Here is a 112,626-nt window from a genome sequence, read left to right on the forward strand (position 1 = left end):
TTCTCTTCTGTACTTTAGACCTTTAATAGATATGTTAGGTAAAAAGCTATTTTCCAAAGGGAAATAAATCAAAGATTTCACCTTCATCCTGGTGAAAGACACAAATCTCTTAACCATAAGCACCATTTGTGACAATAATAATTTATCACTAGAAATAATCTTTAAATGTAATGAGTATTTTGTAAAATGCCACATAATGGAATATTACTCAGTAGTAAAAAAATGAGCTATCTAGCCACAAAAAAAAATTGGAAAAACTTAAAAAGTACATATTGCTGTAGAAAGGAAGCCAATCTGAAAAGGCTACCTACTCTATGACTGGAAAAGGCATGAGTGTAGAAGAGATAGGAGGAAGGTCAATGATTCCTGGAGGTTTGAGAGTGGGGAGGGAGGAAGGAATAAATTGATAGAGCATGAAAGATTTCTGTTACCGTGAAACTATTGTAGCTGATACTGTAATGATGGATACATGACATCATGCATTTATCAAAACCATAGACCTTAAGAGAACCAAGAGTGACCTCTAAATCCCAGAGTGCAACACAGGTCCAGCACTAATGTATAATGCAAATATTAGCACAAACCAGGAGAGTAGAAAATTCAGTATATTCCAATTCTCCTGTAAACCTAAATATCTATTAACTTTAAAAATATAATAATGGGGGGCCTGGAGTTTGGCCTAGTGGCAGAGTGCTTGCCTAGCATGCACGAAGACCCGGGTTCAATTCCTCAGGTACCCCACATACATAGCAAAAAGCCGGAAGTGGTGCTGAGGCTTGAGTGGTAGATTACTAGCCTTGAGAAAGTCCAAGGACAGTGCTCAAGCCCTGAGCCCAAGCTCAGGACTGGCAAAAAAATAAAATAATAATAATAATAATAATAATGGGGCCAGAAGCATGACCTAGTGGTAGAGTGCTTGCCTAGTATGCACTAAGCCCAGGGTTTGATTCCTCAGTACCATATACACAAAAAGCTGAAAGTTGTGCTGTGGCTCAAATGGTAGAGTGCTACCCTTGAGCCTTGAGAAAGCTCAAGGACAGTGCCTAGACCCTGAGTTCAAGCCCTAGGACTGGCTGTATAGCCAGTGTGTGTGTGTTGAGCTTTTTCTCTTTGTAAGATCCTTTCCTTGGACAGCCCACCTATTAAATTGCCAGAATCCTTCTATAATTCCCACAAATAGGTTAGAAATAACTAATATTCCTTCTAGAGTCAAAGCAAATAATGAGAAAGCATTGTATGCTACTAACAACCCTAACATGCTTTGCAATGCTAATTGTTTTGTTATTAAAAATTATCATCCATTGAACTTACATAACCCATTTCCAGTGCCCATTCTCACTACAGAGACTACATTCCTCACAATGTTCACCAGAGTGTCTTCCATAGGTTACTGTCACACACTGCCTTGCCTGCACGGATTCCTTGTGATGCCATTACCTTAATATGAGAGTTCTTTTTGCTAAGGCCACTTCTGTCCATACCCATGCAAGCACTCTTTGCCCAAGAAGAATACCAACTCTACCTGGTTAGAATCCTGTTGAGATGCTAGCTTTCCTCACTCTTGGATTTGCACCCATTTGATCCATGTTATACCTGTCCCTTAGAAATTCACCTTCTGGGGCCAGGAGTTTGGCCTACTGGTCGAGTGCTTGCCTAGCATATATGAAATCCCAGGTTTGATTCCTCAGTACCACATACATAGAAAAAAGCCAGAAGTGGTGCTGAGCCTCAAGTGGTAGACCTCTAGCCTTGAGAAAGCCCAAGAACAATGATCAGGCCCTGAGCCTAAGCCCAGGACTGGGAAAAAAAAAAAAAATCACCTTCTGCTTCTCAGGCTCCATAGCTTCCTGCCTGATTTTATCCCTTTACTATATTTCTGTGACCTTTCCCTTACCTTACAATAGACTTTACTTCTGAATTACCCTTCTCTCAACTTACTCCATCTCAAATGTATATTCACTCATTCAATGTGGACATGTTAAGCTTTATTATGTGGAGAATTCCAGGCTTAACAAATAACTGGTGAATTCTGATCCTTAATGTATTTAAACTGTGGCTTACATTGTATAGTATGCTGAAATATTAGTTACATGTTTTTAAGAAACAAATGGTATTGATATATTTAAGTGCTTGATAAAATGCTAATCATATTGATGAGTTGAGGTACTTTGAATTAATGAGGTGTCTTTAAGTTACAAATATTTCCTAGCCAAAAAAAAAAATAGGTGTGATTTAGATGTCTATTGTGTAAGTAATATGATGTCAAATTCAACAAAACTTATTTACCCTTTCAGGTTTTTTTTGTTTGTTTGTTTTTTCCACTCCTAGTGCTTGCATTCGGGGCATGGGTGCTGTCCCTGAGCCTCTTTGTGCTCAAGGCTACCTCTCTACCACTTGAGCCACAGTGCCACTTCCAGCTTTCTCTGAGCAGTTTATTGTAGTTAAGGCTCACAGACTTTCCTGTCTAGGCTGGCTTTGAACCAAAATCCTCAGCTCTATCCTCCTCAGTAGCTAGGAGTTTAGACAGGAGCCACCGGCGCCCAACTTAGTGAGACTCTGGCTGTTGTTGTCTTTTCCAGTCCTGGGCCTTGAACTCAGGACCGGAGCACTGTCCTTGGGCTTTCTCAAGGCCAGAGCTCTACCACTGGAGCCACAGCACCACTTCCGGGCTTTTCTATGTATGTGGTACGGAGGAATCGAACTCAGTGTTTCGTGCATGCTAGGCAAGCCCTTTACCACTGGGCCAAACCCCGGGCCCGTCCGGGAGACTCTGGGTGGGGTTCAGGTGGCACGCCGGGCCCTCCCCGGGCCACCGAGGGAACTTCCCGCCTGTCCAGCCCAGACCTGTGGAAGTGGAGCTCCGCCAGGCTCCAAGGCTGCTCAATCCCGATTGGACGTTGCGTCGTCCAATAGGAGACCGTGTTCTTCACGGGTGCCGTTGCCTGGACACCGCGTAAACATTGGAGGTGGAAGCGCGGTCGGAGGCAGCAATGGTGGACCAAGTCCAGTCCGGGACTGTTTCTCCACCCAGGATGGTGAGCTGGGGCCGGGACTGCAAACCGTTCGCCCGCCTCTAAATGCGATTGGACTTGCCTGAGCTGAGATTTAAGCGGGAAACGAGTTTTCCTGAGGCCCACGGCGCTGCTGGTTTGGGGGCGCAGTGTTGGTTTCTAGTCCATCCCACTCTTTAATGGGTCCTGTGGGAACCCGTGCCCAAAAGAGTGGAAATCAAAGCCCAGGAGAACATTATCCTATGAGCTCATTCATTTATGCTAGGAAACCTAACCAGCCTCCTGAGTGTGAGGGCGGGAAGGGGAGGGAGGAGCAGAGGCGCATCTCCTGTCCTAAAAGGCTGGGTCTGCACTGATCTGCCTTTGAGAACTACTACTGCTGACGACCAGGTGCTAAACCTGTGGGTTAGACTTGACTTTGTGTGTTTGTGTGAAATGGGTTTGAACTCGAGTCCTCGGTAAGCTGGTGCACTACCATTTGAGCCACTGTACCTTAATTTTACTTTTCATGTCTCATCTATAAGATAGGGAGTTTTATTATCTATTTAACTGATACATTAATATACTGATATTTTATTAGACATAGTCTGGATTTAGCCCAAGACCATTACTATTGCCTACTTTTGTATCATTTGATATAGGAACTTGCACGTGTGCATGTGCCTCTGTGTGTGTGTGTGTGTGTGAGAGAGAGAGAGGGGAGGGGGAGAGGGAGAGAGAAGGAAACCTTGTCATACTGGAGTATACTTATGTTTGTTTCCCATTCTAGGTCCCACAAGAGCACAAAAGAACTTTGAGTTTTAGTGAAAAGCACCAGAAATTAGTAGATGAGAATTACTCTAGAATGTTGAATGTTGAAGCCCTAAAATTAATAGAGACTCGAACCAGGGACCAGAAGGTGCAGAATGATGATGATAATCGAATCAGGCACAAGAGATTCCTTCGAGGTTTGCAGAAAGAACAGTTTGAATTGGATATGGAAGAAGCCATCCAAAAAGTACGTTTTAGTTTTCATTATATTTCCTTCATTTATTTGTATATTGAAAAAATTGAAAAATAACTGCTAATGGTGGAATTAAGTAGAGAGAGAACAGTTTTAGCTTAGGGATGACAGGATAGTGGCCCAGAACAGGCTTTGGAGCTACTTGGCTGTCTTTGAATTGATTACTGCTAGCTCTTTTCTTAGCTGTAGAATCTGGGCTAAGTTGCTTTTACTTTTTATGCTTCATCTATAACACTAGTTGTCTGGTAGGCAAGTAGACTTTTTTTTTTGCCAGTCCTGAGCTTGAACTCAGCACCTGAGCACCATCCTTGGGCTTTCTTAAGGCTAGAGCTCTACCACTTGAGCCACAGCACCACTTCTGGCTTTTTCTATGTATGTGATACCAAGGAATAGAACCCTGATCTTTGTGCATGCCAGGAAACCACTCTGCCACTAGGCCAAACTTCCAGCCCTTGATTTTTTTTTGTTAGTCCTGGGACTAGAATTAGTCAGAGCCTAGATGCTGCCCCTTAGTGTTTTTCCTCAAGGCTAATGAGGAAAAACAGCTCCACAGCTCCACTTCCACCAAAGGCACTAAACTGAAGATAAGAATCTCAAGAACTGGGGCCGGGAGTTTGGCCTAGTGGTTAAAGTGCTTGCCTAGCATGCATGAAGACCCGGGTTCGATTCCTCGGTACCACATACATAGAAAAAAGCCGGAAGTGGTGCTGAGGCTCAAGTGGTAGAGCTCTAGCCTTGAGAAAGCCCAAGGACAGTGCTCAGGCCCTGAGCCCAAGCCCAGGACTGGCAAAAAAAAAAAAAAAAAAAAAAGAATCAAGAACTTTCCTTGTCTGGCTTCAAACTGCCATCCTCAGGTCTCAGCCTTCTGAGTAGTTAGGATTACCCATATAGCATTTAGATTTGTTTAAACATAAATATGAATTCATTATTCATCTCCACAGTTTTCACTGAATAAGAACAATCATATTGTTTTATATATATATATATATTTCTGAGGACAAAAATTTAAGGATGCCTTTTTTCTACTTTCTGAAGTAAAACATGTTACCACGATTAAATAATAGAACATGAATGTTTATGTATTAAGCATGGGTTTATGCTTTTTTTGATTTTTGAAATACTGTCTTGAAGAATGTAGGCACTGGGTATTTATGTATAGTTCTTGAAATAGAGTTTAAAAGGAAAACATTATGTGAGATTCATTGAAAAAAAATGTTTTTTTTTTTGGTCAGTCCTGGGGCTTGAACTCAGGGCCTGGGTACTGTCCTTGGGCTCTCTCAAGCCTAGCACATTACCAATGAGCCACAGTAGCACTTCTGACTTTTCCTGTGTATATGGCTTCATACATGCTAGGCAAGCACTATACCACTAGTCCACACTCCCAACCCCCTCCCCCCAAAAAACGAGTTTTTATGTGAGAAAAGTGTTCTTACATTTCTTATCTGAATATACTTGTACATCCAGCACTGTAGGATGGGGTGGCTTTCAAATGGTATCCATCCCTGTGTTCCTCACATTCGTAGAGCTTAGACGTGACCTTTGAATTCTGAGCAAGCAAATCCTGGAGATTTAATTTTTCCTGTTTTTTTTTTTTTTTTTGGCCAGTCTTAGGGCTTGGACTCAGGCTGTTCTTGGGCTTTCTCAAGGCTAGTGCTCTACCACTTGAGCCACAGCACCACTTCCAGCTTTTTTTGTGTATGTGGTACTGAGAAATTGAACCCAGGGCTTCATGCGTGCTAGGTAAGCACTACTACTAGACCACACTCCTGGTCCAGGATACCACATTTTCTTGATCCACTCATCTATTGTATGGCATCTGGGCTGTTTCTATACCTTTGCTATTGTGACTAGTGGGGCAATGAACATGGATGTGGAAGTATCTGTACTGTATCCTGATTTGTAATGTAGATGCCCAAGAGTGAAAAAGAAAAGAGAGTAAGGGAGAGTGCCCCTTTCACTTAGAGTGGTTTTCTATTGAAAATAAGTGCTGGGGCCAGGAGCGTAGCCTAGTGGTTGAATGTTTGCCTAGCATGCATAAAGCCCTGGGTTTGATTCCTTGGTATCACATACGCAGAAAAAGCCAGAAGTGGAGTTGTAGCTTGAGTGGTAGAGTGCTAGCCTTGAGCAAAAAGTGTCTAAGGACAGTGTCCAGGTCCTGAGCTCAAGCCCCATGACTGGTAAAAAAAAATAAATAAAAATCAGTGTCTTGATGGCTTAATATAACTGGCATTTATTGTCTCACAGTTTTTGCAGGTCAGAAAAATCTAAGCATAATGTATGTAGTTAGAGTCTTGGACTCTATCTCCCAAAGCTGAGATCAAGGTATTGGCTGGAATGCATTCTGCTCTGATGTTAGAGGACAAACATTTCCCATTTTTATCCAGGCAGAAGAAAACCGAAGAATGCGGGAACTGCATCTTGAACAAGAAGAGAAACTGGCTCGAGAATTGGCAAAACTGAAACATGAGAGTTTAAAAGATGAGAAAATGCGGCAGCAAGTAAGAGAGAACAGGTATCTTGGTTTCCATTAATTCTGAATGCCTTGTTCTTACTACGAAACTTTCATGGGTTTCTTTCTTTTCATTATTTTTGTGCCATACCAGGGCTTGAACTTAGAGCCTTATGCTCTCAGCTTCCTTGTTCATGGCTAGTGCTCTACCACTTAAGCCATGGACCCATCTGGCATTTTTTGCTAGTTAAATGGAGATGGAATCTCACAGCTGTGTCTGCCTGGGCCGGGTTTGAAATACAATCCTCAGCTTTCTGACTCCTGAGTAGCTAGGATTACAGGTGTCAGCCACTGGCACTTACTATTTCACTTAGTATTTTGCTTAGAATATTGTACTAAGTCCAAAAATATTAATTTGAGGAAACAAATTGCATTGCTGGAAAGTAAATGTAAACATTTACAGTTAAAACAAAACATCAGACCATCTGCCCTTCCCTTAAAGTACAAACTAGACTTGTAGAATCCTAGAATTGATTTCCTAATGCAGTGGCAAAAAAAAAAAAAAAAAGAATAGTACAGGAACCCTTCTGAGCCTCAGTAGTTTCTTTTTTTTTTTTTTTTCTTTGTCAGTCCTGGGCTTGAGCTCAGGGCCTGAGCACTGTCCTTGGATTTTCTCAAGGCTAGAGCTCTACCACTTGAGCCTCAGCACCACTTCTGGCTTTTTTCTATGTATGTGGTACTGAGGAATCGAACCCGGGTCTTCATGCATGCTAGGCAAGCACTTTAACCACTAGGCCAAACTCCCAGCCCTTTTCCTTTGTTTTTTGACAGTCTTGGGGCTTGAACTTAGGGCCTGGGCACTGTCCTTAGATACTTTTTGCTCAAGGCTAGCACTCTGCCACTTAAGCCACAGCACCACTTCCAGCTTTTTCTGAGTATGTGGTGCCAAGGAATCAAACCCACGGCTTCATGCATGCTAGGCAAGCACTCTACCACTAGGTTATGCTCTTGGCCTTCTTCTTTTTTTTTTTTTTGGAACTCAGGGGCTGAGCACTGTCCTTGGGCTTTCTCAAGTGGTCTGCCACTTAAGCCACAGGGCCACTTCTGGCTTTTTCTGTGTATATGGTACTGAGGCAAGCACTCTACCACCAGGCCAAACTCCAGGCTTCAAAATAGCTCTATCCTTTCTTTTTTTTTTCCTCGTCAGTCAAGGGACTTGAACTTTGAGCCTAGGCAATGTCCCTGAGCTCTTCAGCTCAAGGCTGCCGCTATATGACTTGAGCCATAGCGCTACTTCCTGAGCCTCAGTAGTTTTGAGTTTTGTAATTTATTCAACCAGTTAACCAGTCTGATCCTTATTTTAAGAAGTTAAAATTACCCTTAAAATCTGGATATTATCTCAGGCTATGTCTTTGGATTCCATTTTCCAATCAGTTTGCTATCACTCTTGGCTTTTTTTTTGGCCAGTCTTGGGGCTTGAACTCCTGGCCTGAGCATTGTCTTGGGCTTTGTCAAGGCTAGAGCTCTACCCCTTGAGCCACAGCACCACTTCTGGCTTTTTCTATGTATGTGATACTGAGGAATCAGACCCTGATCTTTGTGCATGCTAGGCAAGCACTCTACCACTAGGCCAAACTCCTGGCCCACTCCAGGCTTTTTAACATCTGAGGATGAAATAAATATTTTCTCATGTCTTTGTCTAATTCATTGATAGAATTAAACAGAATACCCAATGCTATCACTTGCATTGCTTGCTCAGTTTTCATGCTACAGAATTGCAGGTGTGAGCTACTGTCCCTAGCTGAGCTTTCTGCTCTAGCACTGCAGACTAAGTGACTGCAATACACATTTTAAGATCAGAACACCTGGAAATTATGTAAAAGTAAGAACTAGGAGTGGAAGGAAAACAGAACGGGAGCCTGTCGTTAGAGCTACATTTCCCCTGGCAATTTCTGTTGAGTCTGGGGAATGGCTAAGAAAACAGGGAGCAAAGGAGAACATGGCCACTGAGTACACAAGAGTGCTCAGTTCACCAAGCCACCAAACAGTGCATGTGGTCCTCCAGGAAGAACGAGTATGGGCATCTACACTGCTAGACACGGATGAATAGATGCATACTAAACTGTAACTGTAAAGTATCCACAGCAATGCATGCAAATGAGTCTCACGGCCTGTGGTGGAAAGTTCTGGCTGATGTATCGTTTTAGTGATGTTAGAAGAGGTTAAAGTGGATGATGCTGAAGTATCATTGGCCAGGGACTTTTCCAAAAGCGATAAATGATGTAAAAGCCTCAGGCTACCGCATGATATATTATGAGGACTTCTCTAGAGCTGAGCCTCATCAAATCTGAAATTCACAAATGAAAAAAAAAAAGCCATAAAAGTAATAAAACAGAACTGGGTTCCTGTGACTCACATCTAATTACTTAGGAAGCTGAGTTTGGTTCAAAGCTAGCCTGGGCAGGAATCTCCAACGAGACTCTTATCTCCAGGGCAGAAGTGATGCTGTGGCTCAAGTGGTAGAGAACTTACCTTGAGCAAAAAGAAGCTCAGGGACAGGGCTGGGAGTTTTGCCTAGTAGGTAGAGTGCTAGCCTAGCATGCACAAAAACCCAGGTTGGATTCCTCAGTATCAAATACATAGAAAAAGCCAAAAGTGGTGCTGAGGCTCAAGTGGTAGAGCTCTACCCTTGAGAAAGCCCAAGGACAGTGCTCAGGCCCTGAGTTCAAGGCCCAGGACTGGCAAAAAAAAAAAAAAAAAAAAAGCTTAGGGACAGTGCCCAGGCCCAGAGTTCAAGGCCCCAGTCCCAGCAGAAAAAAATAAAAATTAAATTTAAAAAAGCAACCCTTCTATGATATACAAACATACAAACCCTTAGCCTAATTTTGATTATGTTCTAAAAACTAAGTGCCAGTGATTGTATATAGGAGATTCCCTTCTTGAATACTTGTTTGTTAAACACGTCATTTGAAATACGATGTAAAAATCATGTTAATAAATTATTTAATAAAAAAAGCAACCCTTAAGCAGACAGCTTATGGTATACCACAGGACCCCTGAAACATAATGAACTTTCTTCTCTGTGGATCTAAATGGTACTGGTTGTATACTGTCTTTGAGAAAATAAAAATTATTGTCAACTTTTTAGGAGGCTTAATTCTCTTGTCCCTCACATTTAAATTCACATTTTTCCCCCCTCAGTCTTGAGCTCAGAGAACTGGAGAAGAAATTAAAAGCGGCTTATATGAATAAAGAAAGGGCAGCCCAGATTGTGGAGAGGGACGCCATAAAATATGAGCAAATGGTAATGCGATTTCAGCCATTACATTCTTTTTATCTTTGCAACTTCCTTTTTTGAGAACTGTTAAATACTTGTACACTTTTTAGATCTTTATCACACATCATCAGTGATTGCCTGTGAACCTTGTTCACCTTAATGTCAGAGCCTCCAGGCCCCAGGTAACTCCCAGACTGCGCTATGCTGACTTCTTACTCCTTAACAAACCAATATAAGATATAAATAAGAGGCATGATAACAGTACTTTAGAATAATATGATATTTTTAATTTTGTAGGCAAGGCCTGGGGCTTGAACTCAGAGCCTAGTTATCTCTTAGCTTTCACACTCAAGGCTGGGGCTCTCCCGCTTGAGCCACAGCTCCATTTCCAGCTTTTTGTTGATTAATTAGGGATAAAGAGTTTCATGGGCTTCCCTGCCTACACTGGCTTTGAACTGCACTCCTCAGATTTCAGCCTCTTGGGTATCTAGGATTGACTTTAAATTGTAAAATACTGGAGTTTCAATGTTACTAATTTGAACTTGGACTTGATCTCCCTTCTGGTATGATGGTATCCTGAGAGAACTTCTGGATTACAGCACAGCTCCAAGGGTTCGATTTCTCACCTGTTCCTTTAGATCAGGCATTTGATCTTATAGCCAGAGGAAAGCATTTTTTGTCTTATCACAGACTCTGATCTCTTCAGATGCAACTCTGTAAAAGTATAACTCTGTACTCAAGTTTGCAATGGAAAAATGCCTTTTGCTTAAACACCAGAAACGTGATGCTGATATACACAGAACCATGAAGGAGGAACACGAGCGGGCAATGGCTGAGGAAAGCGCCGCCCAAGACAGACGGAACAAAGAAAAGGCTCAGTACCACTTTGACCTGGAGAAGCAGCTGGAAGAACAGGAAAGAAGAAAGCAAGGCGATTACGAGCAGTTGCTGAAGGAGAAACTCATGATCGATGAGATCATGAGGAAGATCTATGAAGAAGATGAAATGTAAGTTCTTCCCGTGTCTGACCCCAGCTTGGTCTTGGGTGTGTCGTAAAGGTCAGTGTGTGGTGGGCGCACACACATGCCAGACATGTGCATGCATGCTGAGACCAGCTCCCCCTCTTCCTCCCATATGATAATCAGTACATGTTGTTAAGTGACTGATTTGGTTTTACTAAGTGTGCCCTTATTGCAGGCCAGAGGACAGGTCTTCTGTGAACTTCTCTTGAGATACTTGGAGTGTAGAAAGGTTTATGTCATGGTCTTGTGGTCTTTCTGTAATGAGGCTTAAACTTCAGCAGGTTAGAATAGAGGCCTAGTAGGATTTTCCCTGAGAAAACCCAGGGCTCGAATGATATAGAGCAGCACTATTCAAAATTAAGGCTAATTGCTTTAATAAGTTTATCAGTTTGAAAGGTGTTTTCCTCTGGTATTATTGTTGAAGATTATTTTTCTACTTTATTATTACCATAACTATGAAATTGTAACCCCTTTATTTATTTTTTTGGTGCCAGTCCTGGGGTTTGAGCTTAGGGCCTGAGCACTGTCCTTGGGCTTTCTCAAGGCTAGAGCTCTACCACTTCAGCCACAGCACCACTTCTGGCTTTTTCAGTGTATGTGGTACCGAGGAATCGAACCCAGGTCTTTGTGCATGCTAGGCAAGCATTCTTGCCACTAGGCCAAACTCCCAGCCCCTCCCCCCTTTATTTTTTAAGGGAAAAACAACACAAGTTAGAAAAAGCGAATGCAACCCGGAAGTACTTTGAAGAGCTTAAGAAACAGCAGACTCTCTGGAGAAATAAGAAACGTGAAGAGATGGAAGAAGAAAACAGAAAAATCATAGAATTCGCTGAGATACAGCAGCAAAGAGAACAAGAACGAACTGCAAAAGTTCAAGCCTATGAGGAGAGAAGGCTACAGCTTCAGAAACAGGTATTAACCAATTCTGCCTGTTTTAAGATAACCAATTCTAGCTACGCAGTCTGAGATCTGAGAATTGCAGTTTGAAGCCAGCCTGGGAAAGAAAGTCCATGAGATTCAATCAACAAAAAGCTGGAAGTAGGGCTAGGAGTTTGGCCTAGTGGTAGAGTGCTTGCCTAGCATGCAGGAAGACTGGAGTTCGATTCCTTGATACCACATACATAGAAAAAAGCTGGAAGTGGTGCTGAGGCCCAAGTGGTAGAGCTCTAGCCCTGAGAAAGCCCAAGGACAGTGCTCAGGCCCTGAGTTCAAGCCCCATGACTGACAAAAAAAGAGGAAAGAAAGAAAGAAAGAAAGAAAGAAAGAAAGAAAGAAAGAAAGAAAGAAAGAAAAAAAAAAGCTGGAAGTGGTGCTGTGGCTCAAATGGTAAGAGAGTGCTAGCCTTGATCAAAAGAAGCTTACAGACAGTACTCAGGCCATATGCTCAAACTCCAGGATTGGCACATACATACACACACACACACACACACACACACCACAAAGAATAAAATCTAGGAGTGTTGAAATTCTGAACTAGCTCTAGAATTTAGTTGTATATATTTTTTTAATAGGCAGCTAAGAACTTGGAAGAAACGTTGCAACAACGAGGCAATTTGGAACAAGTGCGTCAAGAGCTGTATGAGGAAGAGTGGGCTGCGATGTGTGTGAAGCAGCTCAAAGTAAGTGTCAGAGATTGGGGGATGAGGACCAGAGACAAGGGTGCAAGTTTGAGCTAGACTCCGGTAGCTCACCCTGTAATGTAGCTACTAAGGAGGCTAAAATCTGAGAATTGAGGTTCAAAGTCTGGACAGGAAAGCCCTTGAGACGGTTATCTCCACCAGAAGACCTGCAAATAGACCTCTGCCTCAAGTAGTAGAGCACTATTTTTGAGCAAGAAGCTCAGGGATGGCACCCACTCCCTAAGTCCCAGTACAGGCACTAAAATAAGTGTAATGTACTATGAACCTAGTACCTAAAAAAGAAAACTTAAGCTCTTCCTGCCTTGCCTCCTGAATGCCAGGATTATAGGCATGCACTACCACACCCAGCTTCTCCTTTTCTTCCTTTATCCATACAATGCAAGGAAATGGTAATTCAATTAACTTTTTTCTTTAGGAGGAAGCAGAAAATAAACTGAGAAAGCAAAAAGAGTTGAAACAAGATTTTGAAGACCAAATGGCACTGAAAGAACTTGTACTACAAGCCGCAAAAGAGGAAGAAGAGCTCTTCAGAAAAGCCACGCTGGCGAAGCTGGCTGAGGATGATCGCATAGAACTAATGAATGCTCAGAAGCAGAGGATGAAGCAGCTGGAACACAAGCGGGCGGTGGAGAAACTGATTGAGGAGCGGCACAACCAGTTCCTTGCAGACAAGGTCAGGGGTTGGGGTGGGTGGTTACCTTTGAACTACAGCCAGTAGCGCTGTTTACTCACCTAGTACTACATGCCACACTGAGAGAGATTTATCTCTCACCTCCACAGAAGGCTATGATTCATAGGAACTACTATTAATTCCATCTTTAACGAATGGGTAGTATGAGTATCCTAGGCAGTGAGTAGTTATACAAATAGATGTTGAAGGGGCCAGGAGTTTGGCCTAGTGGTTAAAGTGCTTGCCTAGCATGCATGAAGACCTGGGTTCGATTCCTCAGTACCACATACATAGAAAAAAGCTGGAAGTGGTGCTGAGGCTCAAGTGGTAGAGCTCTAGCCTTGAGAAAGTCCAAGGACAGTGCTCAGGCCCTGAGCTCAAGCCCAGGACTGGCAAAAAAAAAAAAAAAAAAACAGATGTTGAAGAAGGGGTGTTTTGTCCATGGTAAGTGTGAGGCAAAAAGGGCAGATTTCTTGTTGGGAATGTAGATTTAGAAGCTGACAGGGAACTAGGCTTTGGAATTTGACATGTTGATTGATGGACAGGTTTCAGTTTCATTGATAAAGGGGAGAACTCCTTCCATTAGAAAGAGAGCAGGCAGCCATGCTTGAAGAACCAAATGAGATGGGGCAGAATCACTGTCACCAGCCCCATCACCTTGCAGCCACTCCTGCAACTCTCTTCCTCTTATTTTTTTCACCAATCACCAACACCCATTCTACTCAGAGCTCTCTTAAATCCAGGTCCACTCTTTACAACTTTGTTAGCATTGGCTTAAAGCAGCCGTGTAACTTGGGCTGAGAATGTGGCTCAGTGGTAGAGTGCTTGCCTAGTATATAGAAAAAGCCTAAAGTGGCTCAAGTGGTATAGAGTGAGCACAAAGAAGCTCAGGGATAGTGCGCCAGCCCCCTGAGTTCAAGCCCCAGGACTGGCAAAAAAAAAAAAAGGGTGCCTGAAACTCACACTCCTGGAAGCTGTACACTCCTGCTGTGGGAACCTTAGAATTGTGGTCTCAAAGAACAGATGAAGTAGAACAACTGCAGGGAAGATGTTGTTACCTTGCTTCATCTTAGAGATCACCAGGAGCAACTTAACCCTTGATTTTAGAATCACTGGTGAGCAACACCATGTTTTTCTCATTGATAACCCATCTACACTGGTGAAGAAAAATACTCACATGAAGAGTTCTGGTTTTAAGAGGCACAGGAGATGGCTGTTGCCTCTGTTTTTCCAACAACTTGGTGGGGTTTTTGGCTCCTCAAAAAGTCAGCTTGTGAACAGTTGTTGACTGACAAGGGACAGACAGAAGGAATCCGGGGGACTGCGTGTGAGGACTGCCAGGGGGACTTCAGCTCCTTTGGGGAAGCAACTCATTGGTAGTTCGGTGGAGTGCCCTGTGTCCTTCCCTGTATAAGAGGCTTGTCTGGCTACAATCCCAAGCCCCTCTAAGTCCTAAAACCTTAGGCTAAATCCTGACAGTTTGACGAGGTTAACTACAAGTGTTGAGATTCTTTTGTGAGAAATTTGGGTTCTTATGCTACAACTTTTGCTTGTGTTTGAGACTATTTACCCTTTGGAGGGCTCTGTCTTTTGTTATCTCACCACCTGGCATGTGGTGAGCATTCAATACGTACTTGAATTGATTAGGAACTCACTCCTTTGAATGTTTTCTTCAGTACAAAGTTACTTTCCTAATGTAAGGTCTGCCGAAAGGAAACTCCATGTAGTTCAGAAGAGGGTTTATTGTGTGAGGAAAGAGCAGACTCCTACCACCCAAGATGGAGTCGGGCGAGCAAGAGGGCTTAGGGCAGGAAGGTGAGAGATTATATAGGGGGAGAGGTATAGACACCTTGGAAGTGGATGTGATCTTGGGGGATGGGGAAATACCTCAGTAGGGACCTCCCATTGCCCCCAGGCATGCCAGTTGCCAGGGTTACAGGTGCTGGGCAGGAATTTCCAGGGTGCAGGGGGAGAGCGCCAAGGGAAGAAGTCATTTCTTCCAGTCGGACCTAACACCTAAAATTACATTTGTGTAATCTAGGTAAGCTCTTTACCACTAAGCCACATTCCCAGTCCCCTCAACATTGTTTATATATGAATATAAAATGTATGTACATGCAGCACAATGTGCAGAGACATACACATTTATCTTTTGAACCATCAACTTTTAACATCTTTTTTTTCCAATCCTGAGGCATGAAATCAGGGTCTGGGCACTGTCCTTGAGCTTTCTCCAAGCTACCATTCTACCACTTGAGCCACAGCACCACTTCTGGCTTTTTTTCCCCCTGTGTATGTGATACCAAGGAATCAAACTTAAGGCTTTGTGCATGCTTGGCAAGCACTCTACCACTAAGCCACACTCCAGGCCCCTACATTTGTAAAACTTGAAAAGTGGTCAGTGGCTCTCGTGACAGCTGACACATATGTTTCTCTGCAGCAACGTGAAGTGGAGGAGTGGCAGCAGCAGCAGCAGAAGGAAGGCCGCATCAATGCCATCATTGAAGAAGAAAGGCAGAAACTTCTCAAAGAGCATGCTACCAAGTTACTGGGCTATCTCCCTAAGGTTAGTGAGTTAGCTAGACGTGCGATCTTCGGGACAGCTATCAGGGAAGTAAACATGGCCAACAAGGGTGTGAGTGTCACCTTCTGGTGGCTCTGTCTGCAGCAGCAGCAGGTCCTCATCAGGTGCTGAGCCACCCTCAGTCCCTTTAAATAAACATCTCCCTAGTGGAACTTCTTGCTGCAGGCCCACCGTTAGACATCGTCACGAGCAACATTTCTTGCATCTGTATTTGGAGGTTCTCTTTTTTTTCCTGTCAGCACAGGAGATGTAAAAACACACCATGCTAGAACATTTGAAGTGCTCCACCTAGAAGCACCATGATCAGTGACACTAGGGCCAGGTATAGGCCAGAACTGAGTGAGGCACACCTGCTCTGGAGTAACGGGGTACTAGGTAGTCACAGTTGTTTAAGAAGAAAACTCCAGGGGCCAGGAGTTTGGCCTAATGGTAGAGTGCTTGCCTAGCATGCACAAAAACCTGGGTTCAATTCCTTAGTACGACATACATAGAAAAAAGCCTGAAGTGGTGCTGTGACTCAAGTGACAGAGCACTAGGCCTTAAAAAAAAGCCCAAGGACAATGCTTAGGCCCTGAGTTTAAGCCCCAGGACTAGAAAAAAAAAAAAAAGAAACCTCCAGAAAATGGACTTTTCATATATACTTGAGACCCACTATAACTATTTAAAATGAATTTCACATGAGACACTGGTGGTTCATGCCTGTAATCCTAGCTACACAGGAACCTGAGATCTGAGGATCATCATCTGAATTCAGCCTGGTCAGTACAGTCCCTGGGGACTCTCTATCTCCAATTAGCCACTAGAAAATTTGAAGTGGAGCTATGGCTCAAAGTGGTAGAGCACTGGACTCAAGTAAAAGAGCTCAGGGGACAGTGCCCACCAGGCCCCATGACCAACAAAAAAATTTTTTTAAGTTTCATATACCACCACACATCTAGATATTTAAATAAATTAGCATAAAGAACAGACATGTCATAGTTGTTAGAATTAAGTGTGTATTTTGGCTTCCTAGCACTGGAGTGTTAAGAGTATTTATTGCCTGGCCACAGACATATATAATACAAAGCAGTGTACAATAAAATCCACATGTGATAGGTTAGAAGAGCTTTCTTGTGCACAATGTTTTCATGGAGGAAATAACTGGGAAGAAAGAAAAGGACCTAACAAACTTACAAGTCTCCAAATGACCTTGAGCTTTCAGGGCCCAGTGGCCTCAAATGACCTAGGTTATCCATTAAGTCTTTTAGGCTGCAAGGTAAGTAAATGCTTGTTTGAGTCTTTTGCCGTATACTGTATGAACAAATTAAAAACAGGTTCTTTGAAACGTTTCACTCCCTGCCAGGAGTGTGGAATGTTCAAAGATCAGCCTCTTCTCCTGGCCTCTCAGCACGTGGCACAACTGTTCTAACAAAAAGGCTTGAGTACATTATTTTTGCTTCAGACAACTGAGGTATGGGTATGAAGTGGAAAAACACTAAGCACTATGACAAATATCTACCCTGGAGCTGTTCAGTCAGGAAACCGAGTTAGCCAAAGAGTATATCATACATGTAGCAAGTCATAATTTTTGGAAAATAAAGCAATCCTATTGAATAAATGGCATGTTAACTTTACTAGCATGTTAGACATTTAAGTAAAATGTTTTTGCATTTGAAAGTAACGTATTTTTCTTGTAGGGAGTATTTAAAGAAGAGGATGATCTCGACCTGTTTGGTGAAGAGTTCAGGAAAACGTATAAGAAAATGAGTAAATTTGGTGAAGCAAACTGAAGCCTGCCTAATTTGGTTAAAAAACAAGTGCAGTCCTGTGTGCTACCATTAGGTGTCAGCTTAGGCATGTGCTATAGTTCAATAATAGGCGGATCCATTGTGTACCTTGTTCTATTTCCTAATTCATAAACAAGTGTGAGATAAAAATTGAAGTTTGTTTGGAAAGTTACTTTGCTGTTTTTATACTGATAAACCTGAAGATCTGGATTCTAATCTATAGACAGTAGAGTTATTGTTTCTTCCTCTTCCAGAATATACAGTATTTTCAAGTGTAGTTTATAAGAAAGATTCAACGAATTCTTGCTTTTTTACAATATATTTCTTTTTATTAATAATTACTATCACCGTAACAGAGCAATTTTGTTTCTCTACCTCCAAATAAAGATGATTCAAATCCCAATATAGCTTAAATACGTCACATACCCTAATTGGAGGTCACTTAAGAATTTCCCCATTCAAGTGCCTTCATAAATTCCTCTTCAGTGAAAGATAACATCTTGGCAGCTTCAATATGCATCTGGTATAATATGAAGAGTGAAAGAAATATGTAGACAGTGGCAAAATCCAAGTTCATTGTGGGAACATTCTAATATTTGAACTGGTTTGAAATGGTAAATACATTTAAAGACTAGCCTAGATTAAGGACTAGCCTAAAGGAGTTCTTGTCCAAAGCGGTACTGACTTAGTCTACTGTTGAAATAGTGGTTTAGTATTCCAGTGTCTGGCTTGGGTAAAAAGGACTGAAAAGGAAAATAATCCCCATAGTAGACAACCTGTACACAATGCAGAGGGAGGGGACCCTCCCCCTTACCTCATAGGGGCCCAGTTTCCCACATTTAAGTAACTTCTCCATTCCACTATAAATACAATGTTTCACAACACAAAATTTTGTAAGATTTTCCGAGTAAAAGTCATATTCAAGGCTCAGGCCCTGGGCTCAAAAAAAAAAGTAGTCACATTTAAAAATATGATTCAACTTTCATTTTATGATACTTACCTTCTGTCTTTTTAAAACATCAATTAATTTTAGTTGTTTCTTAAATCCTATCATTAATTCTCCTTTTTGTTTTTCTAGCTTCTTGTTTTCTGATTTTAATACTTCAATTTTTTTGAGTTCTTCATTTGCTACATCCTATAAAGGAAAAAAAAATCACATCTTAACTGAAATATAGGTTCCTGTGCATAAAAATTTCTTTTGAAGCCAGGCATTGGTGGCTCATGCTTATAATTCTAGCTGTTCAGGGGGCTGAGAAATGAGGGTCGTGGTTCAAAGCCAGCCCGGGCACTAAAATCCATGAGACTCTTCTTTCCAATTAACCATCAAAAAACTGGAAGGGTTGCTGTGGCTCAAAGTGGTAGAGCACTTGCTTTGAGCTGAAGAGCTCAGGGGCAGAGCCCAGGCCCAGAGTTCAAGCCCTGCAATCAACCTGCCTCTCCCCCAAAAAACAAACTTCTTTACATTAGTAAACTATGTATGATAGCCTTTTTGTATGAACGCTAGTACCTAGATTTGAACTCAGGACCTCAAGCTTTTACTTGGCTTTCCTATTATTCACAGCTGGTGCTCTACCACTTTTGCCATGCCTTCAGCCAGCTTTTTGCTGGTTAATTGTAGGATTACAAGTGTGAGCCACCAGTGCCTAGCTTTTAATCATGGTGAGATCTCTACCATTTAAAAAGATGCTTTTAAAAAATTCCATTCTGGGGCTGGGCGTTGGCTTAGTGGTAGAGTGCTTGTCTAGCATACATGAAGACCTGGGTTCAATTCCTCAGTACCACATACATAGAAAAAAAGCCAGAAGTGGGTGCTGTGGCTCAAGTGGTAGACTGCTAGCCTTGAGAAAGCCCAAGGCCAGTGCTCAGGCCCTGAGTTCAAGGCCCAAGACTGGCAAAAAAAAAATTCATTCTGATTCTAATAATCAAATAACTTGCATTAGACTAATTTCATAAACTTTGGGTCCAAATTTAAAATCTATTTGACATAGATGCCTTATTGATATTATTGATACTAAGCAGAATCTGGAAGTACTATCAAGATCCTTGCAAAAACTAAGGCATGTTAGTTGTGATCCACAACTAGCTTTTTCCTGGGGATACTCTTCTCTTCCGACCTCAGCAGACAACAACAGTCCTCTCACATGGCTCAAACCCTGCATGCATGTCACAGGCATCTGCATAAATAGCACCAAGAGCTTGAGATGGTCAACTGAGGAGAGAATTTATACACTGTTAAAACCTTTACAACAAATGGTGTAAGAAAAACTACAGTTATTTACACACAAAAGACAAACTAGACTCTTACCCTATATAAAAATCTTCATGTAAAACCAGGACTCCAGTTTCTCAGGAAATTAAGAGCAGGAATTGACAAATAAGATTGTATCAAATTAAAAAGCTTATATACAGAAAGGGAAACAATTGCCAGAATGAGGAGAAAACCCACAGAACAGGGGGACATCTCTGCCAGCTGTTCACATCAGATAAAATGATTTATATCCAGATAGACTAAGAGCTCAAAAAATTCACAGCAAAAGGACATTCTAATTTTATATAGACAAACTGAACAATTTCCAGAAGACACAAATAGCCAATAAATAGAGAAAGGCAACATCCAAGAAACTTAGCTATAAAAAGGAAATGCACAGGCCAGGACTGTAGCCTAGTGGTAGAATGCTTGCTTAACATGCATGAAGCCCTGGGTTCCATTCCCCAGTACCACACAGAAAAAGCTAGAAGTAGTGCTGGGGCTCAAGTGATGCAACATTAGCCTTGAGGAAGCCCGAAGACAGTGCTCAGGCCAAGTTCAAGCCCCAGGACAAAAGGAAAACGGCAAAAGGGGGTGGGGGGAGGGAAAAATGTAAACTGGTGCAATCGCAAAGGAAATCACTATTGGCAGCTCCAAGGCTGGCCTACAAACTGCATTTTAGCAAAAACCCTCGAGGGATTCTGCCCCAGGCTCAAGTTGAGGACAACAGCCCTGGAAAGCAGACCTTCATTCCAATTACTAGGAACCTGAGGTTTGCAGACACAGCAGACTTGAGATTTACATAACACTTTTTTTTCTTTTACGTGCTATCCAGCGTTCAGCCACCAAGTGTCCAGCATCCCTACAGGCAGCGATCTTTTGAATGAAAGGAATGAATGATTCCTTCATCCCCTCAAATCTAAATACAGATTTACATGGCTTGAGTAATAAAGGGAAAAAGAAAAACACAGCATATGCTGCTCTTCCTGTGAGTTTCTAAACAAAGTTAAAGGATACAATGTTAACATGTTAGAAATGTACAAAATGTCTTAACAAAAATGTCTTTTGAAAAGAAAAATGTTTATCATGTCATGAACTATTATTATTTTGGCCAGTCCTGGGACTTGAGCTCAGGACCTGAACACTGTTCTTGGGCTTTCCTCAGTCTAGAGCTCTACCACTTGAGCCACAGCACCACTTCCAGCTTTGTCTATGTATGTGGTACCAAGGAATCGAACCTGGGTCTTCGTGCATGCTAGGCAAGCACTTTACCACTAGGCCAAACTCCCAGCCCATGAACTATTTTTTTTTTTTTTTTGTGGGTCACAGGACTTGAACTCAGCCTTGGCACAATCCCTGAGCTCTTCAGCTCAAGGCTACTGCTATCCTACCCTTGGGCCAAGCCCCACTTCCCATTTTCTAGAGGTTAATTAGAGATAAGCGTCACAGGTTCTCGGGCTGGGAGTTTGGCCTAGTGGTAGAGTGCTTGCCTAGCATGCATGAAGACCCAGGTTTGATTCCTAGGTACCACATATATAGAAAAAGCTGCAAGTTTGGGCACCAAGACATGAGAAAGGGTATCGATGTATGTAAAGTAATGCACCTTTCTATCTGGTGAATATAATGTAACCCTTCTATTAATTACAATAAAATATGAAAAAAATCTAAAAAAAAAGAAAAAGCTGGAAGTGGTGATGTGGCTCAAATGGAAGGGCTCTAGCCTTGAGAAAGCCAAAGGACAGTGCTTAGGGCCCTGAGTTCAGTCCCCAGGAATGGCAAAAAAAAAAAAAGAGTCTCAGGTTCTTTTGTGCTGTGGGGGGGGGTGTCTTTTGATCCTCAGATCTCAGCCTCCTGAGTAGCTAGGATTACAGGCATGAGCCACCACACCTGGCTCCATGAACTATTTTTGATTCTTACACAAAAGAGGTTACCAATGGTGAGCATTATCCAAGTCTGCACACCTTGTGATTTTGCCTTAATTTACTCAGCTCCAGTTTATACTTCTCCACGTCTTCCAGGGCTCTATTCAAGCGAACCTCTGTGGCACTTTGACTGGCAGCAGCCTGTTTTTGTAGTCGCTTTTTATTTTCTAAATCCTATCGAATTAAAAAAGAAAATAAGCAATATTTCAATATTCCAAGTTCCTTTCTCTTTTTCTTTTTTGCCAGTCCTGGGGCTTGAACTCAAGAACCAGACACTATCCTTGAGCTTTCTCAAGACTAGCACTTTACCATTTGAGCTATAGCATCACTTCTGGATTTTTCTGTGTATGTGATACCAAGGAACCCGAACCCAGGGTTTCATGCATGCTAGGCAAGCATTATACCATTAGGACACATTCCCAGCCCATATTTTACATTTCTATAATCTTTAGTTTCTCTCAAATTTTATACATACACACACACATACACACACACACCACGGGGGGGGGGGAGAGAAAGAGAGAGACGCACACATACTCAGGAAATTCTTGTCCCAGATTTAAAAAAAAAAATAGTTTTGTTTTTGTTTTTGTTTTTCCCTCAATGCTAGTGCTCTACTACTACTTGAGCTGCAGCTCTGGGTTTTTGTTGTTGTTGTTGGTTGTGGGGCCTGAACTCTAGGCCTGGGCACTGTCCCTGAGCTCTTCAGCTCAAGGCTAGCACTCTAGCACAGCACCATGTCCTGCTTTTGTTTTTTTGGATGGTCAACTGCAGATAAAGAGAATCACTGTCTTGCTTGCCTGGGATGCCTTTGAACCTTGATCCTCAGGTATCAGCCTCCTGAGTAGCTACGGTTGTAACATGAGCCCCACCAGCGCCTGATCCACTGGTTTTGATATCACCTACGACATAAGGTCTGCTACCCAGCCATATACAAAGCAGGTTCCCAGTCAATACTGTGTGGATATGAAATCCATTTAAAAATACAATTGTGTGTGTTCTCTATTTTTTTTCTGACTGTATTCCTACATTGTCTGCAGATTTACATGGCTTGAGTAATTAAGGGAAAAAGAAAACAAAACAACAAAACACATGCTGTTCTTCCTGTGCGTTTCTAAACAAATCAAGCTGTGCATGGACGCCATCTGCCTCGGCAGGTTTTTGCACGGCTGCGCCACGCACTCACAATTCAGCTCACTGTTACCAGGAAGAAAGCAAATATACTCGGGAGCCTCAGAGTCCATGGCTGAGCTGTCTTGTTGCCACCTCTGTCACAAGAATATGGAAGCGAGCCCGCCCTCGTCTTTTGTGGGTGACTTTGTTGCTACATCACCACAGGACATAGTCATCTCTGAATCCATGTTGCCCAGCTCCTGGGAAGCAGAGCAAAGGGAATGGAGATGGCAAGGACAACAGTGAAGCAGCAAAGTTCTTCAGTGAGAAAACCCATGGGAAAAAGAACACCTCATCTAAATAAACTGTGAACTAACTTTTTAAAAATTTACTCATTATAAAAATGGTGTACAGGGGCCAGGAGTTTGGCCTAGTAGTAGAGTGCTTGCCTAGCATGCATGAAAACCCGAGTTTGATTCCTCAGTACCACATACATAGAAAAAAGCCAGAAGTGGTGCTGAGGCTCAAGTGGTAGAGCTCTAGCCTTGAGAAAATCCATCAGGCTCTGAGCGTAAGCTCAGGACTGGCAAAAAAGAAAAAGAAAAAAAAAATGTACAGAGGGGCAACAATGACGTAAGTTAGGTAATGAGTACATTTCCTTTTTTTTTTTTTTTGCCAGTCCTGGGCTTGAGTTCAGGGCCTGAGCACTGTCCTTGGACTTTCCTCAAGGCTAGTGTTCTATCCTGAGCCACCACACTACTTCTGGCTTTTTATACGTATGTGGTACCAAGGAATCGAACCTGGGTCTTCATGCATGCTAGGCAGGCACCCTACCACTAGGCCAAACTCCCGGCCCTGAGTACATTTCCTTTCACACAGTGTCTTCTCTCACTCTCTCCCTCCAGTCCCTTCCTCCCATCTAACCTACTTGGTTTACAGTCATACTCTGAAACCTTTTCCAAAGTATAATAGGATACCACAGGTATCTTGAAAATAGTCACTTAAGGGGGTGGGGGGGGAGGGAAATGGGTATCAAGACATGTGAAAGGGTATCAATGTATGTGAATTAATGCACCTTCTATCTGGCAAATATCATGTAACCCTTTTACTAATTACAATAAAAAAATAAAAATTAAAAAAAAAAAAAAAAAGAAAATAGTCACTTAAGAAAATCTACAACTGGTACATGGCCTAGTGGTAGAGTGCATGCATGCAGTCCCGGGATTCAATTCTTTGGTACCACATACACAGAAAAAGCCAGAAGTAGTGCTGTGGCACAAGTGGCAGAGCTCTAGCCTTATAAAAGCAGACAGTGGCCAGGCCCTGAGTTCAAGCCCCAGAACTGGCAAAAGAAAAAAAAGTCAAGCAGTTTGGAAACTGCTAGACAAAAAAGTTTTATGAAAAGTCTCAGCCAGAAGTGGAGCTGTGGCTCAAGTGATAGCGCTCCAGCCTTGAACTAAAAATCTCAGGAATGGTGTCCAGACTCAAGTTTAAGCCCAAGTACTGACTCGTGCACACACGCACACACACACATTTATAAAGTTTCAAGTCCTAAATTTAAAGAAATCCAGGCACTGGTGTAATCCCACCTGTAATCCTAGCTACTCAGGAGGCTAATATCTGAGGATCAAGGTTCAAAGGCAGCCTAGGCAGGAAATTCCGTGAGATGCTTACCCCAATTAAGCAAGAAGTGGCTCAAGTGGCAGACTACTAGCCTTGAGCACAAAAGCTCAGGGACAGTGCCTAGACCCAGAGCCACACCCCCTGGCCCCAATATAAGTAAGGAGAGGGCAAGTTCTCAATAAATACTAACAACTAAACAATAAAACATGGCTTAAACAGCTTTTGTACATTTGGATTAAAGATGCAAAATGCTACCTTTTCAACTGCCAACAGCTGCTGTTGCAGCCCATCACATCTTGTGTTTGCTTCTTCAAAAAGATTTTTGTATTTTTCTATCTGAGACAGTTGCATAGTAATTGTTCGCTGCTGTCTTGAACAATCTTCTTCAAAATTTTTTACTTGTGACTTTAAATCCTGAATTTCATCCTCCTATAGATTGTGGGAAAAATGCAAAAAGATTTGGTACCAAAACAGAGCAGAAAACAAAAGAAGCTTTATTTATTTATTTATTTATTTTTGCCAGTCCTGTGGCTTGAGCTAAGGACCCAAGCACTGTCCTTGGGTTTTCTCAAGGCTACAACTCTACCACTTAAGCCACAGCATCATTTCTGGCTTGTCCTATGTAGGTGGCATTGAAAAATCGAACCTAGGTTTTCATGCATGCTAGGCAAGCACCCTACCACTAGGCCAAATTCCTGGCCCAAGAAAAAGCTATTTATACCTATACCTATTTAACAAATAAAAATATAAAAGTAGAAGATATTTATGTCTAATCACTTATCTTTTTCTTTGTTTTATTTTTTGTTTTTTGCCAGTCTTGGGGCTTGGACTCAGGGCTGAGCACTGTCCTTGGGCTTTCCTCAGGGATAGCTCTATCACTTGAGCCACAGCATCACCTCTGGTTTTTCTGTGAATGTGGTACCAAGGAATCAAACCCAGGGCTTCATGCATGTTAGGTAAGCACTCTACCACTAGGCCACACTCCTGGCGGCAAAATCGTATTTTATGTGTGTGTGTGTGTGTGTGTGTGTGTATGTGTCCTGGAGCTTGAACTCTTCGTGCATGCTAGACAAGCATTCTACTATTAGGCCATGCTCCTGGCCCCTCACTTTTTTGATAAGCATATAAAATTTTTTGATTCTGTACATCGGTTTATTTAAAACATATGTAACAAGTTTCATGTAAAGTTTATAAATTCTTTACCTCTGGTAATTCACCTCAAAATCAAGTTCATTATAATACAACTTTTAAATTGGATTGTATCTGAATGTGGCTACCTTTTAAAAATGTAATTGAAATTATCCCTCAGAAGTCTTTGAATTGTAAAGCATGTCTTTTGAGGTATTTTAAAAACTCACCTTTTTATTGCATTCACATACAACTTTATCCAATTCCTCCTGCATAACATTGAGTTTGGCCTTTAGAAATCTGATCTGTGTTTCTGTGGATTTAAATGATTATACTTATTATCACAATCAAAACAGACCATATTTTGAGAAGCAAAGGCTCAAAATTGAGATTCTATTAGGAAGACCATGGCAAGGAATACCAGACATTAATATCCATAATATAAAAGAAAAATACATTTACAATGGAAGTGACTGATGAGAGGGGGAGTGAATGACCACTTTTATGGACTGCATTCATCCTTGGCATGACTACAGAACACATCAAGCACAAGGCACAGTGATACAGAGTGGAAATGCTCTTCTCTAGCAAAACCCAGCTTTGGATCTCACGAAGGAATCTGATCCCAACTTCCTCTAGATCTTTCCATCACACACATAACCCAGCCACAACTAACAAGCTTCTGGGGTAGGATTAGGGCACGATATAATAGAGAGGAGATGCTGAGGGCGGCAGAGAGGGCCACAGTGGAAGAGCCGTTGGCACCGCTTTCTCTGGGTCCTGCATCTCTGATCAGAAAGCAGGGCCATGGCAGCTACATGCTTAGAGCAACCTGCACCTGGAAGACACCTTAACAGAGACCAAAGGACAAATGACTCCATTCTTTCACTCCTCCCCTTCCTCCCAGAAAATGTGGCTCCATCCTAAATGTAATGAACCACTAAACTATGTAATATGCAACTCAAACTGTAACAGTTTTTTTCACCAAGTAAGAGACTTTTAAAGACAAACTTGTGAACAATCTTCTATATTCTCAAATGAAGAGTCTGTGGCCTAAGTGGCAAGTGACTTGCCTGTAGTCACACAGTAACTCATTATTAACATGCCCAACTGTCTTATTATTTGTTTCAATAACATAGGTAACACTCCTTAAAGTCAACTATCTTAGAAACATTACTGGTAATTATGTCATGCTTTTCAATCATTAGAAACTTAGTACCTTTTTATCCTTGTGATAAGATGAGTCAATAAGAAGGAAAATTATATTAGGAAACTCACCTGGTCATTGTACAGATACACTCTTCCTTTTCCATATATCGATGTGCAACAGATAAGATATAACAAAAATAATTCAGAGAAGCTGTTTGTTGTTATATGAACAATAAGTCATGGTTTTCTTTCTTTGAAACAGGGTCTCACCATGTAGTCCAGGCTGGCCTGGGACCCACAAGCCTCTCTCTCAGTCTCTGGCTTACTGGGGCCACAGGTATATATTCTCAGGCCCAGATGCTATTGCATATTTTAATTTTATTTAAAAGCCAGGCGCTGGTGGCTTACACCTGTAATCCTAGCTACTTCAGGAAGCTAAGATCTGAGGATTGCAGTTCAAAGCCAGCCCACACACGAAAGCCCTGAGACTCTATCTCCAATTAACTACTAGAAAACCAGAAGTGGTGTTGTGGCTCAAGTGGGAGAGCTCTAGCCTTGAGCTGAAGAGCTCAGGGACAGAGTCCAGGCCAAATTCAAGCCTCATGACCCACAAATAAAAGAAAAAAAAAAAAGAAAAGTAGAAAGACAGGTTCAATCACTCCCTACTTGGTCATTGCCTATCTTTAATAAATATTAATCATGGCCTATCTTGGCCTGGGAGTTTGGCCTAGTGGTTAAAGTGCTTGCCTAGCATGCATGAAGACCCGGGTTCGATTCCTCGGTACCACATACATAGAAAAAAGCTGGAAGTGGTGCTGAGGCTCAAGTGGTAGAGCTCTAGCCTTGAGAAAGTCCAAGGACAGTGCTCAGGCCCTGAGCTCAAGCCCAAGACTGGCAAAAAAAAAAAATCATGGCCTATCTTTTTGTGTTGGGCCACCAGTGCTTGGTGATCAAAGGCCTCTTTTATTTCATCTAGAATCCTACTCATCCCTTCCATCACCACATTATAGGTAGAGTGCAAGGTTTCTTTGAGACAAATCCTCACATGATAAATGTTTACATTCAAGAAACTGTTCCAGAGATAATGCTTTCTAAGTAATTGTGAGGAGAGAAAAATAAAAAACTCACCTGTCCCTATACCTGTACTCAAGCTGGAGAAAAAGTCCTCATCTGCGTGCTCAGGAAAACCTTCCTCCTCCAGTTGCCCTTCAATTTTGCTAATTGTCTTTGCAAGGGAGAAGTCCAAGCAATCCTCTGGCAGAGCGACATCACTGGCTATCTGCACACTAGAGCATCTCCATTTAACGTTGACCAACACACAAGGAATAAAAGGTAGAAAGACATGCTATGGCATCAAATAACACAGACCAAATTAGTGTAAATTTTAAGTTCATGATGAAATCTACAATTGATACTTTCAAAAACTACATTCTAAGGGACTTAGTAGCCAGGGACTGGTGGCTCACATCTGTAATCTTAGCTATTCAGAAAGCTGAGATCTGAGGTTCATGGTTCATAGGTAACCCAAGGACAGAAATCCATAAGAATCATCTCCATTTAACCAGCAAAAAGCCAGAGGTAACCTATGGTTCAAGTGGAAGAGCATCAGTGTTGAGTGAAAAAGCTGAGAGACAGCAACAAGGTCCTGAGTTCAAGCCTCAGTACTGGCACAATAATTTCATAGTTCCAAAGGCCTTTACCCCTCCCCCACTTCTTTTTTGGTGCCTGTACTTAAAGCTTAAACTCAGGCCTAGGTGCTGTCTCTGGACTGCTTTTGCTCATGGCTGGTGCGCTATGACTTGAGCTACAGCTCTAATTCTAGCTTTTGGTAGTTCATAGACAGACTGAGATCCTGATTTCAGCCTCCTGAGTACCTTGGCTTTTAGGCATGAGCCACCAATGCCCAGTAACCTAACTTCCTAACTTACTTTTAAAGCATAACCATTCAGTCCAGGGCTTAGTGGCAGACTGCTTGGCTAGTATGCATGAAACCCTGGGTTCAATTCCTTGTACCACATACACAGAAAAGACTGGAAGTAGTACTGTGGCTCAAGTGGTAGACTGCTAGCCTTGAGCAAAGCAGCTCAGGGACAGTGTCCAGAACCTGAGTTCAAGCCCCAGGACTGGCAGTAAATAAATAAATAAAACTAAGGACTGCTTTATCAGGGCCATGAGTGTGGCCTAGTGGTAGAGTGCTTGCCTAGCATGCACAAAGACCTGGGTTTGATTCTTTGGTACCATATACATAGAAAAAGCCTAAGTGGTGCTGGTGGCTCAAGTGGTAGAGTGCTAACCTTGATTAAAGTCCAACGAGAGTTCAAGCCCCAGGACTGGCCCCCCACAATTAGGAAGCAGAAACATATTTGGGGGGAAGAACAGTGGAGAAGCACTTGAATGGAGGAAGGATAAGTAAATATAGTCATTATACTCAATGTATAGTTTCTAGAAACTGAATGATATCACTTGAAAATAGGGAAAGTGGGGGAGAACAATGGAAGGGGGATAATAACCAAGATGTATTGTATTCATAATCCTGACTCAGGGAACTGTAACCCCTTTATATAACTACTTAAAGAAGGAAAAGCTTAGACCAGGAACATGGCCTAGTGGTAGAGTGCCTGCCTAGCATGCAGGAAGCATTGGGTTCAATTCCTCAGTACCATATACACCAAAAGAAGCCAGAAGTGGTGCTGTGGCTCAAGTGGTGGAGGGCTAGCCTTGAGCACTAAAGCTCAAGAACAGTCCTGAGGCCCTGAGTTCAAGCCCCAGGACCAGCATAAAAAAAAATTCTGGAGTACAGTGGTTTTGTTCAGGAGAATATCACAAAATGTTCATTTACTAATGTAACACTTTTCTGAGTAGAAATGGTTTAAATTCCTGGATGTGGGCCAGGTGTATACTGTCTACCTTATTACTAAAGATATGAAAACTCATAATTAAGAACAAGAGTACCATGAGTTATTAAACTAAAAAAGAAAGTCACACTTGCTGAACTATACAATACCTTGGATTTGTTTTCCTTCCTTTATTTCCAGAGTGCAGTTTGTTTTGAACCTTGTTTATAGGAACAATGTTTTTGGCCTTTGGCTATATGAAAAGAATTGAAAGTATTTTAATTAACCAGAGCCTAGTCATTTGCCAAAGAAAGCAACTTCCTAACACATGGAATTGCTATTTTGCTACAAATAAGAATAATTACATTTATGGACCTACTTATTATGTTCAGGAATCCCAGAAGTAAATAGCTGGAAATCACATGGACCAAGAACTGAACAACAAGGAATATGTCCCAAAGCCTTGAGGATCTCAAGCTGCTGGTGGATGCTGGGTGCACAGAACTTAGCTCTCACTAGCCACCTGTTCCCAGGCAGGCCTGACACTGTCACAGCAGGTAGAAGGTAAGTGGGAAAGGAGGAGCTGCAGACTCCAGAACACCAGAGCCCAGAAGAGGGACTACTATAATGGGTAGTTATGAACAAATGAACCATTCTTTGAATAGGTATACTTTTCTCTCTCAAGTTTTCTATTAGATTAAGCTTCTAAGGAAAGAAAAGTCAGCCAAGTTCTGGTAGCTCGCACTTGTAAGCCTAGTTACTCAGGAGGCTGAAATCTGAGGATCCAGGTTCAAAATCCATCCAGGACAGGAAAGTCTGTGAAACTCTTATCTCCAATTAACCACCAGAAAAGTAGAAGTGGTGCTGTGGCTTCAAGTATTAGTGCACTAGCCTGGAGCAAAACAAGTTCAGGGATAACATCCTCCCAGGCCCTGAGTTCAAGTCCCATGACCAACAAAAAAAGAAAAAGAAAAAAGCCTCATGTTACAAACTCATTTTACATAGATTTGTCCACTATTCCATTCAGCAAAATTATAAGATAAAAATTATTCCATTTATCAGCAACACTTACATGGACGTATACCTTCTGAATATTAAGTTTACAATCCTTTTTTGGAGGGGTAGTCCTGGGGCTTGAACTCAGGGCCTGGACACTGTCCTTGAGCTTTCTCAAGGCTAGTGCTCTGCTACTTCCAGCTATTTCTGTTTATATGGGATTAAGGAATTGAACCCGGGGTTTCATTCATGCTAAACAAGCACTCTACCACTAGGCCACACTCCAGGCCCTACATCCCATTTCTAATGAGTCATTCTCTTTTTCTTCTGAGTCTTTTTTTTTTTTTTTTTTTTTGCCAGGCCTAGGCTTGAGCTCAGGGCCTGAGCACTGTCCTTGGACTTTCTCAAGGCTAGAGCTCTACCACTTGAGCCTCACCAGCACTTCTGGCTTTTTTCTATGTATGTGGTACTGAGGAATCGAACCCGGGTCTTTGTGCATGCTAGGCAAGTAATCTACCACTAGGCCAAACTCCCAGCCCCTCTTCTGAGTCTTAAAGGAAAAAAAAATAACTCCTACAGAATAACTGTATGCACAGAAAGTTTGATTTCGTACCTTGGTTTCTGACTGTAGATGAACTAGCCCTTCAGATGACGACAGGCCTCTACAGACCAAAAACAAACATTAATACTAGACGACACAAACTGAGATACCATGAAGTCCAATTTTTAAAAGCAAAATGCCCAACTACTATTCTAATTCTACTTAATCCTGTGTTAATCTGGTCTGTCTAGAGTAGGTTTCTATATAAATTTTACATAGAACTATATTTAGTTACATTTAATAAAGCATGTATATACGTACATGGAATTATGTTTTACTATAATTCTGATTCTTCGTGTTAAAAGCTTTGGAATAAATTGCTCATTAAAAAGTGCTTCACTAAAAAGGGCCCTGAGTTCAAGCCCCAGGACTGACAAAAAAAAAAGAAAAATAATACCAAAGGAGTGGGCAATGGTGGCTCACACCTGTAATCCTAGCTACTGAGGAGCCTGAGATCTGAGAGCACAGTTCAAAGTCAGTCCAGGGAGACAAGTCCATGAGACTCTTCCCCTCCAATTAACTACCAAAAGCTGGAAATGGAGCTGTGGCTCAAAGTGGGACAGTGTTAGACTTGAGCACAAAAGCTTACAGATAGCACTCTGGCCCTGAGTTCAAGACCCAAGACCAGCACAGAGAAAAAACAGTAATGGTATTTACCACTGTACTCACCTTGAATTGGCATTTCCGTCTTCACAAGATTTGGTATGTGTTGATAAAGATTGAGACTGTATCTCCTGTTGCTGTCTCTAGTCAAATGAGTAAAAGTGACTCATGTACTATGAAAACACCATACAACCTAAAATCTATGCAAGCCCTTGTTGCTCAGGCTCCCCACTCCCCCAGACATCAAAGCACTGAATTAGAAATGCTACACCAGAAAAGGAAGTTCTGCTGATCATAGTTTCACTATGTTAAAATCAACTATCATTGATTCAACTTTTATTAAAAAAAAAAAACTAAAAACTTTCATTTTGAACACCCCTACCGAATCACTAGTATTAATTCTATGAAGGTCAAGGCACTTCTAGCTTTTTTATATGGCACTGAAAAATCAAACCCATGATTTCAGGCATGCTAGGCAAGCACTCTACCACTAGGTCACATTCCCATCCTATCTACTTGGATTTAATAAAAAATGTTAGCATTAAAGCTGGGAACAGTGGCTTATGCTTATAAACAGAAGGCTGAGATCTCTGAGTAGTGAGGTTCAAAGCTAGCCCAGGCACTAAAGAACATGAAAATCTTATCTCCAATTAATCACTAGAAAAAGGAGAAATGGGACTGTGGCTCCAGGGGTAGGGCGGTAGCCTTGAGAATGAAGAGCTCAGAGACAGTGCCCAGGGCCAGAGTTCAAACCCCATGACCCACCAATAAAAAAAAAAAAAAAAAAAAAAAAAAAAAAAAAAAAAGCCAGAAGTAGCACTGTGGTTCAAGTGGTCGAGTGCTAGCCTTGAGCAAAAGAAACCCACGGACAGCACCCAGACCCTGAGTTCAAGCCCCAGGACTGGCAAAAGAAAAATAAATTCCAAGTAGAAAACATTTTCCAGTGGCTTTTGGAAAATGTATGTTTACTAAAAGCATATGCTGAATATACATTCAGCTTATGGTCATTTATTGAGCCAAATGTTTATGCTATGGGTACTTTGAGGTATTATGCATTATGTACCTACTTTTGTTTTTGTTTTGTCAGTCTCAGGGCTTGAACGCTGGGCCTGGGCACTCTCCCTGAGCTCATCAGCTCAAGGCTACTGCTCTAACACCTGAGCCACAGCACCACTTCCTTGTATACTCCTGTATATGCATATCATACATCAAATTATAACATTAAAGAGCTTCACATGAGTAACTTACACCTGAAATCCTACTGTAATCCCAGCTACTCAGGAGAGTGAGATCTGAGGACTGCAGTTTGAAGCTACCTGGGCAGGAAAGTCCATGATACTCTGATCTCCAAATTAAACACCAAAAATGCAGGAAGTAGAGCTGTGCCTCGTGGTACAGTGCTAGCAATGAGCAAAAAAGTTCAGGGAAAGCATCCTGTCTCTGAATTCAAGCCCCAGGACTGGTGCAAAAAAAAAAAAGTTAAAAACTTTGCACCCACAGAGAGTAACTGTTCATCTACTTACTATTACTTCCTCAGCTTGCTGAACCAGACGAGCTGTTTTGGCCTCCAATTCTGCATTCAAACGCCTAAAAACAGAAAGTCAGTAATTTGGTTAGGCTTCAATCTCAATAAAAAATAAATCTCAGCAATTACAATTTACAAAGTGATTTAATCGACATACCAGAATATGCACATGATGTTTGTATCAAGCATGAACACAATTAACAGTACATATCCACATCTTCTACATGTCTTCCTAGCTGTGCAGGAACTCACAAGACAAGTACTGGCCTTTCCACACCTCTTAGCCCAGGCCTTCAGGGGAAGTGAGGAAGAAGAAACTGGGTGTGCTCAATTCTGTTCAAGGATTGCCTCACCTGTGGAGGACCTTAGTATCAGCCTGTGCTCTCCCCTGAACAAGAATGACCAGGGCTGGGGGTAGAGGGATTGCACAGGTCTAGGCTGTTGCTGTGTTTGGGAGCTGGAGTTTGGTGAGTGGACTGTACTTCAATCTCAGCTTCTTCAGAAGAAGATGGGATTAACTAACTCCCTTGTGCCTGTCCTGCCCCACGGGGTCTACTTGGGATCTAGTGGAGAACAGGATATTGCTGTGTGTGTGTGTGTGTGTGTGTGTGTGTGCGCGCGTGTGTGTGCATGCAGGGCCTGGATGCTGTCCCTGAGCTTCAGTTTCAGAGTTATTGATTAATTAGAGATAAGGGGCTCAGCTGGGAGTTTGGCCTAGTGATTGAATGCTTGCAATGAATTGCATGCACAAAGACCCGGGTTCAATTCCTTGGTACCACATACATAGAAATAAGTGGAAGTGGTGCTGTGACTCAAGTGGCAGAGCACTAACCTTGAGAAAGCCCAAAGACAGTGCTCAGGCCCTGAGTTCAAGCCCTAGAACTGGCAAAAAAAAAAAAAAAAAAAAAGTCTCTAAGTGAAAGAGCCTTGAGCTGAAGAGCTCAAGTACAGTGCCTAGGCTCAGAGACAAGGGGCTCAGCTACTTTCTTGCAAAGGCTGGCTTCAACAGATCTCAGTCTCCTGGTGGCTGGGATTACAGGCATGAGTCACCAGCGCTGGCCATATGGTTCTTTTGAAGTTATAAAAAGCAGATCAGTCAACGAATTTGCATTTTTCCCCCCAGGCAGGAGAATAAGAAGTAACATGACTAACTCTCTCTTCACCCTAAGGACCAGAATGGGTGGAGGTAGCACCAAAGCTTTCAAACAGTCTCAAGTTTCCTTAATAGTTCCATAGTTTACGAAATATACCTTATGTATATATATTCAGGGACAGAACCTAGGCCCTCAGTTTAAGCCCAAAGATGTGCATGCGCGCGCGCGCGCACACACACACACACACACACACACAGAAAGAAGGAAGGAAGGAAGGAAGAAAAGAAAGAAAGAAGGAAGGAAGGAAGGAAGGAAGGAAGAAAGGAAACACTGGTAACCAAGACTCACCCAAAAGTGTCCTGGCACTGAGAATAAAGCAACAGTTCAAATGAGAGCAGTAAAGAGGAACAGATGCCAAACAGCTCAGCAGATAGAAACTGAGTTCCTGGTGCCTGCCTTGAGTCACAGAGGGCCACACCTGTAGAACCTCGGCCCATAGCCGAGAGAAGTGAAATGCAGCCAGAGGAGGGATGGAAGTAACTAAGATACATGTGTTGTGTGGCAACATAAGACACTCAGGAAGTCACATCCTTGCCGGAAAAATGGATGCACATTTTACTCTTCCCCACAGCACCGAGAAAACAGACACCCAGTCAGTCAGTCACTCTGGTTCCTCAGTCTCAGGCAGGCAGACCCTAGAGTACAGATATCTACTACCCACTGTCTCAACCAGGAAAACACCACAACTAGTCTATTTGGGGGCAGAGTTCTAATAAGCCCAGTGATATTCGAGAGCAGCTAACAGTTCACCTAATGCATGCAGTAATTTAATTCTATCTGGTGAATGGTAGTAAAAATAATTATTTTGGCAGCAAGGGGCATAATTCAACTCTGGTAACACCAAATAACAAAAATGCACAAAGAAAACTACTATTTTGGTTCCAGTACAAACGACAATAGATTTGGTTGTTTAAATGTAATGTTCATCTTAATAATAAGGCTGATTTGAACAGAGAAAGGCAGCAGGCATTCTCTTCCTGGGCAAGCTGGCTTGTGTGTACTTCATTTAAAAATGGTGTAGTGGCTTATGCTTGTAATCCTAGCTACTCAGGAGGCTGAGATCTGAGAAGCACAGTTTGAAGCCAGCCTGGACAGAAAAGTCTCTTGTTACCAATTAACCACTCAAAAAAACAGAAGTGGAGCTGTGGCTCAAAGAGGAAGAGTACTAGCCTTGAGACAAAAAACTCAGGGACAACATGCAGTCTGAGTTTAGACCCGGGCCTGACAAAAATAAAAAAAAAAAGAAAAGTAAAAAGAAACTAACCTAAGTGAATTTACTATAACAAATTATGCTAACTGCAAAGACAAATGAATGAAACAACAGAAAAGCACAGTTTGGTTATCTTTCAAAGAACGCTACGCAGGCAAGATAGGCAATTTCCCTATAGAAAAGGTAAAGCTTGAAGAAATGAATGACTAACAGACTGCAAAGACAATAAAGGACAGGAGATCAGGCTGTGAGTTTGAAGAGCAACAGGAAAGCACTGGGCTTTTTTGGGGAGTGGGAGGGGGGGCTTTTGTTGATTGGTTGGTTGTGCTGGTCCTACAGCTTGAATATCTGAATGAGCCAGAGTTCCATTTCTGACTTTTTTGGAGCATAACTGGAATAAGAGTTTCATGTGCTTTCTTGCCTGGTCTGGCTTGGAACCATGATCTTCCCCTCCTGAAAAGCTAGGACTACAGGTGTGAGCCACCAGCGGCCAGCTCACTCTGGTGTTATTTATAATGGGATAACATTACCAAATCTAAAGATCATCCTGGCTGCTGCTGTGGAAAATCTGGGGAATGAGGCATGGATGCTCACCAAAAAACGAGAGGAGTGGAGTTTGGAGTAGAGTGCTTGCCTAGCATGCAGGAAGACCTGGATTCAATTTCTCAGTGCCACATACATAGAAAAAAGCCAGAAGTGGGGCTGAGGCTCAAGTGGTAGAGCTCTGGCCTTGAGAAAGCCCAAGGACAGTGCTCAGGCCCTGAGTTCAAGGCCCAAGACTGGCAATAAATAAATAAAGAGAAGAAACCCCACACACACTTTCCCCCCCCCAGGAGAATTGCCTATTACATTGACAACACTGAGAAAAGTCCTGCTGTTCATTTTCCCCAGTCGTGGGTACGAACCTGATTCCTGACACTCTCAATTAAAAAAATAATAATAATAAATGCTTTTCCATTTAGAAAACAACAAAAAAAAATACTTCTTTTCCTTTTGCCCTTCGTTTCCTTGGGGAGAGGGGAAAAAAAAAAATACCTGAAAATAATTTACCTAACGGCCACAGGTCCAGGAAATTTGAAATTGAAGCAGAAGGCTTCTACAGCAGTAAATTAATTAACACCTGAGAGCCCTGAGATCTAAGTGGCCTTGTTAAAAAAAAAAAAAAAAAAAAAAAAAAAAAAAAACAGAAAAAACTGTCGAGTCGCTGGCGACTGGTGTTTACAGGTACTGATCAGAAAGGTTTTTTTCCCCTGGCTGCTCAGGCCCCCCACACCACCCTCACTGCCCAACTTCCAACATGGGCCCACAGCATCACAGGTGAAAAAGAGATGAAGGGGGAAAAAATAAATAAATAAACATGGGGAATGCTACAAAACGGAGGAGGAGGGACCAGAAGATACAGGTTTTCGAGAAAGAAAAGGGAAAACCACCCTTGACAAGGCAGCTTGGCAGCCGAGGGGAAGGGGGGCCGAGGCCGCGCTTCTTACTGGTACTCCTCCTCCTTGGCCCGCAGGTCCAGGCGCGGGGCCGCGGCGCGCGCAGCCCGAGGCGGGAGCGGCTTCCCGGCAACGCTGCCTCTCTAGAAAACAGGCAGGAATCGGTCAAACCCGAACCTGAAGAAACCTGAACTTCCACATGGCCCGCAGCCAGGAATCTGCCATTGAAACCGACCCGAACACCGTGGCTCCGTCCCTCCATCTTGACCGACCGCGACGCGGTGACCTAGGCAACGGCGCATCCTCGCGTTTCTTCTCGCGTGAGTTTCCAGCAGCCTCCCGCCAAAACATCAACAATAAACAAACGCCGACGTCGGGGGTTCTACGATGGCTCCGGAGCCCAGAGCTGAGGCTCTGCCCTCTGGTGGTGGAGACGTAGTACTACACCGACCTGCTCCCAGGAACCAGAGAGGATTGAGTGCTGGACCCCACCCCACCCACCCCCAGCCCCCACCCTGTGTGTAAAATGCTCAATTTGGGAGGGAAAAGGTTTCAGTCGAGAAGGGCAGGTCTGTTCCTTTGTAGTTTAGCTGGCTAGGGAAGCTCCCTGCCCTGCTGCCCTTTCCCCAATGGAAGTAGCCAATCCCACCCCATTTCGTTTATTGAAGGTGCACTCACTGGTTCTGTTCCAGGGTTCTGATTGCAAACATTTACAGCTTGACTGAGATCTTATCTCGGGCACCGATGGCTCACACTTATCATCCTAGCTATTCAGGAGGTTGAGATCTGAGGATCACAGCCAGGAGCCAAACCAGGCAGGAAAATTCATGAGACTTATCTCCAAATGAACCACCAAAAAGCCAGAAGCGGAGCTATGGCTCAAGTGGTAGAGTACTAGCCTTGAATGGAAAAAGCTCAGGGACAGTGCCCAGGACCTGAGTTTTTAAACTCTGGTACCAGCACCAATAAAGAAACAAAGCCACTGTGAATCCACAAACAAATCCACCACAAATCCACTGTGAATGTCGCCATCAAGAGACTATGTTGGAAACAGAAGCTGATGAAAGACTCCAAGAACAGATCAGAGATGGTGACCTGCAGACAAAAATACATCCCTTTCAGCACAAGACAGCCAAGATAAAAGAGTTGTTTGTGGTGTAGAAGGAAAAGGCTCCTGACTAAAATATGGACACTGATGCTGGAAGCTCAAGTGTTGTTATATGTTACACACTATGAAAATGAGCCAAGAATCTGTAAGGTCTGACGTGAGACCAATACATGAGAAACTCTACATTTGCTGATGTGGAACAAATTTTCCATATAGATGAAACTACTGAAGCTTTTTATCTACAAGGAGTCTGGATAAATGCCTAGGTGCACTGTGTGTGTGTGTGTGTGTGTGTGTGTGTGTGTGTGTGTGTGTGTGTGTGTGTGTGTGTGCGCGCACGCCAGTTCTAAGGCTTGAACTTAGGGTCTGGGCACTGTCTCTGAGCTTTTGTGCTCAAGGCTAGCTTCTTTTGCCAATCCTGGGGCTCGAACTCAGGGTGCTGTCCCTGAGTTTCGTTTTGTTCTTTTCTAAGGCTGGAGCCACAGCTCCACTTCCAGCTTTCTGGTGATTAAGTGGAAATCAGAGTCTCAAAGGCTTTCCTTCATATCTTCCTCATATTTCAGCCTCCTAAGTAGATAGGATTAAAGGCATGACCATCTTATTTTAATAGTTTTGAATCTACTACTAAATTCTTCCCAGGCAGGTCATGTAATACCTATATCCAAAATACTAATTTACCAAAGATGAATTAAATTCAGCTTAGCTTGCTTCTTTCTTTCAAGGTAGGAGAGGACTTTTTTAAGAAAAAGAATAAAGGATACTTTCTGATTTTTTTTTGTTAATAGCATAGCTTTGTTATTTTGACATGAATTCTTTAGATGTCAGACTCACCTGTATTCAAATGTAAGGACAAAAGCATGTTAAAGACAAATACAATTTACTTTTAAATTACTCAACCTCTGCTTCTCCCAATACAGACAACTACAGTGAAAAGGGATAAAATGTTGGCTAGTAATTAACTTTCTATAGGAGTTGGCAATGCGGTAGCCAAAAGAGATAAGATATGCACTTATTAATAATTCTTTTTCAATGTTGCCTTTAAAATAACTTGAAAATTGGGTCATAATGAGTGATTCTTGAAACATCCCCAACTAATTTTAATGCTCCAGCTTAAATAAAGCTGGAACACAATGGCTTCATCTTGAAAATCTGACAACGAAATTGATACTAATTAAAGCAACTTGAGCAATTTTCCTAGGGCTCTCAAACAAAACGCAACTGGAAACTCAGCAGCAAATTAAAATGTCTGTCATAAAATTAGATAATTAGAAGATTTTAAAAGAAGCATGCATATAATAATACAAAAAGCAAGTAGTTGTGCAAGATACTATATGTGGAATTTAGTTTATGTGAACATTTAAAAAGATATAATACCTGGGTGTATTTAGGCAAGACTGGTCCTTCGAACAGTTTGGTCCCAAGGTACACTGGGACCTAAATTTGGGCTGAAACAGGAAGAGAAATTACTGAGTTATAAGTTGTGTCATAGAATAGCAATGTTGAGTTAAAGTGGAAAATTCATCACTCATTCAAACTGGCATTGGAATTTAGCCTATCTCAGTGGGCAAAGGAAAACAAGAGAAAAAAAGGTGAGTTGAGAGCTGGGAGTTTGGTTGAGTGGTAGAGTGCTTGCCTAGCATGCACGCAGACCCGGGGTCCATTCCTTACTACCACTACATGGGAAAAGCCAGAAATGGCGCTGTGACTGGCAATAAATAAATTAATTTAAAAAATGGAGACAAGAGTCTCGTAGACTTTTCTGTCTGGGCTGGCTTTGAACCCCCATTTTCAGATCTCAGCCTCCAAAGTAGCTAGGATTACAGCGTGAGCCACTACTGCCTGGCTTTGATCCATCTTTTCTTGATGGAGATTAAAGCAATCTTCAGATAGTGTCTCTCCTTGAGAGTCTCTGTGTTGGTTCCATTGTGTCTATCGGTTTACTTCCCCAACGCAAGCGAATAGATGATCCCAGTTCTTAAGCTAATCCTTAGTGAAACAGATCTTTTTGTTTTACATCTGCCAGTACTCAAATTCCAATGTACCTTTTCTCTGGATGTTTGGGTCATGCCCAGATATTGCCATGGTATCCCCTCCCAGCTTCGAAACAGCTCTGCAGTCTCCTGAAGATTAGAAAAGCAAAACAATGAGGTGATACCTTTAGCCAGGATAATGAAAATGTAGATGAAAATTACTAGAGACCACAAAAGATGGTAAAGTCAATGTGGATGCTACATTTCTATTAACAAAGATGCCTCATTTTAAGGAGGTTTATTTTTCTTCTTTTTGAAGGGGTGTCATGGGGCTTGAACTCGACCTGGGCACAATCCCTGAGCTCTTCAACTCAAGGCTATCACCCAACCCTTGAGCCAAGCTCCAATTCCCTTTTTCTAGAAGTTAATTGGAGATAAGAGTCTAAGATCCTTTTGTGCCAGGCTGTCTTTGAACCTTGATCCTCAGATTTCAGCCTCCTGAGTAGCTAGGATTACAGGTATGAGCCACCATGCCCAGCTGAGAAAGTTTAATATTAAGACTCAATTGTCACTGTTAAAAATAGTGCAAAGGCTGGGAGTTTGGCCTAGTGGTTGAGTGCTTGCCTAGCATGCATGAAGACCCAGGTTCAACTCCTTGGTACCACATACACAGATAAAAAACCACCAGAAGTGGTGCTGAGGCTCAAGTGGTACAGCTCTAGCCTTGAGAAAGTCTAAGGACAGTGCTCAGGCCCTGAGCTCAAGCCCAGGACTGGCCAAAATAAAAAAAAATAAAAAAATAAAAATAGTGCAAAGTCTAGCACTAGCAGCTCATACCTGTAATCCTAGCTACTCTCCAACTGGCTTTGAACCATGATTCTCAGATCCCACACTCCTGAGCAGCTAGGATTACAGTGTGAGACACCAGTGCCTGCTTCCAATAGCCTTCTTTACTTTCTTTGAAATTCTGTGACAGCACATAAAGCAGATTGTAGGTATTGTCACCTCTAACAGACTCATTTGGTTTCAAATTTGTTTTAATCATAGTTATTTCAAGGAGTGTGTAATTCTCTTTCTTTAATTTCTGAGTTTAAAAGATTTCTGTTTATCAATTCCAAATTGTATTTCAATGGAAACCAAGAGTATGACTTGAGTGATTTCTTTTTATCTGAGACTCTATTAACTGTTTTCCTTGTGTGGTTGCAGGCAGTTAATGTTTCATACATGTTCCAAGAGATTGCATTCAGTGTTTATTGCGTACAAAGTCCTTTATTCAGTCAAGGTGGGTGTTTTTTTTTATTATCTTGTTATTCAGTTTCTTTCTGTTATTACTCTCTTCCAATTTGATCTCCCCGTTTCTGAGATAGATGCTAAAGTCTGTATTTTCATTTAGTTTTAGTTCTGTCAGCCCTTTTTTCATGTAGTAAGTTACATGACAAATAACTTTTGATGATTTACATAGGCTCATCATCAGTACAGCTCTGATGGAACTGTGATGCTGTTGCATCATTTTTTGCTTTTGTTGTTGTTGTTGATTATAGGGCTTGAACTCAGAGCCTACGCACTGTCCCTGAGCTCTTTGGCTCAAGACCAGTTCTACTACTTGGAGCCACAGCACCACTTCTGGTTTTCTGGTGGTTAATTGGAGTTAAGAGTCTCATGGGGTCAGGAGTTTGGCCTACAGGTAGAGTGCTTCCTAGCATGCACGAAGATGAGGGTTCAATTCCTCAGTACCACATACATAGAAAAGCCGGAAGTAATGCTGTAACTCAAGTGGTAGAGCACTGGCCTTGAGGAAAGCCCAAAGGCAGTGCTCAGCCCCCGATTTCAAACCCCAAGAATGGAAAAAAAAAAAAAAAAAAGAGTCTCATGGACTTTCATACCTAGGCTGGCTTTGAACTGGCGATCTTCAGATCTCAGTCTCCTGAATAGCTAGGATTACAGCTGGGAGCCACCAGTGCCCAGCTTATTACTATTATCCTCTGGATTGGATATAGCTTGTGATCCTCTTACTTTGCCTCCTGAGTATCAAGGATTACAGGTGTGTGCTAACACACTAAGCCAAACCTAGCTTTAAATGGACTTCTAAATTATTTATATCTAGCTTCATGGTTATGCCACATTTTAACCCTTTGTATTTAAAGAAATTTCGTTAATCGTGAATTATAATTATTGATAATTTGGACCTTTTTTTTGTTCTATTTAGCTTAGCTGTGTGTGTGCTTGTGTGCATGCGTGCATGTGTGTGTAGGTTCACCATGCTTCTGTTTCTAAGATCACTCTTTGCTCCATTTTAATAAGCATAATACATCCTGAACCTCTTTGGGAATAACTGCTATGTAAGTACTATAAATATATTTTTTTTATTTATAATAAATGTTTCTTAAAAGTATAATTTTTTTTTGCCAGTCCTGGGCTTGAACTTAGGGTCTGAGCACTGTCCTTGGGCTTTCTCAAGGCTACATACTAGTTGAGCCTCAGCATCACTTCTGGGTTTTTTCTATGTATGTTCTACTGAGGAATCAAATCCAGGTCTTTGTGCATGTGAGGCAAGCACTCTACTACTAGGCCAAACTCCTAGCCCTTAAAAGTATAATTTTAAGAAAAATTATAAAATAAAATTTGTATTTACCTTTTTACTTTCTTTGTGTTGATCCCTGAGCTCTTCCTAAGGCTTTATGCTTAAGACTAGCATTCTTCTTTTGGCTTTTTGTATGTGTATGTGTGCTTAATTGGAGATAAAAGTCTCATGGAGCCAGATGAGGTGGCTTACACAGTGGATGTAATCCTAGCTACTCAGGAAGCTGAGATCTGAGGATCTTGGTTCAAAGCCAGCCTGGGTACTAAAGAACATGAGACTTTTATCTCCAGTTAATCACTAGAAAATGGGAAGTGGGGCTGTGGCTTAAAGGGTAGGCGGTAGCCTTGGGCTGAAGAGTTCAGGGACAATGCACAGGCCTGGAGTTCAAGCCCCATGACACCCCCCCCCCCAAAAAAAAAAGTCTCATGGACTTTCCTGCCTGCCTGGGCTGGCTTCAAACCACAATCATCAGATTTCAGCCCTGAGTGAGCCATGTTGCTCTACTTCCCCTCCCCCCCTTTTTTTGCCAGTTTTGGAGCTTGGGGGCTTGGACTCAAGGCCTGCGCATTGTCCTTGGGCATTCTCAAGGCTAGCGCTCTGCCACTTGAGCCATAGCACCACTTTCGGGTTTTTTGTATGTATGTGGCACTGAGGAATTGAACCCAGGTCTTCATGCCAAACTCCCTTTTTTTCTATTTACTAGGAGGTCTTATTTCTCCTATTTGAGGATCTTGATGTCTCCATAAATATGTATTCTTTTGTATTTGATTATTCTTTGTATATTATATATGAGAATTCCTGTGAGCTTTACTTCTGCTTAATATGAGCTGACTGGTGATTGCAGAGGCAGGAAATGGCACAATACTGAATAGTGTTTCTTTTGGTTTTGTGCCGTCACTGTGGTTTGAATTCAGGGCCTTGCACTCTCATTTGTTTGTTTTCACTTAAGGTTGGAGCCCTGCCACTTGAGCCACAACTCCATGTCTGGCTTCTTGGGAATTCATTGGAGATAAGAGTCTCACAAAGGGGCTAGGAATGTGGCTTAGTGGTAGAGTGTTGCCTAGCATGCATGAAGCCCTGGGTTCAATTCCTCAGTATCCCATAAACAGAAAAAGCCAGCGTGGCTCAAGTGGTAGGGCTCTAGCATTGAGCTCAGAGAGGCTGAGGGTTAGAGTCCAAGCCTTGAATTCAAGCCTTATAACAGGCTAAAAACACTAAAAAAAAACAACCCACAAAAACAAAAAAGCAGATGAAGGGATTCTGCATGTCTGAATTAATCCTTCTGGTCCTTCTGGAAAGTCCTCCTATTCACAGAATTTGCTCTTCCTGAATTTGGCAGTTGCTCCAGATTTTTCCTAGCTACCTTCTGAGCAGCCTGCAGACTGTGTTTATAGTACAGTTGTTCCAGTTTGGTTTTCCAGGGTTTTGCTATCTCTTCAAATACTCTGCTACCTTGATGGTACTTTTTGTTCCCCAGGCCTGTCACCAATTAGTTTCCTCCCCTCCCTGCCCTCCACCCCCTCTCTATCTTCCCAATCTTTCCTGTGAATTTTCTAAGATTTCATAGAGGTAAGTTTCCTGCAGTCTGACATCTTGAATTCATCTTTGGGCACAGGAGTTTTCAATTAGCTCTCTCAAAACACCATTAAATATAATGTATGGGCCCTAACCTATGATCTTGCTGCTTTCATTTCACAACAAACCCTAAGTATCTTTGACAGGAAAAGAAAACATCAACCTTCCTTTAATAACATTACAGAGGAGGAGATCCAAAATAATAAAATGCCTTTCATCAATTGTAAATGGAAAGGTGTATTCAGTTGTTTTTATTCTTTTTTTTTTTGAGCAGTCCAGAGGCTTGAACTCTGGACCTGGGTGCTTGCTGTCCCTGAGCTGCTTTTGTTGCTTAAGTTTGACACTCTACCACTTGAGCCATGGCTCCACTTACAGCTTTCTTTTGGTAGTTTAGTGTAGGTAAGAGTCTTTTTTTTTTTTTTTTTTGCCAGTCCTGGGCTTGAGCTCAGGGCCTGAACACTGTCCTTGGACTTTCTCAAGGCTAGAGCTCTACCACTTGAGCCTCAGCACCACTTCTGGCTTTTTTCTATGTATGTGGTACCGAGGAATTGAACCCGGGTCTTCATGCATGCTAGGCAAGCACTTTAACCACTAGGCCAAACTCCCGGCCCTAGATAAGAGTCTTGTGGACTTTCCCACCTGGACTGGCTTCAAACCATGATCCTCAGATCTCAACCTTTGAAGTAGCTAAGAATACATGCACGAGCCACCAGCACCAAGCATACAAAAATATTTTCATTACTGCTGATGTTTAAATCTTTCTGAAGTCCCCAATAGTAATTTGTATGTTAACAATGATTGAAATATGCCTGGAAATGAACCAAAGGAGGATTCCTGATTCAGATTGCTTGGGTTCACGCCTCATTGTTGGATTGTCTCTCTTTTCACAGTCACTTTTAGGGTTAGGTAAATGTGCTTTTCCTTAACCTGCTTCTGTTCACAGCTGCTGTTGCCCGTAATTTCTGAGCTATCAAATTTCTACTCAGGACCTTTTTGGCCTCTAGTAAACACTTCCTTAAAAATGCAGAGGGCTGGGAATGTGGTTTAGTGGCAGGGCGCTTACCTAGCATGCATGCAGACCTGGGTTTGATTCCTTAGTACCAAATGAACAAAAAAACTGGAAATGGCACTGTTGCTCAAATGGTAAGAGTGCTGGCCTTGAGCAAAAGAAGTTCAGGGACAGGGGAGGGTGGGGGGAAGGGTAATGGGTACCAAGACATGTGAAAGGGTATCAATGTATGTGAATTAATGCACCTTCTATCTGGCAAATATCATGTAACCCTTTTATTAATTACAATAAAAAAAAACAGGAAAAAAAAAAAGAAGTTCAGGGACAGTGCCCAGGCCCTTAGTTCAAGCCCCAGGACTAGAAGAAAAACATTTGGACAGTCAGGCACTGGTGGTTCATGCCTGTAATCCTAGCTACTCAGGAGGCTGAGATATGAGGATTGAGGTTCAAAGTCAGCCTGGGCAGGAAAGTCTGTGAGACTCTTTAGTCTCTAATAATCTATTTAGAAAACACTGAAAGTGGCTCTGTGGCCCAAGTGGTAGCCTTGAGCAAAAGAGATAAGGGAGAGGGCCCAGGCCCAGAGTTTAAGTCCCATGATTTAAAATTACAAAAAAAAAAAAAAAAAATAGATAGTATTCACTTGAGCTGTCTCTAATATAAGAGAAGAATACATCCCAACATAAACATGTCTATAGTACAGTGGAAAATTTTTTTTTTTTTTTTTTTTTGCCAGTCCTGTGGCTTGAGCTCAGGGCCTGAGCATTGTCCTTGGGCTTTCTCAAGGCTAGCACTCTACCACTTGAGCCACAGCACCACTTCTGGCTTTTTCTATGTATGTGGAGTGCTGAGGAATCGAACCCTGGTCTTCATGCATGCTAGGCAAGCACTCTTACCACTAGGCCAAACTCCCAGCCCCATTGTAGAAATTTTTTTTAAGTGAAATTCAAGCACTGCCTGGTATTTTTTTTTCCCTAGCCCTAGGGCTTGAACTCAGGGATTGGGTACTGTCCCTGAGCTTCTTTTGCTCAAGGCTAATGCTCTACCACTTGAGTCACAGTGCTATTTCCAGCCTTTTATGTTTATCTGCTACTGAGGAATGGAACCCATGGCTTCATGCATGCTAGGCAAGCATTTTACCGAGCCACATTACCAGCCCCTGAAATTCATTTTAATCCAATCTTTTACTTGCAGAGCCTCGGACATTATGGGACATTATGTGAACTTTAGCCCATGAATCCTTTGAGAAAAGTTATCTGCTTGAAAGAAGGCTTGAAGATTGGGTCACACAGTAGGTAGGTGTGCCACCAGCAGACTACTGCCTTAGCAAGGATTTGAACTAGTTGGGTTGAATTGCCTTAACTCATCATAATTTTAATGATATAACAAAATACATATGCTATAGCAGAACTCAAATGTTCACACTGTTGGCACACTCCCAGTTTTAGGAACATTTATCTGAATTTGCCAATATTCACTTCATCTTGAATTCTGCCACTTTTCATTTCTGTAATCTTGCTTCATTTTTCATTTTTTTTCATCCCCTCTCGTACATCCTCCCTCTCTATAATGCAATTAAAGGCAAGACTGAAAACATAATCACATGACAATAATGTGGGCTCTCCTAGGGAATACTTGTATTTTGGAAGGCAACAGTTTAGATAAAAATATTAACCATAACTTTCTGGTATGAAATATTTGGGGGTATGTATGGGGGTGGGTGGGTTCTTTCTTTGTTCCTTTAAGGAACATGTATTTGCTTATATATTCTACTTTCAGCACCTACACTGAAATGTTTGCAATTGAAGAATTTTTTCTTTTTTTCCTCTCCTAGGGCTTGAACATGGGGCCTGGGTGCTGTCCTTGAGCCTCTCTGTGTTCAAGGCGCTCTCAGACTTTTCTGAGTAGAATGGAGAGAACAGTCTCACAGACTTTCCTGCTCTGCCTGGCTTTGAAATGTGATCCTCATACCTCAGCCTCCTGAGAAGCTAGATTTATAGACAGATACCACCAGCACCTGGCTTAGGAATTTTTTTTTTTTTGCCAGCATTGGGGCTCTCCCTTTCCCATGGTTTTTGTCACTCAAGGTTGGAGCTCTACTACTTGAGGTACAGCTCCTCTTTCGGACTTTTGCTAGTTTATTGACAATAAGAATCTCACAGACTTCTGCCAAGGTTGTTTTCAAATCATGATCCTCAGATCTCACCCTCCTGAGTAGCTAGAATGACAGACATAAGCTGCTATTGCTTGACTCTGTTTTCTCCCCCCCCCCCCATTTTTCTCTTTCAGACAGTCATGGGGCTTGAACTCCTGGATTCTCTCTGAGTTTTTGTGCTCAAGACTAGCATTCTATCACTTTGAACCACAGCTCCACTTTAGGCTTTTGGTGATGAACTGGAGATAAGAGTCTCATAGCCCTTCCCGCCTGGACTGGTTTCAAACTTCAATCCTCAGAATTTAGCCTGTATAGCTAGTATTACAGCATGAACCAAGAATGCTGGCTTCTGTTTTTATCTTTTAAGGTGGGGGCGAGGGTGGGACAAGAGGGGGGGGGAAGATATGGAAAATATCTTTTCCGTATCTGGTAAATCATCATAATTTATAGTAATGAAATGTACACAGTCAGCACTTAATCAAAATTCACCAGTGATTTCAATCTGTTTTAGACCTCATTTTCTTTAGACAGAACGATCATAATGAGTAACATGGAATATATTTTTGTCAGATGCACTGTGTCTCCACCCCCTCTCTTTCCCTCCCCATATTCCATTAAGGATCTGGTAGCAGAGCTAGCTCTGAACTACACATTATTCTTTCATCAGACTGTGACCTTTCTAGGCTTATCCCAATGCTCATGCTCTTCCTGAAGCCTTGCTCCTTTAGAGCTCTATTTAATTCCTATTTATTTGAGGAGACCCAGAAAAAGCTACAGGACCTCACGCACAGGCCTTGAATTCAAGTTCAAGTCATGGCACAAGATAAACAAACAAAAAATAAATAAAATAAAGTGCTGGACAATGGAACATGATGAATTATACTGATTCTAGACTTTCACACAGTTTCACCAAAGGAGAAGAGGATCACAAAGGTGCAATGTCTCTGATCCTACAAAATAATACTTTTTTTTTTTGCCAGTCCTGGGCTTGAACTCAGGGCTTAAGTACTGTTCTTGGGGTTTCCTCAAGGCTAGCCACTCTGCCATTTGAGCCACAGCACCTCTTCTGGATTTTTGTATGTATATGGTACTGAGGAATCAAACCCAGGTCTTCCTGAGTGCTAGGCAAGCCACTCTACCACTAGGCCAAAATCCCAGCCCAGGATCCTACAAAATAATACTTATCAAAGTGAACTCCAGGAAATGGGAACAAGATGTTTCATTCTTCGTTGTTGTGTTTGGTTTTCTTTTTGTCTTTTGTTCGTGTATCTATCTTTGGAAGGGCACAGAAATGGAGGGACCAAGGGTGAAGAAATGCAGCAGAGGCTGTGGAAAACGAACTAGACAACTTATGGATGGACACAGGAGGGGAAAACTCAGAGAGGGTGAGGGAAGGGGTGACACCGTCTAAAAAAGAATGTACTTATGTACATTTCTGTACTTATGTAACTGTAATCTCTCTGTGTCACCTTTATAATAGCAATTGAGAGTCCTTAATACCATAGTTCACTACCAGAGGGGAGCACACAGTCTGAAAGGCACGAGCCTATACTTCTGCCTTGACTCAGAGTCCCTGGGTTTGAGATGTCCATACCCAACATGTCAGGCAACTTTACTAGGTTTCAGAGGCATTAGTTTATTGGCAAGTCTTCTCTGAAAACTGGTCAAGCTTATATGTACCTGATTAGCAAATGTTAAGTGAGCCACTGTGTTCTGGCCCCTCCTGAAAGGTTTTTATTGTGGCAGTCGGATCATCTCTTTGATTTGATACTGTTTGAAATCCCTGTTATCTTTAGGTTGAGCCTAAGCGTTCCAGACGTCTGTTCTAGAGCTTGCTGGTGTTTTGGTTTTTTTTTTGCCAGTCCTGGGCCTTGAGCTCAGGGCCTGAGCACTGTCCTTGGACTTTCTCAAGGGTAGAGCTCTACCACTTGAGCCTCAGCACCACTTCTGGCTTTTTTCTATGTATGTGGTACCGGGGAATTGAACCCGGGTCTTCGTGCATGCTAGGCAAGCACTCCACCACTAGGCCAAACTTCTCGCCCGCTTGCTGGTTTTTAGAAGGCCCAAAGGCTCCACCATACACACAGGTGAGAGCCAGATAGAAGGCAACAGCTCAGCCGCGCCTCCTGGCGGCCACTGTGGGTAACGCGGCTCTTTCTGGAACCCACTGAAAACTTTCAAGTTGCACTCTGAGGAAGTCGGCCTGGGTGACACTCCCTGGAGGAGGAAACTTCTTAGAAGACACCTTGGGTTCTCAACTCCCTTGTCTCTAGGCCTTTAACAGGTGGCAGTTACCATGATTCCAGTGGGAAGCCATCATGTTCTCTTAGTAATAAGGAAAAACAAAATTAGAGGGGGAGGTAGGGTGTATCTAAAAATTAGAACCTGGGATGGATTTTTTTTTTTTTGCCAGTCCTGTCACTTGAACTAGAGCACCACTTCCAGCCTTTTTCTATGTATGTGGTACTGAGGAATTGAACCCATGTCTTCACACATGCTGGGCAAGCACTCTACCACTAGGCCAAGCTCCGGGGCCCTGGGATCGATCTTTTTATTTCATTCTGCCCACGAAATAAAGCTTGTACCTAATGCATTTAAGGCTTCCCATATTAAGCTGAGCTCCAACATGGTTTGCAGGCTCTAGATTGAAATCCTGACTCTTCACATTTAGCAACTGGGCAGCTAAGAATGTTAGTTAATCTCTCTTAAAACTTGTCTTATCTGTTAAAAAAAAAAAAGAGGGGGGTCATAATAGTACTATGGTTTACATATTTAAGGCAGAACATCTTTGATAACATGCACAAGGTGCCAGTATGGCATGCTGAAAATGTTAACAAACACTAGCTACTTTTATTCTTCAAAGTTCATCAGTTTGGTCTTAAAAAAAAAGGAGGGGTGTACAAGCAAAATGAATTTCATGAACTATCATTTCCCAAACTAACTGGCTAAACTAACTGTAACCTCAGGTTATGATAAAGGGGTCTTGCTTGTGGGGAACAGTCCATGGAATATCTGGAGGGGAAAAAAAAAATCCAAGAGGCATGGATCTTTATTTATGGCAGAGCCTTTACACACAGGTTCCTTCCACCCCACCCTTCACACACAAGTGCCTTCCACCCCACCCCACCCCTCTGCCTCCATGTGCAAGCTCTCAGGGTGTGAGTCTGGGCCTGGTGTCTTTGAACCAGGCCTTAGGACAGAGCTGCTCAAAACAAGAGGATTTCAGGCCACAGCAGGGAACTGAGATCTCAAAGGCCAGGCAATCCAAACCAACCAGGTTCACTACCCCTTAGGAGTCTAAAAGCCAGCAGAGCCTGATACCCAGCTCAAAGTCCAGGCACAGCAGGAAGGTAGCCAGGAAATGTGACAAGTTTAAAAACAAACAACAACAACAAAAAAACCCGAACCCTGATAGAAATCATGTCAGAAAACTAAAAAGCTAACAACAGGTGCAGGAAAAAGGTTAGTCTAAGCTGAGCAGCTATGCCATATCATGGCAGAGGCCTTGACTATACCCAAGCAATGAGGTCTCCCAGAACAGCCCCACCTTCAAGAGGTGTGGCTCGGTCAGGGCAGGGTTCCACACTCTTGGGTGGCACAGCTCTCTTAAGTATGAATGGGGAAGGCAGTGGTATAATGTGGTTGAGGGTGTGGAGTGTGGGGGTTCACTGGCTCCCAAGGAGGGGAACTGGTGGCTGAAACTGTGCTTCCTTCCATGTTGCCCATGTGGGTTTCTAACAGAGGCAGGCAGGGGCCTGGGCTGCCAGGGACCCTGACAAGCCACGACTTGATCTATGCCTTGTAGCCTGGGCTGAATGGGGAGCAGTCTACAGGAAAGAGGGAGGGCACTGCTGGGGAAAGGGGGGTGGAGTGGGCAGGAGAGTGGGGGGGGGGACAGCTTGAGCAAAGGCACGAGGGAAGAAAAGAATCTGCTGCACGATTGAGGATGGCATGGAGACTTCCCTGATTGGAGCTAGGAGTTCTTGCAGGGGAATGGAGGCAGCTATGATTGGATAGCTAAAGTGGGGCCAGATTTGGAGGGCTTTGAATGCCCGACCGAGGAGCACTCAATCCAGCTCCTGACTTGTCATTTCTGTTCAAGACCCAATTCAAGGGTGGTTAATTCCAACCGAGAGACTATTATTGTTTTTTTTTGGGGGGGGGGTGGGGCAGAGGGGCTGCTGAAAAGCCAGCTTACCTGCTCCCTTCCAAGTGCTTCATTTATTCGGAGAGAAAGCAGAAGGCAATGCATCCTCCCTCGTGCAGCAGGGGAGGGTGGTGGTGGTGGCAATCACGTCGGTGAATGTCACTTGACCTGCTTTGAAGATAGCAAAATTAAAATAAAAAAATGCCATTTGCAAGCCCGATGTGATTAAATTCCCTCCTCCTCCTTCTCCTCCCCCCGCCAGTTGTTTCTCTCAGCCCTCCCTCCACAGGCTCCCTCCTCCTCCTCCCCCTCACACCTTCCCCCCCCTCCCCCGTTCTTTTCCTCCCACCCCTGGCGGCTGCTTCCCAGGCGCCTCCACCCGCTCCACACTTACCCCCGCGGGGGGCCCTGCCGCCCCCGTGCGCCCCCCTGCGGGCCCCCCACGCCTCGCCCGGCCGTCCACGCCCCCCCTTCCTCCCCCCCCACCCCTCCCGCGGCCGAGCGGTCGGCGCTGCGCCGTCTGCGCCGGGCCGCAGTGCGGCTGCGCGCGCTGGGCCGCTCCGGGGCAGCGGCGGCCGCGGCGGCGGCGGCGGCGGCGGGGCCGGGAACGAGCGGCGGCGGCGGCGGCGGTGGCCGAGGTGGCGGCGGCGGCGGCGGCGTGGAGCGGAGCTGGGTTGCAGCAGCGTGGGGACCTCGGAGTAGGAAGCCCCCCCCCCGGTGGGGGGGCGCGAGGGGAGGAAGGAAGGAAGAAGGCCGAGCCGCCGGGGCCCCGGGGCCGGCGTCGCCTGGAGACTGAGGGGGGCCCGCTCCCCCTCTCCTCCTCCTCCGCCTCCTCCGCTTCACCCCACCCCTCACACATACAACCCCCCCCCAAGTCCCGGCCGCTGACGAGAGGCGGCGGCGGCGGCGGCGGCGGCGGGGGGCTGCGGGGCGCCGCCATGCTTCTGCCGCGGTGAAGCTGAGGCGCTCGGTCTCCCCGGTGATGCCCCCCCGGCGGCCGCCCGCCGCAGCCACGCACGCGAGCCCCGGGGTCTAGGCCTACGCCGCTCCGACCTCCTTCCTCCTTCCCCTCTTCCCCCCCTCTTCCTCCTCCTCCTCCTCCTCTTCTTCCTCCCCTCCCCCCTCTCCCGCCCCCCTTTCTCCTCCCCCCCCTCCCTCCACCAACCCTCCCCAAGCCGCGATGGCAGAAGAACAACAGCCCGACGCCCATCAGCAGCTTCCCCCGGGCACCCCCACCTCGGGGGTGGCCCTGCCAGCTCTGGTGCCCGGGCTGCCAGGGACGGAGGCCAGCGCGCTGCAACACAAGATCAAGAACTCCATCTGGTAAGAGGATCCTCCATGGCTGGTGGAGGAGGGTGCGGGGGGCGGGAGAGGGCAGGAGGGAGGGAAGGAGTGTGTAAAAAAATGAAGAAGAAAAAAATGAAACAGCTCTGGTAGCGGTGCTGCTGTTGGCAGCAGGGGTTGTATGTGTGGGGGGGGGAGCCGGGGAGGAGGAGGAGGAGGGGGAGGAGGAGGGGGAGGGAGGTGGTGTGCATTCATTCAGTTGTGGGTGTACCCCGGAGTGCAGCTTTGTAGAAGCTTTGGGGGGGTGGGGGTGGGGGGAGGCGTGGGGGGAGGGTTTTGCAGCCAGCCACCTTGGATTTGTCTAATGCACCCCCTCTTACCTCCCCTCCCCTCCCCATAAGGTTGTGTTTCCTCCCCCTCCCCCCTCAATTGTTCAGTGCAGATACACAAATTATTTGTGCTTTTCGCTAGGTCGGTGAGGAATTGGGTCAGAATGCAGTGGGTGCACGCGGTGGTGGTAGCTTGGATTTGGAGCTGGGGATGGGGAAGTCCATGTGTTTGGCCCCCCTCCCCCTTTGGTCGTGGTCGTAGGGGGAGGACGGTGTGCATTGTGGATTTTCACCGAACACACATTGTGCGTAAGAATATTAACAGGCAGCACAAAAGCTGATGGGGCTCTTCCTTCTAGCTGGCTTAGCTGCGTGTGTGTGTGTGTGTGTGTGTGTGTGTCCTTTATCCTCACGTTAGATTTCTCTTCTGGGGAGTGTATTCTTGGTATTGATTTTTGAAGGAACGACTTCATTGCTTTTTTTTCTTTTTAATTCTAAGGTAGGTAGTTTACACTGAGGTTTTTTGTTGTTGTTTTTTTTAAATGAAGAAATAAGGAATCAAACGTCTTGCCATTTAGTCTTAATTTTTTTAAAATAAACTATCCATGATATAATACCCTTTGCTGTCCTGTATTTTCCTTGTCTGAGAATTTCCAGTATTTCAGCATTAAGTTGAACTCTTAAAATAACTCTGGTGGAAATCTTCATAATTAAGGCCATTATCTGTATGAGCCAGGGCAAATGCTCTTTGAACATGAACTTGGATTGTTTTGCAAGATTAACTGGTGTGTTGTTTTTTTAAGTGAAGCCTTTTTAAGTAAAAGGTAATATTTAGAACTTGGTATATGAGGTTGCTTTTCATAAACATGTTAAAGTAGAACTAAGCATGGTGTTAAAAAAGGAAAGTCTTGATTTTTGAACATGAATCTTGCATTAACTTATAAAATACCCGAACTGCTTACTTTCACATTGTCACTTCAGACCAGCGTGTCATAAAGCCAGTTGGCATTGCGTTTATGGTATTTGCACATTTAAAACAGTGACACATTTGAAATACAAAATGAAGGTTTATTGTATAGTAATTTCCATTATTGTTTTGGCATGTGTTCATGTCGGCACGATCTGAAGTAGGTCAGTGCAGGCTTTACTAGGTTTTTTTTTTTTTTTTTTTTTTAGCTGAACAATAGTTGGCATGAGAGATCTTGCTTTCAGTTTTCATTTTAAAATGAAGTTTAAGAGAAAATTTTTGGCTTTGGTACTAGTCAGGTGGTAGCAACTTGAATAGATTTGATAGGTTGGAGTTTGTGTGTGTGTGTGTGTGAGAGAGAGAGAGAGAGAGAGAGAGAGAGAGAGAGAGAGAGAGAGAGAGAGAGAGCGCAAGAGCATGCTTTATTTCAGTGCAAACCTTCAAGAACTCCTTTTTATTTTATTTATTTATTTATTTTTTGGCCAGGCTTGAGCTCAGGGCCTGATCACTGTCCTTGGACTTTACTCAAGGCTAAAGCTCTACCACTTGAGCTACAGCACTACTTCCAGCTTTTTTCTATGTATGTGGTACCGAGGAATTGAACCCTGGTCTTCATGCATGCACTCTACCACTAAGCCAACTCTCGGCCCCTCAAGAACTCTTTTTTTATAGCTGTAATTTAAATGGAAAGTTTCCTACTTAACTATCAAAAGCAAGTCGTTTTTGTCTTTTTTTTTTTTTTTTTTTGCCAGTCCTGGGCTTTAGCTCAGGGCCTGAGATTATCCTTGGACTTTCTCAAAACTAGAGCTCTACCACTTGAGCCTCAGCATCACTTCCGGCTTTTTTTCTATGTATGTGGTACTGAGGAATTAACCCACGTCTTTGTGCATGCTAGGCAAGCACTCTACCACTAGGCCAAACTCTCAGCCCGTTTTGTTTTGTTTTTAAACCCACACATAATGTAACTTAAGGTACCTGTGAAATCATAATTGAATTGAACTTAACTCCTTGGAATCTCCATTCAAATGATGAACCCACCTCCAAGTTAAAGGACAATCTTGTAAGAAAGGCAAATCGTACAAGTTGAATTAATAAGGGGTGTTTTAGAGGGCCTGAAAAAGAGGGTATTTTAATTTATTATGCGAACAATAAAGGGAAAGAATATTCCTTTTATAATTGAAAAATAACAGTAAATTGTCCAGGTCCTAGCTTACCTAGGAGGCTGAGATTTCAGATCTGAGGTTCTACATAAGCCAGGGCTATAAAACTCTTATCTCCAGTTAACCACTGAAAGAGCCAGATGTAGAGCTGTGGCTCAAGGCACTAGCCTTGAGCAAAAAAAAAAAAAAAAAAAAAAAGCTGGAAGTTAGGCCTGGAGTTCAAGCCCCTGGACTAGGACTAAAAAATATTAAAATAAATGACAGTAAGTTGTATTAGGTACTGAGTAAATAGGCTGCGGGTGTGGCTCAAGTGGTAGAAGGCCAATGAAACCCGCACACTAATAAGTGTGAAGCCTTGAGTTCAAACCCAGTACGGTGGGTAGGGGGGTGGGGGGGCTGGGGGGAGAACAGGGTATTAAGTAAAATGGTTAAATAATGATTATGAAGTGCTTTGTTGTGATTTGTGTTTAATTTTTTTTTTTTGCCAGTCCTGGAGCTTGAGCTCAGGCCCTAACCTCCAGCTTTTAAAAATTTTTGTTTTATTTATTTATTTATTTATTTATTTATTTTGGTGGGTCATGGGGCTTGAACTCAACTTGGACGCTGTCTTTGAGCTCTTCATCTCAAGGCTACCGTCCCTCCTTTGAGCCATGGCCTCACTTCCCGTTTTCTGGAGGTTAATTGGAGATAAGAGTCTCAGGTCCTTCTGTGCCCAGGCTGGCTTTGAACCTTGATCCTCAGATCTCAGCCTCCTGAGTAGCTAGGATTACAGGAGTGAGTCACTGCACTTGGCTATTTTTATTTTTTTAATTTAAATTATTTTAAAATTATTTTTAGTTATTTTAAAGAATTATTGATAATTGGTAGTTATACATTCATTACAAGTTTATTGCTATCTTTCACATGAGAAAAATTTCTGAAGTCGAGTGTACTTCACACTTTGATACTTGCTTTGAAAAATAATGGGCGGGGCCGGGAGTTTGGCCTAGTGGCTAAAGTGCTTGCCTAGCATGCACAAAGACCCGGGTTCGATTCCTCGGTACCACATACATACAAAAAATAGCCGGAAGTGGTGCTGAGGCTCAAGTGGTAGAGCTCTAGCCTTGAGAAAGTCCAAGGACAGTGCTCAGGCCCTGAGCTCAAGCCCAGGACTGGCAAAAAAAAAAAAAAAGAAAAAGAAAAATAATGGGCATGGACCAGGAGTGTGGCCTAGTGGTAGAGTACCTGCCTAGCATGCCAAAGCCCTGGGTTTGATTCCTTGGTACCACACACACACACACACACACACACACACACACACACACACACACAAGCCTGGAAGTAGTACTGTGGCTCAAGTGGCAGAGTGCTTGCCTTGAGCAAAAGTTCTCAAGGATTGTATCCAGGCCCTGAATTTAAGCTCCACAACTGGCAAAAAGGAAAAATAATGGGCAATAAAGACCTTAATCTCAAAATGATATATTTAAATTCTTGTTTTAAAATTATAATGGCATAAATTTACTAGCATTAAATTTTGAGAAATCCTATTTGCAGAAGTCATTTTTGTATATTTAAACTAAAGGATTAACCTCCGAAATGTATAATACACATTAAGGGATGTAGTTACTCTGTAGTCCCAGAACCTCAGTTCAGTAAGATTAGGGCTGCTGTATTCATTGGGTGACCATAAAAATGAAGGTGAAAACTCCTTCTTGTCATGTTGACATGAGAAATGGTATATATGGGCTCAGTTTAAATCATTTTGAAATCGGTTTAGTGGATACAAGTGCAATTCTTTAGATATTTCACCCACCTTTCATCACCTGATAATGCCTTGAGTGCTCCTCTGTTTTGTACAGCTTACCATACCATCTTTTGGCACTATTACTATTAAGATTTTAAAATTAGATTCAAAAGAAACGTGATATTTAAAGATTATCAAATGGTTTTGCATTTAGGTTGATCACAGTTTCTAAATTACTGGGCTTGCAGATCACAAACAAGTCTGTACTCGCCCTCCTACTCTACAAAATATAAATATAGTATGTGATGTAGGCCTTTGGCTGGACAATGAGTTATTTATTATCTTGGCTCATAATTAAGTTACTCTGTTTTATTACACTAAAATGCTATTTGATAAAAGTATTCCATTGTCATTTCAAGCATTAAAAAGATTAAGTGTTCTGAGTTGAAATCATTCTCCTTAATGACATTGGAAACTTTTTATTTTTTTGGTGCCGGTCCTAGTGTTTAAACTCAGGACCTGGGTGCTATCCCAGACCTTTTGTGTTCAAAGTTAGTGCTCTACCACTTGAGCCATAGCTCCATTTGCAGCTTTTTGGTGATTAATTGGAGTCTCATGGACTTTCCTGCCCAGGTTGGCTTTGAACCATGATCCTCAGACCTTAGCCTCCTGAGTAGCTACGATTACAAACATAAGCACAGGTGCCTGGTTCGAAACTAATTTTTAAGAGTTGGAAGTATTATGTTGTTAGAAATGATTTTAGGAAGACAGAGATTTTGTTAGCTTCGTAGTGTTGCATTGTGTTAGGATGACTGTGAATGCTTTCAACTTCAATGCAGGCTAAATGAGCCTTTCTCTGTGCACTTCCTCATTCTAGACAAAGATCCAAATTACTCTTCTCCCTGGGAGAAGACTTACTTGTGAAGATGTTTTAATTGTATACTATATATGTATATATAAATATGGACTGTCAAAAAATTCATATTTTCTAAATAGTAGAATTGTAAGGTAAACTTTTCATAGAAAACTAGAAAACGCATGTTTTTTGTGATAGGGTTTTGCTCTGCAGCGTCAGCCTCCTGCGTGTTAGGATTTTAGGTGTATATCACCCTGACTGGCTCCCCATGTCCTTTTTCTAGAGGAGGGAATATTCATATTGTAACCAAGGCAACGTTTCCACCTTCTCTAACTACTACTTTCATTTACATTGCACCCCTTTAATGTTACTTTAAAAAAGTCATCAAAACAGGCTTTCCCTTTCTCTTACCTTTGAGTGTATTTTTTTTTAGATATATGAAAATTTAGATTTAACAAAAATTTACTGGTTTATTTTCTTTCTTTTTTTCTTGTTTGTTGTGGGGCTTGAACGCAGGGCCTGGGTACTTTCCTTGAACTCTCTTGCTCAGGCTGGCACTCCTGCCACTTTTAGGTACAGTGTCACTTCCCATTTTTTGGTGGTTAAGTGGAGATAAAAGTCTCATGGATTTTCCTGTCTGGGTTGTCTTTGAACTGTGATCCTTAGATCTCAGCTTCTTGAGTATCTAGGATTACAGGTGTGAGCACCAGCACCCAGCTTTCCTTTTCTTTAAAAAGAAGCTTTATTTGAAATTATTGTAGAATTAGAATGGAACAAAATACATAGAAAACATTACATTTGCAGTCTCTTCTGCCTGTTTGTAATGTTACAAAAAGGCTGGAGTGTAGTTCTGTAGTAGAGTGCTTGCAAGGTCCTGGATGAAATCTACCACTAGTGGTAGTGGGGGGTACTTGGTAGATCATACTTAGATGAGAATGCTGGAACATGGATAATAAACTTTTACCTGGAAATTCAAAAGTGTGTATTTTTTTTTTTTTTTGCCAGTTGTAGGGCTTGAACTCAGGGCCTGACACTGTCCTTGGGCTTTCTCAAGGCTAGAGCTCTACCACTTCAGCCACAGCACCACTTCCAGCTTTTTCTATGTATGTGGTACCGAGGAATCAAACCTGGGTCTTCGTGCATGGAACACAAGCACTCTACCACTAAGCCAAACTCCCGTCCCTAAATCTGGTACATTTTTTATGTATACTTATAATCTAAAAATGATTTTTGTGGTTCTCTCTCGCGCGCGCTCTCTCTCACTCTCTCTCTCGCTCGCTCTCTCTCTCTCTCTCTCTCTCTCTCTTTCTCTCTCTTTCTCTCTCTCTTTTTTCTGGTCTCGGGGCTTGAACTCTGGGCCTAGGTGCTATCTCTGAACTTTTTGCTCAAGGCTATTGCTCTACCACGTTAGCCACAGCACCACTTCCAGCTATTTCTGTGATTTTTTTGGAGATGAGAGTCCCATAGACTTTCCTGCCTGGGCTGGCTTAGAACAGTAATCATCAGGTCTCCTGAGTAGCTAAGATTATAGGTGTGAGCCATTGGTGTCCAGCTGCTTTGGTGTATTTTTTATTAGTTCTTCAACCATGGGTTTACTCTGACTTCAAGTCTTTCATACCCAGTGCAAAAGAGACTTAGAGTGCTTTTGTTGTCAGTACTGGCCACCCCCTTAGATAATGGTGTCCCAACACTGTTTTCTCCTTCCAGAAAGAAGTCAGTTCTTTGCTTTCCTATGACTGGAAACAGATGAAATTGTCTTCTGTGTTGACCAGAAAGACAAGTTAAATGATTTCAGGCCTGTCAGTTTTCTGCTTTTGTTTAGCTTAGGTACATGTATAAACAATTGACCAACTTGTTCTTGCCATTGGATAGTGTCTTGAAGGCAGCCTGTGCTGAACTCAATTTTAGTATTAAGGGGGAAGAAAGGCGATACAGTGACAGACAGGACAAAAACGTCTTGGTATTTATAAAAATCAGGCTTTGAGTAAAAGATACATCAAATTGCTAGTGCTTCAAGTTGTACTGGTTGGGAGTATGGCCTAGTGATAAAATGCCTGCCTAGCATGCACGAAGCCATGGGTTTGATGCCTTGGTACCACATACACAGAAAAAATCCAGAAGTGGTGCTGTGACTCAAGTGATAGAGCTCTAGCCCTGAGAAAGCTCTGAGTTCAAGCCCCAGGACTGCCCCCCCCCAAAAAAAATACAAATGAGAATTAAACATTGCCATTTACTCAGATTTGAACATCTCAAGAAAGAACAGAAAGTATTTAAGTGAGAATGTTACATACAAAGTCCTATGCTAATGACTGGCATTTGAAGGATATTTATTTTCTTTGTAATACTAACTTTGTAAAATTATCTGAGGCAAACATGTCAGAGCCGGGCATAATAGCTCACACCTAATCCCAGCTACTCAGGAGGCTGAGATGTGAGAATTGTGGTTCAAAACCATCCTGGGCACTAAAGTCCGTGAGACTCTTATCTCCAGTTAACCCCCAGAAAACTGGAAGTGGTGCTGTGGCTCAAGGGATAGGGTGGTAGCCTTGAGCTGAAGAGCTTAGGGACAATGCCCAGGCCCACAACTGACAAAAAAGTCAGAAGACATCTTTTAAAGTATGAATTCTGGGGAAGGTACGCTGTAGTTTCCTCATTTACAAACTGAGAAGATGCTACTAAATGACCTTAGAAGTTCCCTAGCCTAAATTTCTATCGATCTGTTACTAAACTGATATTGACAATAATAAAGCAGGTCATAAGCATTATGGAAAACTAGTGTAATTAGCTTACCACAGGCAATGCGTTGAAGAAGGATTTGTCAGTATTTCCTTGGTGTTGGCCCAGGAGGACTCTCTGAAGGTGTTATTAGCTTGTTGTTACCTTGTTCAAGTGTTCTGTAAATATTTATCAAGCATGTATTACACACAAAGTATTCTAAGAGCTGTTTATTATGCAAAACTGTGCTGGCTATGATGTAATTCTGATCATTGGTTGTTGGGGACACTGCTACACTGCTAGCTGCTGGTAGTGGGAGCTGTTCCTGTACCACACACACACACACACACACACACACACACACACACACACTTTCCTCTTTTTGGAATTATTTCGTGTAGGGTTGATCTGTCTTGAGACTAGGCATTTTACTGAATAATTGTGGTAGTGTCTTGTAAGTTACAAAGAACAAGATAGTTAGGTGGTTACTCGACATGCCTGACCCAATTACATCCCTCTTACCCACTGCCTCCATTTCTGTTTGGCTTTTCATTGCTTTCTCTTCCGCTTTCTAAAGGGTCCTAAGAGTTTAGATTCAGGATGAGCAGCATGGGGTGAGAGCAGGAGAACTATCCTCATCTGGGTAGGATGACGGAATGGAGAATATGTAGATCTTTTTTTTCTTCTTTTTCTTTTTTTCTTTTTGTGCCAGTCCTAGTGCTTGAACTCAGCCCAGGCACTGTCCTTGGACATGTCTTGCTTAAGGCCAGCACTCTGCCACTTGAGCCATGGTGCCACTTCTGGCATTTTCTGTGTATGTGGTACCAAGGAATCGAACCCAGGGCTTTGTACATGTTAGGCGAGCAATACACTCCCAGCCAAGGATGTGTAGATCTTAATGCCTTTGCTTGCTGACTATGAGATTGAGACAGCACTCAGCTTTAACTGACAAAAACCAGGCTTTCCAATGTTTTCTTTTTTCTGACACCATAGAGGTATACTTTTTTGTTTTATAATCTGTATACCTAAGAGAGATACGTAGAAGAAAGAGTTATAATGAAAGTTGGTTAAATTATGTATGCTATCAGGCATCTCTTACAGTAGTTTCCGCATATGTTTCAAAAGGTTGTGTGAGAAGCAGGTTTTATATTTCCCTGTATGTGAGAACAAAATGAAATGTTCATCTTCCTTGCTTTCTGAATCTGAGTTCAGATGGTGAGAGGTCACAGAGTGAGTGACAGATTGCAGTCTGGTATGACATTTTATAAGGTTAAGAAGCCATATGGCATGAAATACCATGTTTTGCCTAGAAAAATCTCTTTTGGTAGGGGGGATGACAGTTATGGGGCTTGAACTCAGGACCTGGGTGTTATCCCTAAGCTCTTTTGCTCAAGGCTAGTCCACCTTGAGCCACAGAGCCATGTCTGGTTTTCTGGTAGCCAAGTGAAGATAAAGAGTCTCATAGACTTCCCTGCCCGCGCTGACTTTGAACTACAGTCCTTAGATCTCAGCCTCCTGAGTAGCTAAGGTTACAAGTGTGAGCCACCAGTATCTGGTAGAAAAATCTTTTTATCTGAGCTCATTTGTTTAAGTTTGGATAGTAATGGCTTGCATAACAAACCATTTCTTTGTAACTTATTCTAGTGTAGCATATGGATTTGAACTTGCATCCAAAGTCTGATGGATAAGCAGTGCCTGTCGGAGGCATGGGAATAGGAAGTAGTGGTATAGTATTTTAAGTTTGCAATTTAGACTGGCCCTACTAACTGAGATGTGGTAACTTCTTATGAAATACTGGGAATAGAGTTGATGCTTCTGGAAACTTGGGAAACATACCCCAACAAGATGCTTCAATCGATATGAGCGAGTCACTTTCCTAACTCGATATAGTCATTAGATCTATTAAAAGTATACATATACACAAGCCAGGCAACGGTGCCTCAGGCCTGTAATCCTAGCTACTCAGGAGGCTGAGATCTGAGGATCAGGGTTCAAAGCCATCCTGGGCACTAAAGAACATGAGATTTTTATCTCCAATTAACCACTAGAAAACAGGAAGTGGGGATGAGGCTGCAGGGTAGCCTTGAGCTGAAGAGCTCATAGCACCCAGGCCAGAGTTCGAGCCCCATGATCCCCCTTCCCCCCCCAAAAAAAAATATACATACACAGAATATATAATCTAAAATAGAATGTTATAAAATATCTGACCCTCTTTTTTTTTTTTTTTTCCTGAAGCAAGAGCCTATTAGGAAGCACATGGGAAATTTCTACACCTAAAAGTTTCCAGGAAGTGAGAAAATGGAAGATAATCCTAAGTTTATGGAAGCAAGTGGCCAAGGAAACTGAGTTCACTATACATTTAGCCTCTACATAGCAAGATAAAAGTAAAACATTTAACCATGTGTCAATATATGTATTACTAATAGAACTTAACAAAGGTAAATTTTTATTTAATATAATAATGGTACAATCAGCTCAATGAGGGGGGATTCAGTGAAGATAATATATTTTTCTTGGCAAATTCAGGAATATAGAAAATCAAAGGATAGGATCTAGATCTAATACACTTAAGAACATGCTTGCAGGGACCGTGTGTGTGTGTGTGTGTGTGTTACTGGGTTTTGAACTCAAACTAGCTTGACTAGCTTGATTGATATCTTACTACTTGAGTTGCATTTTGGAGATGGAGTCCCACAGACTTCCTGCCTGGGTGACGCCATACCACAGTCCTCCAGATCTCTGCCCCCTGAGCAGTTGGATTACAGACTTCAGCCCCTTGTGTGCAGCTGTTCCTAGGACTCCTTTAACCATCTTATCTGAATTTTGATTTGCAGAGGTAGAAAAAGAATATAAAAATAGGAACAGAAAAAGATGGAGGTGAGGAAAACTGGGGCAGAGGAGTAAGTACAATAGCCACCATTGTTGTTGCCCAACTTGACTTTTTTTGGGGGGGGGGTTGGTCATGGGGCTTTAACTCAGGGCCTGGACACTGTCCCTGAGCTCCTTTGCTCAAGGCTCCTTCTTTGAGCCATAGTTCCACTACTGGTTTTTGGGGTTTTTTTTGTTTTTTGTTTTTGGTCTTTGGAGTGGTTAATTGGAGATAAGAATCTTAAGAGGATTTTTCTACCCAAGCTGGCTTCAGAACCATGATCCTCAGATCTCAGTCTCCTGAGTAGTTAGGATTACAGGTGTGAGCTACAGCATCTGACTTACCTTGACCTTTTCACAGCAGCTTTCTTCTGAGCCCTTGCTGCTCACCAACACAATTTTGTTTTTATTTCTAGTTAGTTTCTTTGATAGTTGATAGCACTAGATTTTTCTTTTTTAATCAAGCTTGGCAAGATTGATTTCACCTTTAACTTGTCTATGCCCAAATATTTTAACTAGTTGCCTAGTTTAACATATAATTTAAATTTCTTTCTGTCTTGATGTTTCCTCTGCCAGAACTATAGCTAGAGCTTCACTATCCTGTTCTTGGATTGTGGTAGTGCACATAGCTTCCTCAGCCCTTTGGTGATAGGCCCTAGCTCCCACGTATGCTGTATATTGCTATCAAAACAATTACTCTAAACCCCCTGTTACACATGTAAATGTTGTGGAATCTACTTCACTCTTACTCTAAAGGAGACTTGGGTGATTGATGGGCAGCAGTCTTGGTTTTAATTAGACCCCTAGGCAATTCTACTTCTCATAGTGAAGTGTAAAAAGAAAAAATATCACTGGAATAGATTTCTTGTCTAATAAAAAATGTTGAGCCAACTGTGGCAAAGTTGTAATATTTTTAGTCATTCTTATATACTTGAGTTGGTAATTCCTTTTTTATTTTATTCATTTTTTTGGGGGGGGGGCAGTCTTGGAACTTGAACTTTGGGCCTGGGCTCTATCCCTAAGCTCTTCAGCTCAATGCTACTACCTTATCCCTGGGCCTGGGTTCTGTCCCTGAGCTCTTCAGCTCAAGGCTACCGTCCTACCCTTGAGTCTTAGCCCCACTTCCCATTTTGTAGAAGTTAAGTAACGATAAGAATTTCAGGTCCTTTCATGTCCGGGCTGGGCTGGCTTTGAACCGTGATCCTCAGATCTCAGCCTCTTGAGTAGCTAGGATTACAGGCATGAGCCACCATGCCCTGCTATTCATTCATTTTTGCTAGTCCTGGGGCTTGAACTCAGAGCCTGGGCACTGTCCTTGTACACTTTTTGCTCAAGGCTAGCACTCTGCCACTTGGGCCACGACACCACTTCCGGTTTTTCCTGTGCATGTGGTACGGAGGAATTGATCCCAGGGCTTCGTGCATGCTATTCAAGCACTCTATCACTAAGCTACACTCCCAGCCCTAATTCCTTTATTTTAATTTTCATAGTACTTGAATAAAATTCTGCTTTGTCTTTACTTACATTGTGTTATAAACATATACCTTTTTCTTCCACTAAGCTGAAATCCAAAGGGCAAATAGTTTGGCTTTGTAGGGGATGGGGTCTCTGTTGTAGTTTTATTTATATATTTGTTTGTTTTTTGTTTTTTATTTTTTATTTATTTATTTTTTGCCAGTCCTGGACTTAAGCTTAGGGCCTGAGCACTGTCCTTGGATTCTCAAGGCTAGAACTTTACCACTTGAACCTCAGCACCACTTCCAGCTTTTTTTCTATGTATGTGGTACCAAGGAATCGAACCTGGGTCTTTGTGCGTGCTAGGCAAGCACTCTACCACTAGGCCAAACTCCTGGCCCCCTTATTTGTTTTTTATTAAAGAATTTATTAACATTGATTTTTACATCATATTTCAAATGATGTGTTTAACAAATAAGTGTTCAAGAAGGGAATCTCTATTTACAATCACTGGCACTTAGTTTTTAGAACATAATCAAAATCAGGCTGAGGGTTTGTATGTCACAGATACATATTGATCTATATAATAAAACATTGTGTCTATAGAGTCATAAATTTTTATGTCTATGTAGTTGTGTTTATATTTCCTATACCATGTCCATAGCATTGGGTATGCAAATATTGTTTGGATCTAATAGCCACATATTAAGGATACCATGCGCCTTTTGTTCCTTTGGTCTTGACTTGTCTCACTCAACATGATTTGCTCTAGATTCATCCACTTCCCTGCAAATGCCATTATTTTATCTTGTCTGTTGGCTATGTAGAATTCCATTGTGTATATATACCTCATTTTCTATATCCATTCATCTGCAGTAGGCCATCTGGATTGTTTCCATCACTTGGCTGTTGTGAATAGTTCAGAGATGAACATAGCTGATCAAGTGTCCTTGTCATTCCCTGGGTTATGATGTTCAGGATAGATGCTCAGGAGTGGTATGGCAGGATTGTAGGGAAGGTCTATTTTAAGTTGTTGTAGTTTCTTTACTTTTCTATCACATTAGGAAAATAGCTAAGACGACACACAAATGAGTCGGTTCAGCTGCATTTGGACCCTAGTGCTTTGTGAACCCTTATAATCCCTTGAAGAAAACAAAGAATACATGTAACAGGGGTCTGTTTTCTCTCCCTGATTAGATTGGTCCATTTTGAATTGCTATAACAGACATGTGATACAGCTTACTTAAAAGGAGAAAAGATTTATTTCTGTTTACAATTTTAGAGGCTCCAAGAAGGCAGGGACAGGTTTGGCCTCTGATTAGTGTGGTGGGTGGTAGCACATTGAGGCAGAAATATCTATAGAATCAAGAGAACAGAGAGAAAGACAGTTCCTTTAATAACAGTCTACTCATGAGAACTTAAAGGACCACTGAAGATCTGCCTAAAACCCAGTGACCTAAGGACCTCCTACTAGGGTAGGTCAACCATGCAGACATCAAGTCTTTTGTCACGTAGGACTCCCAGGGACACTCACAGAAACCCTATTCTGTTCATCAGTAGCCAGCGGATGACTGACTGTCTTTTATCTGCTTGATGTTTAATTGTCCTGTAATTCTCTCCTGTGGAATCCCTGAACTATACAGATATGAATTATATTTCAGGATAGTCTTAACTCAGTACCTAATAATACATTAAGAACTTCACACAGGCCTTCACAGCAAGGAAAACGTCAAGCATACTGAAAGCCAGCAGCTCTTCTCCAGATGCCTCAGAGGACTGAAATCGAGGAAAAGTGCTCCCAACCCCAGAGAGAAGGCAGTGTGTATAATCACAGCTACCCACAGTTTTCACCTGCGTCAGGAAGGTTTTTTTTTTTTTGTTTGTTGTTATTTGGTCAGTTGTGGGGCTTGAACTCTGGGCTTGGGTGTTGTCCCTGAGCTCTTCAGCTCAAGGTTAGTGCTCTACTACCTGAGCCACAGCATCACTTCTGGTTTTCTGGTAGCTAATTGGAGATAAGAGTCTCATGGACTTTAGTGCCCGGGCTGGCTTTGAACGACAATCCTCAGATCTCAGCCTCCAGAGTAGCTAGGATTACAGGTGTGAGGCACCAGTGTCCACTGGGGAAGATGCTTTAAACTGTTTTTGGCAAACTGCTGCAGGCTGAGTATGGACCAAGGAGAGTTAACTTTGCTGGGCAGGGGTTTACACTCTGCTTACTTTCAGAAGGGCCAGTTGGATCTGTGAAGAGCAAAGAGAAATCTCCTGTGTTTTCTGCAACAGGAAGAAAAAAGTGCCCATTTGAAATGTGTTCACAGTTGTCTGTTCTCTTTAACAAGGCCTGCCCTCAAAGGAAACTGTTTTTACCAGAGCTGGATCAACTGGGATTTTACCAAAGCCTGACTGAGCTGAAGGAAGGGCCAAGCTTCAGCCTCTCTAGCCTTTCCTTCAGGACCAGGGAAAGAAATCAGCTTAAGCTCTCTAAAAGACCCAGAGTGACTATAGGGCTGTAGAATACCTCCCCATCCCTCCCCCCACCTCCCCCCCCCACTAAACCACCTGAGTGGGACTCCAGTATAACCACAGGAGATCATACCTAGAAGAATTGTAAGCCTCACACCCTATTCAAAGGAAACCTAAAGACAATGGTGGGGAGCAGAAGGAGGAAGTAAGGACACTAGCAAAAAATGAGCCTCCAACACCATAGAATAACAAATAGTAAACACAGCCTAATTCCTAACCTCACATAAAGGATCTATCTCAGCTTCATGTCATTCCTGCTTTTCAATAAGATCAGGGAAGGAGAGTTTGGTAGGGATAAACCAAGCATAGGAATCAGTTATAACACGTTCACATCAGACTGGGTATTTAAAATGATTAATATTTGGGCCAGGAGCATGGCCTAGTGGTAGAGTGCTTGCCTAGCATGCACAAAGCCCTGGGTTCAATTTCTCAGTACTACAAACACAGACAAAGCTGTAAGTGGTGCTATGGCTAAAGTGGTGGAACACTAGCCTTGAGAAAGCCCAAGGACAGTGCCCAGGCCCTGAGTTCAAGTCCCGGCCTAGCCAAAAAATAAAATAAAAAAAGCTAAGTGACTAATATTCAAAGAGCTCTTAAAGGGACAACATGTAGAACAGGTGGGTATGAAAGCAACAAATCACACAGGAAATGGTAGAAATCTGAAACATTAGACTGACTCTTCAATAGCTGGAGCCTATCAGTACACTGGATGTGACCCAGGGGAAAATATAAGCATGAAGGGCTGGGAGTTTGGCCTAGTAGAAGAGTGCTTGCCTACTATGCACAAAGACCCGGTTTCTACTCCTCGGTACCACATACATAGAAAAAAGCCGGAAGTGGTGTTGAGGCTCAAGTGGTAGAGCTCTAGCCTTGAGAAAGTCCAAGGACAGTGCTCAGGCCCTGAGCTCGAGCCCTGGACTGGTAAAAAAAAAAAAAAAAAAAATCATGGAAATGTCAGTAAAACCTTTGGTAACTTGCTGGGTGCCCATAATCCTAGTTGCTCAGGAATCTGAGATTTGAAGACAGAGGTTCAAAGCCACCTGGAAAGTCTGAGACTCTAATCTCCAGTTAACCACCAGACAATTGAAAGTGGAAATGTGACTGAAAGTGGTAGAACACTAGCCTTGAGCAAAAGAATTCAGGGATAGCACCCTGGTTCTGAGTTCAAGGCCTAGGACCAGCAAAAAAAAAAAAAAAGAGAGAGAGAGAGAGAAAGAACTCAAGTTGATTTCTAAAAACAAGCAAAAATGGGGGGAAAAAAGAACAGATATGACAGAAAGGGTTAACAAGTAAATAACAAGTAAAAAGACAGAAAAGTACAGAAGAAATGTTTGAACTATTGTAATGGCTTGAAAAATTTTCACAATTAATGACAGATACCAAGCCATAGATCCAGGAAGCCTTAGAAAATAAAGTACTAAACAAATACTAACAAACTGGCATGTAGGCATATTTTATTCAAGCTGTGAAAAATTAAATTCAGAGGAAATGTTGAAATAAGCCAGAGGAGAAAAACATCTTTACCTACAGAGGATTAAGGAGAAGAGTTTCATCAGACTTGTAAAAACATGAAAGCAACTAGAGCAGATGAAGTGAAATATGTAGTTTTAGAGCAAGGGCCAGGAAAAATCAGCTTATTTCTGTGTCCAGCAAAATGATCCTTAAAAGGGAGAACAAAAATATCAAAGAAAAATTGAGGAATTTGTCATTAGTAGACCTGCTTTGCAACAAATGGGGAAAAATACCCTAGAAAGGATAATGATATAGTTAGAAACTCAGAACTACAAAAAGGAGAGCGGTAAGAAATGAAGGCAAAACAAAATGTTTCCCTTTTCTTATCATTGGTTGAATGAACACAGGAATGTATTCCTGGACCAAGTAATGTGTAGTCCAGGCGTGATCTGATATGAATGACACCAGTGTGACAAAGAGATCGGATAGAGGAGTTGGGAATATTATTATAGGTATCTAGATGTACTAACTTTGAGACCATGGAGTGTTTTTCAGAAAATGCCCAGAAAATTATTTCAAGTGTGAAAGGCCAGTCTCAAAAAGCTCATTAAGAACTTGCCTATGTAAGCCAGGTACAGTGGCTCTCGCCTGTAATCCTAGCTATTTAAAGAGGCTGAGATGTGAGGATCGCAGTTCAAAGCCAGCCAGGACACTAAAGTTCGTGAGACTTTTACCTCCAGTTAACCACCAGAAAACTGGAAGTGGCTCTGTGACTCAAGGGGTAGAGTGGTAGCCTTGAGCTGAAGAGCTCAGGAGCTCAGGGACAGTGCCCAGGCCAAGTCCAAACCCTACAACCAACCTCCCCCCCTCACCCCCCCCCCCCGCCTCCAAAAAAAAATAAAATAAAGAAGAAGAACTTACCTATATAACACTCTGGTTATTTGTCAAGATTGGTCCTCATTATTGCCGAATAATATTCCATGAACATAACCACAGTTGATTTAGCCATTTACCCACTGAAAGATACCTGGGTTAATTCTTTGTGTCTCTCAGGTTTTTGTAAACAGGATCTTTATTTCTCTGGGTGCTTGAGATTGAAATTGCTATGTCAAATGGAATTTTTTTGGTTAGTTTCTTAAGAAGTTATAGAACTTTTTCAGTGTCATCACTTACATTTATTACACCAACAATGAGTGATTCAGTGTCTCCACATGCTTTCCAGTATGTGGTTTTAACACTCTGAATTGGCTCTTTTTTAAAGTAGTGGTAGTTTATTGTGGTTTTTATATTTGCATTTTCCTAGTGTTTAGTCATGTCAACTATCTTCTGTGCTGTTTGTTACATAGATTTTCTGTGATGATATATTTCTTCAAGTCTTACATATATTCTCATTGGATTGTTTGCTTTTTGCTGGTGAGTTTTGAGGGTTTTTTTAAATACATATTCTAAATATTAGTTTTCTGTCAAATCTAAGTATGAAATGCTTTTATTATCCTGAAGGTTAGGTTTTTTTGTTTGTTTGCCAGCTTTTTTTTTTAAAGGAGATTTTTTTTATTAAAGAATTTATTAACATTGATTTTTATATCATATTTCAAATGATGTGTTTAACAAACAAGTATTCAAGAAGGGAATAGCTATATATAATCACTGGCACTTAGTTTTTAGAACATAATCAAAATTAGGATAAGGATTTATATATCATAGATACATATTAATCTATGTAATAAAACATTATGCCTGTAGAGTCATAGGTTTTTATGTCTATGTAGTTGTGTTTTTATTTCCCATACCATGTCCATAGCATTGGGTATGCAAATACTGAGTCCTTGCTCTTGTACTGTTTGGATCTAATAGCCATATATTAAGGATACCCATGTGCCTTTTGCTCCTTTGGTCTTGACTTGTCTCACTCAACATGATTTGCTCTAGATTCATCCACTTCCCTGCAAATGCCATTATTTTATCTTGTCTGTTGGCTATATAGAATTCCATTTTGTGTGTGTGTGTGTGCGTGTGTGTGTGCGTGTGTGTATGTGTGTTGTGTGTATGTGTGTGTATATATATGTACCACATTTTTTAAAATTTTTTGCCAGTCCTGGGCTTCAGCTCAGGGCCTGAGCACTGTCCTTGGGCTTTCTCAAGGCCAGAGCTCTACCACTTGAGCCACAGCACCACTTCTGGCTTTTTTCTATGTATGTGGGACTGAGGAATTGAACCTGGGTCTTCGTGCATGCTAGGCAAGCACTTTACCACTAGGCCAAACTCCCAGTCCTGTACCACATTTTTTGAATCCATTCATCTGCAGTAGGGCATCTGGATTGTTTCCATCACCTGGCTGTTGTGAATAGTGCAGAGATAAACATAGCTGAGCAGGTGTCCTTATCATATCTTGGGTTATGATGTTCAGGGTAGATGCCCAGAAGTGGTATGGCAGGAAGGTCAATTTGCAATTCTTTAAGAAACCTCTACACTGCTTTCCAGAGTGGCTGAACTAGTTTACAATCCCACCAGCAGTGCAGTAAAGTTCCTTTTTCTCCACAACCCTGCCAGCATTGTTTGCCAGCTTTTTCTGAGTATATGGTATCGAGGAATTGAACCCAGGTCTTCCTGCATGCTAGGCAAGTACTCTACCACTAGGCCAAACTCCCGGCCATGAAGGTTAGCTTTGTAGCTAATTTTTCATAGATTATATTTTTAGAACATTTTAAGAGCACAGATTTCCCATATAACATTGACTCCACATTACATAGACTACTTTGTTTTTAATCCTATGCTAGAACGGCGTTTGCTAAATTTTATACACATGTACCAATCTATATTCTATAGGTTTAGACGAATGTCTAAGATGTCTTCATCAACCCAGGCATGGTGGTGCACTGCGATAGTCTCAACTCCTTGGGGATGGTAGTTAGGAGGATCTCTAGTTTGAGTCCAGGTAGGGCAACGTTAGTGTATTCCTATCTTTAAGACAGAATAAAGCTGGTGCTGGTGGCTCACACTTGTACTCTTAGCTACTTGACATCCTAAGCTGAATGTGAGTGAAATTTATTTATTTGTATTTTAATGTATTTTATTTATTTAAAGGCCTACCTCTTAGAGATTCTGCTCTTTTCCCTCTCCCTCTCTTCTATGTCTCTCTCCCTTCCTCTCCCTCCTCCCCTCTCTTTTTTGCCAGTCCCGGGGAGTGAACTCAGGGCTTTGCACTGTCTTTCGGCTTTCTTCAAGGCTAGTGCTCTACCACTTCAGCCACAGCACCACTTCTGGCTTTTCTATGTATGTGGTATCAAGGAATAGAACCTGGGTCTTCGTGCATGCTTAGACAAGCACTCTACCATTAGGCCAAACTCCTGGTGCATTTTAATTTAAAAAAAAAAATTTGGTGCCTGTCTTAGGACTTGAACCCTTGGCATGGCCTGGGTGTTATACCTGAACTTTTTTTTCTCTTCTAGTGTGGGGGTTTGAACTCAGGGCCTAGGCACTATCCTTGAGCTTTCTGAAGCCTAGCACCCTACCACTTGAGCCACAGCACCATTTCTTTTTTTTCCTGTGTACGCGGTACCAAAAAAATTGACCCAGAGCTTCATAATGCTATGAGCACTCTTACCACTAGGCCATGCTCTTACCACTAGGCCTATACCTGAGCTTTTGTTTTGCTCAAGGGTAGAACTCTACCACTTGAGCCACAGTTCCACTTCTGGCTTTTTGATGGTTAATTTGAAATAAATCTCAGAAACTTTCCTGCTTAGGCTGGCTTCAAACCACTGTCCTTAGATTTTAGACCCTTGAGTAGCTAGGATTATAGGTCTAATCTACCATTGCCCCGTTGTCAATGAATTTTTGATCCTCATTCCCATTTGACTTCATGAAGCTACTTTTTTTTTAGTTTGTAGGAACATAAGAAAGTAAAGTAAAATTAATTAATTAATTAATTTTTTGCCAGTCCTGGGCTTGAGCTCAGCACCTGATCACTGTTCTTGGACTTTCTCCCACTTGAGCCTCAGCACCACTTCTGGCTTTTTTTCTATGTATGTGGTACCAAGGAATCGTACCCGGGTCTTCGTGCATGCTAGGCAAGCACTCTACCACTAGGCCACATTCCTGGCCATAAATATTTTTTGAAGGTAGAATTTCAGGTAAGTTTATCCTGTATCACATAGGCATTTCTTTCTTTTCTTTCTATTTATTTATTTATTTATTTTTGTGGGTTATGTGGCTTCTTGAACTCTACCTGGGCCCTGTCCCTGAGCTCTTCAGCTCAAGGCTACTGCCTTACCCTTGAGCCAAGCCCCACTTCCCATTTTCTAGAGGTTAATTGGAGATAAGAGTCTCAGGTCCTTTTGTGCTGCACTAGCTTTAAACCTTGATCATTAGATTCAGCCTCCTGAGTAGCTAGGATTACAGGCATGAGCCACACTCCCTGCTCTAGACATTGTTTTCTTGATTGTATGGAGTGGATATTATAGTTCCATAGCTAAATCATTACCTTTTATTTTTATTTATTTATTTAATCCCTAGGACTTAAACTCTGGGTCTGGGCTCTGTCTTTAATTTCATTAGTTCAAGGCTAGCTAGTGTACTGGCACTTGAGCCACAGCATCACTTTCAGGTTTCTCTGTGTTATAAAGTCACATGGTCTTCTTGCCCAGAGACTGGCTTTCAACAGGAATCCTCAGATCTCAGCCTCCTGAGTAGCTAGGATTACATATGTGAGCCAGTGGCAGTACCCAGCTCAGACCATTACCTTTTGTTCTTGATTAAATTGTGTTCCTGACAGCTGGGGGTATAAGTCAGTGGTAGAGTACTTCTGTAAGTGCAAGGGCCTGAGGTCTAAACCTCCACACCTCAGTTGGGAAGGGGGAGTTACTCCTGGTAAGTCAGTTCTTAGAGTTTATAGTAGACAACTGCTGGAACTAGACCATCAGAGTCAAAACTCTGAGGCGTACTCAGGAGTACTCCTTCTCTAAAAGCCCCCACCAATGCTTTGGCACAGTTTTGTCCTTGAGTTAAAGGGGTAATCTTAGCCTTATTAGTACTTCTAAGTCAGCCTTTCTTCATTTTGGAGAGTAGGTATTCAGTAGTCATGAAAATTAAAGGTTCTTCATTCAATTAGTTTGGGAAATATTCCATAGGGTAATGCTGGGCATTCAAATGGATACATGCTAGAATATTGCTCTGTGAGCAATCCTGTACTATAAGGGTGGAAAAACTTAATCCTTCAATTAGATTAAAATCTTGTTTGATTTTGTTTAATCCCACCTTTGCTGAACTTGCTTGCATATCACTTTTTTCCGTGGGCATCCATATGTATTGGGAGAAACATTCCTCACAAAATATACTTTAAGAATATGGTGCTGGGCACGGTGGCTCATGCCTGTAATCCTAGCTACTCAGGAGGCTGAGATCTGAGGATCAAGGTTCAAAGCCAGCCCAGGCACAAAAGGACCTGAGGCTCTTACCTCTAATTAACCTCTAGAAAATGGGGAAGTGGGGCTTGGCTCAAGGGTAGGGTGGTAGCCTTGAGCTGAAGAGCTCAGGGACAACACCCAGGCCCAGAATTCAAACCCCATGACCCAAAAAATTAAAAAAAAATATGGTAACCTATCCCTAATTTGCAGTAAATTTATCATTGTCTGTTCCAGGTGGTCACATACCTGTGTGTGCCTTGAATGTTTCCTGCTCTATGTTTTGTGTCAGTCTTTTGCCTATGTCCTAATTCCTTACTGACCGCAATCCATAAATGACTCTTATTATTTGTACCTCTGATTGTTAGTTTAGCATTGAGAACAGTAGGCTGTTAGCTTAGTGACTTTGGGGTGGACAGATCCTAAGATACGGGTCATCTTACTGTCCTAGTAAAACCTAGAAGGGAATTATTCTGCATGTGTTGTGGTTAATGGCAATCTACAAAAGTGGATTAGGCAAGATCCATTTTTTTATGTGAAAGTCTTATAATTAACAAGTGGCCTGTTTGGCATGCTCCCCTCTGAAGCAATCATCAAATTTTCATACATACCACAGGATATAATCCATAGATATTCGGTGCCATGAATCTGTGCCGTTTAGTTTGGTAACTACTACTTAGTTTCCTGTGGCCAAGCATCATTTAAAATATGGCTAAATCAAATTGGGGTGTGTTTGAAATGAACATACACACTGGACTTCAAAGACAGCATCAAAAATCTAACATTTTTATATTCACTATTGGGAAATGGTAATGTTTTGAAATTTTAATAAAGGTGATTTTTACCTTTTTTCATCTTTTTATTGTCATTAGTAGTTAAGATTTCTAATTTGGGCTGATGTGTTTCTCTTGTATAATACTAAAATCGTAGACATGATTCTTATTAAATGATTAGACTCAGATACAACTTTATTGTCCAGGTTTTTATAAAGCATGTGTGCATATTAATAATTTTAAACCTTACAACAAGCTGATCCCTCATCTCATGTCTCTGAAATATCCCAAGGAGAATTGTATGTGGAATTAGGCTTTAGGCACAGGGGAAAAATGAAAACCTTTCTAACTACAATTTTGATGTAATTTACTCATTTCCATTGACAGGTATTTTATTTTCTTTGTGGTGCTAGGGATTGAAACCAGGATCTCACACATAATAGGAAAGTATTGTGACATGCATATACCACATAGCTACACCCTAAATCACTGAGCTGTGCTCTAGACTGCAATTCTGTCTTTAAACTGTATCAGTCACGATAAAGCAGCATTTAATCATTGAGATTAACTATTTCTTTGATCTCTTTAGCCTTCTAGGATATAGATGGAGCCACATTGTTAGGCCTTTGAGTCTCTTAATCCTTTGTGGGAGGTAGGTTTTCATACCTTTTGCCTTTTATTATGAGAAGACTGTGCTTCCTGAGTGTAAGCAGAGAACAGACATTGAAATTGGCTACTTCATTTTTCAGATGCCAAACTTTTCTGTCCTAATGAATTCTGTAAAAGAGTTACAAGTCATGTCTCATAAGTATACCTAATGAGAAGTTCAGTTACAATGTTAAGAATCATCCTTTCATTAATTTATAACGATCACTGGCATAGTATCTCTCATCTGGACATCAAGTATTCTTGGAAAAATCATTTTCATTGGGGTGCCCTATGGCACTCCCAGTTTGTTTTTCTTCTCTTACAATCCATTAAGCACGTGATAATGAATATTCTTAAGTGCTTTTCAGTTTAAAAAGACTTGTACATACATAGCATATCTCCAGTTGATGATGCCAAAAATATATCCAAAGGCAATGAGGTCACATTCTTTTATTACTTTTTTTTTTCCCCCTCAATTTAAAAATTAGCCTTGGGCAGAGAATTTGGCCTAGTAGAGTGCCTGCCCAGCAAGCATGAAGACCGGGTTCTATTCCTCAGCACCACAAACATAGAAAAAGTCAGAAATGGTACTATGGCTCAAGTAGTAGAGCTCTAGCCTTGAGAACATCCAAGGACAGCACTCAGGCCCTGAGCTCAAACCTCCAGACTGGCAAAATAAATAAATTCACTTTATGAGCTGCATACAGTTATTTTTCTGAAACTGTGTGATAGAGAAAGAGGTATTTCTTTCATTGGATTATCCTGTCTTGTGTTTTGTTTTAAATTTATATGTTTTTCATAAAATTTAAGCAGTGACCAGCCAGGCACCTTTGACTTTTGCTTGTAAGCCTAACTACTGAAGAGGCTGAGAACTAGTAGATACTGGTTCAAAGCCAGCCAGGCAGAAAAGTCTTCAAGATTCTATCCCCAGTTGACAAGCAAAATGCTATGCTGTAGTCATGGCTAAAATATAGAGTGCCAACCATGAGCAAGAAAACCACATGTGTGAGTTTCAGCTTTGATGTAAGCACACATGATACACATGCGCACACACACACACACACACACACACACACACACACACACACACACACACACAAATTAAGCAATGACCAAAATTGTAAAAACAATTTCTGAGGGGCTGGGAGTTTGACCAGTGGCAGAGTGCTTACCTAGCATGCACAAAGCCCTGGGTTTGACTCCTTGGTACCACATATACAGAAAAATTCCACAGTACCACATACATATAAAAAAACCAGAAGTGGGGCTGGGAGCATAGCCTAGTAGTAGAATGATTGCTTAGCATGCACAAAACCCTGGGTTTAGATTCCTCAGTACCACATACACAGAAAAGCCAGAAGTGTCATTGTGTCTCAAGTAGTAGAGTGCTAGCCTTGAGAAAGTCCAAGGGACTGCTTAGGACATGGGTTCAAGCCCTGAGGCTGGCAATAATAATAATAATAATAATAATAATAATTATTATTATTATTATTATTATTATTTCTGAAATTTGAAATGGAAGTGGAACCTCAACAAAAATCTCATCTTTCAGAGAAAATAGTCATCATTATAGAATGATCTGTGTACATGTACCTGCCTCAATGTTCAGTTCATATATTTTTTTTTTGCCAGTCCTGGGCTTGAGCTCAGGGCCTGAGCACTGTCCTTGGACTTTCTCAAGGCTGGAGCTCTTCCACTTGAGCCTCAGCACCATTTCCGGCTTTTTTCCATGTATGTGGTACCGAGGAATCAAACCCGGGTCTTTGTGCATGCAAGGCAAGCACTCTACCACTAGGCCAAACTCCCAGCCCTCAGTTCATATTTTTATGGAGACTGTTGCCTGACACATGAATTAAGTTTGTGTTTGGAACCTGACGCTACATCTGCAGGTCAACACTAGAGGGCATTGAAACTCAGCTATGTGTCTTGGGCCCAATCCAGAACCTTTATCCAGTCCACTTACTGGCAATACATAATGAATTTATGAAGAAGGAAGTTCCAGTATTGTGAATGTGAGGTGGGTGCACAAACTGTTCCTCTGATTAAAATTCCAGTGTATAAGGGAGGCATGGTTACAGATTCAGTTGTGGCAGTTTTAATAGATAATGTGACCATGTAAGAAGCCATATGTGGAATTCACAATTTTTGAACTTTTTTTTTTTTTTTTAATTTGGTGAGTCATGGGGCTTGAACTCAGCCTGGATGCTGTCTCTGAGCTCTGCAGCTCAAGGCTACTACTACCACCCTACCTTTGGCCTGGGTGTTGTCACTGAGCTCTTTTGCTCAAGGCTATCACCCTACCTTGAGCCAAGCCCCACTTCCCATTTTCTAGTGGGTAATTGGAGATGAGTCTCAAGTCTTTTTGTGTCTGGGCTGCCTTTGAACCTTAATCCTCAGATCTCAGCCTTCTGAGTAGCTAGGATTACAGGTGTGAGCCACTGGGCACCAGTGAACTGTTTTGATCCCCTCTCCAACTCTGCAAATGAGAAGTTTGGACAAGATTTAGTTTCACATAACTTTTATTAAGAACCTATTTCATGGGGCCGGGAGTTTGGCCTAGTGGTTGAGTACTTGCCTAGCATGCACGAAGACCTGGGTTCGATTCCTCGGTACCACATACATAGAAAAAAAAGCCAGAAGTGGTGCTGAGGCTCAAGTGGTAGAGCTCCAGCCTTGAGAAAGTCCAAGGACAGTGCTCACACCCTGAGTTCAAGCCCAGGACTGGCAAAAAAAAAAAGAAAGAAAAGAAAAGAACCTATTTCGTGCTACTTAATGGAATAATGGCTTCTATAGATATTATCTTGTTTAATCTTTAGAAAGAACTATGGAGGCGGTAAACTATGCCTTAGAGGAAAAAATGGCTGGCATGTGTAAAGAATCTTTATAACTAGTACTTGCCCAGTTAGAATTCTCCCTTCAAAGGCCATAGTTATCCTGCTGCATATACTATGTTGTTTCTTATTCTTTTTTTTTTTTTTTTTTTTGCCAGTCCTGGGGGGCTTGAACTCAGGGCCTGGGTACTGTCCTTGGACACTTTTTGCTCAGAGCTGCCACTTGGGCCACGACACCACTTAGGGCTTTTTCCTGTTACCAAGGAATTAAATCCAGAGCTTCTTGCATGCTAGGTGAGCACTCTGTATGCTTCTGGCCCCACTGTGTTGTTTCTTACTAAATAAACTTAAGATTTCTTATTTTTAACAGTCTGTATACATAGCACACACATGTATGTGTATATAAATGATACATATTACTATGTAATTATCTCTATATATATGAGTAAGCTTTTTCCTGCTATGTATTTGTATTACCAAAGAAAAATTAAGAGCAAAGTAAATACTAAGTCAGTGAATAGAATACTTTCACTGAGGAGTCTGAAAGTTTTGTCAGTATGACCAGTGATCAAGTTGCCTAGTGACAAAGTTCATTCTTCTGATTAACACAGTTATATGTAGAACAAGAAAATTGATTCTATGATGAAATTGACAAACCTTTATAACAGCCTGTGTTGAAAGCAAAAATCTCACTTTCCATACCTAAACAACTTTTGAAATGACTTGTAGATGAAAACTTTTTTTTTTTTTTGCCCATCCTGGGCTTGAGCTCAGGGTCTGAGCACTGTTCTTGGACTTTTTTAAGGCTAGAGGTCTACCACTTGAGCATCAGCACCATTTTAGGCTTTTTTCTATGTATGTATGTGGTACCGAGGAATCGAACCTGGGTCTTCGTGCATGCTAGGCAAGCACTCTACCACTAGGCTAAACTCCTGGTCCAGATGAAAACATTTTTATGCCAAACATCCTGTAATGTGCAGGACACTTGTAAAAAGGTGCTATTTGAAGTGTCAGTTGGAAAATACTGTTCTGTAGATTTCCTTTCAAAGTCCAGTACAGTAGAAATACTGATCAATATATCTTCCCTTTTTTTTTTTTTTTCTTGCCAGTCCTGGGCTTGGGCTCAGGGCCTGAGCACTGTCCTTGGGCTTTCTCAAGGCTAGAGCTCTATCACTTGAGCCACAGCACCACTTCTAGCTTTTTCTGTGTATGTGGTACCGAGGAATCAAACCCCAGTGTTCGTGCATGCTAGGCAAGTATTTTACCCCTGGCCAAACTCTTTAGACAGTTTCATTGCATGAACATTATAGAATGTGCTTACAAACTAAAGTGGATATTACACCAAATGTTATAATTTTACAGGACCACCTATATGATCCATCATTAACTGCAGCATTGTTATATAGCATATTAACTATTAGAAAATGCCCCCAAGACTCACTTTTGTAGAAAGGAATAAACTAGAAGGGCATCATTTTGTATAAGGAAAGTTGAAATGCAGTGCTAAATGATGCTGGAATAACCCAGAAGGCATCTCAAAATTGAGGCAAGTTGCTTGGCCCCGACGTTGATGATAAAAGGAATACTCTACCAAGAAAGTATAAAAAATTATAATTGTGGCTGGGAATGTGGCTTAATGGTAGACTGCTTGCCTAGCATGCGTGAAGCCCTGGGTTTGATTCCTCAATACCACATAAACAGAAAAAGCTGTCAGGGACACTATGGCTCAAGTAGTAGAGTGTTAGCCTTGAGCAAAAATGAGGCTCAGGGACAGTGCCTAGGCCCCGAGTTCAAGCGCCAGAACTGAGGGGAAAAAAGATAGTCATATAAATCCAACAATACAGTCTTGAAGCTAAAAAAAATTTAATAGTTACAAAGAAATTAATAAATGACCATTTGTAGTTGGATATAGCATATTTCAGAAACTGATAAAAATCAGGCAACTGATTTGAACAGCATACTTAATATGGTTGATTAAATAAGTTAAAGAAAATGCAGATACATTTAAAACATAGATTATTTCTCAAAGAAATCAGCTATGATCTGAGACCCAAAGGAAATTTATATCATGAACACCACAGTGAAATGAACAGTGGATTAGCATAGAGAGTGCAGCCAGTTATAATTCTAGTATTTGGGAGGTAGAATCTAGAAGATTGCAAGTTCCAGGCCAGCCTGAGCAACAGAAAGAGAGAGCTTAGCTAAAAGCAAATCTAAGAATATTATACACATTCCACATTCACATGCATGAAATTATAAACTACAATGAGACAAAATATTTTTTTTTTTTTGCCAGTCCTGGGCTTGAGCTCAGGGCCTGAGCACTGTCCTTGGACTTTCTCAAGGCTAGAGCTCTACCATTTGAGCCTCAGCAGCACTTCCGGCTTTTTTCTATGTATGTGGTACCGGGGAATCGAACCCCGGTATTCATGCATGCTAGGCAAGCACTTTAACCACTAGGCCAAACTCCCGGTCCCGGGACAAAATATTAAATAACAAATTCAGCAGGATACTTTTTTTTTTTTTTTTTTTTTGTGCCACTCTTGGGCTTAGGCTCAGGGTCTGAGCACTGTCCTTGGGTTTGAGTTTTCTCAAGGCTAGAGCTCTACCACTTGAGCCACAGCACCACTTCTGGCTTTTTTCCATGTATGTGGGACCAAGGAATTGAACCTGGGTCTTCGTGCATGCTAGGCAAGCACTTTACCACTAGGTCAAACTCCCAGCCCTAGAAAGTCACAATCCTTCTTAAATATGCTTATTCAAAATGAAGAGGTACAGGAAATATGTGTCTTCAACTTTTAACAGCATGAATACAAAGGACAATAAAAAGTCATGAACACTTCTTTTAGCAAGATATATAGACAAATGTAATCCAACAGGAAACAAACCATGCCAGTTTTTTATTGGTACTATATGTACTGTATACTGTGTGTACTATATGTACCTGTACTATGTATGCTATATACAATATATACTAAATAATGCTATATACTATAACACTTATACTCTAGTCAGAAAGTTGCCAAACAAATAAACATGGTAGCACTAATTAATAGAACTTAGAAACCAGCATATTTTAGAGCAAGGTGATGAGAATGGTTAGATTCTGGATATACTGCTTTTTAGCAGCAATTCTTAGTCTAGGGATTACACTTTGATCTCCAAGGATACTGTTAAGAAGAAAGAAAGGCAGCACACATTATCTGCCAGTGAAAGGCAACCTGTGCACATGACCCCAAAAGGCGATTGTAACACCTCTTGTAATGTTCTTGATTCTTTTTTTTCTTTTGCCAGTCCTGGGTCTTTAGTTCAGGATCTGACCATTGTACTTGGGCTTTCTCAAGGCTAGAGCTCTACCATTTGAGTCACAGCACCACTTCTGGCTTTTTCTATGTATATGGTACCAAGGAATGGAACCCAGATCTTCACACATGCTAGGCAAGCACTCTTACCACTAGGCTAAACTTCCGACCCTCTTGATTCTTTTAGTCATTCTGAACTTTGCAGCTAAATTTAATCTTACTATACTTTGTGGTTTTTTTTTTTAAAGAAAACTTGAAATCTAGGTGTAGGCGTAAAATTGTGGTGCTGATAATAAATTTTATTAAACAAATGAAATTTAAATACTCATTTTTTACTTTATAGCTCAGCTGTATAACTATATATATATAAAGGTAATGAATCAGCTTTTGATTACATTTGGCTGTAGATCTTTTATGGAAAATTACTTAATTTATAATGAGATTGTGTGCAAACTATTAGAGTATTTTACATAACATACTTTGCGCTTGTATATTGTAACAAAATTCAAAGAATAAAATTTTGTACTTGCTTTCACTTAGGTTATATATAAACGATTCAATTGCATTTGGTAGTTTGAATAAATTTCTTTGTAGTGGCTTTATTTGTATTATTTCTTTCTAAAAACAGTTTTCCGTTTTCCTGATTTAATACTGTAGTAGTTCATTTTCATTATTACTTTTATGTATAGAAATTTCTGTTACTGGAGTGTGTGTGTATGTGTGTATTTGGATAGCTAAGAGACAGTTACTTTATGTCAAGTCCTTAAAACCTATAGATGATATTATGTGATTATGGCCTTTAATTGCTAAGTAAGTTATTGTCCAAAGTTGGAAGGTTAGACCATAATTATTTTAAAATCTGTACCCTGTTTCTAGGTATAATGATCCATCTATATTTATATACCATTAAAAACTTAATAGTGTATTCAAAACATTTATAGTATAACAGCAAGTGACTGATCCTGCTTTAGAATTGAGTTTAGCACAGTGAATGGGACATAGATTCTTGGTTTGCCTTGTAAAAGACCCAAGTTGGAGATAATAGTGCCTAATGTTAGTAAGAAGCAACCCCAGCCACCAATAAACAGGACTGATTATCATAACTCTTTGAGAATATTTAATATTTTTAGTACATTTACTAACCTAGCTTTCTTTTTCTTTTAGCAAAACTGTACAATCTAAAGTGGACTGCATTTTGGTAAGTGAATACCTAGGGTTTGTTTGTTTTTTTTAATATAGTAAGGCTTTTACCACTGGATACAAAAGAAAATCCCATTCTTACTAAATATAAACTCAAAATAACTCCCCTTTAGTTAATACAATTTGGCATTTTAAGTATAACCCTGTTGGATGAATTAGTTCTAAGCTACTTGCATTATTTTCCTCTATCTCATCAATAGTGAAATCAATCCAAGGTAATTGCATAGTTGTGAATCTTATTGGCCTTTACTGAAAGACCACTTAAACAAGTACTTACTCAGAATGGCTATTGATATTCCTATTATACCAATTCTGTAAGAATGTTCAATGAAAAGATTTTAGGCCAGCGGTGGCCCACACCTGTAATCCTAGCTACTCAGGAGGCTGAGATCTGAGGATCAAGGTTCAAAGCCAGCCCAGGCACAAAAGGACCTGAGATTCTTACTTCCAATTAACCACTAGAAAATGGGGAAATGGGGCTTGGCTCAAGGGTAAGATGATAACCTTGAGCTGAAGAGCTCTGGGACAATGCACAGGCCCAGGGCTAGGGCCATACCCTTGAGCTAAAATGCTCAGGGACAGCACCCATGCTGGGTTCAAGCCCCATGACCCACAAATAAATAAATAATTAATTTAAAAGATTTTAGATACATGTTGGGTTGTGTTACAGAAATGTTTTTCATTATTTGGTTGCTGGGGCTTTAGGAGTTAAGCCACAGTGATGGTTTAAGTTATTCTTAGGGATCTCCGTGAAAATTTGCTTAAAGAAAAACTTTAACAGACTTGATGTGTTGCTTTAAAAAAAAAAAAACTATAATATACTTTTCATCTTTAGGCTTCAACTTCTAAGGTATTAAGACACATACATAATTTTAATATAGGCAGTACTTGTAATTCCTCAGGTCTTTTAACCACCAGGGAGGAAGCCGGCTGGACTGACACTGACTTCTCTCAGTAAGTGTCTGCCGGCTGCTGGCTGGCTGAACCCAAGGCTGCACCCGGGGCCCTGGAGCACTTAGTAGCGTTGCACTGTTCTATTACCCTGGTGGTGGCAGGTGTCACAATTCTCTTTCCTTACTTTTGATTGTACAACTTTTTCTTATCCTTGTAGAGACCCATAAGCTACTTCATTTATTTGACCTAAAGTGTCTGGTGCTGAATTCATATGAAATGCCTTACCAATTATTATTTATTAGCTTATAGATAGGTGAGTAAATAAAAATGACTCATAAAAGGGTAATTTGATCATTTCTTTTCTCTTACACTTTTCTAAAATAAATAATACATCAAAGAGGATTTTGGCTGGGTGTGTGGCTCATGCCTGTAATCCTAGCTACTCTAGAGGCTGAAATTTGAGGATCAAGGTTCAAGTTCAAAGCCAGCCCAGGCAATACAAAGCTGAGAAACTCTTATCTCTAATTAATCACTGGAAAATGGGAAATGGGGCTTGGCTCAAGGGTAGGGCAGTAACCTTGAGCTGAAGTGCTAGGGACAGCACCCAGATCAAAGTCCAAGCTGCATAACCTCCCCCCCCCCCAAAAAAAGAGGATTTTGTAGAGTTATTCTTTCCGTTTCTCGGTTCCCTTTCTTCTCTTCTTCCCTTGTGTTCTTTTTTCCTTTCCTTTTCTTTCTACAAATAAAGTAGCTAGTACTCCTAAATTCTGTTGAAAAATTCATTTTCTGTTAATGCTGCATGTCAGGAACTACTCTTGGAGAACTACTCTTTTTCCATCATAATAGATAATATAGAGACAGAAAAAAGACTAGTATTAATTATAAATCATGAGAGTTAACCGAACATGGTAGTTATACCTGTAATCCTATCTACCTGGGGGCAGAGATCAGAAGAATTGCAGTTGAAAGCTAATATATACAAAACCTAAAACAGAATAATGTGAAAAATCCAGTTTAGCTTAGTATAAGTTGATTAGAAACAGGAAGTATACTCTATAGGAAGTACACACTCTCATGGTTATCTATATAGAAGTTTAGTGGCACCTGGGTTCTCAGTGGGTAATGTATGTCTAAGACAGTTCAATGAGATATATTACAGGATAGAGCTTCCTAGAATTGTTTGATCTCCCAGTATAGTATCCTATCAGCATGGCTTGCTCACTGCTTAAGTGCAGTATATTTCAGTGATCCTGGATTTTAAAACACATGGTTGCTCAGATATGGACTGTGGCAGGTAATAACAGGCATGGGCCAGCAAACTGGATGTCCTGGTGTCCTGAAAGGCATCAGCCTTTTATTTTATTTTATTCATTCATTTGCCAGTCCTGGGCATTGAACTCAGGGCCTGAGCACCGTCTTGGGCTTTCTCAAGGCTAGAGCTCTACCACTTGAGCCACAGCACCATTTCTGGCTTTTTTCTATGTATGTAGTACAGAGGAATCAAACCCCAGACCTGCCTTCTTTAAACATAATTAAAATGAGACACATTTGTATTAACCTATGACTTTGTACTGTTAAGAGGTAATAAGTAGTGCAGAGGACCTGCGCTTACCCCTTTAATCCTAGTCAGGAGGCTCTGATCTTAATGATCATGGTTCCAAGCCAGGTCAGGCAGGAAAGTTCATGAGACTAATATCTCCAGTTAATCACTTAAAAAAAAAAAGGCCAGAAGTGAAGCTGTAGCTCAGTAGAGAGCCAGCCTTGAACAACAAAAAGAAAAACTTAGGGACAGTGCCCAGGCTCTGAGTTCAAGCCCCAGGACTGGCACAGAGAGAAGTAATAAGGACACATCATTTTGTGTCAGTCTTAATAGGCAATAAAACAGCTTCATTATTTTAGAAATGAAAAATGTAGTTTTGTTTTGGTTAATAGGTGAATTCATTTCATCTGCTTTCAATTTTGACAATATGCAAGATAATAGTAAATTTAGTGGGAAACAAAACAAGAGTGTGTGTGTGTGTGTGTGTGTGTGTGTGATGGGGCTTGAACTCGGCCTGGGTGCTGTCCCTGAGCTCTTCAGTTCAAGGCTATTGCCTTACCCTTGAGCCAAGCCCCACTTCCTATTTTCTAGTTTAATTGGAGATAAGAGTCTCAGGTCCTTTTGTGCCCAGGCTGGCTTTGAACCTTGATCCTCAGATCGCAGTCTTCAGAGTAGCTAGGATTACAGGTATGAACCACCCTGATGGCCAAAACAAGAGGTTTAAATACTGATCTTTCATTGGGGAGAATATAGAGCTTGGGAAAGACCCTTATACACTATTGGTGGGAAAGTAAACAAGTGTAAGCACTATAGAAATCAGAGTGGAGGTTCCTCAAAAGCCTGAAAATAAAACTACTGTAGACCTGGTGCTACCACCTTTGGGCATTTGCCAGAGTGGAATGCCAGTCAGGATACAATAGAGACTTTGCACATTCATATTTACTGCAACACTATTCCCATAGCCAAGTTATGAAAACAGCCCTACAAATGATGAATGGATCAGTAAAATATGGAGTGGGGTGTGTGTGGTCGGTCTGATTAAAATAATGATATAATGCATGTCATGATGAAGCCTCTTTGAACAATCAGCATACTCTGACAACATGAATCTGGGAAAAGTGAATCATATTCTGTCTGGAGATGTGTAAAAATATAACCACAAAGCTTATTGAAACTGGCTTGGGAAGAGGATAGGAGAGAAGGGTAGTGATGATGGAGTGTGTTAGTCTGACCAAGGTACCTTGTATAACAATATGGGCATATCAAAGTGCTACCTTCTTACACAACTAGTTGATGGTAATAGATAGAAACTAAATAAGTAAATGAATAAACAAATAAAAAGATTTTTTTAACCCTGATCTTTCTTTATAATTAGCAAGAAGTTGAGAAGTTTACAGACCTAGAGAAACTCTACCTCTACCTTCAGCTGCCTTCTGGTCTCAGCAATGGAGAAAAAAGGTATGTCTATGTTTATGCTGTTTATTGGCCATTGGTAGAATGAATGTACGCTGTGTTGTCATTGTTCCTGTTTTACAAAGTTTCTAAAGCTGTTAGAAAAGAGAATAGAAGGCAAAATAGTTTTTGTTTGGGGTTTTGAGTTTTGGGGTTTTTTGGTTGGTTGTGGGGCCTGGGTGCTGTCCTTGTGTTGAATCACAGCACCACTTCCAATTTCCTGGTGGTTTATTGGAGTCTCATGGACTTTACATCTCCAGGTTAGCTTCCATCTATGATCCTAAAATCTCCCTTCTGAGTAGCTAGGATTACAGGTTCTTGGATAATTCAATCAGGTACTTGTAGTTTTTACTCATTTGTTTATACTGTTGGGTAAGTGCTATGAAATGCAATTTATGTTATCTTTTTTATTTTTATTTTTTTTTGCCAGTCCTGGGCTTGAGCTCAGGGCCTGAGCACTGTCCTTGGACTTTCTCAAGGCTAGAGCTCTACCACTTGAGCCTCAGCACCACTTCCGGCTTTTTTCTATATGTGGTACTGAGGAATCGAACCCGGGTCTTCATGCATGCTAGGCAAGCACTTTAACCACTAGGCCAAACTCCCGGCCCTATGTTATCTTTTATGGACAAATATATTTATGTAGCGTGAAAGATTGTGAAAACTCCACAGAAAACAAAAGAAATATATAAATATGAAGAAACCAGGTATTGTCAGGTCAGCACATCACAGAAAGTAAAAGGAAAAAGAGAAAAATGGACATTAATTCATGATAAATATAAGTTGTTCTAAGTACTTGATACTGCTTTAGTTTCATCATTAAAAAATCTCATCTAGAAAATGTTAGAGAAACAGTTCTTCAGTCATACTATCAAGAGAATGTCCTTGCCCTTTAATATCTCAGAATTTATTTATTTATTGCCAGTCCTGGTACTCAGGGCCTGAGACTGTCCTTGGGCTTTTTCTTCAAGGCTAGCACTCTGCCACTTGAGCCATAGCATCATTTCTAGCTCGCTCTTTCTTTCTTTTCTTTTTTTTTTTTTTTTTTTTTTGCCAGTCGTGGAATTGAGCTCAGGGCCTGAGCACTGTCCTTGGACTTCCTCAAGGCTAAAGCTCTACCACTTGAGCCTCAGCACCACTTGCCGCTTTTTTTTTTTTGTTTTGCTATGTATGTGGTACCAAGGAATCGAACCTGGGTCTTCGCTCATGCTAGGCAAGTATTCTACCACTAGGCCAAACTCCCAGCACCTGCATTTATAAATGTACTCAACATCTACTTTTAAAAAGTAGTACCTAGGCTGAGCACTGGTGGCTCACACCTATAATCCTAGCTACTCAGGGCGGGTGAGATCTCAAGATCATGGTTCAAAGCCAGCCCGGGCACTAAAGTCCATGAGACTCTTACCTCCAGTTAACTACCAGAAGACAGAAGTAGTGCTGTAGCTGAAGTGGTAGAGAGCTAGCCTTGAGCTGAAGAGCTCAGGGGCAGCGCCTAGGCCCAGAGCTCCCAGAGTTCAAGCCCCATGACTGACAAAAAAAAAATTGTACCTGAAAAGAAATGGCAATGAGATAGGACACAAATATAGAGATACTTAGCAGTATATTCTTGGGGATGAAATCAATATTCTTATAAAGATAGCTGTGATAAGAGTGAAAATCAACACAACAGCTTCCATATGTTGCCTCTGCTGTCCATACTGTGGAGTGGGAGGGGGCTATTTACAAATTATACTTCCAGGCCACAAAACTCACCATGTCCCCTGGATAGCTAGATGGGGCCTACTTGCAGGAAGACTTGTAGCAGCTTTTCCTTTTAAGATCTTTCCCATAAATTCGGTTCTAAAGTTAGAGGCATTTAGTAAGATTTCACAGTTGTTCTACATGGTATAATTCTTTCAGTATATTGAGCAAGTAGTAAACTCTTTTTTTTTTTTTAAGTAGTAAACTCTTATTTTAATGTTTGCCTAATTTAAGTTTCACAGTTTTGTTTAAACTCTTTTTTGGTGAGGGGTGCTGGTTGTGGGGCTTCAATTCAGTACCTGGCCACTGTCCCTGAACTTTTGTACTCAAGGCTAGCATTCTACAACTTTGAGCCAGAGCTCTACTTCCTGTTTTTCTTTACTTTTTTTTTTTTTTTTTTTGGCTTGGTCATGGGGCTTGAACTCAGCCTGGGTGCTGTCCCTGAGCTCTACAGGTCAAGGCTACCACCCTACCCCTGACCCACAGCCCCACTTCTGTTTTATAGTGTGTGTGTGTGTGTGTGTGTGTGTGTGTGTGTGTGTGTGTGTGTGTGTATTTAAGTTTCATGATTTGGTGAGTATAGATAAGTGAACAGTCAAATCCATAACTATTCACCTTGAGGTAACTTTAATCAAAACCAATAATATTGTTGTCATTATTCTGACAACATAGAAGTCATAGAAGGGGTGCAACCAGCAGTAACTGCAGTCTGATATTCATTGTGTTAAACCATTCACAGCCACAGCTGGACAATTTGTAGATTGATTAGTTGATACCTTTAACATGCACCAAGTTCTATTTGGTAATTTATAGTGTTTGTACATAGTGTGTTAATAGAACACATAAACCTCACTCAAAATTGTGTAGTACAATCTAGTTCAGCTAAAATATGTTTCTATTTTCTGACTAGTGATCAGAATGCTATGTCATCCAGCCGGGCACAGCAAATGCATGCCTTTTCTTGGATTCGGAATACCCTGGAAGAACATCCTGAGACTTCCCTCCCCAAACAGGAAGTCTATGATGAGTACAAGTAAGTGTTGCATGTGAGAGACAGATTGTGATAAATTAAAATATATATTAAGTACTGTGATAAAATCTGTATGCAGCTGCAATTAGTTTTATCACTGATAAATATTAAGCTAATATTTACACTTAGAAATCTCCAAGCTTCTTTTCAGCTCTTACCCTTGGTCGTAGTGTATAACTCAGGGCAGGAATACTGAATAAAAGGGTTTTTTCAGCTGGTCAATGACCAATGTCATATACCTATAATCCTAGCTGCTTGGAAGGCTGAGATCTGAGGATTGTGGTTCAGTGCCAGCCTGACCAGGAAAGTTCATGAGAGTCTTACTTCCAAATAACCACCAGAAAGTCAGAATTTGTGGTTCAAGTGGGTGAAGCACCAGTCTTGGGTGAAAAAGCTAAAGAATAGTACCCAGGCTCTGACCAGCACCACTCAAAACAAGAACAACAACTGAGAGAGCTCATATAGCCTGTACCAATGTCATATTATCAGTTGGCTAATCTATGAAATAAAGTAGTTAAAGATACATGAGTCTCTTTTGGTTCTAAAATTATAAAAGTTGTTGAAAACAAAAATTGAAACAGAAAATGTTAAAGAACTATTCAGATGACATGCTAGTTTGCAAAAGATAAATTGGGCAGATGAATTCATGATGTTTTCACAGTAAGAGAATCCAGGATACTTGTATATTCAAAATATACTGTTCATATCACCACCAGTAGAGATAGCATCCTCCATTTGTGTCAACTTGGCCTGTGAAAGCATTCCATGTTTTCCTAAAAAAAATTTCCACTTTGGGCAAGATATAGTTATATTTGTCTATATTATTCTGAATTGGTCTTTTTCCTAAAAGTCTTTCAGAGAGTAAATTTTTCTATTTAAAATACAAATGGGGCAACAGCTAAGCTTGTTAAATTGGATTTGAAGAAGTACAGTCAGTTTATAAGATACCCTTGAGGCTCTTCACCCTCATCTTTTCTTCTCTACCTCATCCATTTTTTTCCTGTGGATCATTTATTGCTGTCAAATATTCTTGATTCTCAAAAACTCACTTTTTCATAGCATCGTCCTCTTCAGTGGTTGTAATTATTGTCTTCTCCATATCAGAATATACATTAGAAAGTTTTGGTAGTTGGGTATAATTAATTCATTTTTATTTCTACAAATAATATGTAACTATATTCTTTTATAACAAAATTAGCAGTATAATATCAGATTAAATTATTTACTATTCTCTTCCATTCCCTATGGGATTTAAGTATTCGCTTTATTTTTTATGAGTCATATTAATTTTTAGTGAATTTTGCCTCTTATTCTTCATACTTGAAATGAAAACTGTGTGCATGTATGTATATATATATATATATACATATATATTAATGTCTTCACATATCTCTGGTGTGTGTGTGTGTGTGTGTGTGTGTGTGTATTATTCATTAAATAGGCCTGGGTAGCTTTACTGATGTGTTGATAAGAATACGTTCAATAAATTCAGGTAGAACTTTTTTTTTTTGCCAGTCGTGGGGCTTGAACTCAGGGCCTGACCACTGTCCTTAGACTTTTCTCAAGGCTAGAGCTCTACCACTTGAGCCATAGCACTACTTCCAGCTTTTTTCTATGTATGTGGTACCGAGGAATCGAACCGAGGTCTTTGTGCATGCTAGGCAAGCACTCTACCACTAGGCCAAACTCCCGGCCCAGGTAGAATTTTTTTTTTTTTTTTGTCTAACGTTTTTGTTTTGTTTTGTTTTTTATTAAAGAATTTATTAACGTGACCCACAAAAAAAAAAGAAAAAAAAGCTGAAGAGCTCAGGTAGAACTTTTTAAAATCTTCTATTGATAGACATTTAGGTAGCTTCTAATTTGTTTTACTATTAATATAATAGATGATCAATCTATTTTTGTACTTATATACTGAAGTAATGTATTGTTGAAATAATACTGAAGTATAAATCTCTTATAAGGGAAATCATTGTATCTAAAGCTACAGGTTTGGGAAGTGGTGCTGTGGTTCAAGTAGCAGAGCACTAGCCTTGATCTGAAGAGCTCATAGATAGCGCCCAGGCCCAGAGTTCAAGCCCTGTGACTGGGGAAAACAAACAAACAAAAAACCCTCCAGGTTTGGGGGCTGGGGCTCCAGTTTAGCTTAGTAATGAGCTTTTGTTTAGTAACATAGGTCATGCACGAGGCTCTGGTTCATTTCATAGCACTAAAGAAAAAGTAGCCACAGCATTTTACCAATTTTTGTTTGATTTTTAAATGATTTACTACATTCATATGGTTGCTAAATAAAAAATGTGCAGGAAGAAATTCCATCATGCCTTTGCCACCCCCTTAACAACAGCTTTGTTTCTTATATATTGTCCTGGCAGTATTTTGTGATTGTGTGTAAATAGACACTATTACATACTTAACACAAATGGCAGCATGCTTTATGTCTCTGTATTTGCATTTCTTTATCCATCACCATAATCTGAACATTCCATAACAAAAATTAATTATACTGGCCGGGAGTTTGGCCTAGTGGTTAAAGTGCTTGCCTAGCATGCATGAAGACCCGGGTTCGATTCCTCGGTACCACATACATAGAAAAAAGTCGGAAGTGGTGCTGAGGCTCAAGTGGTAGAGCTCTAGCCTTGAGAAAGTCCAAGGACAGTGCTCAGGCCCTGAGCTCAAGCCCAGGACTGGCAAAAAAAAAAAAAATTAATTATACTTAGTAACTGTGATACTTAGATGTCAGTTGATTTACTTCTCGATTGGTTTTAATCTTTTAATAATAGAAACACTGATGCTGTGAATAAGCACATACATACTTGTTATCTCAGTTAGACTATATTCTAAAATGAAATGACTACATACTTGAGCGTCATAATTTGGGTAGCAGTTTCCTGATATGTAGGAACGAGAAATTTTTGTCTTTGATATCCTGCTTTGCCCATTTATTGCTGTTCTTAACTTTTTCACTTTTTGTTCTCTTCATGTAGGAGGTTTTCTTCTGAGGCCTAGTTATCTTTTTGTTGTCTGTTTACAGTCAACATGGAAAGCATACCTTTGAAAGTACCCTGTAGCTCTGGGGGTCAGGGGTGTGTGTGTGTTAGGTAAATTAGGGCCAGGAGTGTGGCCTAGCAATAGAGTGCTTGCCTAGCATGCATGGAGCCTTGGGTTTGATTCCTTAGTACCACGTACTGAAACACCCAGAAGTGGTGCTGTGACTCAAGTGGTAGTGTGCTAGTCTTGAGGAAAGCACAAGGGTAGTGCTTAGGCCCTTAGTTCAAAGCCCCAGGACTGGCCAAAAAAAAAAAAAAGATGTAGATAAATTATAGTGTAACATGGTTTTTATCGGAGGGGGGGGTTGTTTTGGTTTGGTTTGGTTTTTTTTGTTTTTTGGGTTGTTTGTTTGTTTGCTATTCCTGGTGCTTGAACTCAGGGCTTGGACCCTGTCCTTGGGCTCTTCTCAAAGCGCTAGTATTCTACCATAGCTCCACTTCCAGCTTTTTTATGTGGATGTGGTACTGAGGAATCTAGCCCAGGTCTTCTCATGCTAGGCAAGCACTCTTACCACTAGGCCCCGAAATCATGTTTTATATTAGATCTAGTTTGCCTTGTACATGGTAGTTTTTATATACTCATGGTAATTTAATTCTAAATTAATTTTGTTGATTTCAAACAAAGCAACCCTTCCCGTGTAGTTACCAAAAAATAAATATCAGGTGACTTTCTGATCTGAGTTTAAGGTTGCCTTAATAGAACTTCTCATCAGAGTCTAAATTAAAAAAACACTGTAAGCAGCAGTGTCTACAGCCTTGTACAGCCATGTCACCCCTGGGACACTGTTCTCAGGTATCTGTACCAAATGCCAGAACCCAGTGGACCACAACAAGCCTTAGCCACATGTCCCAGGACAAGGGAGCATCATAACGAAGACAATTTATGGTCAAGACCAGGTACTTCCAGATTTTGCTTACCAGGGTCCCAAAATCTTAATTGTTCCTTACAAGTCTTGGAGGATTTCAATAGCTATTATACTTTACTATTCCTTAAGGAATAGTACATTCTTTATTTGATTATATTATTTTTACCTTTATTTGCTTCCAAACTATCTACCAAATATATTGTTTGATTAACACCTTAAAGAAAACAAGGGGCTGAAAGTTTGGCCTAGTGGTAGAGTGCTTGCCTAGCATGCACGAAGACCTTGGTTCAATTCCTCGGTACCATATACATAGAAAAAAGCTAGAAGTGGTGTTGTGGCTCAAGTAGTAGAGCTCTAGCATTGAGAAAGTCCAAGGACAGTGCTCAGGCCCTGAGTTCAAGGCCCAGGACTGGCAAAAAAAAAAAAAAAAAAAGAACATAATCCTCTTGTATATTAAGAACGTCCCTAAATTTCTGTATGTTGTGATCTGTCCTACATGAATGCTAAGAGTCACTAAAAATCACAGCAAGATTTAGTTAAAGGGTCTTTGATTTGGGAAATGATGATACTTAATAAATTTTTCTCTTTATAAATATTTGAACATAGGTTTGGTTTAGCCCAGGCATTCATTATACTTACAGTTGTTAGCAATAGAAGTATGTACAAAAAACTGAATGAGATTAACCCAGATCAATCCTTTCCAGATGTACTTCTCTACTCAAGTTCTTCATCTAGAATGTGTATTTAATAGGAACATGCGGCTCACAAGTACCTCACACCTGTAATCACAACTACTTGAGAGGAAGTTTGAGATCGGAAGGATCATTGTTCAAAGACAACCCTGGCCTTGAGGTGGACATGATATGGCACAGCTATAATTCCAGCTACTTCAGAGGCCTTAAGGAGATCATGGTCTGAGATCAGCCCTAAGCAGATTCAAGGGGGCACTGGCAATCCTAGCTACTCAGAAGGCTGAGATCTGAGGCTCTAAGGCAGCCCAGGCACTAAAGTCCATGCAACTTACCTCCAATTAACCACCAGCAAACAAGAAGTGGCACTGTGTCTCAGAGGATTGGGCAATAGCTTTGAGCTGAAGAGCTCAGGGACAGTGCCCAAGCCCAGAGTTCAAGTCCCATGACCAACCAAAAAAAAAAAATCAAGATGTTACCCGAAAAATAACTAAGACAAAAATAGATTAGGAGATGGTATGGCTTATGTAGTAGAATGCCTACCTATGAATCATGAGGCCATGAGTTTTCATCCTCTATGCTGCCATAAAAAAATATGTCTGCTATTTATATTTTTGTACTATTAAACAATATTTGCCTTGAATTTATGTAATTAATGTGTAAATGACATGAACAAGCCCGAAGTGGAATTGCTATCATAGATTTTGAGCGACTTATTCATGATCATGTTAATATTAGGCTTTCTTTCATTTTAAAAACAGTATAAAATAAATAATGAGAAAATATATAATTTAAGAATGATATTAGAGTAGTGGTTATCTTGTGAACAGAACATTCTTCGTTTCTTCCTTTTTTTTTTTTTGCCAGTCCTGGGACTTGAACTCAGGGCCTGAGCACTGTCCTTGGAGTTTCTCAAGGCTAGAGCTCTACCACTTGAGCCTCAGCACCATTCCCGGCTTTTTTCTATGTATGTGGTATCGAGAAATCGAACCCAGGTCTTCGTGCATGCTAGGCAAGCGCTCTACCACTAGGCCAAACTCACAGCCCTTCTTGCTTTTTTTGAGCCTCATGTAAATATAATTTGATGCTGAGTTGAGGCGTTGATACCATATCTTGTCTGAACAACCTGCAATTAAAGACTAAAGCAGGAAAATGAGATGCAAACTAACAAAGGTCTCTGAATGGCCTGAAATGACCTATGTCTTGAAATGAGAGCACTGGTTTCAAAATTATGAAAAGATACCCTGTAAATGCTGAATTAGACTTAAAACAGAATTATTGAATATGTTACCTTTCTAATTGGAAAAAGGCTCTAACCACAGAATACTTTTTCTTTTTTTTATTAACAGATTTTACTAACACTGATTTTTTTAACATATTTCAAATATCAAGTTTGTAATAACTATTCAAGAATGGAATCTCTGGGGGAGGGTGGGAGGGAAATGGGGACCATGTCATGAGAAAGGATATCAGTGTTTGTGAAGTTATGTACCTTCTATCTGGTGAATATAATGTAACCCTTCTATTAATCACAATAAAAAAATTAGAAAAGAAGAATGAAATCTCTATATGCAGTCACTGGCATATAAATTTAAGAACAAAATTAAAATTAAGCTGAGAGTTTGTATGTCATTGATACATATCAATCTATATATCATTATGTCTATAGAGTATGTATCCCCTCATAGATTTTTATGTCTAGGTAGTTATATTTATATCTCTGAGATCATGTCAATGACCTTAAGTACCCAAGTATTGAGTCATTGTTCTTGTACTGTTTGGATCTAATATTCATGTATCAACGAGACGATGAGCCTTTTGTTCCTTTGGTCTTGGCTTATCTAGAATACTTTGTCTTTAAAAGTTAAAACCACTGAGATTTAGACAGGCCATCTCAGAACCTAAGAGCTGTCCCATCGGTGGACCTGTTTGTATTGAGGTGTGACCCATTTGGGGGAGTGTGACCATGTATTTCCACATGTGGTAAGAAGTGGAAGTATATAATTTCTGAATGCATTTCCACTTCTAAGCTTTCACAGAATTAAGGAAGTTAGGGAAGAGAGGGGGGAGACCACTAGAAACTCAGGTCCTCTCTCAGTTCTTATATTTAACCTTATCAGTAAAGTAAGAAGATCTCCAAAGTCTTTTCTAGTTCTAGCATATCATGTTTCCATATCTTAAACCATCTTAAAGAAGTCATATCTAATGCCCTTATGCTTGATGTTCTATTAAAAGTTGTCCTGGTTGTAAGCCTCACTATTGTGAAACTTAGGGCCCTATGGGATGGGATAGATGCAATCATATAGGACACTGGTATGAATGGAAAGCTTTGTACCAATACTCTATCTTACTGCCAACTTACTGGATACAATTGAAAGCAGTGCTGTATAGAGTGAATCTAGCTAAGGCTGAGTTAATTCATGTCTCCAAAGAGTGGTGATCCCATAAGTTGGAGTGGACTACTGGAAATCCATTGTTCCCTTTGTCAAAGGGATAAGACTGTATGTAGCACCATGCTATAAAACGATGAATTCTGTCACTCTCTCAACTGGTCCATCCTTCTTTTTGCAGGAGCTATTGTGACAATCTTGGTTATCATCCCTTAAGTGCTGCTGACTTTGGAAAGATCATGAAAAACGTCTTTCCAAACATGAAGGCACGGCGTTTGGGCACTAGAGGCAAATCTAAATATCCTTCACCAGAATGTTGTCCATAGCTGCTTAGGTCGTCATGTGTACCATCACAGGTCTATATTTAGAAATAAATTGAAATCCTAGTTACTCAAGAGGCTGGGATCTGAAGATCACAATTTGAAGCCAGCCCAGGCAGGAAAGTCTATGAGACTCTTCCCTCCAATATACTTCTCAGAAAAAAACTGGAAGTGGTATTATGGCCTAAGTGGTAGGGTGCTAGCCTTGAGTACAAAGAAGCTCAGGGACAGTGCCCAGTCCCTGAGTTTAGGCCACAGGACAGGCAAAAGAAAAAGAAAAAAAACAAAAACAGAAAAAACCAAAGTACTGTGTAGAATACCTACCAATGTTATTTCCCAATCAGTATCAAACATGCAGAAAGAAATGACAAACATTTATTAAGACAGTAATAAGGTTTACCTTTTCTCTGTGACTAGAAAGTGTTGATCTCCTTTGCTCTAACAATAAAAATTATGGAGAAATGACATTTTCAGCAATTGCCAATTATAGTAAAAGAAGCAGAGAGATATGTTAGTTTCTCTTCTTTCCCTCCTCCAACTTAGTAACATGCATATCTCTCCTTAGGAGTATAATGATAATGTTATAGGAGTGATGATGATGATGCAGATGATAATGCATTCAAAGTACTTCTTACATGATTTTACTGAAAATTAGTGTTTAATTTCCAACTATTTACGGCCTATATTAAAATTAAAGTGGGGCCCTGAAAAGGTCCTTCCTTCCTTCTTTTTTTGTTATTGTTGGTGGTGGTTGTGGTTGTTGGGCTTGAACTCAGGGCCTGGGCTCTGTCCCTGAGCTTTTGCACTCAAGACTTGCATTCTACCACTTTGAGCTACAGCTCCCCTTCCATTTTTCCAGTGGTTAATTGGAGATAAGAATCTCACAGATTTCTCTGCCTGGCCTGGCTTTGAACCACAATCCTCAGATCTCAGCTTCCTGAGTAGCTAGGAATACAGGCATGAGCCACCAGTGCCCAGCAGAAAAGATCCTTATTGGGATGGGAAGGCACGCAGGAACAAACAGAAGTAGGGAAATGAAAATTAAGAATTGATTGGAGGGCTGGGAGTTTGGCCTAGTGGTAGAGTACTTGCCTAGCATGCATGAAGACCCGGGTTCAATTCCTCGGTACCACATACATAGAAAAAAAAAGCTGGAAGTGGTGCTGTGGCTCAGGGTAGAGCTCTAGCCTTGAGGAAAGCCCAAGGACAGTGCTCAGGCCCTGAGCTCAAGCCTAGGACTGGAAAAAAAAAAGAATTGATTGGAGACGGGCGCAGTGGCTCATGCCTGTAATCCTAGCTACTCAGGAGGCTGAGGTCTGAGGTTCAAGATTCAAAGCCAGCTCAGAAAGGACTTTGAAACTCTTATCTCCATCTAACCTCTAGAAAACAGGAAGTGGGGTTTGGCTGAAGGGTAGGGTGATAGCCTTGAGCTAAAGAGCTCAGGAATAGCACCCAGGCTGAGTTCAAGCCCCATGGCCCACAAAAAAAAAAAAAATATATATATATATATATATATATATATATATTTATTTATTTATTTATTTATATTTAAAGATGTTTCCACTAGAGGGTCTCTGTTCTTGGAAGTGTATTCATTTTCTCTGTACTGAGCTCTTGATCTCTTTCACAGCATAAGCTTAGTTACTAAGCTGAGGAAGGAGCAGAAAGAATGTGACAGTTCTACAGGAGTTTCCAGGTGCTATTGAACCATTTGCTACATGGGCTGTCTTTGTGACCTGAGCACAAAAATGTCTTGATGTGGGGCCACGAGTTTGGCCTAGTGGTAGAGTGCTTGCCTACCATGCACAAAGACCCAGGTTTGATTCCTCGGTACCACATATGTAGAAAAGCTGGAAGTGTGCTGTGATGCAAGTGGCAGAGAGTTAGCCTTGAGGAAAAAGCCCAAGGACAGTGTGCTCAGGCCCTGAGTTCAAGCCTCAGGACTGGCAAAAAAAAAAAAAAAAAAAATGTCTTGATGTGTTTTGAGCATGTTACAGGCGATAATCCTGGGTGATTCAGTGGAAAAAGAGAAATGAAAAGGTTAAAGTCCTTGTGACACTCTTTAAGAGCTGTTTTTGTCCCAGTGCCCCAGGCTAAAGTTTCTCCTCCCTGTGCCAGGTTTCCATCTTGGCTATTCCTTTCCTTCTCACCTGTTTGTTACTGGTGGCTGAAATAGCATCTTAGGAACATTAATTTTCAATATTAGTAATAAATGAGAATAAGTCAGTGTACAACAGTAATCCTGGACATTCTGTAAGAACAATTCCAATTTTAAAGAAATGTCTTGAGAGACCAGGCCCACATCTATAATCTTAGCTTCTCCTGAGGCCAAGTTCTGAGGATCGAGGGCCAGAGCCAGCCCAGGCAGGAAAGTCAGTGAGACTTACCTCCAATAAACCACCAGCAAACCAAAAGTGGAGCTGTGGCTTAAAGTAGTGGGGTGCTAATTTTGAGCAAAAAAGCTTAGGAACAGTGCCCAGGCCCTGAGTTCAAGCCTCACAGCCAAAAAAGAAAAAGAAAAAAGTCCTCTGTTCCTGATACTCAGTTTTTCTTAGAGAATAATCTAGAAAGTAGGTATTATCTTGGGCTAGGGTTATCTATCTCTATAGGCACTCCATTTTCTTTAATGTACTTTCAACCTTAACTCTCTGTTACATATTGCTACAGTGGACTAAGAAAAAAAGCTTTTGTTCATATGCCAACACTGCCCAACCTTGACTTTCACAAAACTGGAGATGGGGTAAGAATTCTATCATTTCTTTTCAGTAAGTAGAATCACACCTTTATATCAGAATTTAAATGCACCTTGCACAATTGGATTTAAATAAAACCAGGAACTATGAGTCTTTTACAAATAATTGAGCCAAACAAGGTGTTAGTGTGTGTGACCTCCACCATCATGAAATCCAGGAGAACAGATTTAAAGTTGTGTCTTACAGATGTGTCCATGATAGGTCTTGACTATGTGTGAGTATGTGTGTGTGTGTTCAAGAAAAGTATGTTGTAATATAGTTGTAGTGTAGTATATATAGGAGAAAAATTTGGAAAATGTGGCTATTAGCATAGTTTGGTTTTTCACATGAACCAGAGCTTCTGATTTAGAAAGACCAAAAACATTTGAGAGTCCTCATAGATGTATAACAGCCACGTAGTGTTAAGTTTACCATGTGCTGACGGTCATATCTGTCAGCAGCAGCCACTCCTATTGTTTGACCCTTCCAATTCAAATTGTATCTTCTCTTAAGAAGACATACTTTTAATGTGCTTTACTTTATTTCTCTGAACTTTTTTTTTCTTACGTTAACTTTTCCTTTTTCCTTTGTTTAGTTGGAGGGCACTGAACCTTCTGGGCAGCTTCAGAATATTGATGAGGAAGTTCTGTCTTCTGCTGGCCGTCTTGTGTGTGAATGGGCCCAGAAGGTGTTAAGCCAGCCATTCGACACAGTCTTGGAGTTAGCCCGCTTCCTTGTAAAAAGTCACTATATAGGTACCAAGTCAATGGCAGCACTGACTGTCATGGCAGCAGCACCAGCAGGTAGGAAGTTACTGCTAAGCTGGAAGTGATGGGTTGCTGTGCTTGAAAAGGGCATAAGAATTTGACTTGAGTTCATTCTTTCTCCACTTCACTCTAAACTCACGTGGGTTTGTGAAGCCAGCAATCAAAATAATAATTCTTTCATAGTAGAGCTGAATAGAATACTTGCGTAATTGCTCTGCTGCAGAACGAAACTATTTGGATTCCCCCCTGCTGATTATTTTCTTACTGCCGTTTTTTTTTTTAATGTGAAGAATGTATATCAGTGTACTTTGAAATCTATTTACTGGATTATGTGTTGGAAGCAAAATAAGATTAGATTTATAAATTATATGCTTGACTCCTATCCCAGAACCTAAGCTTATAAATAAAATGGTCTTTGAGTATAATGACTGATAACTTGGTCTTACAAAAGGGAAACTATGAAGTTTTAGTATAAAACTCCATAGACAGGCACATAGATGGCTCCTAAATTAATGTTTGTGTGAAGTATCAGTTTAAATGAACATGACACTTGTTTGCCACGATGATTTTTTTAAGTGCTAAATCTATAATAGGTTCAATCTACAATAGATTTATCCTGTCCATAATTTTATGGGATTTGTATGTATGCATGTAACCCGTCCTCTTGTTTTATAATCAACTCAGTTTCAGAAAAGTAGTTTCTTACAAGAGCCAGTCATAACTTTGTCTGAATGTATGTAAACTGTGTGTGTCCTAAACCTTGTTTGTGTGCTTAAACTTACACACCAACTTGGTCAGACATATAGCTAGCCATGTAGCTCACTTATGCTACCTCATTTAGCTCCTTAAACATTGCTGTGAAAGATGAAATGTAGGGCCGGGGGTTTGGCCTAGTGGTTGAGTGCTTGCCTAGTATGCACAAAGACCCGGGTTCGATTCCTCGGTACCACATATATAGAAAAAAGCCAGAAGTGGTGCTGAGGCTCAAGTGGTAGAGCTCTAGCCTTGAGAAAGTCCAAGGACAGTGCTCAGGCCCTGAGCTCAAGCCCAGGACTGGCAAAAAAAAAAAAAAAAAAAAAAAAAAGATGAAATGTATGCTCCTGATATGCAGATCAGAAAACATACTCATGAGGATAAGTAGCCTGTCCACGAGCAGATAAGGGAATATCCTGACTTGTTTGTCTTCGAAGTCCAAGTTAATTCCATTATATCTACTATCTTTTCTTCTGGCAAAGGTATGGGCCCTTTAATTTCCTTGTTCTTTTTCTCTTCCTCCTGTTGGTACCGAGAAGATACTAGAAACCACTGAGGAAGCATCAAGGGGAATATCTGTTATCTCCCACATTATTCACAAGTCTAACTCAAATGATGAATGAAGAGAATGAATTTCCAAGGCATAAGTGTAAATAAACACTTCTTTTTATTATTAAAAATACTAAAACATATACATCTAAACAGGTGTTTTCCTGTTTTTAAAGTAATTAGGAACGCTAAACATTTTGCCAGTTTTATTACTATTTAAAATAGCTTTTCAGTCCCTTGAAATGCTGCTATAAGCCCTTACTACATTAAAAATACATATTGTTTACAGTAAATTAACTTTTGTTTTTTGAAGACAAATTTGGATTTTTGTAAATATAGTCTCCAGGTTAAGGACAGCTTGTGTTACAAATGTCCTTTTTCTTAGTCAGCTGCTTGGAACTCACTCCTGTCCAGAAACCCTGGCAGGGGGACAAGAGGCAAGCTGTGAGCCATTGGCAGAAGCACTTCTGGGTGCAGGTGCTCTGAAGTGGAGCTGAGGCTGGGCCAGGGCAAACTAATACTCAGTGGTAAAGAGGGCCAAGAGATAGGGGTCACTCTTAGTGACCTAAGAGTGAGAGTGAGTGGATGGGAGGAGGCTGTGGTTTCTTCCTTCTCTTCCCTGTCTTCTCCCCAATCCCTTTTCTCTATTCCTCGCCTTCCCCTCCCCTTTCTCCTCTGCTCCAGATTGTTGCTGCTCCCTAGAACTGCTGAAAGATAGAAGGGCTGGAGCAGGCCAGGTTGGGTTAGCATCAGCAGCTTCTCTCCCTTTCTCAGTTGACTACCACTCACAACTTACAGTTACCCTCATGCTATTCTCTGCATGGGAGAAGTACTTCCAAAATGATTACTTTTATTGTACAACCTGTTTTTGTTAAGCTAAAATTTATATCTTACTGGAAACTGAGAATATAACACTTTGCCTAGCCTGGGCAAGACCCTTGGCTTGATCCCCAGCACCAAGGGAAAAAGAAAATTAATTGTCTTACTTACTGAGTCATATTCTCTCTGCATAGATATATCAATGTATAAATATAAATACCTTATTAGTTTTCAAAGAAATTTCTCGGTGACACTTTACAGAATAACTTAACCTTAGTCTTTCTGTGAAATTCTGCTTCATGATTTTTAGATCATACCATATCATAACAGTTATAATGGTGGTTCCTATTTCTATAAATTTCTGTGAAAATTTTAAAAAATGACATCTGATAAAATATAAAGGTGCTCTCAGCACATATTTCTCTACACATTTACGGTCCAGCTATTCTTTTTTTTTTTTTTTGGCCAGTCCTGGGCTTGAGCTCAGGGCTTGAGCACTGTCCTTGGACTTTCTCAAGGCTAGAACTCTACCACTTGAGCCTCAGCATCACTTCCGGCTTTTTTCTGTGTATGTGGTACCAAGGAATTGAACCTGGGTCTTCATGCATGGTAGGCAAGCACTCTACCACTGGGCCAAACTCCCAACCCCCCAGCTATTCCTTTTTAACTCCTATTGTTGATTTAACCAAAACTCAGTTCAGTTAAACTGTATTTTAAGATGTCAAAACCTTGTTGACAAATGTTTATAAACTGGCATCTGATACTTAGCTTTGTAAAGAAATATAGTTACATTTTGCAGTCTCAGTAGCTTTTCCAATAGATGTCTACATTTTCAAAGGATATGTAACTTAATTTTATAAAGGAGAATGTTTTACAAGTTTAGCTTTTCTTTCTGCTTATTTTCAGGAATTAAAGGAATCACCCAGCCTTCTGCTTTTGTACCTACGGCTGAAAGTAATTCCTTTCAGCCACAAGTGAAGACTTTGCCATCCCCGATTGATGCTAAACAGCAGTTGCAGCGGAAAATCCAAAAAAAGCAGCAGGAGCAGAAACTACAATCCCCTTTGCCAGGAGACTCCCCAGCAAAAAAATCAGAAGGCACTTCCACCAACGGAGTAGCTAATCTTGCCAATGGAAACCCTGCAATCCTTTCTCCTCAGCCCATTGGCATTGTTGTGGCAGCTGTCCCCAGTCCTATTCCGGTAATATGACTAAGTAGTGTTGGTCTCCTGGGAGGGTGGGAGGTCATTCGTTGACTGGAAAGTGGCAGAGGAGGATAAGACAAGTCTTACATGTAGAAACAATCATAAAGTGGTTTTTTTTGTTGTTGTTGTTGTTGTTTTGCTTTTGGGGAGGTTTTGTGTGTGTGTGTGTGTGTGTGTTTGGTTTTTTTGTTTTTGTTGATCATGGAACATGAACTATGGGCCTGGTCTCTGTCCCGAGCTCTCTTCAGCTCAAAGCTTGCGCTCTACAACTTGAGCCACAGTGCCACTTCTGGCTTTCTGGTGGTTAATTGGAGATGAGTCTCATGGACTTCCCTGCCCAGGCTGGCCTTGAAGTGTGATTCTCATGTCTCAGCTTCCTGAGTAGTTAGGATTACAGTCATGAGCCACTGGCACCTGGCTAAAGTGTTTTTTGTTGTTGCTATTGTTGTTTTGGAGTAGGTTTTTTTGTTGTTGTTTTTTGGTTTTTGTGTTTTTTTTTTTTTTCTTTGCCAGTCCTGGGGCTTGAACTCAGAGGCTGAGCACTGTCCTTTTTCTTCAAGGCTAGCACTCTGCCACTTGAGCCACAACACCATTTGTGTGGTACTGAGGAATCAAACCCAGGTCTTTGAGCATGCTAGGCAAATACTCTACCACTAGACCAAATTCCCGCCCCTAAAGTCGTTTTTCTAATGTAAGATTCTCCTGCAGTCATGCTTATTTCCTCAGAATGGATATTGTTGACTACATAGCGAGCTACAAAATGAATAAGTAAAAATAAAAAGATCCAGCCAGGTGCCGGTGGCTCATACCTGTAATCCTAGCTCCATAGGAAGTGGATATCTCAGATGATTCAAAGCCAGGCTGGTGCAGGAATAGTGGTAGAGTGCTAGCCTTGATCAAAAAAGGTCAGGGAGGGCTGGGAAGGTAGCTTAGTGATAGAATGCTTTCCTAGCATGCATGAAGCCCAGGGTTAATTCCTCAGTACTAAGTAAACAGAAAAGGCCAGAAGTGGCACTGGGACTCAAGTGGTAGAGTGCTAGCCTTGAGCAAAAGAAACTCAGGGACAGTGCCTAGGCCCTGAGTTCAAGCTCCAGGACTGGAAGTATACCCAGCCAGGTAACATTAGTTCACGCTTATAATCCTAGCTACTCAGAAGGCTGAGACCTGAGGATCTGGTTTGAAACCAGAAAAGTCCATGAGATTATTATCTCCAGTTAATCACAGAAAAAGCTGGAAATGAAGCTGTGGCTCAGGTGGTAGAGCACTAGCCTTGATCCAAAGAAGCTCAGAGATAGTACCCAAGCTCTGAGTTCAAGCCCCAGAACCAGCACACCACAAAAAGATTCAAGATATATAAATTAGAGCTTTTTTTTTTTTTGCTCAGGGCCTGAGCACTGTCCCTGGATTTTCTCAAGGCTAGGGCTCTACCACTTGAGCCACAGCACCACTTCTGGCTTTTTTGCTATGTATGTGGTACCGAGGAATCGAACCTGGGTCTTCATGCATGTTAGGCAAGCACTCTACCACTAGGCTAAACTCCTGGCCCATAAATTAGAGCTTTAAGAGTGAGTTATTATCAGAATTGTTTCATTCCTGGCTGAATTAAGAAAATAAACTGTAACTTTTTTTTTACTTAACTTTTTTTTCTAAGATTCACATGGTTAAAATAGTAGTATGTGTTGATAATTTAATGTAGGCCCTTCTCTGTGATTAGCCAGAGATAAAACATGGAGCAAGTCTGTAGCTACGCTGAATTCATTTCCCTTTCTCCAAGTGGAAGTTAATTGTCTTCTCACACAACTGAAGTTATGATGAAGGGACAAAGAGTACATCCTGCTAAAGTAAAGTGATTTCATTATTACTGACATTATGAAGGAGATATTTGTCTGGTTTTTTTTGTTCTTATCACTACCCTTGACGTCGTTGTCACACTATTAAGTAGCAGCTGACACTACTGTGCAGCACACTCCATCCCAGTTTTGTCTGGGACCTAAACCACAATGGCTTAGTTACTGAAGTCCGAAGTAGACCCATTTCCAGTTCAGACCCATGTATCGTTAATATACTTGATAATGTGATCTTCACATTTTATCGCTTCTTCCTAAAATTCATTAGCATTTGTCCCAGGTCTGAAGATTTGGGAATTTTCTTCTTGGGTGCTATTACAATGTCTGAATATGTTGCATTGAGCTTTCAGGCCAGTATTTGACTGTCTGGTTGTATAGAACTTATTGGAAAAGGAGGCTCTTCAATCTACAAACTGCCATTTTTTCTTTGGGCCATTAGCATTTAATAAATGCCGTAATGCTCTAGATGTATGTCTTACTCTTTCTATCTTCGACTAGATAAATCTGATCTCTTTTCCCTCTTCCCTGTTCTCAGGTCCAGCGGACCAGGCAGTTGGTAACTTCACCAAACCCATTGAGTTCCTCTGATGGCAAAGTCCTTCCCCTCAATGTACAGGTGGTCACTCAGCACATGCAGTCTGTGAAACAGGCACCAAAGACCCCTCAGAATGTTCCTGCCAGCCCTGGTGGGGACCGTTCTGCCCGCCACCGTTACCCTCAGATCTTACCCAAGCCAGCCAGCACAAGTGCGCTCACCATCCGCTCTCCAACCACTGTCCTCTTTACTAGCAGTCCCATCAAAACTGCTGTTGTGCCCGCACCGCACGTCAGCTCTCTAAACGTGGTGAAAATGACAACAATATCCCTCACACCCAGCAGCAGCAATGCCCCTCTCAAACCTTCTGCCTCAGTCAGCAGTGCTCCAGGAACAACGGAAGAATCCAGGAGCATCCCGCAGATCAAGAATGGCTCTGTTGTTTCTCTTCAGTCTCCTGGATCCAGGACCAGCAGCTCTGGGGGAGCCTCTGCCGTGGAAGTCAAAATGGAACCTGAAGGATCATCAGATGAGCATCCCATACCATGCCAAGAAAACTCTGATGGAACTAAAGCTCCCCAAATAGCACCTAGTGTGCTTTTGGGGCAGAAAAGCAATGCAGATGGAACAGGACAAAAATCCTCAAGTGAAGGTGTTGCGGAGGGGAAAGCAGCAACCAAGGCCTGTGACCAGAGGACCAAATGTAAAAGTCGCTGTCCTGAAACCCTGCTGGGCGCCTCACCAGGCAATAATCAAAGCTCTGTCGCTCTCTCAGTTGCTACTCAGAACTTACCATTCACCAGCACCAGCTCACAAACTAATGGTGACTCAATAAATAAAGACTCTAAATTATGTACTAGAAGTCCCAGAAAACGACTGTCTTCTACACTGCAAGAGTCCCAGGTGCCTCCCATCAAGAAACCAATCGTGGAACAGCTTTCTGAAGTCGTCATGGAAGATGAGAAACCAGGCAGTGTTAAGAAGGACCAAAAGGTTCCACATTCAGGGAAAACTGAAAGCTCAACTGCAGGTGCTCCGATTCCTACCACACTGTCGGTTAGTGTTGATTCACACATGGTAGAAAATCAGTCCTTGAGTTCTTCTGCTCTTATTGCCAGTGATTCCACTCTGGAACAGCAAATAATGCCATCATCATCTCCAGATATAAAAATAAAACTTGAAGGGAATGTCTTTCTCTTGGACCGTGAGGGCAGCTTTAATCCAAATGAATGGCAGCAAGTCACCAAGGATTCTGAGTTTCTGTCTGGCAGCTGTGAACCACAGCAAGATATCAGTGTTATGGCAATTCCTGAGCACCCTGATATCAACGATTTAGAGAAATCTGTGTGGGAATTAGAAGGAATGCCGCAGGAGTCGTATAGCCAGCAGCTACACAGCCAGATACAAGAATCTTCTTTGAATCAAATACAAGCACATTCTTCAGATCAGTTGCCTCTGCAGTCTGAACTGAAAGAGTTTGAGCCTTCTGTTTCCCAGACAAATGAGAGCTACTTCCCTTTTGATGATGAGCTGACACAAGACAGCATTGTGGAGGAGCTGGTGCTTATGGAGCAGCAGATGTCGATGAACAATCCCCACTCTTATGGTAACTGCTTAGGCATGACCCTTCAGAGTCAATCGGTTACACCAGGAGCGCCAATGTCATCGCATGCCTCCAGCACCCACTTCTATCATCCGATCCACAGCAATGGCACTCCGATCCACACCCCCACCCCTACGCCCACGCCCACCCCCACTCCCACCCCAACCCCAACTCCAACCCCAACGTCTGAGATGATTGCTGGGTCTCAGAGCCTGTCACGGGAGAGCCCGTGCTCCAGGCTGGCCCAGACGACACCTGTGGATAGTGCTTTAGGAAGCAGTCGACACACGCCCATTGGTACTCCACATTCGAACTGCAGCAGCAGCGTCCCCCCCAGCCCTGTTGAATGCAGGAATCCATTTGCATTCACCCCAATAAGCTCCAGTATGGCATATCATGATGCCAGCATTGTCTCCAGCAGTCCTGTGAAACCCATGCAGAGGCCCATGGCCACGCACCCTGATAAAACCAAGCTTGAATGGATGAATAATGGGTACGGTGGGGTTGGTAGTTCGTCGGTTTCTGGCCATGGCATTCTCCCCAGCTACCAGGAACTTGTGGAGGATCGTTTCAGGAAGCCCCATGCTTTCGCGGTGCCTGGCCAGTCCTATCAGTCTCAGTCCCGGCATCATGACACTCACTTTGGCCGTTTGACTCCGGTCTCCCCCGTGCAGCACCCAGGCGCCACTGTGAACAGTACCAACAAGCAGGAGGGCTTCGCGGTCCCCGCCCCTCTGGATAACAAAGGAACAAACTCATCTGCCAGCGGCAACTTCCGGTGTCGGAGCGTGAGCCCTGCCGTCCATCGCCAACGTAATCTTAGCGGAAGCACCCTCTATCCCGTGTCCAATATCCCGCGATCTAATGTGACCCCCTTCGGAAGTCCAGTCACCCCCGAGGTTCATGTTTTCACAAATGCGCACACGGATGCATGTGCCAACAACATAGCTCAGAGAAGCCAGTCGGTCCCGCTGACAGTCATGATGCAGACAGCTTTCCCAAGCGCTCTCCAGAAGCAGACGAACAGTAAGAAAATAACCAGCGTTCTGTTGAGTAAACTTGATTCCGACAACGATGATGCAATGCGAGGTTTGGGAATGAACAACATGCCCTCCAATTACACAGCGCGGATGAATCTCACTCAGATTCTGGAAACTTCTGCCGTTTTCCCTAGTGCCAACTCACAGAATATGATCGACTCTAGCACTTCTGTTTATGAATTCCAGACACCATCTTACCTCACCAAAAGTGATAGCACCGATCAGATCAGTTTTTCTCCTGGAGATAATCAAGCACAATCTGAAATTGGAGAACAACCATTAGATTTCAATAGTACTGTCAAAGACCTGTTGAGTGGAGACAGCTTGCAAACCAACCAGCAGCTGGTAGGCCAGGTAGCCTCTGAGCTCAGCAGTACTGCCTCAGATTTCTCTACCGACATCAGGTTGTCTTCTGACCTCTCAGGCAGCATCAATGATTTGAACACCTTGGACCCAAATCTACTGTTTGATCCAGGTCGCCAGCAGGGACAAGATGACGAAGCTACACTGGAAGAATTAAAGAATGACCCCTTGTTTCAACAGATCTGCAATGAATCCATGAACTCAATGGCTTCATCCGGCTTTGAATGGATAGAAAGCAAGGACCACCCTGCTGTTGAAATGTTGGGTTAAATTGTGTTTTATAATATGTAGCACACTGTATCTAAAGACATATGTATTGTATTTGTCTTAATGGAAGTGCCTCCCGCAGCAGAAACACTTATTATTAATTGTGACATTTTAAAAGCGGTTTGCTGCAGAAGTGGTTTCTTCGTCAGTAGGAAATGGTTAGACTCGCCTCAGTTCTGAACACATTTCTGAAGACAGTAGGCTGTAGAAGAACAAGTATTAGGTTTTAAATTTTCTGATGTTCCCTCATTTAATCACATTGTTTGCTAGTAAAGAATCGACTTCCCAGCTTTTACAAGAGCAATCTAGGGCTTTATTTTATGTAAGTTCGTTTTAATTCATCAGTTGCATACACAGAATTTAGAAGATAGCATCAGTTGTAGGTATAGGCTCTCCTCATGTCTGCATTGTTTTGTAGGTGTGAAATCATAGCCCCCACGAAGTGCAGACAAGTGAGTCCTCCTTGACATGGATCATATTCAGGTGATAATAAATATTGAGGCTTGAAGCATTAAAGCTACTGTAGAAGGAAAATTTCTGTAGGACTTTCCTCGGGCTTCAGTACCATTCATTCCTACAATGAAGGGCTTACTTAGAAGATGATAGAAAAGCAAATACTAATTTAAGGAAAGTTAAAGCTGCACTAAAATTTTTAAGAGGAAAACAAGTAGCCATTTATATCTGTGACCTTGCATTAATCTGATTTTTAAATGCTGGTTTTAACATGGAGCTAATGTGCATGGGTATATGCACACACACACACACACACACACACACACACACACTCACACACCTCTCTAGATGTTGTCATTTAATAGAATGAGCAGAGGCGTGTTGGATACCTGTTCATGTTTCAAGATTTATAATTTACCAGTTGAGAGGATTTTTAGAAGGAAAGGAAGAGCATTTTCTTAGTTTCATCGCAAAGTCTGCATGTACATATTGAAATTTAAGATTTCTTTTGAAATGTTTTCACTATGCTACTCTACAGTAATCAGCTTTTTTTCCTCTTGGATTTGCTAACTGACTCCCTTGTTCCTCCTGAACGTGGTAGCAAAATTTGATTATGGGATCCGTTTAAAAAAAAAAAAAAGGCAGGAAGGAGGTAACATTAAAAGCCAAGCAGAAGAAAACAAAACAAAACAAAAAAACATTTTACCACCTAAGGTCTGAAGCCACAAATCTTTATATCTCTGATAAAACAAAGGGGATAATAATAGTACTTGAAAAAGAGGAACGTTTTATTACATGCTTAATTTATTTATTGTGATAAACACATTTGCAAAAGAAGCAAAGCACTCAGGATTTGTTTTAAAATGTTTCTCTCTATAGCTCCCATTTTGTTTTATAAGTAATATTTATGAATTTCATGTTGACACAAAGCTCCTTGCTAGTAGACAGCTCCATTTAGGTGAGTTTCAAGATCACCTCTAAAGAGAGTTTTTTAATTGACATTAAGTTTTGAAAGCAAACATTAGACCATTTGCTATACTACCTTGAACCTAGCTCTAGCTAAGCTTTTCTTTACCTTAATTCATAAACTGATCAGAAGTCTACAATCAATGAATATTTAATAGATGTGATGAAGGGTTTCATTTAATAAGGTTTCACTGTTGGATAAATTTGAAAGGTAGGGTATTAACATATTTTGATAAATAAATGGTGCTAGGGTTGGCTCAGAGGTTTATATGTCACTCTGTCCTAGTTATTGGCATTTGTGTGTGTTCGCTGTTAACTTGATTTAATGCTTTGTTAGATGGTTTCTAGATGCTAGGTATTTCTTCACTGTACATCGAGGCACAGCACTACTGCGCACCAAAGTATGCAATACCCAAAGGAAACTGTGTGACTTCTTTTCAAAAATGATGGGAGCCTTTCTATACGAGATACTCTGAAAAGGAGATTTTGAGGCCATTCTAATCCCTTGTTTACATTATTAGCTTCCTACTAATAAAATAATGAAAATCTTTTTTTAATAAAAATTAGAGAGAGACTGGAAGATTTTTACCCTCATGTATAGTATTGCAGCAAACTCTTTGAATTTGGCTGAATTTGTCCAGCAAACTTTCTGGGGTTCATATTGCACTAAATTTGTTGAACCTGTGGTAGGCACATCTCTTAGGATAAATGCAACCAGTACAGTCCACAGATTAAACTTTTTAAATGTGTTTCATTATGAAAAAGACAAAAATGTCATCCAAGTGACAGATGAAATTGTCTTATGTAGCAATGTGCATTGATCTCAATGAGATATTTCTATTTCTTATTCTCTTACACGAGAATATTCCAGCAGGAAGAATTAAGTTTAGTTTGCTTCACCATGTTAAATACATGCTCACAAATGTGCATGAGTGTTATCGACTTACCTTGTACAGAACTAGGAGTTCCTGTAACCACTTTTTACCCCCCTTGGCTGTATTGAAACTGGTTCCTTGTTAACCAGGTGAACATAGTTATTCACAAGTTATTTACTTTTTTATGTTTACTAATTCTGCTTAGTTGTTGAATACATTCTCTTCTCGGATTATTTCCATCATTTTGATGTTTCAAACATTTTGCATACTGTTGATCATGATAAGACTTCATGAAGTAAATAATTTTGCATATAATTGCAATAAGCACTGACTTTTGAACTGAAAAGAAGGAAAGTGTTTTTTTTGTTTTTTTTTTTTGTGCAGTGCATCTGAGGTTTCAAATAATAGTCTTGTACTACAATGTGCTTTACTATACCATAAATGACAGAAGCAAGCCCTGTTTCATGTTTTCATTGAGTGCAAAAAGGTCAGACTTCCCCAGTGTTCTGTTGTCTGTTGTACCTGCTGAAATGACAGTAGTTGATATTGCAGTAGCATTTCAGTTCTCTTTTTTTATTAAAAGTGCTCAAAATTGTTTTTTAAATGTTTTCAAAGATGATTAAAGACATTTTATATTAAACTGACTGGATGTTAAGATGTTTTGTGAGATACATTGTTTAGGTCTGCCAGTTTGCAAATAGATACCGTACTTCCTTTGATCTCTGGAAATTTAGGGGGTATAGAAAAGAATGGCACTGGTGGAGGGGGGGGATGATTCCTGCCTGTAATTCTAGCCACTCAGGAAGTTGAGATCTGAGAATCACAGTTCAAAGCTGGCCCCGGGAGGAAAGTGTGAAAAGAAGTATAGAGCTGTGCCTCTCAGTGGTAGAGTGCTAGAC

At 41.4% G+C, this 112,626-nt stretch overlaps 3 protein-coding genes across 4 annotated transcripts; 2 read left to right on the forward strand and 1 right to left on the reverse strand.

The window, feature by feature from the left end:
- Positions 1 to 2,948: 2,948 nt before the first annotated feature.
- Positions 2,949 to 17,572, forward strand: Mns1 (meiosis specific nuclear structural 1). Its single transcript, XM_090358349.1, has 10 exons — positions 2,949 to 3,035; positions 3,781 to 4,008; positions 6,399 to 6,526; positions 9,665 to 9,767; positions 10,518 to 10,747; positions 11,458 to 11,674; positions 12,274 to 12,381; positions 12,818 to 13,075; positions 15,513 to 15,638; positions 17,333 to 17,572. Exons 1-10 carry the CDS (start codon positions 2,991 to 2,993, stop codon positions 17,423 to 17,425), a joined length of 1,536 nt encoding a protein of 511 aa, XP_090214475.1. The 5' UTR covers positions 2,949 to 2,990; the 3' UTR covers positions 17,426 to 17,572.
- A 175-nt stretch (positions 17,573 to 17,747) lies between these two features.
- On the reverse strand, positions 17,748 to 51,677 carry Tex9 (testis expressed 9). The gene is made up of 15 exons (XM_090358350.1): positions 51,558 to 51,677; positions 40,115 to 40,192; positions 39,447 to 39,517; positions 37,200 to 37,415; positions 37,016 to 37,107; positions 33,163 to 33,226; positions 31,706 to 31,782; positions 31,049 to 31,097; positions 29,610 to 29,692; positions 27,734 to 27,900; positions 25,687 to 25,769; positions 24,584 to 24,757; positions 21,632 to 21,766; positions 18,423 to 18,557; positions 17,748 to 17,942 (listed from the first exon to the last, which is right to left on the reverse strand). Exons 4-15 carry the CDS (start codon positions 37,224 to 37,226, stop codon positions 17,865 to 17,867), a joined length of 1,164 nt encoding a protein of 387 aa, XP_090214476.1. The 5' UTR covers positions 37,227 to 37,415; positions 39,447 to 39,517; positions 40,115 to 40,192; positions 51,558 to 51,677; the 3' UTR covers positions 17,748 to 17,864.
- Positions 51,678 to 52,372: 695 nt separating this feature from the next.
- Rfx7 (regulatory factor X7) lies at positions 52,373 to 112,355 on the forward strand. Of its 2 annotated transcripts, XM_090358346.1 has the most exons (9): positions 52,373 to 52,829; positions 82,956 to 82,989; positions 86,801 to 86,883; positions 89,525 to 89,647; positions 96,815 to 96,931; positions 99,609 to 99,693; positions 100,281 to 100,488; positions 103,480 to 103,775; positions 106,161 to 112,355. In XM_090358346.1, exons 1-9 carry the CDS (start codon positions 52,687 to 52,689, stop codon positions 109,434 to 109,436), a joined length of 4,365 nt encoding a protein of 1,454 aa, XP_090214472.1. In that variant the 5' UTR covers positions 52,373 to 52,686; the 3' UTR covers positions 109,437 to 112,355. The 2 variants fall into 2 exon arrangements, with proteins under 2 accessions (XP_090214472.1, XP_090214474.1); XM_090358348.1 differs by lacking the exons at positions 52,373 to 52,829; positions 82,956 to 82,989; positions 86,801 to 86,883; positions 89,525 to 89,647 and adding an exon at positions 94,303 to 94,406.
- Positions 112,356 to 112,626: the final 271 nt, after the last annotated feature.

This window comes from Megascapheus bottae, chromosome 25 (assembly GCF_031878675.1).
Source record: "Megascapheus bottae isolate mThoBot1 chromosome 25, mThoBot2.hap1, whole genome shotgun sequence".
NCBI lineage: Eukaryota > Metazoa > Chordata > Mammalia > Rodentia > Geomyidae > Megascapheus > Megascapheus bottae.

Coding starts and splice junctions, on each gene's coding strand:
- Rfx7 (XM_090358346.1), top strand. CDS start 52,687: ATGGCAGAAGAACAACAGCCCGACGCCCATCAGCAGCTTCCCCCGGGC. Junction 100,489..103,479: donor CATGGCAGCAGCACCAGCAG/GTAGGAAGTTAC, acceptor GCTTATTTTCAG/GAATTAAAGGAATCACCCAG. Junction 103,776..106,160: donor CTGTCCCCAGTCCTATTCCG/GTAATATGACTA, acceptor CCCTGTTCTCAG/GTCCAGCGGACCAGGCAGTT.
- Mns1 (XM_090358349.1), top strand. CDS start 2,991: ATGGTGGACCAAGTCCAGTCCGGGACTGTTTCTCCACCCAGGATG. Junction 4,009..6,398: donor TGGAAGAAGCCATCCAAAAA/GTACGTTTTAGT, acceptor ATTTTTATCCAG/GCAGAAGAAAACCGAAGAAT. Junction 12,382..12,817: donor TGTGTGTGAAGCAGCTCAAA/GTAAGTGTCAGA, acceptor TTTTTTCTTTAG/GAGGAAGCAGAAAATAAACT.
- Tex9 (XM_090358350.1), bottom strand. CDS start 37,226: ATGGAGGGACGGAGCCACGGTGTTCGG. Junction 24,758..25,686: donor TATGTGAATGCAATAAAAAG/GTGAGTTTTTAA, acceptor CACAATCTATAG/GAGGATGAAATTCAGGATTT. Junction 17,943..18,422: donor ATGTTTTAAAAAGACAGAAG/GTAAGTATCATA, acceptor ATATTATACCAG/ATGCATATTGAAGCTGCCAA.